Raw genomic sequence first — 120,007 nt, 5'->3', positions numbered from 1 at the left:
ATGTGTGCAGCTCCTTGACTCGGCAGCATAGCCCCCACCCCACATATATTCCCACAGGTTCGACCTCTCTTATCTGTGTGGGCACCATTTCTCCTCTGCTCCTGACTAGAGAATGAGCCAGTAAAAAAGGAAGCAAATTCAGCTATGTAAAGCATATCCTGGGTGAAGAAAGGCAAGTATGTGTCTTGACTTGATTGAAATTGCTTTTTTCCCCCCACCACTTTGTCCTCTTGTCAGGACAGGTCAGAACTTACTGAGACCTTGGCAGTCCCTGCTCTCACCCCCCACCCCCATTGTACTGAAGAGCAACCTAAGGTTTAGTGCCTAGAGGTGACTTCACCAGGGTCACAGAGCCAGCTTGGGGCAGAATCAGGATTCAAACACCTGTCTCCTGAATTTTCCTGTCTCCTATCTCCATTACACCATCTGTGGAAAGAATGCAGAGAATCTAAAAGAAGACAGGAAAAAAATATAGATCCTTATGGAATATCTTGGGTTACTGTTTTCAAGGACAGTATTATGGCTATAACAACAGCAGTGGTGCCTTAAGAGCAATGGTAACTAGCTTGAGTGAACTTATATAATAAACATTTATCATAGAACATGTGTCATCCAAAACCTGCTAGATCTGAGAATTGGAGCCAAAGTGGCTTTTATTGTCAAAAAAAGGAAGGGGAAAAGGAACTTGGCTGAACAAATCTGGAAGACTTTTTACTAGAATTTTCAGAGGCAATTTCTGGAGGAATGGGAACACATTTCCAAAGACTTCTAAAATTTATGTAAATGAGATTGGGTGAATTTAGTTGTTAAAGAAGTGAAGGGCACTAAGGATCATTTGGGGCCTGAGGCCTCTTCCAGACAGGTCTCTTCTGTCTGCCTCGGTCACAAGGCCCTAGCAGCCTCAAGATGGTCAGGCCTAGAGGTTTCTCAGAGCAATGTCTGAGGTTGCTGGTTTCCATTTAAGCTCCCATGCAAACACATATCAAAATACTCGTGGTTCTCACTGCATTCTCTTCTCATTCACAGAACATGACCAGAGTCAAGGAGACATGGGCCATTTGTCTCTCCAACGGAGTCTATCCAGACAAAGTGGATTCTTCAGCCTGTTTTGGAGGTCAGCCTACATCAACAGAATGGGACATTTGCCAAATACATGGTCATTTCCCTTTGGCTACCCACAAATTTTTGAACAGAAAGAGCTCTTCATTTATTTTCTCACCTAATAGTTATGATTAAGGGAGGACTGAACTAGAAATTTTCTGCAGGTATAATGAGCTCTCCACGCCTCAGTTTTCCCACCCATATGAGACTACCCATTTTCTGCCTGGTGGACCTGACCTTGTTGCTGTGAGCATCTAATGAATGATATGCGGAAGTACTGTTTCAACTCTATAACCTGACACGAGGGTGAAAGTTTGTTGCTACCACTCTGTGCCCAACAGTGAGTTAGGCACCAGGTTGGTTACAAAAGTAGAGGAAGAAATGGTCTCTACCTTCCAGGAACTTGCAGCCCTGGGTTGGGAAACCAGCACACACCCAAACAAAACAGAGATGCAAAGATGTATTTACTACTTCAATAGTAGCTAATGACTCTGAAACCTCTAGGACAATAGAGAAGGGAAAGATCATGAACAGGCTGCAGAAGTTGGGAATGCCTCTTGGAGGAGTTGAGTTGAATGACGAAGTAGACAGAGAAGACAGAGAGGGTCTTTTTGGGTGTGGTGCCACTGAATCAGCTAGTGGAAGGTTTTCTTGGTACCTTAATCTACTTGGAGTTGAAACTCCCAGTTGAGCTGGAGTTATGGATTTGAGGAGAGTTATGGGAAAGAGAAAGTCAGAGCATTTTGTAGACCAACTACAGGTTATGATGACTGGGGAGGCCTCACATGTGAAGGATAGACTTGTGAGGAAACAGAGGAGGGAAGGGGGTTATAGCAGGGGGATGGTGTGTTTCTGCACCAGACCAATAGAAATGGCAAGAGGAAAAAAAATGCATGTAAGTGAAAGATAGTTCTGTTTGTAGAGGGAAGACAAGTCATGTTATTAACCTTTTCTTCTTTCTTGGTGTCTATACATTGGGATTTGAGTTAAATTGGGCAAGGAGGGGCAAAAAAATGGGAGTGTCTTTATATGTACATTGGAAGATTTTTTTTGAAAACCCAGCTCGGTCATACAGTGGCTATTTGTCGACTTATCAAAAAAGATTTGAAGTTGTTGGCTCATCCATAGAATGACAGGTTTTCAGAGTCAGAGAGAATCTTCAAGTTTAGCTGATCACATGGTGGTCAATGTCAGAATTTCTGTTCCAGTATCCCCAGCAAATCCTCATTCCTCTTCTTCCCAAACCTCTCTAACAAGGGAGTTCATTTATACTTGAAGAAGACCTTCTTAGGACTAGATATATCTTGAGCTTAATAATATTTTTATTTGGAACATTCATGAATTTCCTTGACTGGCTCTCTTATTGGATCCAGGGTCACAGAGAACATTTTAAGAGTCCTTTCAAAGCTTCTGGAGTCAACCATTTAACTGAATATGCAGGGCCTATCTTCCCGAATGCATCTCATCAACCTCATTTATGAATTACCTTTTACATTGGATAAGTAAAGTTATAAAATTTCATTATTTCCATTTTTATTTATCACTTGATCCAAAGACAAGTTGGATTCTGGATCTTACAAGGGGGAAAAGGGGGGAAAAAAAGGGTAAATAAATAAATAAATAAATAAGGCAGACTCAATTGTGGGATCCTTCTTATCTTTCTTTTTTACTTTAAGAAATTAAATGGGGGATATTTTTGTGGGAAAGGGAGGTTTGCACAAAAGTCAAATTCCATGAACTTGTGAAATAGGTGTTTTCATCTCTTTCCTTTTTGAGCCGATCAGCTGGATATCTTCCACGGATTTGGTGTCAGAAATCAAATCTGATGAGTGACAAGTTTGACTGGATTCAGAATAGCCTTGCCAAATCGCAAATAGAGTGAGTGGAGTCAGGTTGGTGAGAGGGGGTAGCAAAAATTGAAGCTTAGGATGGACAGAGTGTATATTTGAGGCACACAAGGGCTTAGGTCAGTAGAGGTTGATACTAATAAGATACAAAAACAAAAGAACTAACAATAATAATAAACAGCCAGGCAAACCCTGAAACTTCTTAACTGATCCGGAGGGAAGGAGATCTGTATAAACACACCATTGACTCAGGATGGTCTTCCTTGTTGGTTAAGTAAGTGATATGGCCATGTCTGTTTCAGGCTGTGTTATAGCAAAACTTCAACACCCGCTTTAGAAGTTCAGAGTAGAAAAGATCATCTTTACCAGACCATAGAAAATGCTCCATCATGTCAAAACACACAAGCAAACAAACAAGAAGCAGGTCAGTTTTCTCTTTTTGGCACTGTGTGGGACCATATGCTTCCAGAGATGAGGATTTAAAAATAGCCTGTCACACAGCTCACATTGTAGCTCCGGGACATGCTGGGGGTGGGGAGGATTGCCTCACACTTAATAATAGTGACACTTCACGTTTACACCAACCTCTTCTCAAAGTAGCCGAGAGTACTTTCCAGTTACCTGTTTTCTTAAAAAAAAAAAAAAAAAAAAAAAAAATCGAATCCTCCAGATGTCCCTGTAAGCTGATTACAATTCTTCCCACTTCACAGAGAAGGTGACTGAGTTATTGAAAGGTTAAGTCACGAGCTCGGGATCATAGCCTGACTCAGGAATTAGTGCCGTGTGGTTCTGAGCACAGTGGGTTGAGGGCTGCAGCAACATCCTGGGCTGTGAGAACCACGAGGTCATAGGATGTTGCACAAAAGAGAAAGACGCTTGCTTCCCATTGCTTCTGTTTTGAAATGCACTTGCCTTTCATTGCAAGCATTTCGTCAGTTTCCAGTTCTAAGGCAAATTGCTTATAAGCCATGATGATCTGTATTTGTAGATAAGTTTACAGAGTCTTAATAACATGATTTCTCTTGTCTCCAGAATTCCTTACACTCAAGATGGTCTTACACTCACCATCTCATCAGATCTGTGAAACAGGTTATCATTTAGGCAGGGTCAGTGTTATGAAGAGCCAGATCAGAGGCCCAGAGTGTGGGGGAGGCTTTTTATCTGGTAGGAGGAACAGACAGTGACCAATACATGGGTCTTCTCTCTGCAGGTCTGAGCCCGTTTCCCAATGCTGTGAGACTTGGCTACATGATGTATGTTACCAGGGAATATGTCTTCCTTTGTACTCGGAAGTGACTCTGCTGCCTAATTTGGTGCCCAGCACTCAACAGCACCCGAAAGAGGGGATTCTAGATGTGGCAAAACCCAAGTCAGTGACAAACTCCCTTTTTGGAGGAAGCACAACTCTTGGCATTCTGATCATTCTGGCAGATGATTTGGAGTGAGGTGGAGTCCAGTGAGGTTGTGTTACTGACCAGTCTTAGCCCCTATTCTGACCCAGTCTCCCACTGCTCTACCATAACTATTCTGTTGCCAAGATGCTAAATTCCTTTGCTGCTTTCCCCTTCGTTGGGCAAAGGCCCAGTCTTGATGAAAGGTAACCAACTTCTCCTCCTTTGCTTGTATCTAAGCAGTAAATTGTTGTTAAAACATTGTACCCATCTGAGGGGTTTGAAGTGGCGGGGGGGTGGGAGGTTTGGGTACCAGGTGGTGGGTATTAGTGAGGGCACGGATTGCATGGAGCACTGGGTGTGGTGAAAAAATAATGAATACTGTTATGCTGAAAATAAATAAATTTAATTTAAAAAAATTCCAATTTGAAAACTACTTAGAAACTGACCAACCCTGATGGACATTGGGGAGGGTATGTACTGTGGTGAGCGCTGTGAATTGTGTAACACCGATCAACTAGAGACCTGTACCTCTGAAACAAATAATACAGTATATGTTAATTAAAAAAAAAAAGAAATTGGCCAAAAAACAAAACAAAACAAAAAACATTGTACCCATGCTGGAAGCTGCTTACTTTAACTTTATGGCTGTAGCCCTCAAATGGGCCTCTGAAGGGCCCTATAACACTTCTGGCAAATTCATTTTTTCAATCTTTGAATCAACCCTTTTACACCTTACCCTTCCTCCCTAAATCTCCACCATGCTTTCCCCTTTCCATCTTCTAGGATGATGACTTTCATTTTTATTGGAGGACAGTTACTCCATCTTTCCACCACCAAGGTCTTTACCTACTTGCATCTGTACCTGCATGTAATACTGCCTTCCACAGGTAGTGTTGCTGTTTCTAAATAAAGGTGACTCTTCCATTTGTCTTCTGGATTCTACCTCCTTTTACTTACTTGTCTCTAGCAACATCATTTTCCCTTGTCCTGCTACATCTATGCCATCAACATACAAAGATGCCTGGGTAGTAACCATTAAAAAACAACTCTCCCTTGGTCCTGCTTTCCTCCCTTGATCCTCCAGCTTCCACCCCTTTCTTTGATGCCTTTATAAAAATCTTCAGGATCCACGTTCCTCTCTCCTTCAGCTCCCATCCTCTCCTCACTCTGTTTCCATTTTTTTTTTTTCAGATTCTATCACTGTACTTAAGCAGCCCTTATCAAGGTCACTAAAGATCTACCTGTTTCCAAAGCTCACATGGACTCAACTCACTGGACTGCTCAGTAGAATGGGACATGATTGATACCTAGTACTTTCTTGAACATTTCCTTCTTTGGCCTTCTGCGATTCCATGCTCACCTGGTTTGACCTTACCTTCCTGTCTCCTTGTCTGGCTCTTCCTCCTCTACATCAAATTTTGGAGTGCTCTGAGGTTCTTGTGTCTGTTCTGTCTATACTCTTCCCAGATGAACTCATTGGGTCCCATGGCTTTAATACACCATCTATATGCAGATAACTCCAAATCTCTATCTCCACCTGACTTCTCCCTTGAGCTCCAGACTTGATAACTATAATGGTATATCTAATAGGCATTTCACATAAACTACCACCCAAACCAAACAATTGATGTGCCCCTCCCCCACGTCCAGTTCCTCCTCATCAAGTCTTCCCTTGTCAGAGTAAGTTGTCCTGAACCACCCAAGTATTTGTTCGGAGAAAATACCCGCGTCATTCTGATTTATTTTTATTTCCCTTAAATGCCATGTTTAGCCCATAAGCAAGTCCTATTACTGTACCTCTAAAATATATGCCTATTTAGATTATTTTTCATCATCTCTATTGATGGCCATCTTATTCCAAACTGTCAACACATTGTTCATATACAGATTTTTGTTCCCTATCCTCGCCGTTCACACAGTAGCCAGAATACTGTCACCTCTCTGCTAAACTCTCTGACCATGCGTATAAGACTGCAGGGCTTGGCCCTTGACTACTTGTCCAGCATCATCTCCCTTCACCCTCAGCAACATCCGCAACGTTCACATTTTGTGGCTTTTTCCCTCCCTCTAGTCTGCCAACGCTTTCCAATCTGAGGACCTTGGCATTTGCTTTTCCTCCTGTTTGGATGTTCTTCTTCCAGAACTCCAATGGCTGCTTCATCTTGTCATCCTGGCCTGAGAGCAGATGTCATTCCAGTAGATAATCACCTGACCAAAGCTGCTAAGATATTCTTTTCCAGAACCAAATAAATGAGTCTTCCATCTCTATCTGCACATTGCCACCCCCCCCCGCCCCCGCCCACTGCCCCACTCGGAGTGTTTTCCTTTAGTTAAATCCTAGTGAATTATACCCTCAACTTTAGTGGTGACTCAGTATAAAAACTGACATTGCAATTTGGGACTACATTGTCCCTTGGGGTTTCTGAAGACATTATTTGTTCTGTCACTCAGTAATATTTTCTATATAGCCCTCTATGAGGAATCCTTTTAGGTCTAAGAGCTAGAACATCTCTGCTTCCCTTGAGAACCTGGTCATGACACAACTGGCTTTGCTTTGGTTTCTCTCTCTCTCTCTCGGCTTAATAGCACAAAGCTCAGAGCCAAAATTTTATCTTAATTATTGCAAACATATAGGAATCTAGGACATGGTTACCTAACTAGATAGTTTTGCCCAACAGAACTTTCTACAAACATGGCAATATTCTGTATCTGCAATGTCCAATGAGTAGCAATTAACCACGTGTGGCAGCTGAGCCCTTGAGATGTGGCCAGTGAAACGAAGGAAATAAATTTTTATTATATTTATTTTTTCTTAATTCAAATTTAAATAGACGCACGTGCCTGCTGGCTTTTACACTGGACAGCCCAGGCCTGGATATCCTGGTCTAAGATACTAGAGTTTATTTTTATGCACACTTCATTATTCATTATCGTATTTCCGATAAGTTGTTTCAATCCTCTGTGGTTGGCAGGAGAAAAAGAAAGGAAGAAAACACATCTAAGTGAGTAATTGACTTCGCAGGGCAAGTCAGCATGTTTATAGGCTTGGGTGACATGATCAGTGCGTGTGGACAATGAGCCTTAAATCCTATTTCCCTTTGTGAGCTCGTGGGAAGGGCACCTGCAGCAAGTCTGAGATCCAAGTACTAGTCTTTGTTTTGCTATTGAACATGATGTATGGCTCTGAGTGAAGCAGAGATTCAGTGTGTTCACGTGTTAAATGGGACTTCTTGGATTCATGACCTGGTGCCTTTGGCATCTGGATGCCAGGTGTGTAGCCAGTACCATTCCCATTACTTCTGAAGTCAAGGAATCTGGCCCTTGGCTACTGACTTGGAATATGAAGCAAACCTTTAGAAGGTCATCTCACTCATGCCTGCTCCGAAGGCAGGGTTATTAGTAAATGAATTTAAAACAAATATGATCAGTCCAATCTTTAAAACATCATCAGGAAAGGAGAACCCACCTTAAGTACTTAGGAAGTTGGATGCTTTTTAACACAGAGTGGCACATCATTCCCTTTATTATAAAAAGCCAGAACTGAAATCAGAAGACTCAGAATCTAGTCTCAGCTTAGCTACAAACAAGCTGCATGATTTTGGTCAAGTCAGAAGTTCCTTATCTCTCAAATGAGAGGATTGGACCAGATGACCTTTAATTTCCTGTCTTATGTTAGCCATAATAATAACGGGCAACATTTATTGAATCTCCAGAGCATGCTGAGGCGTGTTATCTTATTTAGGTTGAGAATATTACTATTTCCATTTCCAAGACAGAGAAACTGAGCTTTAGTGTTTCCCAAGGGAACAGGATTGGCAAATGTGGGATTCCCCACCTGAGTCCTGTGATCTACTTTCAGAACTCACCTTCCTACCTGTTCTGCCTTCTCTAGAATTTTGTATTTTTTCAGTAGGCCAGAACAACAGTCTTCTTGCTAAACAAAGAGTTACCTCAATTTTTTCAACCAGAGCTTCTCAAATCTGGGTCCAAATATTGTCTTCCCAGACTTTGGAAGGCCAGCAAAGGCCCAGTACAGCCAGGATTAATGAGTTGGTTAAAGCCGGGCAAGAGCAGCCTCATTCATTTGCCCAGTATGCTGTACAGATAATACCCATTTTAAGTATGCTGTGATATGAAAAAATGCTGGGAAGCATGTGGGTTCGGGCATATGTAACTGACTCACTGGCAGGGTGTAATCTTGGTCTTCTCGTAAGTCACACCAGACACATTTCCCAAGACTCTATCATGAGGGGATGCTCTATCCCCAAACTCTCAATCATTACTCCCTGAGAGTGGGATATCTCAGTCATCCCTGTATCTCCAACAGGTCCATCTTGGAACCTGGCCCTAAGCTGATCCTCAATACAGAGCTTATTTTGTTAGTTGATAGAGCAGGATCCTTATGGTGGTTAGAATCCTCCAAATTTAGGGTCACAAGGAGCTTTAGAAACATTAAGTCAACCCTGAAGAGGGTAGAGGATTTTCTCAAGGTCAGTTCAAAGTTAGAATCAAAATTCTGTTCTCCCTCATGCCCAGTCCAGGCCCCCTCCTTTTCAGACTAGTAGTCAGAACTACGTCCTTAGGAAATGAGGAAGGGACTGCATAACTGAAGTTTCCTCCTGCCTCTGCAGATGTCAGGACTAATGGAGCACCAGGAGTAGAAGAACAGACCTCCCCTGGCTCCATCAAAGGCCACAGACCCATGAGAACCATCCAGCTTAGCCTGAGCCACATGCCCTGAGGCCACAGCAGTGCACAGGAAAGTGAGAGGAAGTGGAAAGGTGCGAGTGGAGGGCTCAAAGCAACAGGCTCACCACCGGAAAAAAAAAATAAAAATAAACACGCTCAGAAATAGTGTAACTGATATGCAAAGAAGATCAAAACAAGGGTTTTAAAATATCTTGGCTGCTTTGGAGGAGGTGGGGGTGGTAAATGAAGCGAGGTTGCAAGTGTGTGTTAGGGGAGGGGAAAGGTTATGTGGAAGGTTCACTGCAGCTAACTGGGCCACGGGAGCCTGAAAGCCTCAGATTCTCAGATGAGAATGTGGGATATATACCATCCCATTGGTAACTTGGAGGGAGGCATGGACTCAGGAGCAAAACCCCTGAAACTCCTCAGCCCCAAACTCCTCCGTCCCTAACCTCGTTGCTGTTCCTTGAAAATCTGTCCTATTTGGAGTCGTGGCCATTTGTCCTATGGCAGGGCATTGAGGCTCAGACAAGCTGTCAGTGAAGGCACCCTGAAGTGCACCCAACTTGGCTGAACTTCAAGGCTCAAGTAGCAGTTTGGAACAAATGTTCCAGGGTTAAGGACTGTGGCTGAGCAAACCCAGGGAAGCAAATTCTCTAATCTTGCAAAGTATAATTCCCTTTCCTTTCAGTCTGTTGGGAAGAGCTACTGAAATGCACTCTCTTTTAAGGGAAAGGTTTTATTTTGAAACTGGTTCCTGAAATGAGAAACCAAAAGTTTGGTGATGGCCATGCTGCCTGTTTATATTCTCCCTCTGCCAATTTAACCAACCCTAATAATAGCTCAAGGGTCATGGGACATTTCCAGCATCAGACAGCCATCAGTCAACAGCATAGGTACAAAAGGGAGTGTTCACTCTTCTGTGGACCCAAATGGTCTCACGGATTTTCACAGAGGAAAGACACTGGGCAGGGCTGGGCTTTGGAAATTAGCTATCTTTTGCATATGTCTGATACTGACACTTACAAAGCACATTTACATGTATTACCCAGTGAGATGGACAGAACAGGGACATTATCCACTTGAGAAAATAGACATTCTAATGTAAAATGGCACAAGGACTCTACTCCCAGTGGTCTCTGCTCATAGTAGGGCCCCGAGGAGCCAGAGATGGGAATCGGGCTCCTTGGGTCTGCACTTGAGCTATCCCTCTCCATATCTTCCTCCTCCTCCCTTCCTCCTTCCTCCTCCTTTGACAAAGAAGTGCACATTTAATATTTTAGGGATGAAATATAAGGGCTTTTTTGCTTGTGTGTTCCAATATTTTTTCTATTGTGTTTTTTGTTTAGTCATGAGAAGGCACTTCCTACCCCAGACTCTTCGTGAACCTGATGTGTAGTAGATAACCACCAACAGATGCCTGTGATGACCCTTTTCTAGCATGCAAAGCCCATCCAGCCTTGGGCTGAGGTGGAAAACAGGTGGTAGAGTCGAGCTTCAATTTCTGTTGAGCAGGTTTGCTCCCTAGGTCCAGAGAGCAAGGTGATTGACATGGGCTGTGGAATTTCACAAGGTAGAGTTCACTGTGGGCCAAGGCTATCCAGGAGAGACTTTTAGCAGGAGGAAGCCCTACTGAAGCAGCATCTGAGAAGGTACGTGTGGGTTGAAGCATAGGGAGGTCTAGAGAGGATCAAGGCCTAAAGGTTCAAAGTACACAAGGCATTGTAGGGAATTTAAAAAAGATCTACCAAGCTGATGACATGGAATTGATGTTGAGGGGACACTTTGGAGTCACAGTCTGGAGGACGTTGAAAGACCAGCTGAATCATCATGGTTTTATTCTGAGGGTATTTAGGAGGCTCAGAAGCTTTGTGAAAGTGAGGGTTGTGTGAGAAAACTGATGTTCTAGAAAGCTCCTTTTGTTGGGTATTCGAGATGGGTAACAAAGAAAGAAATTGGAAAAAGAAAGTCAACATGGGCAGTGTATTTGGGGTCAGGGGACTGACTGTATTGTTTTCTAAGCATGTAAGCTTGCTCTCAGATCAGTTCCAGATATGTGCAGAAATATATAGGTTTATCTACTTCTCTAATGTGAGCACCTGCCCTGCCTATCCTTCAGAGAGGTCCTGGATATCACTTGCAAAGAGGCTGAAATGATTTGTAAACTATACAACTACAGAACAAATGTGGGAGATAATGCCCCAGGCTGGCTGGATGCAATGGAAACAAGAGTTGGTTGGTGGCCATGGGGATGGGTGGTTGGGGGTGTTATTGAGTCAATGGTAAGTCTCTGTTTGGGATCATCTTCCCTCTGGAGGGATATCTTGTTTCCTCCCCAGCACATCCTGTGTCACCTGGCACAGACTGGGAGCTAGCTGAAGATTAAGGTGTGCTGAGCTACTAGTCAGGAGTCAAAGACCAGAAATCCCTTAGGTCCCTAGTAACTTCCTCAAGGGAAAGAAAGAAATACAAAGCTAACTTTTCAATCTTGAGTTTGAAGTACAAATAAACAGTTGAGTTACTGTTTTGCAGAGTTGCCAAGTAATGATGAAGGGCAAGGAAGAGTCCGTTTGCACAAGGTAATTGCTCAATGCCAAGGTCTTGCCAGTAGAGGTGTCCGGGAAGATGCAAGCAGAAGTTAGCTCAGCTGTTCTCAGGAGCTGCTCCTTGGAAGGCAGTTCATGGCCTCATGGAGAAAAAGGGTTAACACGAATGTATGAAAGGAAAACTGTGGAATTGAGACTAGGTTAGGAGGGGTAAAAGAGAGCCATCTGGGCTTTCAGCCAGCCCTGGGCTTCCAGTGGCAGGATTTCACAACCCCTTCTTTCTTCGTGGGTTATGTCCTTGGAGTGAACAGCCGGTAGGGGCATCTCGGGGGGGAGTGGAAAGTACGCTGGACTGAGAAGCAGAGCTCTGCGTTCAGGCTCTGGCTCCATCACTGCCGGTTGGTATGACCCTCTCTTTTGGGGGTGGGGTCAGACCAGAATGCTTGATCCCTGGGACTAGATTCAGATCCAGGTTCCTGAGGGATGGGGGACAGGGCAGCCTGTCTCTTCAGATTGAAATTCACAGAGGACAGCTACTATGAGTGAACTGACCTACGGCCCAGGGTGACTGAGTCCTGTGACCATGATGGCAACATGGGGAATTTCAAATAAGGTCAGCTTGGGGCAGAGGCAACGGTGTGCCTGCCAGCCCAAGCTTGCGGTTTAGATGAATCAGAGAGCGGGGAGCCCTCCGAGTTCACCCTCATCAGGTTGTGGAGCTCTGTATAACACAGAGGAGAATTTCTCTGATGAACTCCATGTACAAGAGCAGTGTCTTCTTTTTGAGACTTGGACAACACAGGTCATTTCCTTCCTACTCCCATTTTCCTTCTGCAAGTCTCAGAACATAGGAACGCTTCCCCTCTACTTCTCCCATTTCCCAAGCAAAGTCTCAGTGGCAAAAGCAATTGCTCTCTTGCACACACTTCCCCTGTTCTTTCTGGTGACCAACCATAGCACCAGTCCAGGCTTTGAGAAGTAGGGTGTGGGGCACGAGGGTGAAGATCACGAGCTGGTCCCTGTGGCTACCCAGGCTGTGCCACGTGTCCCTACAGGCAGACACCCATACTGGGTAGCTCTGTCTCATTTCTAAAGAGGGGCCCATTACTCCTGAGCAGCTCAGGAGCACCATTGACTTTTTATGGCCCTCCCTCCAGGGCACAGGGGGAACATCCAAATGAAAGAAATGTTTACTGAGCACCTACTAAGTATGAGGATCCATTTTTGGACCAGTCATCGTTCCTGCTTCCAAACGGAGAGACAGGGTAAGTGGGAAACCACAATAATACTATGCAGAATAGAAGCATGGTCACAAATTCAGAAAGACTTCAAATGAAGGAGGAGTGGTGCTCAGTTGGGAGCTCACAAAAGGATGTGACGACTTGAGATAGAACAATCATGCCCATAATCTTTATTATTATGGCTATTACTATAACCACTTTTATTAAACTCTTACTATATCCAATGTACAGTGCTAAAACCTTGTACATTACCTCTTTACGAAAGCCCTTCCCTCTTAGATAGCATCACTTTGTAGCTAAAAAACACGAGACTCAGAGAGGGTAAGTAACTTTCTCCAGGCCACCCAGTGAGTAGATGGTTAGAACCAATGGTTTCTACTCAAATATGGAGGTGAGGTATTCCTACTGTAGGATGAGGAATGACAGTTTGGGGTGGCAAAGGATGGCATAATTTTGTTTGGACAGGGAAGCTGTGGAGGTAAGATAATTGGGACTTGAGGGCCAGTGGGGACCTGGACTTTGTCCTGAAGGCTGTGGGGAGACCAAAAATGAGAGCAAGACAATGATACAATGAGAAGGTGGCTCTAACTTAGCAACAAGTACAGGTGGGCTGCTGGACAGTGGTTGGGTTGAGAGACTGGGCTGTAGGATGGGAGTTGGGGGTGTTGGGGGGAAGGAGAGGAGCAACCTAAACCTGAACACCTGTGCATCATCTCTGGCTGTCACCATCAATGACATAGCAGAGAATGAGGTGTCTGAAGACAGCCTGTGTTCCTCTGAGGTTCTGCAGGCATCTGGGGAACTTTCCTGTCATTCAGGTCCATGAAAGGTACCAGTGCAGGGGCTGGTACTCTTTCCTAATCTGCAGTGAACAGAGCATCTTACAAATCAGGGCCCTTTGTGCATGTCCAACTTGTACCCTTTCTCCATCACTCTCTTGTCCCCACTCCCAACCCCCCACAGCAGCAGAGCCAAATGAATCATAGAATTCTTTTAATGGAATCAGACTCCAAAGGAGAATGCCTGGGTGGAAGCAAAGGGGGGATTCTGAGTCCCCAGCCATCTTCAGAGGACAAACATGAGGTGGATCAGAGAGAGACAGGGTGGAGGACAAGCAGTGAAGAGTGCCCAGCAATGGCCAGCTCCCTGATACCTGACAGAAACCCCCTGAGACCACCAGTGGGCACACTCTCTAGTCCAAGCTCCCGAGGAGCTTCCTGTAATGACTTTGGCTAAGGCCAAGGCAAAAATCAAAGTCATGGAGATCTTTGCCTCAGTCAGGTGAGTTATTCCTCTGTCACTGTGTTCTTCTTGGTGCTTCCGAAGAGCTGTTTTTTCATTTCAGAGAGCGGTACACCACCCATTCCAGCAAGGGATGCCACCACCATGATAAAAAAATAAGGGGGCCCCTAGAGACTATCTAATCCAATCTGACAGCATGCTGAGTGGGCATAAAACTGATTGAGACTCACAGAAGGTCCTGTCTTCTTAGTTTATTTATTATAAACACATAATGCTTGGTTATGTGCCATGCACTGCTCTAAGCACTTTGTTAGTTATGAACTTACTCAATTCTCATGACAGTCCTATAAGGGAAGTACTTTTGCTCCATTTTACTGATGAGAGAACTGAGGTACAGTGATGGGAAGTGGGTTGGCCAAAGCCTCACCTTAATGGCTAGAACAGAGTTGAGCCTAGGTAGTTTGGCTACCAGGTCCGAATTCTGTACCCCAATACTCGGTTACTTTTTATTCTAATTTCCAAGCTAAGACTCTGGCAATGCCTACAAGAGAAAGGGAGAGCAGAGCAAATGATTTCTAAAGTTACACCAAACTAACACTTTGTGATTCAGTAGAATCAGCAAGTGGTTAGGGCTTAGGCTGTGAGGTATCAATGGACTGTTAAATATGCTTTGGTGTGACATAAATCACCTACGTCTGTTAATTTCACTGAGTTGGGGCATGGGCTTGCCACGACCTGGACTGTGAATTGAGTGGATCTATGGACCCACTGTAGGGCCCCAGATCTTCACACAAGGACTCACTTATATCACACCTGTTCACAACCTTTACCTGGTGAGATCGTGGAAACAGTGCTCAATCTAAGCAAAGAAGTGAGGTGGGGAAGTAACCGTGAAGATATGGGCTGCAGGGGTACAGTGATTCAGCGAGATGTGGCCAGGAGGGAATGCTTGGCCTTAAGTGCTGGCCATGGAGTCAGAGGCTTCAGTTTCCTTAGCAAGGAGGGTGAGCCAGATGATTGGCTGTTGGCAATGGGGTTACTTGAGTGGAAGAAATATAATCTTTCTGGTGGCCCAAATAAGAAAGGCTCTGTATGGAGATACAAGCTCAAATTTCCCAGTTTAAACATTCAAATGGGATATAGCTAAATTCATGATGTGGATTCCCTGGTGGGAAGATAGGAGATGCGGTGGAAAGAACACTGGTCTGGTGTTGGGGGCACCTAGGTTCCAACCTTGCCTCTGTTAGGAAACTAGGTGAGAAGCATTTGGTGAGTCATGGCCCCCCTTGGCCTCAGGTCACTAGTGACGGTGACTATTGAGTACCTTCCATCCCAGGAACTGTTCTCAGAGCTCGAGATGTATTATCCTAATTCTCATCGTGGTTCCATGAGTGAGGTACTGTGATGACCACCGTCACTCAGAGGAGGAAAAAAGTCTCAGACAGGTGAAGGAACTTGTCCAAGGTCATTCACTGGGCCACGGAGATGGGAACTGTCCCAGACTACCTCCCATGCTCTGAGAGAAACCTATACTACCTTTGTCCTGACCCTCAGAGTAGTTGAGGCTCTCTGGATATACTATGTACAATTCTGTTCAGGATATTTGTGCTGAAGATAGTCCTTCCAGAAGCAGCACGTGTTTGTTTAGCACTCTTGACCGAGCCAGTCTTTGCTCCCACATTTGTTTCAGTGAAATCTGGATGATCAGTTCTGTGCAGGCAGGGTTCCTCATGATATTCCTCATGATAAGCACAGTGCCTGACCCACAGTATGTGCTCAATTAATATTGGTTAAATGAATGTATAGAAGAACAATTGAACATGGTGGGGGCAGAGGGGCAGTTGAAGAGATGGGTAATAGAAGGGAAGAAGAACAGAATGATCTCCCTGGGGTGTGAGCTGGTCCACACATTCTGAAAGCTGGAGGTCTTCCCTAGGAGATTTGGGCTTTTATTTATTTAAAATTTTTTTTTAAAGATTTATTTATTTGAGAGAGAGAGCAAGTGAGCAGAGGGGAGTGGCAGAGTGCAAGGGAAAGAGAAACTCTAAGCAGAATCTCTGCTGAGCACAGAGCCTGAAGCAGGCCTCAATCTCACAACCCTGAGATTAGGACCTGAGCCAAAACCAGGAGTCAGACGCGTAACTGACTGTGCCACCCAGGCGTCCCTTGGCTCTTAGATTAAAAGCTGCAATGTGGCATGTGATCCTCTTGTAACAAACTCTCCACTGAAGAATCCACAGATGGAGGTGTCTCCTGAAGCCTGCCCATGGGGGTCTGCCTGCAAAAGGAGGGCCTGGAGAGTGGGGCCCAATTCTGCCTGCTCTCAGGGAGAACATGGGGGAGCCCATCAGCTGTTCAGGGCTGGGCTTTCCTCCTCTACCTAACTTCTCCTCTAGCCAGCTGTGGTTGGGAGTCTTATGTACCCTCTTGGGTCCCTACCCAAGCTTTCCTTCATTTGTATGGAGCATATCAGGCTCTGGTCTTTTGTGCCACCTGCTGCCCATCACAACTTACCTGTGGCCTCTGGATCCTGTCCTCTGCAAAGTGACATTTCTCTTGACTCAGATGAACACTCCTGATGGTGTGCTCAGGAGTATTCATGTGCCTTATCCTGGTCAAGTAATCATACTTTCCAGTGCCCTGGAAGACATGGTTAATGATGGGACTTTTCCACCCTGGGATAGATTGATGGAGGAAAGATTGCTATTAACTGCAGTGATCACCACCACTGATACAATTGGCAAGACCTTACCTCATCCTTTGTCTCACTGACTGTCATGTGAAAGGGGCAAGGACCATGGGGGCACGCCATGAGGCCATGAGAGGATGCCTCCTGGTCCTATCTTTGCCACCGACTGTGTCACCTCTTACTTCTTTTTTTTAGATGGCAGAAGGTTGACATGGTGAGTCTGGGAATACTTTGGCTTTATCCTGCCTCAAGTCTAAGTATTAGGATCTGGATTTTACAGAGAGCAAATGAAGCATAGATGGTCCAGACCATTTGGATTCCACCACATTTTTACATGATTTCCTTGCATGGCATTCTTGCCTTTTTCTTACATCCTGACTTTGCATGGCTTCTCAGTGTGTAATGTGCCCATCTGTCCTGAGACAGGCAGGATTATCCCCACAGGTGAAGCTCAGAGACTCAGAGACATTGAAGGTACTGCCTAAGGTCACACAAAGCAAAATGGAGGAACTGGGATTTAAACCCAGGTTCCAAGACAGCCAACACTGCCTGTGGGATTGGTTGGGCCTCTTGGGAGCTATTAGTATGCTTTTATGCATGTCTGTGTGTGTGTGTGTGTGTGTGTGTGTGTGTGCGCGCGCGCGCGCGCGCGCACTTCCCTGAAACTTGGGGCCAGAGTGGCCCCAGGGAATGACAGCCAGGCTCTGGGGTAACTCTACTTTGGAAGGACTTAGCTACCAGCTCCTCCTCAAAATCCAGCCCACCAGACTCTGTTATGCCTGCCCTTCTTCCACCTCCACTGCAACCAATTTCTTGGCTATGGTAGCTGTGTGCCTGGTGTTCCCTATTTGACCCTCTAAATCCAACCTCCTTCTCTTCCCCCCCTTCAGGAAGCTGATCTTGTAGAGATCAGTAAGTTCCATGCCCTCTGGCTTCTGGTTGGACTCACTGATTAGGTGATCAGAGGGTGGGAGGAGGGAGAAGTGAGGATCTATCATCCCATATCTCCCTCCCTGCTGGCTGGATGTTAGTGGAGGCTGTATATTGCCATGAAAGGCCACAGTTCCTATCAGTGGCCCTCTCCTGTAGCCTCCTGGCATGGCCACCAGATCCCGGGAACTGCCTCTCTCTTTGTCCTTTTAGATGGTGGACTGGTAGCAGCTCCCAGTTGTTGTTAGCCCCAGTATGCCTCACCATCTCTTGGGTTTACTTAACCCTGATCACACCTGTATATATTATTCTTTAATTAATCTCTCTTTGGTCACCCTGTTTTGAGTGTGTCCTCTGCTTCGTCCTAGGACCATGACTGATATACAATGTGCCTCATTCTTCCTTGCTTCTGGTCTTCCATTTTTAAAGAAACACTTCTCACCCCTGGCTTTTCACATGAAAGTCTGCAGATTTTGCTCCTCAAAATATTTCAGTGGAAAACAAAACAAAGCTAGAAGGAGAAGCCAAAGGTTAGAGTTGTGTGGGGATTTAAAGGCACTGGGGTTTGGACCTGGAGGCTGGAGAACCAAGTTTGTTACCTCCTGGATCTGTCACCATGCTGAGTCTCTTGGCCTTTCCTTTAAATACAATAAGAGTCATTTTTGCCTTATCTTTCCCATATGCCTCTTGGGAAGATCAAATGATGCCAACACCAGTGGAACTGCTCTATAAATGCTGAAGCATTTTATGAGCATTAGGTGTTACTGTTGTTGTTTTTATCATACACAGCATATGGACAAAATCCTCAAAAGGCCATGTGCTTCATTTTCCAATGCACTCAGATTTCTCTGTCGCCTCTGTGCCTCCTGGATTAGAAGAGCTGGCATTTGCGGAATCCAAGATTGATGTCTAGGAGAATTTGCCAAGCATGGTCCCACATGAGCAGTGCTAAAAATACCTTTGACCTCAGTGGGAGCATCTCATTCCCAAGGGGGTGGGCCCAAGGGACAGGGACTTTGTGAGGAAAATGACTTCCGTCATTCATCTGCTGGGGTTATGAGAGGGCAGGAAGAAAGTGGCTGTCACAAGGTCGTCCTTTTGAGAGCCAGTGGGAACAGTGATTTGATCTCACTGTGTGCTAAGGTGGTGGGTGGGTTGGAGAGGATTTACCTTAACCTTTTGTACTTCTCTATTAGAAGGATATGGCTTAGAGCTCTTCCTCATGGCTACACCTCTCAGGAATGTTTCCAGACTGCCTTGTAGAGATGGATGGTAGACACCCAGAGCCAGAGGAAGGTAAGGAGGTCATTCTAAGATCTTGGTTTGAAGAAGCTGAGTTCAATCCAGAGAAGAAACATCTAATCCAGGAGCTTTGGTTTAATATTTCCAGATCAGCGGTTTTCCAACCAATTCTTAGAGCCCTAGACACTTGCTATTTCCAATGTGATCCATAGATCACTGGCATCAATGTCAACTGGGTCCTATCCCAGATCCCTAAGTCAGAATCTGCATTTTCACCAGATCCATCCAGATTATGATGGGCATTAAAGTCTGAGAAACACTAGTTTAGGATCTTTCTGAAATGCCTGAGGAGGCTACCTGTAGGTAACTTCCAGCTATGTATATGGGGTCCCATGAAGAACAGCAGGTGAAAAAGGGGACCATTGACATTTTTATTATTTTTATTTATTTATTTATTTTTTAAAGATTTTATTCACTCATTTTACAGGCAGAGATCACAAGTAGGCAGAGAGAGAGAAAGAGAGCTGGAAGCAGGCTCCCTGCTGAGCAGAGATCCCGACTCGGGGCTCGATCCCAGGACCCCGGGATCATGACCTGAGCTGAAAGCAGAGGCCTTAACCCACTGAGCCACCCAGGTGCCCCCCCACTGACATTTTTAAAAGAAGAAAAAGGTTGAAATCAATGTGGTCTTTCCCTCCCTTTGGTAGAAGAGGAAATTGTGCTGAGGCTAGGACCCTGTTCTCCATCTCTCCTGAGGCCAGACCCTTGTCCTCCTGCTGTTCTCCTGAGCTCCTCAGATGCCTAGCACAAGCCTGCTGCAGGGGAGGCTCCAGAATCAGGGGCCGGGTCAGGGGACTAGTGGGACTTTATAATGTTTCCCAAGCCATGCGGCCCCCAACTCTGACGGCCTAGACTTGCCAGGGTGGCCTGGTGGGCACCGAGGACAAAAAAATAGTTTGTCATGATCTGGGAGTTTAGGGCTCAGCTTGGTACTTTGAAAAGAGAAGACAGAAGGGTATGGAGTTCCTCCTCTGTAGGTAGGATTATGTGGGGAGCTTAGTGTTTGTTGTATGAAGAACAGCCTGGCAGGAGCTGAGAAGAGATAAGTCTGCTTCCAGCTGGGATCTGGGCACAGCCTCAAGGTAGCAGGTTTTTAGGATTTCCAGCAGGAATGCTTGGCGGCCCACAGTAATATCTTTTGGGTTTCAGTTTGCTGCAATTATAAATATCTGTGATTTGCATTTCCTTTCCACCCTACCCTAGAGGATATCAATGCATTCCGCTATTACTTCCTCCTGCCCCACTCTCACACAGGTCCCTCATAGGTGACATTCATGGCTTTCATTGTACAAAGAATTCCCCACAAATGGGTGCCATCTATGTCTGGGCTGATCTGAAACTGGCACTTTGAGAAAAAGGAAGTCCCTTAGATTCCTTTGAACACCAGTCCCAGACTTTCTGGCTTGAACTCTAGCCCCAACTCATACTGCATCCTACTCTCTGGCAAGACTGTCTGCCCCTGTTGACCTTCCCTGAATGCACAGGTCCCTAGTTATGGGCACATGCCCTCCTCTACCCTCCCACCTCTGTACCATCAGATACACATCCATGTATTTCATTGGCGACTCAACTGCCCTTCTTTGATTAGAGCTCTCTGACAATATGTCTCCCCCCACCCTCATCTTTGCCAACCTTCAAAACCTCAAAGGCAGGGGTGTGTTTCAGCCCCTCAGTTCCAGCACAGTGCTACCGTCAGAAAATGCTTCGGCCATGACAGATGAACCGAAAGATAACACATATGAGCTGGAGGATGAAGCAGAGAGACAGTGTATATTTCACAGACTTTTCTGGGTGAAAGGATCACTGCACAGTTCTGATACGTAGTAGGAGCCATGCAAAAAAGGATGTGGAGTGGAAGCCGCAGCTCCCTCATGAACAGTCTCCCCATGGTTCAGAGAGGCCCTAGGCACGAACCTGGCACCAGCTTGCAACTCAAGACACTTGACTTATCTGAGTCTTCAGGTTTTGTTTTTTTTTTTTTTAATTTTTAAATTTTTTTTTATTTGACTGGAAAGTGAGGATCATGACATTATTTACCACCGTTGCTTGTTATGAGCATGAAACAAGGTGAGGTACATGTAAAATGTTTGTTGGAGAATTAGCACCTCAAAGCCACTGACACTTGTCAGCTTCTCGCTATGGAGCCCACTGATGCTCGAGAAAAAGTCAGAAGGGTGACAGGCAATCCCACATTTGGAGCTGAGTCTTCCTTTTGAGGACATGAGTGCTCTGGACTTTAGGAAATAGTCACCTAAGATTTTCAACATTATGTTTACTAGAAATGGGTTCTGTTCCAATCCACACCGAATTCTTCCTTAGTTTCAATTATGGAACTATTGACCAATTATGCAGAGGTTAAGCAAGTCCCATCTGCGGGCCAGTGCTTTCCATTCTGCCTTCAGTTTGGAGAATCAGGGATGTGAGGTGGGAGAAGGCCTGGTCTGAGATGCACAGGACCTGGGTTTGACCTTGACTCCCCTTGAGACGTAGGCCGTTCAATCTTTCTTTTTGCGCTTTGGTTTTTTTCACCTGTCCAAGGAGGAGACTGATCTAGATGCTTCATATGACCAGTCGTCTTAGAACTTCTGCGGAAAACAGGGAACCCCGCAGCGGTGCTCTGCAGACATCTATATTTCTCTTTTTTCTCTCTGTCTCTATCTGTCCTAATGAACGGCATCTGGGCTCAATGAGAATGAGCCCGTGAAATCTTGTTTTACATATTCAAAGTGGTTCCATATACACCTTATTCTAACTTCACCAACAGCTCAATGAAGGCAGATAAGGGGCGTGTCATAATTCGTATTTTATAGACAACGAATCTGAGGATCGAAGAGAGACAGAGACTCAAGGTCACTTTGCTCATAGAGGTAAAGCAGTGTCTTTGTGTTTCACGTTCTGATTTTCTCAGCCAGTGGCTCCCAGACCCGGAGGTGGATATACAGCTGGGTTGGTTCCCTGGACGAAAAGGAGTCCCTCTTGGTTCCACCCAATCTCCTTTCCCTGCCCAGGCTCTGGCATCTTAGTCCTCACTCGGCCACACGAGGCCACGGGAGACTTTGCGCGATTATTCTCGGAGAACACAGATGACGGAGATGTGCACAGGAGCAACATAGGCCAAGTGTGACAGTGAGACTACTGGGCTGCACGGTTGACCTGCTCCGATGGGTTGAAGACAAGTAATTGGGCAGAAAGTCATGCACCTGGAAGATAAAAAGATAAGCTTCCAGAGAGGGGGCAGGGAAGGTAGCATGACACCCGCCATGAGAATGGGTGTATGAGCTATGGAGGAGAATTAGTCAAGGAGATCTGGAGGCATTTAAGCATCTCTGTTGAAACATTTCTCACTCCCATTCCTCCCCTCCATGTTCACTGTCACCACCCTCTTGCTTCTCACCCAGAGGGCTGCAGACGCCTTTCAACTGGTCGCCCTGCTCCAGTCTCTCCTGTTCCATTCCACCCCCACATGGAGCTCAACCTACCTGTTGAGCCATATTCCTCAGTGCTCTGCCTGAGCATGCAGTGCTGCAGCTGAGTGAACTAAGTGAACTAGTCGCTCTGCCTGCTCCTGTACTTTTCCATCTCCGGGCTCAGCTGGTGGGTTTTTTTTTTTTTTTTCCTTCTGTGCAACTCCCCCTTTAGTGCAAATCCAACGTCATTCTTTCAGGACCAACCACCTTAACGCCACCTCCCCCATGATGTCTTTCCTTGTCCTGCCCTCTCCCCTCTCCCATGGGAGGGACCCCTCACGCCTTCGTGTGTATCACATCTGGAGGTCTGGGCTCCTCAGTTACTGCCATCTACCTGGTATTGTAATGATCTCTGGGCGTGTCTTATCTCCCCTCCTAGACTGGGATCACCTTGCAGTCAGGGAAAGGGATCATGTTCAAGTTCATATTTCTTAGGGTCTTGGCTGCTTTTTAGTTATCGGATGATTAATAAAGACGCAAGTGAATGACTGCTTGTTGGGATTGGGAGACAGAAGAGCTCCAGCTTCTAAGCTTCAAATAGTGTCCATAGAACCGAAATTAAATCAATGATGTTGTGTGGGGGAAATGCAAATAAATGCATTCAGCGAAAGGTGGGTGAGAAAGAAAAGATCCTGGCACAGGAGTGCAGCCCAGGGGACCAGGAAAATAGGAATGAGGGAAACAACAGTGTTTGTTTTATGCCTGGTAACAGGAGAAGTCAACAGAAGCTGGATGCAGCGTCTTAGGGTGGGACCAGGTGAATCATAAGGCTTCCAATTAACCCTTAAATGGCCTCGTATGTCTTTCCTATGGCAGAAGGGTGGAAAGACAAGTGCCTAACACATTAACGGCCACCGAGAGTTCTTGAATTCATCTATATTTTAGTCTTTACCTTTAGTCAGTCCGGTGAAGACTATTGACACAGGCAAGACACAATTCTTGCTCCCTGGAAGTTCGCAGTCTACTTGGTATAAGAGCATGGTGGCGAATAATCAGGACAGAGCACTTATGGAATGTATGCATGTGTGTATGTGTGTGTAAGAATGTGTACAACATGTGTGTGTGTCAGGGGGCTGCGATAGAGGAAACAGGTAATTTTAAGTCAGGTAAAGGAGAAATGAAAACAGAGACGGCAAAGATGCTTTGGAGAACATGTCTGTGAAGCAAAAGCTTAAAGGATGTGCCAGAATCTTGCCAGTCTTCAGAAGTTGTATGTGAAGAGGCATCACTGTGTGAGTTCAAGTCAGGAGATTGTGTAAGGGAGGCAAACCTGACTGGGTCAGGGAACAGGGCATTACAATGACCAGTTGGGCCTGTCTTTTCCAAGACCCATGGGTACTGACTGACCAGTGTTTAAGTTTTAGAATGACTAAAAAAGCCCAGTTTTATGTGCATGGCTATGTGTGTGTGTGTGTGTGTGTGCATGCACGTGTGCATGCGTACATATGTGTGCACCTGTGTGTGTGTGGGGGGGAGCTGGAAGGCTAAATAACACTCTGAAAAGGAAAACACTATTGGTAAATCCAAAGCACTTCCTTCTTAACCAACCCTAGTCCTACCTGTGTAGGTGGAGGGCAGGATTGAGTCCCTGTAGGAGGGGGATGGATTGGAAAGGAAGCCTCACCTCAGCCACTCTTGGCCTCCAGAAAGTGAAAAGCTGAAAAGAATGTGAATAAAGGAGGGCCCTTTCACTTGTTGCAGACCCTGTTTATTCATAGCCTCATCTGCATAGGTAAATTGGAACATTCATCAGTGCAGGAGGAGACAGCTGTCCCTGTGCACCTGCATGGTAAGGCCCGGCAGCAGCCGCCGTGGGGACTCCCCACAGTCACTCTGGGCTGCCAGTGCTGCCGTGTGTGGCTGGGTGGAAGAAAAGAGGGAATAATGTGATAAGAGACTGTCAGGGAGGAAAGGGACCTGGTGTCATGTGGGCTAACTTCTCTCTCTTATGTGTGGGGGAGCTGAAGTCAAGAGAAGCAATGAGCTTGTTCATGGTCCCACAGTCAGTGATTATCGGGATGTTGCTAGAACCCATGGCTCCTGACTTAAAGGCCAGTGCTGCCTCCTGTCCCCTTGGAAGACTGGGATGGAGGCGAGGGACCAGTGCGGTAGATGACACAGGTGATGAGTCCCTGGGGACCCCACTGGACACACTGGCCTTCGTTCCTGACAGGCCATTCTTTTAGGTCAGTTTCTGTCTTTATTCCGCCCATGGTCTGGGCCAGCATTCTCTCAGGGCCACAGGAAGTTTGGGGGGGACTGTGTCTTCCATAAGAGAGATATTCGCAGTTTCTGTGAAATGCGCAAACTGGTTTTGTTTTATTAAGTTTAGTGGGGACTTTCAAATCTCTCTCATGTTACTTTTGTGGGCAGAAAATTTAGTCAACCATTCTGTGAGAAGGATTTGAATGGCGAAAAGATTGGCATTAAGAAATCGATGCTTGTTCCACAAATTTTACTTTTTGTTTTGGAGAGATTAACTCCAGTTTTCTTTTAGTTTTTTAAGGCGATTAAGCTGAGAGATAGCTATGTTCTATTAAGAGCACCAGCCTTGATATCAGAAAGCCTGGGCTCCATCATCAGCCCTATTGTTTTCAGATTTTTTTTTTAAAAATCATCAAGTAGTTTATCTCTCTGAGCCTCAACTTCTTCATCTTTAAGATGGGGTTATTAATACCTACTTTATTAATCTGCCTATTTAAATTCATTAAACAGAATTTTTTCAGCTGTTATTATTATATGCCAGGCGATGTTCTTGAGAGTGAGATAAAATCATGCCCAAGACAGCTGAAATCCCTGCTCCCTCAGAATTTGTATTATATAAACTATAATAAAGATTAAAGGAGATTACAGATGCTCATAAGCTTAGTACAGTGCCTGGCAGGTAGTAGTTGCCTAATAAATTATAAAGTTAGACTTCTTACAACATCGGGTGCAAGGGGAGCTGTTCTAGTTTTAGTGGTGCCACTAGCCAGCTGGGAGACCTTGGAAATCTCTGGAAACTTAAGTGCCTCCCAGAATGGGTCCTTGGCTAGCATGACCTTCTTGAGCACCGACGCTCAGGGACACTGCTGTGTTTCACCATTTTCCCACGGTCTTTTCATGGACAATAAAATTATTTGCTCATGTAATTTCCATTCCTATAGGAACAAGACCAGGGTCACTGACTTTAAAAATGTCTATTGAGTAGTCCTTGTCCCATGGATCAGATTCAAGATCTGAAAATAAATGTCAAATTGTTCTTTCTGTGTGTTGCTTGCTTTCTACTCATTAACTTATCTCTGGCTGTTAGCAAGCAGCTTAGCTGAAAACGAACAAAATTCTGATGAAATCTGCTCTATCCTCAGATGAACCTGCTTTCACAGGGAATGGGGGAGGGGGAGCTAGTGACCAATAATCATGGTCAATGAAATTTCTACCCAATTGTGTTGGTTCATCTGAAGGGACTGGTAAAACTCCTTTCCGGTGACAGTGTATTGAAGGGGGATTCAGAAGTGGATTTGGGTGTCAGAACCACTACTGGTTAATTAAGTTCAAGCCAGAGAATTGTAGACACAAGGGAGAATAAACAGTGTTTTGTTCAATCTCTTTGTCCTATCGTTAAGAGAACTGTGGTCCATTATCCACAACAGCTGAGACATGGAAGCACCCTAAGTGTCCACCAACAGAAGAATAAAGACAATGTAGTATTTATACATGATGGAATATTTTCCAGCCAGAAGAAAGAAAGAGATCTTGCCTTTTGTGACAACATGGATGGACCTTGAGGGCATTATGCTAAGGAAAATAAGTCAGACACAGAAGGACAAATGCTATATGATTTCAATAGTATGTGGAATCTAAAAATGCCAAATTCATAGAAACAAAAACGGGAGTGGTAATTACCTGGTGCTGGGGGGTGAGAGAAAAAGGGAGATGTTGATCAAAGAGTATAAACTTCTAGTTATGAGACAAGTAAGTTCTGAAGATCTACAGTATAGCATAGTGATTAGAGTTAATACTGTATTATATACTCGAAAGTTGCTAGGAGAGTAGACCTTAAATGTCCTCACCACAAAAAGAAATGATAATTATGTGACGTGATAACAGGTATTAGCTTATGCTACCGTGGTAATCTCTGAGATATATAAGTGTATCAAATCAACACCTTCAGCTTACACAATACCATGTGTCAATTATATCTCAATAAAGCTGGGGGGAAAGGATGCATGTGCGGTGGAAGGGGATGAATTTGGTGTGGGACATACTGAGGGTAAACTGTTGGGCATGAAACTAAAGATATCCAAAAGGCAATGAAAAGTGATCCTGAAGGAGAGAAGGATGTGTTAAAAGAGAGAAACGCAGAGAGAGAGAGAGAGAGAGAGAGAGAGGAGGGGGAGAGAAAAAATTGTGGTCCAGAAATGTGAGGTCTCTGTCCTCTAATTTACATCTGCTAATTAGCAGCAGATACAGTGACGTGGACTTCATATAAAAAGTCACAGAACCCAAACAGAACCTAGGTTTCCTGCCAGCCAATACTTGTTCCTTTTGCCTTCTCACAGTTGGACACGGCACAGGATACACTTCTTTCCAAATTTTGAAAATTGCCCTTAACAGTGGTTGGGTAAAAGTGATCTCTGTTCACGACTTGACTTCCACCACTAGTTGAAGTAATTAAATACGGCTCTGAACTCCTGGAGTGAAGAGCCGGATTTAAATACTTGAACAGGTATTAAAAAGGAAGACTCTTCAGATTTATTGTGTGAAATTTCAAAGGCAGAGATAGAGCTAACATCGATATAATAAACAGAAGGGAGTTTTATTAAGCCCAAGAAAGACCTTTTTGACATGCAGAGCTGTCAAAAGCTGGAATGATTTGCCGTGAGGAAGAATGAGCTCTTGGCCATTGGAGGTGAGCAAGTAGATACCTGTGAGGTAGTAGTTTGGGCCAGGTGACCTCTAAGATCTCACACGTACTTTAATAAACCTGTGAGGAATTTATGAGTGTTTATGGCATCTGAATAATTCCTCCTTAAACCCATTTGTGCTGCTGCATCCTCAACCGGTTCCTATCTCCTGGGTTCTTAAGTTTGCTATCCACTCTGTAAAGTAGTACTTCCTTCTACTTCCCTTGAACTCTGGGAAAGTTCTGTTTTTCTGGGATTTTCAGGTTAAGTACCTAGTTCTGTTCTATCGAGTATTGCCATATCCCCTCAGTCTTCTAATTTTGTTGTCCCTCTTTATACCAACAAGCTCTATCATGTTGGTCCTTTGAATAATTCTCTTTCTCCCATTTCCCCTATGTCCACTGATTTTTTCTTGAAATAGAATAGAATAGAATGGTTACATTTGTCCTGAGCCTACACACTGCTGTCATTTGAACATGAGATAATGCCTTTCCATCTGAATCCCATAGTTATTCCAATGAGACCCAAAATTCCCATGAGCCCCTCAGCTGCAGCAGCTTCAAGAGTTCAATCAGAACTGATCTCATTTTGCCCTGCCATTTATTACTGTGTGACTCTGGAAAAAAGTCACTGATTTTCCTTTGCATAGAGAGGAAGACAACACTTCAAAAAATTGTTAAGAAACTCAAGAAAGAGAAGGCCCATGCAAGTCCTGCACTGGACCTGCTACAAGCTCTGTGCTCAATACCTGGTTATGGAAGTGAAATGTAAAAAAAAAATCAACTTAAGGGAGTTTCCTGAATTGTGATACACAAGAGTCCATGATTCTAGAGAGACTGGGATATATTTTACTCAGGAACTCTGCTTTGTATTTGCCCAAATTCAGGCTTTGTTCTGACTTCTTGGATTTTTTATGCCCTGAGACTTAAAGTCAGGGGACTCCAGCTTATATTCTTTCTCTCTGATTTATTAGCTCTGTAATTTGTGGTCATTAACATCTCTAAGTCCATTTCTTCTACTGTAATATTGAGATGATAAAAATACTTGACCTGGAAACACGGGCTTTGAACTCAAATCCATTCAGGATTCTAATCGTAGATCCATCAGTTTCTAGCTCTCTGACCATGGATGAATGGCTTAACCTTGATTGGTTTCCTAATATACAGATAGAAAAATAACACCCACTTCAGAGAATCATTGCCATAGTTCAACAAGATAACCATGCCCAACATCTAGTACTGCCCCCAGGGGTCACAGGGCATGCTCCTAGCAATTAGTTGCGTTCCTTCTCAAATCACAGAGTTGTCCAAATGTTTTGTAACTTTTAAATGAGTGTGCAGAATGGTAGGAACTATTTCTTTATGTGTGGTATTTCTTTACCTAGAAACAACATTGTGAAATGGAAAGAACATTGGATTTAAAGTCCAACTGGGACTGAAGTGATGAAAGCTTTGGATAAACACTCCACTCCCTGAGGCTTGGGTTCCTGGTCTCAGGGATGATTGACCTCTGTCTACGTACCTCACAGGGGCATCTTGAGCATCTGACAAAATGTTAATGGTGAAACCAGTAAGGTCTGAAAAGAAGGTGCCATGATGACTAGAAATGTTCGGTGATACTTATAAAAGTGGAGGTTTCACTACCTCGTGCCCCTTCTTCCAGACCTTCGATTAAAATATGGATGAAGGAAAGCCTAATTCAGAGTGTTTTCTGAATTCTGGAGATCCTTTTGTTAATAATCTCTATCTGGGGAGGTTGCAACAACAGTACCAAATTATTTCCTATGATCCTTGTCAAAAATGAGGTAGTATCATAACAACCAATTTTGGAATCAAGCTGATCTTTGATGTGAAAGTCCAGCCACAGACATCTTGAATCTATGAAAATTGAAAGCACTGTGTTTCAGTAGTTCCCCACCTAGATCCTAGCCCTAATCTCCTTTTTAAAATTTGATTTCAATTCAATTAATGAACAAATAGTATGTTATTAGTTTCAGAGGTAGAGTATAATGATTCTTCAGTTGCATATAACATTTCATTACATCAAGTGCCTAACCCCCATCTCTTAAGAACATGTTGGTTTATTAAAGTCCTTCTGCTTTTCTCCCCATAATAGTTTATGTTGTTCCATTCACTTGATCTTAGAATCCTGGATTCTAGACATGGCAGTCCGATTCAGCATCTTATAGTAGTTCCCTAGCAACCCTTCACCTGGGTGGAAATCCCATTGGCAGTATGACATTCTCTCTGGGTGAGTGACCATTTATGAGAGGACGTGCATTCTGAATAATAGCTCCACATTTCTACCTGTGACTCACTTCAGAATTCTGGGGTAAATACCGTCTGATCTGTTAAGTTAGGTTGTCCATTCCATTGAGTTGGTGGATGGTGGGGAGGAGACACACAGCATGGAGCCCTGACTTGAGAGGCAAGAGATTTTAACTCTTGCCTAAAATATGCTATCAGTTTGTTGGATAAACCCAAGAAAGCAATTTTCCTCTGTTGCTCAGAGATTTGAAAGGGTTGGATGAGATGATGTCTGATGTCCCTTCTAGTGTCATCATTTTGTGACTCAAAACACACTGCCATGCATAGTTCTTCCTGGCAAGGCCCCTGAGGGGGCAGGGCTGGCATCACTAAAATATTTGATAACATATCTCCCTTTCCTTTCCAGCACCCTCAAGCTCTCCTTTGAAGAAACTCTGGGTGAATATCCCTAATTGTACATACTAGGCTCTGTGGAACTCGCCACTAGAATGAAAACTTAGACCAGACAAGAGGTCAAAGGAGGTGTGGGAAAACCATTTGTATTGATTTTCTATTGGTCAAGTAAATTGCAAAAATACCCATTAATGAAAGTTCGAGTAAAAATGAAAAGGGGGAAGACCTTGCCCTGCTAGTTTCATAGTCCTGGCCTGAGACTGTATCTTCATTAGGGCCTCATGCAGAAGAGACTTGAACTACAGAGGCCACTGAGGTCCGTCCTAAGGTAGTCTCCTGCTGTGTGACCTTGGGCAGGTCTAGCTCCCTCTTTGAGCCCTCCTTGCCTCCATCTGCTAATGAGCACCTTGGACTAAGGTAGTCTTTCTCAAAGTATAACATACATATGAAACCTCCAGAGATCTTGCAAAAATGCAGATTCTGATTCTGTGGGTCTGGAGTGGGGCCTCAGATTGCACAGTCCAAACAAGCTTTTTGGTACTGCTGTTCCTGTGGGCCCTTCACCCACTGGGAAGCCGAGGGCTAGATCATTTTTAAGGTCTTTTTTTTTTTTTTTTTCCTGGCTGTGAACACTCCACAATGCAAATAGTCTCCAATACTAGGGTGGGAAACAGAATAGGAAAAGCTCTTTAGAAGGCACACCATCTAGATTAAAATGCCTTTTTTATTGTAGACAGGTATAGCATTTCTAAGCCTGTGCTTAAGCAAGAGGGAAGGTGGGCCCTGGTGGGGATACTGGCTCTGAAGACTGAGGGCATCTGAAAAGATATTAATGCTTAAAAGGAAGGGAGAGGAATGAGGCAGAAAGTTGACTCGACGCAGGCAGCAGAGTCAGGGAACAACCGTTTGCAGAAACCACAGGTGACGGTGTTGGAAATAGTCACAGAAAAGCAACAAAGAGCTTAATGCTAATTCTGCAGAGATGCATGGCTAGGCCTGCGTTTTATAGATCCTATCTCACATACCCTCACAGCATTCCTGCGAAGCTTCAAGGGAACATTAGGGCTCTGCCCATCATGAAGTGCACCTAGGAGGAGGGACGGAGGGGATGAGGGTTGAGAACGTTCAGAAAGAAGCTCTTGGGGTCAGCAGGCAGAGCCTTGGCTGTGACATCTCAGTGACCAGCCTAGGGTCTGGCATGTGTCCACACACACTCGGGCATACCCCGCTCAGGTTCTCCCCATGTCACCCGTTTGGAGCTACCCGTGGGCAGCGGTGTGGGGGAAAGAAAGTGCCTCAGCACAACCTTGGTTTCACTTCCTGCCTTGAACACAGGGAGTCATTATATAAATATCAACCCCAGCAGCTGCTACTCTCACCCCTCTTCTCACTATTACTCCCGAGGCCCAGCTCACAGGCAGGGTGCTGCAGCCTGTCACTTTCCCCTGGTCCCATAGCCCTTGCACCAGGCCTGGCCAGGTGGGTGCCTGGGGCAGAAATGAATCACAACCTCTCTCTGACTCTCCAGCCAGCCGTGCCGCTGGCCCGCGCCTCACTGAGCGGGGGAGGTTGTCCTGACCAGTGGCCCACGTTAATCAAATTATACCTCATTTACAGACCTGACAGGCAGTCAGCCCATCTGGAGAGGCCACAGAATGCACTGTCAGCACTCATGCTGATGGAGTTGGGGCAGGTTCATGTATGTGTATCTATCCCATGAAATGAACTCAAATCACCAAATGTTCAACCGTGTTTTAAGTCAGAAAGGCTGTGTAGCATGATAGAAAGAGTGGCTGGAATGGTAGGTCAAAGATGGGTTCAAGTCTCCACTGTGCTATGAATGAATAAAATCTACTAATCTTCAGCCCAAGGAATTCCTCTTTCAACACTGGCTCATTTTTCTTTGCTTATCTTATTTCTTCAAATATTATTTTTAAAACAACACAAAATCCCAGGCGTGTACATGTAATCCCCTGATCCTTAATTTCTTCATCTTTATGTTTTTTTTTAAAAGATTTTATTTATTTGACACAGAGAGACACAGTGAGAGAGGGAACACAAGCAGGGGAAGTGGGACAGGGAGAAGCAGGCTTCCCACTGATGCAGGGCTTGATCCCAGGACCCTGGTTCATGACCTGGGCCAAAGGCAGATGCTTAACTGACTGAGACACCCAGGTGCCCCAATTTCTTCCTCTTTGAAATGGCACGAACCTTGCTTCTCTTCTAGGGTTGTCATACAGAACGTAAGTGATATATGAAGTCTCCTTCTATGCCTACTGAACCTACTGATTGACTTATAATAGGGTGTATCGAGGTACATGCCTGTGTGTGTGTGTGTGTGTGTGTGTGTGTAAAGAGGTTAGCAAACTCAAAGTTGTCATTCCAAGCTCTTTCAATTACTCATATTTTAACAGTGTTATAGCCATGGCCATCTTAGAAACAAAAGCTCAGACAGAGCCTGGTGAAAAATGGTTTCACCAGGCTCTTGAAACAGTCATTAGAAAGCAGTGTTTGAGGATCTCAACATCTATGTGTTACTAAGCAGATCAAATGTTGTCAAAATATTATGCTCGTTCTCCCTCTTGATCCACTCATGGCCCAATTAGATATTTGTGATTTATTATAAATGCTAAAAATAGATCACTAAGCAGTTTTTTTACTATGAATCCACTAAACAGATTATATATATGCTTTGACAAAAAGACCCAAAAAAGGATGGATGTTCAGTAAAATATTAACTACTGTTATAATTTCCGGGTGGTGATATGTGGTTGGTTTAAAGGTCTTTCTTCCTTTTTAAAAAGGTTTTATTTATTTATTTGAAAGAGAGAGAATGAGAGAGAGAGGACAAGAGAGGGTAGGGTCAGAGGGAGAAGCAGACTCCCAGCTGAGCCTGGAGCCCTGTGTGGGACTCAGTCCTGGGACTCCAAGATCAAGACCTTGAGCCAATGGCAGTCGCTTAACCAACTGAGCCACCCAGGTGCCTAAAGGTCTTTCTTAATGCTTTCTTGTAATCATTCAAACTGGATATAACAACATCAGAGTCCTGAGCATCTGAAAGAACACAGGGTTTTGGAGTTCTTAGTTTTCCCCCTTCCCTTAAACACGTATGTGAGGCATCCAGTAGAAGGAAACCACAGGCAACAGAGCTGAAACAGGTCACCATGGGTTCAGGCAGAGTAAGGGTCTGGAGTTAATTATTTTCCTAAATTTTTTTCTCAAGAGTGAGTGATTGATTTCTATGCCTGTCAGTCTTTCATTCATTCACCCATCCTGGCATTATCCATGCACTTGGTCATCAAAGAGTTGTTAGACAGTTATTATGCAGTGTTGAGGTGGGGCATGGACTGGTTGTCAAAAGATTGAAGTTCAAGTTCCGCTACCATTTCTCTGAAGCCACAAGCCCTTAGTCCCTTCGGGCCACCTAAGGCTCTCTGATCTATAAAATGGGACTTGTGATGAGAATGAAAGCTCTTTGAGAACTCCAGAGTGCTGTGCAGGGAAGGAGTTTCCGTAACACGCCAAAAACTTGCCAAGAGTGCAAGATAGTAAGGTTAAGTCACATGGAACCTGTGCTCTTGAGAAGTTTGTACTAGTGTGGTCTGCTGGCTTAATGCCAAATCCAGCAATATGAAGTATGGGAAGAATGTCTTCACCGGAAGCCAGGAAACCTGCTGGCAAGTTTAGTCTGGGCTGCTGACATGATGTGTAACTACGAGCTACTCAATGACCCCCTCTGACTCTTGACTTTTTGTCTCTCTTTATAAGGAATTATTAAGCCTGATTATCTCCAAAGCACCTGCCAGCTTGGACATTCTATGAAACAAGTGAGATCACGAAAGATGTGAAACATGTTAGAGGTATTCATCATAAGCTGATATGCATCACATACTTCTTTCTGTTTGTACAACCAAGACACAGGAACATTTTAGACAGTGCCAGCATCCCATAGGGTAGGTCCTGGGTCTGTTGAAGCTGGTCTTCTGCTGGGTCCCTGCTCAGTGTCTGTCCCCGCAGCAGAGACAGAGAGCAAACTCTAGTACAAGATGACTAGGAATCCACTTTTACATCCTAAATAAACATGATTTGTCAATTTTATTAGCTATTTCTCAAACCTCACTAAAAAGCGAGTCTGGATAGGAGAAACTGAAGGCAGGAGCAGTGGGTAGCCCATGTTTGTAATCTTGGGCCCAGGGTCTAGGGTCAGCTCAGCCAGGTGCTGCAGAGTGATATTCATTTATGCATTTGTTCATTTATTCAGGGGACATTTATGGTGTACCTACTCTGTGTGTTAGGCATTGAGTTAGACATTTGAGATAAGATGTGTAGAATATAGTTTACTAGACTATGCTTTTCCTGAGAGCCAGAGCCTTGTCCTTATTTCTCTAGTGCCTGCACATGACCCTATCTTGAGGAGCATGTACACGAGTGGGTCTTTAGAAAGGTAGTTTTCTTTCCTGGAATTCAGTGTTCCCATTTGTAAAATGTCTTTTTTTTGGGGGGGGGGGCGGTGTCAGACTTAATGATATTCAAGATCCCTTCTAACTTGGGTGTTTACTTCTGCTGCTACATTTATTTGGTGTCCCGTAGTGAAGGTTTGCATACGGGATAGAGCAAGGGTCACAGAACACTCTGCTGCGGAGGTAAGCTGCGACCGTCTAGCCTTCTGGGAGTGTGCGAAGCCCCTCAACCACAAGGATCCAGACTGGGAGCAAGATGTTGTGTCTGAACACCCTCAGGACAGAGAACCAGAATCTCTGCTGAGTTCCTGTCACCACCCCCGCCCCCTGCTTTTACCTGTGTCACCCAAACTCTCTGGGGATGGCAACACCTACCTCACATATTACTGTGATGATTAAATGTGAAAACACATATGAAAGGTCTTTGTAAACTCTGAAGTGCTTTATACATGGAAAATAGAATTAATATTCATGAAAGAGGAAGAAATAGAAGGGTACCTTAAAGGATAGATAGGCACTACCTAAGTGGGTGTCAGACACTAAAGTACATACTTCATAAAAATCAATCATTTAGTCCTCCTGACATGAGATAGGAGTTATTATTTTTCCCATTCTACAGATGAAAAAATTGGGTCCCTGGGAGTTTAAGTAACTCACCTGGGATTATCCCCAAGTAAGTGGCAAAGCTAGGGCTCACACCAGAAGAGGCTGGCTGCACTTAACCAATGTGTATTTCTGCCACACTTCATGGAAAAATGTTTTCTAATCCAAGTTAATTCCAGCCAGTAAACTTGACCTGGGAGCCAGACTGGGCCCTGGGCACATGCTGATGAAGACACAGGAGCGTAAGCCAATAAGGAGAGACTCTAAGGAAGAAGGAAATAGATGCCACAAATATGACTGGCATTGGAATAATGTAAACAAAATGTGGAGATGGAAAAGAGGAGGACTGTTCCAGAGGCTCTGCATTTAACAGACTAAGGAACTAGGTAGTGGATGAAGAGAAGTTCAAGGTAAGGCTACGAAGGAGAGGTATCGGAGCCTGGTGGTGAAGGATATTGAATGACGCAAGAAGCGATTGGAGCCTAGCCTGGAGTCAGTAGGGAACTATGAAGGGTTTTGGAGCTGGGGAGTAGTGCATCAAAAAGTGGAATTTTAAGAGAGTTAAGCTAATAAAACAGAAGAAAGCCATTTTTCTTGGATCGACACTATTGCCATAGTCTGTAGACTTGTAAAGATGAAGTTAGATTCAAGTTAATTTTTCAATTTTGACCTCTTTGGGAAAGGGAGATGAAACTTCAGGGATTTAGTACCATCACTGATACTCAGAATGGTGAATAGCGGAGAGCTGGTTCCAGTCAGGAGTGGTGTGTTCCCATCCATGCTTGCCTATTTTCACTTCTTTGTTGGAGTTGAGTGGTGGCCTTGCCTCTGATGGACCCCTCCAATGATGGGGAATCTTTACTCCGCGAAGCAGGCTGCTATTCTTGGCCAGCTCCTACCACAAGATTGAATTTATTTTTTCTTTTTTTTCCCCCTCTTCCCTTCTCTTCTCCTCTCTTCTCTTTCCCTCCTCCCTTCCCTTTATTCCCCTTTCCTTTCCAATTATTTAACTACATGTGCTCACATTGCTTTATTCAAATCTAAGCATGTCTTTATTTCATATCGCCATGTTGGTAACCCCCACATCCTCAGATTTGTCTGAGCTGTCAACAAGGGAATTTTGTGGGGGTCTGAAGAGGTGGGATCCAGGAACAAGTGAGGAAACCTCACAGATCATCCCTGCCACCACCAGTGCCACTGGGTACCAGGCAGTGAGATTCACAAGTGAGTTAGCCATGGCTCTTGACTCTGAGGGTCTCACACACACTAGAGGACAGAGGAAGGGGGTAAGCAAAAAAAAAAAAAAAAAAAAAAAAAAAAAAAAAAAGTATAAAGAATCTGCCGTGTATACATAGGAGGCCCCCAGTCTAAGCTTCAGGGGATCAGGATGGCATCTGGTTTTGTTTACAACACTGTACCCTCTGTGTGTAGAATGAGACCTGGCATGTTCTCAATAAATGTTTACTGAATGAATGAATGAGTGATTGAATGAATAAGCATCTGATAACATCTGATTTAAAACCATAATTCGGTTCTCCCGACTGTCGACTTAATACTTAACTCATATAGGGGCACCTGGGTGACTCAGTGGGTTAAAGTCTCTGCCTTCAGCTCAGGTCATGATTCCAGGGTCCTGGGATCGAGTCCCACATCAGGCTGTCTGCTCGGTGGGGAGCCTGCTTCTTCCTCTCTCTCTCTCTGCCTGCCTCTTTGCCTACTTATGATCTCTGTCAAGTGGATAAATAAAATCTTTAAAAAAATACTCAACTCATATAATCTGCCAATCCCTATTTTGTAAGGTCTCCTATGAGGCTTGTCTTAACAGACAGATATTAACCAATTGAGAAGAAGCATAAGGGCATCCCTGCTTTATGTGACAACACTGCCCATCGCAGCGCAGACTCCTTGACCACATGTTGAATCCACAGGAGCCTGACTTGTTGAGTGAACATGAGCAAACCACTTAAACTCTTTAAACTTAGGTTTCCTATCTCTTAAAGCAAGTGTCTATCATGTCTAGTTCACATAATCGTTCACTAATCTCCTGCTGGGAAAGAACTTGATCTCCTGGAGAAACCATCGGCATGAAATCATGAAATCGGTGGACCTCTTTCCTAAAGCAGCTTGATCTTTTCAGAGCATTCAGACTCAAAGTTTAACCCTACAGAGCAGCTGACATTCGAGGGGCATTTGAACCTGTGAACTTTTGGCTTAAAAGTAAGAGTTCAACTCTCCCCAAGTTCTCTCTGGTGTTGCAAGTTGGCCGAGGGTGGCTGCCGCACTCTGCGTACGACCGGAAACCCCAAATTGGGTTTGCATCTATCTGGCCGAGGTACCTTCCCCAGCTCCACCTCCAGATGTTCCACGGGGGTTTGAGGTATGGTGGGGGAGTTAACAGAGCTTGGTGTGTCTCTGACAGAGGCGAATGTGTGCACCCGCATGCACGAGAGAGCTGGGGGTGGGCGTGTCCCAGCCTGTTTCTGTACAAGGGTGCCGCAGACAGCCTCAGGTTGCGCTGGGCAGAAGGAAAATGTTTCCGTAATCACAAGAGAGAGGCTTCCCCATCTTCTCTCCGAGAATGTTTGGAGGCCATTTTTTTTTTTTTCAGCAAACTGCCAGGCTTTCCCCCCAACATCAGTAATATTTCAATGACTTTTACAAACTCGCCTGCCTGCTTTTTAATAAGCAGGGCTTTGCATTGATGGTACGTGTGCAAAGTCTGACCTTTTCATAGGAAAAAACATTCATAACCAAAGCCTATATATAGAAGCTTAAGACTGGAGCAGATAAAGATGTAGGTCATATGACTTTTTTGTGTGCGAAGCATAATGTACGAGGGATGCAGTAGACAATTCAAAACTTATGAAATACTGCCACTGGTTTGAGCCCTCCTAATATTTATCAAAGGCTTTAAATAATGATTTTGTTTTCAACTGGGAATTATAATGCCACCTTCTATCCCTGAGTACAGGAATTTTTTTCCACAGGGGAAATTTACTTAGTTTAAAAATATATTGTGCTATCTAGTTAACTCTTAAGGGAAAAAACGGTTACCATAAAAATGCATTCAGTGAACAAATATATAAAATAATATGATAGCAATCAAAAGATCTGATTTGTGGCACTTATCAGAGGAAAACATTTCCCCAGGCCCGACATTACCCAAGTGAACATAAACCAGATTTCTCAGCATTCAAGGCTAACATGACCTGGGAGTTGTCTGCCTTTCCAACAATCCTCTCAAAACCTCTTTATACTCTTTGTTCCACCAAATCTTACAAGTCTCTGCCTCTATGTTCCTTTATTTTTGCCTTTGCTCCCTTTACTCTCTCTTCTTGGGACTCCGTTTCTCCGAAATTCTTGCCTGCCCAAGTGTATTCTGAAATCTATGGTGCAGCCACAGTGGCCTCCTTGAATTCCCCCTTCTCTTCCTTTCCTGCCTTTCCCAAGCTCTTTGCTTCTTCATGAGCTAGTCACAGCTTGTTCTGGACTATGACTACTGGTGTTCATGTCTTATGTCTCATTCCACTATACCAGGAACTCTTTGAGGGCAGGGCAAGAATAATGTTTGAGGCACTCTCTAGCAGCCTTAGGTATAGCTCCTAATACTGGAGACCACATACAATAGAAGACACCTATAAAATACATTCCTGCAAAATATTTATTGAGTGAGTAAATCTGGCTTTGGAAGCACTAATAGTGATTTGTTGAGCATTTCGCGTGTATGGCCACTCTGCTAAGCAAAATCTCATATAAGCATCAGCAGTGAACCCATGATGTTACTGTTAGTGTTACCAGAGCTGAAAAAAAAACTTGGTGGGCCTGGGTGGCTCAGTGGGCTAAAGCCACTGCCTTCGGCTCAGGTCATGATCTCAGGGTCCTGGGATTGAGCCCGGCATCAGACTCTTTGCTTAGCAGGGGGTCTGCTTCCTCCTCTTTCTCTCCACCTGCTTGTGATCTCTGTCTGTCAAATAAATAAATAAAATCTTAAAAAAAAAAAAAAGAAAAAAGAGAACTTAAAGAATTTCAAAACCTCACTCAACATCAGATAGCTGGCAGAACAATGGGCCAGGATTCAGACTCAGACCTATAGGGCCCAGGGATCTGTGGAAGCTGACTTGTTCCAGCTTGTAAGAGCTGATTGCTAAATTATCAATTTTGTGGGGAACCTGGGTGGTTCAGTCGGTTAAGTGTCTGACTTTGGCTCAGGTTATGATTTCAGGGTCCTGGGATCGAGCCCTCCATCAGGCTCCGCATCGGTGGGGAGTCTGCTTGGGAGTCTCTGTTTCCCTCTCCCTCTGCCCCTCCCCACTACATGAATCCATGAGCATGCTCTCTTTTTTTCAAATAAATAAATAAAATCTTAAAAAAAAAACAAATTATCAGGAATTTTGTGAACTGGTTGAAAAGCACAGCCATTACTAAATATTATATCATGTAAACATACAAAAAATTATATTAAAAGCAATGGTAATAAATAATCAAATTCACCACTTTCTATTTATTTTATGACCTTCTGTTAAATATGCTCTTGAGGTTATCAATATTCCCAATATTGGAAAATATGACACATGTGGGCCTCCCCTTACCACAGCCCTCCCCTTGTAGAGCCACTTGTTGAGCGTTTACCAGAACACCATTGGCCTGGCCCCAGAGCCAGATAGTGCTGTAGTAATAGGCCTAGGGCCCAAGATGTACATGGACTTCGCTGTTTCCTGATTTAGCTTTCTAGTAGGGCCCCACTTTGGGCCACTGCAGGTCAGCTGCTTCTTGATGTCAGGAAATTGACTTTCGTTAAACTCTTTTGGGCTTTGGGGTTGGAGTGAAAATAATTCTAGACATGTTTTATGCCTATATTCACATATCCTAAACCTTACCACAGATTTAATTATTATCTTCATCATACCCTGTATATGGGAATATACGATGTATCTCTTGCAGAGGAAAATGGGGAGTCCAAAATATGGCTATAAAGCGATTTCTCCTGATTTTCATGAATGCAATAACCTGTTGTTTTGGGTACATGTCCTTCAAGCCTAGGTTTCATGTGCCTGGTGTCTGCAGTACATATCTTATAGGTACCTTACCTGAAATGAAATATGAACTTCATTTTTTTTTTTTTACAGATTTTATTTATTTATTTGACAGAAAGAGAAAGAGAAAGCACAAGCAGGGGAAGCAGTAGAGGGAGAGGGAGAAGCAGGCTCCCCACTGAGCAGGGAACCCCATGTGGTGTTGGATCCCAGGACCCTGGGATCATGACCTGATCCGAAGGCAGAACCCACTGAGCCACCCAGGTGCCCCTGATATATGAACCTTGAATCAGAGGTTTCAGTACTAGTTCTTTAACTCAGGGCAAGTTAGTTAACATCGCTGGGCCTCAGTTCCCTCATCTGACCAATGAGGAGTTTGGCCTAGATGTCCTTGAAAGGACCTTCTGGCTCTAGTTCCAAATGACACAGCATGCTGCTTCTCTTCTCTAGGGCTCGGTTTGTGTATCTGTAAACAATGGGGTTGAACTAGGGAGTTCCCAATGTCCTTTGCAGTGCTGGAAGAGGATGAATCCTGGTGGAAAGCCGTGTTTTCTATCTAGCATGTCATTCCTATCAGATACTATCATGCTTCATCACCAGAAACATGCCAGATAACCTGTGAAGTACCCAGAACTCTGGTAACCCAGAGGACTTGGAGATGGTACAGGAACTCTAACTGCCACAGGGAGGCCAGGCTGTGCTGGCCCTCAATACAAAGGGAAATGTGTAGGTGCAGGGAACACCCCTGCCATTTTCTTTTAGATGGTCTAAAATACTAAAGGAGTGAGGGTGAAATACTTGTACAGGGGCTATGGTTTGACATTCCAGTTGGGTCTGCAGTGAAGGACGGGGAAGAGAGGCCTGAGACATAAGACAAGTGATGATTTCGATTGGTCTGGGGAGAAGAGAAAGAAGGGATGAAGAAAGGAAGGAAGGAAAGAAGGAAGGAAAGAAATATGTAATTTCTGGGTGAGCAGAACACAAGTGCTCAGAGACAATGTCTCCTTCCTTAGCCTTGTCTGTTGACCCTGAACCTTTGTATATTTGTGGAAAAGCAAAAAGCATTCTTAACTCCTCATCAACATCTTCATCTTAATCCCCACCCACACAGCTCCATATGCTTTTCCGGTTGTAAGCACTTTCACTTCCATAATCTCATTTAACTCACAAGATGACTCTGTGAAGTAGCTATTATTACTTAGACTCTTCAAAAGAATTGGAGATTCAGAAAGGGAATTGATATTGCTCAAGATCACCTAAGTGTAGGGCTGAGGCTGAGCCCGTTCATTTGACTCAGACTGGTTTGCCTTTCTAGCCCCCAAATATCCTTACTGGTAGCTGAAATGACAAATTTCTGAGCTGCTGCTCACCCAAGGGCCTCACAGAGCCACAACAGAGAAAGAAGAAATTGAAACACTCACAGACTAATTGAATCCTAGAAGTGGAAGGGACCCCACACATCCCTTGGTCTACCTCTTCAAGTTTCAGATGGGGAAACTGCAACTCAGAGGCACATGCCTTTTCCAGGTTTTTGTTCAGGATCACAATCAAAGCTGGGACTTCACCTCTTATCCTTGTCACCCACTCTGGCATAGTCTACTTTTATTGGCTTTTTAGCCACCAGCAACATTAAGAGGTCATAAGTACTTCAAAATCCTTGACTATTATTGTGAGGACAATGTAACATTTTGTACCAGCGTAGACACAGACTGAAGAACCTTGGATGGAAGGAGTCCAACATGCTCCAACCTCAGCTGTCATTTTGCATTCATCCACTCTGTGCCAGCAATTGGATTTATTGCTGGTGAGAACAATGACTCATGCACTTTTGATGCCAACCAACTAATTTATCATGCCATGACTTGGTAGGTACAAATGTTTAGTATGTGATCAAAAATATAGACTCCCCTGTCATCCAATCCCTTCAAATTGGTCTTTCCTGAGCCTGAAAAAGTGGACTTTCTCAAACCCAAATCAAACTTCTATCCCAAATATAACCAGATAGACTTTATCTTAATAACTGATTACTTGTAATCTAGTCGTAAATGCAGGCAAAATAGAATAGGGACAGTTGCCTCATATAGGAATTACTGTCCTGAGTCTATCCCTACTGCTTTTATTAAATTGATCTGTTAACTTTGGCAACTCTTCTTTTTTTTTTTTTTTCTCTTTCAGCCTCATTATTCCTATCAGCCAAGTGAGAGGATTAAGGTGGATGATCTTTTGGTGATTATCCATTCCCATGAACTCCTTATAAGATCATACCTTTATTAAAGCCATCCTGATACATCCCAGTTTTTCTATACGATCATGCTATGCTTTGGAAGTAAGGTTTGGCCTCTGTTCTCAAAGGGTTCTTCTCTGTTTTTAAAAGGACGAGGGATTTCTTAAAAACTAAGGTGAGCTTTATCAATTTAACCTGCTTGAAGTTAACTTCAGGATCAGTAATGAGAGTAAAGCAAACAGAAATTGATATGACTTAAGCTCTCTCTCTCTCATTATGATATATTCTTTTGAAACCCATTTGGCAGGCCAGAATGACAGGCCACATGCCATCACAATCCAAGGAGTGAAGATGAATTCAGGAGGGGGAAAACCAAACAAACCAAAAACTCCAAAGGGCTAAAAACCAATAGAATGTTTTATTTTAAAAGTAACAGGTAGTTGTCTCAAGATTCAGCTGCCTTTGATCCTAGAGATCTGACTGTCATGATTTTTCTAACATGGTTATGAGAACTCAGGTCTAAAACTTGGGTCTCTTCCTTCATTTACTCAACTGGTATTTCTTAAGTGCCTCTGCAGTGCCAGGCACTTGGTTATGGCTGTGGGGAAACAGGGATGATTTTATTATCACTCTGATCATAAGGAACTTGGAGTCTTATGGAGATGATCTGGCATGTGCACAGATTCCTATAGTGTAAGGTAGTGGCTTCCGTGCCATGAGAAAGTTCTGGTTGCTGAAAGGAGAACAAGATTCCATCTTACCGGAAGTACTTCCCAGAGGAGGTGACATCTTCAGTCTTAACGGTGGCCAGGCAGGACTTTCTTTCAGTGTTTATGAGCCAGAGACTGGGGAGCTCATTTCTCAGGGATCTTGGTGGTTTTTTTGGTAGTATGTTTCATCTGTAGAACGGGATAATAATTGTATCAACCTCATCGACTTGTCGATACTATATGAGCTCATACGTGTCAAAGCTCTCAGAAAGGTTCCTGGGACATTGTTAGTGCTCCAAAACACTAATCCTTATTTGTAGTCTTAACATCCGACTGAAACTACACAAAAGTTTCTTGTAGTCTGTAAAGAGAGATCAGTGGAGGGAAGACCCATGCTCACAGAAGGCCTTTGTTGTTACAATAAAGGCTACTCCGCTATTCGCAAGCATCCAGGCTACCTGGTTCCCTTGCTTCCTGTCCTGGTCCTCTCCTCCACTGCTGGCCTTTCTTTGGCTCTCACTCTCAGACGCGCACACACACACACACATGCACACACACACGCACACACACACACATCTATTTCTTTCTGTAGAAGCTGGATTGTTTATCAAAAGCCCCAGGTGTGGGAGTGTTTCAAATGATTTTTGGAAACTGAAATGATTTTAGAGATGATAGGCATCAAGACTGTGGGTGCGAAATAAAAACAATAAGCGAGCTCATATCATTGAAGAGAGGTGGGTTTTCCTTTTGTTGTTTTTTCTTTTTCCAAAAGCATCATCATTTATGTGGTCTGAAAATAATCTTTCCTCTGGAAAGTAGACATCGCAGCATACGGCACAGAGATGTAGCTGATTAATTGCATGAAGGACTCAGTCTCTTTTGAACGAGGGTTCATTCTCTTTCAGGCATGGCAGCCTACAAGAATGAATTTGCTTTGACTCATGTATTTTACATAAACCAAAGAGGTTATCCCTAAGACGACCTGTCTGGCTTACTGCTCCCCACCCCCACTGTGTCCCACATACTGTCACAGGAAGGCATTAGCGGTTTCAAAACTTGTTCAAAACTTCAAAACTTTCTCTCAGAAATGTTCTTACTTTAACCAAGCCAGATTTCTACATTAAAACATAATCTTTACTGTGCCCATTGTAATTAATGATTGTGGGCATGTTATCCTTTTAGATGTGAAAATAATGAGACTCTCTTTCTCACTTACCGTGAGTGCGGGCAAATTGTGAGCAAAGGTTTGCCTTCCTGGATCCAGCTGTGGTTTGTTTTCTTTGTTCACGCTGTCAACAAGGATAAATACATGCAAGAAACTGAACAGGACTGGGATTCTTGGAGCTCCTCTAGTTCACCCCACCCACACCTCCATTTTACAACAGGAGAAGCTGAGGGTCAAAGAGAGAAAGTGACTTGTGTAAGGTCACACAGGGGTGAGAACCCAAGACTTCTACTGCAGTCCAGGATTCTAGCAATAGAACAAGAGATTCAAAGGCGAGCACATAACCACAGCCTCAGAAACATCCGTAGCTTCACGAAGTGTAATGACATGATGCAATAGTATCTGACCTGAAATGGTTATAAGGATAAATAAGATAATGAATGCAAAATACACATGTAGAATCTTAAAACACTACCTAGGCGGTTGATAAAGATGGAAGAACATCTAGCCCAGTCAAAGAAAAACTTTTGTTTTCCTAAATAATTAGTAACTTTCTTAAATAATTAGGAAAACTTTGTTTTCCTAAATAATTTGTAAAAGAAACTAAATAATTAGTGTCTTCTTGCAAATTAAACAGAAGTCTCAAGGCCATTTTAACTGTCTGTGTGCTTTTGTGTCTTCTTTCAGCCTGAGTTTTTTTTGCATAGCTCGGTACTAGGAAGTTTCATGTCATTCTAGAACTAAAGATAACTTGTCTCAGTCTATCCTACAGCTAACAATTTTCAAACGAGCACAAGCGCGGCTGAGATCAAAAGCAGATGCATTCAACTAAACTTGAAGGTGGCATTTGCGGACCTAAACCCAGGGCAGGACATCTCAACTCTGAGTACAGGATTCCCCAGTCAAATAGGTCAATAATTTCTTTGGCACCGCAAAGGCTATTTCCCTCTAGAGCAAGGGGGACTGGGAGAGGTGGGTGAAGGTTAATCCGCAGGGTAAGCTGGGCTCAGGAATGGAGGTACACACTGCTCTTGGACCTTTTTAGATCTGGATTTCAGACAAGTAGAGTCACCTGTAAGATTGGCAGAGACATAGTTCATGCTTGTAGAAGCAGGATCAGACGTGTTTGGAGCCAACCACAGGAAGAAGTTCCCACGAGACGGAGTGTGGTTCTGAACTTTCGAGCAATCTAAACTCTTCAAACGTGGAGCCAGGTTGCCTCTGAGAGAGCAGGCTCCTCACTCCAACAGCTGTTCAGCAGAGGCTGTGGAGGGGATGCTGAAGGGGAAGAGTCAAGCTGAGAGGGGCTGCAGACCAGATAGGACTTCCCGTGGTCTGCCACAGCGCCCAAGTCTCTCCAAGAGTCTAGAGTCCTTTTCCCACAGAATGAAGATGTTGGGGGAGCCACGGGAGGCAGAAGGACTACACGCAGGACAGGAAATCCTTGAGCAGCCTCACCTTTCTTTCCCATAATAGGAGAATGATGGGGTCCTGCTCTCAGGGAAATGAAGGGTCACAACCTTCCAAGGCAATAAAAGGAACTGCCTCTAGTCCTGTATTCGGGCAACATGTGGAAGTCCTTGTTTTCAGATGTATTAGGAGGCTTTGTTTTGGGTTGGTGTTTTTTGTTTTTGTTTTTTTGCTGTTTTTTGTTTTTTGTTTTTGTTTTTTTTTTCCCAGTATAAAGGCTTCCATCACTAAAGGGCTGTGATCCAGATTGTGCAGCTGGGTTGCCTGATGCTAGGTGGTAGCAGGTTCGGAGGACCACCCTCCCCTGCCTAACAGGTGCAGTCCTGGTGTGGACTGTCGTGGAGGGAGGTGGTGCTGGGCTGGCTGTAAACTATTACTTGATATTTGTGCTACTGCTTTGAGAGGCCAATGGGATCCTTGGAGAGTGTCCCACTATTAATGAAAATGCTCCATAGAATGCTAATTCCATGAGATTCCTATTCTAGGGCCAACTTAGAGGAATGTTCCATATCCATAGCCCCCTTCCCCTGTAGATTTGCATGCAAAGGCTCTGAGAAGGGCTGGAGCAAAGCAATGTTTCATTTTGAATAATCTTGCTTTTCTCTAACTTATTTGGCCGCGGCGACCATTTTAACCTAATGCTACTACCATCATGAGGACTGATGCTCTGTAAGGAGTGCTCGAGTACTTGGGGTAATGTTTTTGGGTTGTCCCATAGATTTGGCAGTCCCTTACACAGGGACCAACAGACTGTTAGAACTGAAAGAAACTCAGCATTTAAAAACTCTGTATTTTAAAGAAAGAAAGCCGAGGCCCAGAGAGTTATACAAAAGTAATGACCAATAGCCATTCACCTTGACCTACAGAAGACCTGAAGTTTAAAAATGTCAACAAATGACTGTGTGGCATGAGGTCGTGGATTTTGATGTCATATTATATGTATGTACAGTCAGATGGGAGTTACAGGGATACGGTACTTGGACCTGACTTCTCATCGGGGTTTCTGGCCTTTTCCACTACCACCACTTGGGCCCATCATTCTACCTTTATCAGCACTGGGTCCTCTCCTCTCTGAACTGGGGAGGATAATGCCTATCTGGATGGTTTGACAAGTTCTGGTGAGAATCAAGAGGAAGGATGTGAAAGTGGTTTATAAATTGTAAGATCCTATATAAACGGCAGAGGCCTTTCCTTCTGCGAATGTGTTGATGCTCTGGCCGGCATCAAGAGGATGCATGGATTTTCCATTGCTCTCCTCTTTTGTGAAGATGGTTTGCATGGTATCTCCACAGATCCCATTTTTTAATCTCCTTTCATGGGTTAAAGAGGTAAGCCGTGCGTGGGAGCTCTTGGGACATCGAGTCAATGACTTTACACTCACAGGCAGCCAAGTTGACTAACAAGGGACGCAGAAAGTTATGAGTAAGCCCAAATTCTTAGCAGAGTTTTAGCTATTTGGCTCCTAATTCTCACCAACACCTGTGAAAAAAGCAAAGGCCTCCAAGTCTTGTGTTGTCAGGACTAACACAAAAAGTAGAAGAGGAAGACACTAACAAGATCACCATGAAGAGAAGAGACAGAAAGACGCGGTGGATGAAGTCTTGGTATCTCATATTTGGAATGTTATTGATGATCTGAGGGTAGTGTATGAGGGCTTAAGTGAAATGAATCGGTGGTTTCAGTTCCGGATATGGTATGCAAAGAAAAAACAATCACTCTGAAATTTAGAGCTTCCTCGTCTGTGCTTCAGGAAGCCGTACACCTGAAGCTGAGCGTGGAAACTGACTCATTTCTCACCCTTTGAGATTAGCCTCTCTAGCCCCCAGACTGTGGGTAGGATCTGAGGCCTCATGGGGAACCAGCATTGAGTCTGGCCAAACCTGGAGAAAGAAATCAGAGAGAAGGGTGTTGAATGCGCAGCTCTTTCAGGGTGCTTGGCCTCTCAGAAGTCTCTATAGGCAGCGGACCCTCTGGACAAACTGTCCCTGAAGCTTTTCGGTACAGTTGCTGTTGGGGGTAGGTGCGTGGCGTGAAATGGGAGAAAACCAGAATACAAATGCAGCACCTACCTTATTTTCAGAGTCACATGAAAGCAGATTGGCTGACGGACTCACTCGGGGAGAAAACACTACCCTGAGGCTGCATCTAAAGGGTATCAAAGTGCTTTCACACCAGCAAGCCCCAAGAAGCAATGAAGTGTTCTCCCTGACTGTCTTGGCAATCTGTGAATTTGGTATTCCGCCTGCCACTCAAGTACCAGAGAGGTCAAAAAGAGGTATTTTAAATAAGTTACTTAAGAAGAAATGCATATTAGAGTTTATACTTTCTCCTTAAATAATGATGCCCATGATGCACGTAGAGGTCAGGGCCAGGAAGTTTGCGATCCTCGCCTTTATACCTCAAATACAGCTGTAGGGGACGGGGCAGGCAAACTGAGGCAAGAAACCCGGGATGATGCAAGGGGGCTCACATCTTCTAGAAGCAACTGTTTCAAGCTTGACCCTTTAGACCTTGAATCAGCAGTTCCCAGACTTTCTGCAGACCTACTTCAGCCAGAGATATAATCACTAAGATGGCCTTTTGCTTCCAGCACATTAAAAAAAAGAAAAAAAAAAAACACAACAACTTGTTTGAGGACAAGGAGAAGAACACTGGCTCAAATGAGAAGTCATTAAGAAACAAGGATGCCGGGGGGCACAGGGGTGAAAAATTTGGCTTAGGGTCAGAAGATCCAAGTTTACAAGGGTTGTGACCTCTGACAGGCCACTGAAGCTCTCCAAACCTCACTTTTCTCATTTGTAAAGTGTGAACACCAATTACAAAATGAGAACACATGTTTGAAAGCACTCACCTAACAAATGGCATGGGTTAGGCAAAGGTTCATAGCTGTGACTATATCTAAGCTTTTAAATAGTAATGATTAATTTGTGTTAGAAGTGAAATTTCAGAATTCCATCATAGGATCAGCATTAATCTTCCAAATATTCTCATCTGCAAAGCATTTAATGGAACATGCAAGTCCACGTGATTGATTTACTCCCATGCCACTTCCAAAAAGTATTTAAAATAACTTATGAGACATAGAGATGATGGTTTCATCAAAACATGGGACAAAAGATGTGAAGATGTGGTCATGAAAGGAGAAGACAGTGAGGGGGAAGAAAACTCAGAAGCAGAATAAATGTAATGAGGCGTATAGCATGACTTTGAGCTTCCCAGCAGCTGAGACAAAAAGGGAAATGCATTGTATTACACAGTCCTAGTAAAGGGAGTAATAAAGGGAGAATAGTTATGGTGGTCGGGGAGGCAAGGATTGCAAACTTCCTGGCCCTGACCTCTACGTGCATCATGGGCATCATTATTTAAGGGATATCAAAAAATAAATTGTGCAGGATCTCCAAATGGCAGTGCAGCAGAGATACTGTTCCAGTCTAACCACTAGGCGATATTTTCCTCTGAATCAGTGCTTGCCTCCCAGAACAAACAAACAGCAAGATGATTAATAGAAGGAGCAGGTTGCATTTTAAAAAAATAGGACAGTGAAAATCAGAATATTTGCCCCTGGCTGGGGTGTGCCACTGGCCCAGGTACCCACAGAGGCAGTCACCATTCATTAGGGGAGTCAAGTAGGCAAGGCAATCTGCAAGGTGCCTTGCACAAGGTCACTCGGTGTCTCTGAGACTGACTCTGCATTCTGAGTTCCTTAATATGATTTTTTAGGTCACAGTGTTCTAGGCAAAGCTCCCTGTTGATGTACATCTCTCATGCAAGATTTAGATCACCTCTTTTCGGGCAGAGCTCCATGGAAACACCGCCCATGATTTCTGAAATGGAGTCTGATTGGATCCCGGTATTGCCCAGCTGGAGTGGAGAGTGTTCTCTGCAGTTGACACATTGCTGGACAGTTGGCAAACCTGAGACTACCAGAATCTAGTCCTTGGAGGCTATTATTATTTTAATTCCATAGTAAATTCCTGTTTACCTAAGATGGCTAGGGAGTGGGGTATTCTGGGCGATGGAAAATTCTGGTTCATCTGGTTACCATTTATATCATCTACTGATTTGTCGTTCCCAAATAAGTAAATGATAACACACTTTGCTAAACACTTAAATCATACACTTATGATTTAAGCTTTTTTTTTTTTTGATAATTTATAAGATACTTCAGGATCTATTGGCCTCCAATACCATCATTAAGATTGTAACCTCTTTTTCTGGGATCCTGGGTGAAACTCATAAGGTGTGGGAAACTGGGCTGCACCCACAGTCACTCCCAAACAGGCCACTGGGGTTGCTGTGATTTAGTTGAATCACTCTGCAAGATCCACTTGTTAGCAAGTGAAATAATAAACATATTAGCACTGAACCTGGTGTATAGTAAGTTCTTGTTTTGTTATCCCCTCCCACTCCCACCAAAAACATCAAGGGAAAAAGGATCTGTTTCCTTTAGTCGGCCAGTCTGGCATCTGAACAACTTAAGTTCATGGTTCACTTCATTAGGGACCACAGAAATAACATGCCTAATGCCACTGACTCTTATACAAGAAAACTAAGGCCCAGAGCAGGTATGTGACTCTGCCACAGTCTCGTGGATGTTTAGGGTTAGAGCTGATGTGAGAACGCTCGTCTATCTGGGCTCAGGATGGGGCTCTTTTGAACTGCTGGACTCCTGTGTTGTGCATTTTCCACTACAGCGGGAGACAGAGATGGAGAAGAAACGTGCCCTTTGCGCAGGGACTCTGGGAACTCACAATTATCAATACCGCTTGAAGGTCATCTCACACTGTTTGCAAGTTCCCTTCTGTATAAAAGCCCTGGCTTGGGCTCTGAGACAGTTCACAGGACGAATTGGGTCCCCAGGATCCAGTAAAAATAAAAACTTTTCAAAAACAGCAAAGAACCATACAACTCCCTACATCTGCGAGAGTACATTGATAAAAAGGCACCAGACAGGTTGAAATTCCTAGCATCTTTCTCTCCATTGCCTATGTTTTAAGCTTGATTCACTCTCCTCTCTGCCTCTTGGGTGCTTTCAAAGGTAAGTGTGTACTCACTTAACTTCCAAATTAATTTACAGTAAACTCCTCCCTGTGTAGGAAGAGGAAGAAGGAAATCAACGATTTTAATGCCGATTGCATTTTTGAAAGGCAGAACTCAATCTCTTTGAAATGAGCTGCTCTGTTGGTTTAGAAGTGTTTTTTTTTTCTTTTTCTGTAGTTTCAAATTCTGACTTGTCTCTTTTCCTCTCACCGTGCTCAGTGCTCTCACCGCTGCCTTGGATCATGGGCCTGGAAATCTGCTGTTTGTGCTGGAGAAACCCAGAGAGGGCTGAGGTTTCTGCTGCCTCCCAGAGTGATGGGCGAAATCTCACAGGAGACCTGCCCTGGAGTCCGAGGGCCCCAACCCGTGCTATTACTGCTGCCAGAAAGGTGCTTTTGATATGTGGCCTTCTAGATGGCATCTCTTTAACTCCAGGAGCTTCTCAGAGAGATCTCTCTGTGTGCCTGTGTGCTTGTGTGTGCACACGTTAGCCCGAAAGCCTTGTGCTGATTGCCAGTAGATAATTGATTACAGTACCTTCTAGGAAGGGATCATACGAGGTCATGGGTCAACTCTCCGTGAGGCTTGAGTGATGTCACTCCCAGCCCTCTGCTGCAGAAGTCAAGTCAGGGAGAAAAGGAAGCAAGTCAGAGCTAGGTTCCTCATCTGTCTACATCATCGTCTCTCCAGATCCTTCAGTGACCTGCCCGCCTCCTTAGCCTATATGATGCATTCTAAACCTTGGAGACTGGCCCTCACAGGTAGAAAGAGGGCATGGCAAAAATAGGCACTGGTAAATATGTTTGAATAAAGAATAAGGCAGGTCTTCAAGAGCTGGCTGACCCCTTCTTTCCCACCTCCCCAGTGTGGTGAAGAATTCCCCTTCTTTTTCTTCTATACCTTCTGCTATAGCCGAACACATTGCTCACCTTCCTCCAGTGTCCTGCACTCGGGACTGCACTATAGCCGTATGCAAGCACTTTTCCTGACTGCCATGGTGAAGGCCATTTCCGTCTGTAAAATACCCTTCCTCCTTTGGGAGGTATTCCCTTCTTCCTTCACCAAACCTGTGTCCCCCTGGGCTTCCTTCAAAGAACTTGGCTCTGCTATCTTACGTACGTTATAGACCTCCCTCGTTAGAGCATAGACTCCTTGAGTGCAGGACCCATTTCCTGGCTCCTTGCCTTCCTTGTGGTACCTAACAGAGAGCCGAACATGTGGTTGATGTCGAGCTCAGCTCTGTGGCTAGAATGGAATCTCGGGTCACCTTCTCTAGTCCAATAGAGAGAGAACAGAGTATACTCACTCTTTATTCCTCCATCGAAAGCTGAGTTAGGGATTATTTTAGTCCTCACCTCTGACCTAAATCTATATGAGTCTATCCTGAAAACCACACCCACAGATTATGCAGTAAGCAGAGGTAGCCACTGGAGCTATGTAACATAGCGGCACGGACTGGCCTGTCCAGGCCCTTGCATGGCACTGGAAATTTACAGGCATGTATAGCTATGCTGTTGCTGAGCCAGCTCGAAACTTGTTTTTCTTGAAGCTTCTTTCCTCAGCAGGTATGTTGGGGTAATGGTGAGCCTTGCCAACTGGGACAGGAGGACACCCAGCCTGTGCCCAGGTTTTATTTATCCCAGTACAGCTGGGCTCCACAGGCTTTTTGATCCTTCATCATGAACTGGGGAGCCCTTGAGTTTGCTCAAGCAGCCACACCAAGAAGACTGATTCCATTGACAGTAACCACTCATGATTTATGGACTCTCCAAACCTGGAATATCAGAGCTGGAGATAACCTTAAAAAAGTATCTAGTCTGATTTTCCATTTCACAGATGATGAGCCAGGTCAGAGTTGCCTTGTTTTTAAAATGAGGGGGATAGACTCTCCTCATCATCCACCTACCCATCCTTCCATCCAGTGATCTCTGAACCAACCCATTTGCTAGAGAGCCACCAACACTTCGGTGCCCCACCTGGGCTTAGCTCTAAATATAAAAACATGACTAAGACACGGTCCCTGCTCCCCACACATATATACACCAATAATTATGATTCAGTGTGAGGGGTTATAATGGAAGTGTGAAGGAAGCATGCTCTGAGCGCATAGAGGCATTCCGCTCTCCCTGGAAGAGTGAGGGAAGACTTTTAAGAAGAGCAGACATTCAAGCAAAACATTAAAGGGAGGTGAAGAGTTCTACGAACCAAGAGGGATCAAAGAGAGAGAGCAGCCCGCATGAACCTGCCGCCTCAGTAGAGCGGGCAGCAAGCCAGGAGACCAGTGAGCCTCCAGTGGGACTCCCGAGGAGACTGCGTGTGATGGGGTGCCGGACACATGCCACAGCTGGCCGAATGTGACCTCCGAAGGCTATGGTGGAGACCTCAGTCGCTGTGCCCACCACTGCAGCTTTATCTTGGGGGTGACAAGGAGCTTTTGAAACTTTTCAGATGGAGCAGTGTTGGATCAAATTCGCATCTTGTTGAGAATTCCTTGGCCACGGTAAGAAGAGGCAGAGACTATTGCTGGTGGGGGTTGTTGCAATTGTCCCAGAATAATAAAGGCAGCCAGTGAATGTTCAGATCCTTATATTGGATCAGATCGCCTCCATACTCCATACTTGGCCCCCACCTGCTTATGCTTCATCACAAATTCCTGTTGTTATTTTTTAAATAGTACTCATTACAGTGTTAAATCCTTATTTGTTTGCATGTGAATTGACTGTCTCCAATTCTGAAGTGAGAGCACCATCAGAACTCTTTCTCTGAGTCTCTTTCTCAGCAAAGTATCTTTGGGTTCAGAACAGCTCCTGGGACATAACAGGTGCCTACAAAGTGTTTATAGAATGATTGGTGAGACCTTGACCTCAGGAAGTGGTAATGAGGATGAAGAGGAGATGGCCTTTAAAGCAGAAATACATCCTCCCTTTCCAGATCCATTATGTACTTAATGAGTGGATGGTAGCTGGTCTTCAGTAGACAGAGGATGTTACATTCTCAACTGACTGGACTTACTACCCACATCTGAGAATTTTTTGACAGGCAACACTATTTTTTCCCCTCTTGCCCTCTTCATGCCATGTGTTTCCACAAATTATCAGTCTGAAATGTAACGGTCCAGGGATCCTCTACTTTGCACCTTCCATCTTCTAGTCCCAGCTTTGCCCCTAACGTTGTGGGACAGACAGGTTATTCTCTCAAGACTTCAGTATCCCCGATTGTAAAATAAGAGTGTTAGCCAAGGACCTATGCGATATTTTCTGCCTAACATGCTGTGAGTCTCTGGTTACTCTAACTAGAACAAGAAGGCTTCTCTGTTTTCATTTTTTTTAAGTACACAATGATTATATACAAAAACCTCATAAAACACATCATTTGTCTATTTCTCTGTTGTCCCTTTCAATTTCCAGTTGTACGTATTTTTACAGAGTTATAATCAGAGCACATGTACAATTTTGTGTTCCACTCTCATCCTTGAACATTATTTGTTATATGCCTTTCATGTTGCCACAAAGTCTTCTCATTTATCATTTTAATGGCTACATAATTTTTCATGGAGTTAACATATCATAAATTATTTAACCATTCCCAAATTGTTGGGACTTTGGATTCTTTCCAGCTTTTGATATTTTAAAGAGCTTTGAGCGTACGGGTTTTTTTTTTTTTTTTCTTTTTTAGAGTTATTTTCCTTAGGGTAAATCCCTTGGAGTGGGATTATTAGATGAGTTTATGGCTCTTGAGAAGAATTGCCAAATGGCTCTCCGAAAGGATTGTTTCAATTTGTATTCAATTTGTGTTTCTCTCACTGAGTGTGCCAGCTTCACAGAAACCTTGCCAGCATGTTTTTAAAAATCAATTTCCTTTATTTTTTCAAGTTGAACTTGTATGAAATGGAGCTTCCTGATTGTTTCTGTATCAGAATTATCGTTAGTCAGGCTAACAGTATAATGTACTGCCTGGCGAATAGAAGCACTTCAAAACCAGTATTGTTATTATTAGAAAACGAGGGATCTTAGGATCGCCAAGTGCGCTTGTCTTACCATTGAACTCAATATTTTTCTACCTCTGTCTCCAGTTCAGTTTACAGCAGATACTTACCCCTTGCCTTCAAAGTTCCTCTAATGAAAGTGCTGCCAAACCTTCTCTATTTCAAGTTGTCCATGGTTCCTTAGACTTAGAAGTTGGGCCAAGCTCCCTCCCCTATGGATTCTTTCCTCCTTCGATTTCCTATCAAGAGATGATCCTCACTAGAAATGGGGCCCTGACTACCTTTCCTATAGCTGCTTCCTATGTTCATCTGAAGTTGTTCTTCACTTAGGTAGCTTCTCCTATTCTTTGTCTTCCCCCAAATAGTCTGTTGGGCATTTGAAGATGGTGATGAATTCCCCCACAGGTATTTTGTTCTCCAAGTTGGGTACTTTGTGTTTTAAGCTCTCCTTTATCCTATTCAAAATTTTACAATCCCTGCGGCTTTCGTCTGTGTTCTAGTTTGTAAAGTTCTCCCTTTAAGTGTTGGGTTTATTCATTTGGTAAAATTTACCGAGTATCTTCCAGATGACAAGCGGTCAGAGAGGAGCATGGCCCTGCCAGGTCTGAGTCTTAGAGAACTCTCAGGCAGCATGTTGGTGGGTAGGTCACGAGATGACACCCTTGGGAAAGTCTGATGGCTTCTTGTACAACCAACCAATGTATACTTCATTGGTAAAATGATGACTATCCTATGAAGAAAAAATACCATATAACATTTGGTAGAAATGTCAAAGCACCCCAGAGCCTGAATTTCTGAGGTTTAGATCATGGGAAGAGTTCTAAGGACTGAGCAGAGCTGACCCGGGACCATACTCATGGTGGAGGCTAAAATACACAGGCAAATGTGCTATTGAGGTTGCTGGCTAATCAAGGAGCTGGTATGAGTCTAAAGTAAGCCAGTTTCTCAGGTAGGAAGAAAGGGAACCTATCATTAACCAAAAAGACATTGAATGGAGAAAAGTCTGGTCCTAGTCTGCCACTGTTGGGTGACCTGGATTATGTCACATAATTTCTCTGAAACTCAGTTTCTTCATGTGTAGAAATGGGTAGGGTTGGACTATTCATCTAATCTGTAATGTCCTTTCCAACTTTGACAACTTAGGACCACAGAACAGCAGATTCTGATTTGTCACTCTCAACAACTTCTCCCTTCAATCTCACCCATCCCAGAAAAGCTGAGAAAAGGTGACCTCATCGGTCACTGGGCAGATGTCAGAGAGTCCACTGGGATTCTATGACCTCTGTAGCTACTAGAGTGATCAAGTCCAGTTGCAGCTAAAATCTGTTGCTGGCAGGGCTTGTACCCAGTTTACCAAGCCTGCTGCCATAGCTGCTGCCTCTCACTTCCTCTCATTAAGGCTAACTACCATCTTATTTTGTTTTGTTTTCCCCACATGTTTTGAGTTTACTGCTTCCCAGCTCTTGTTATTAGAACAGACATAATTAATAACTCCTGGCACACAGAGCAGCCAGATTGGACAATCTGCCTTTTGCTTTCTCGAACTGTCTTCTTAGCAATCTGCAAGCCTGAATTTATAGCCTGGGCCCCATACAATGGATTGTTTTGTAATCCCCAGAAAGAATCAGGAATTCACCACATTGCCAGCTTGAAAAAATAACATTCTCTTTGTAGTTCATGGTGGAAGTTTCATCCAGACTCTTTAGTTAAGAACTTGAAAGCAATATGTGGTCTCATCCTGACTTAAACCTCTCTTGAGAAGACAAGTCTATGAACTTTGTTGGTACCATTCTAGAATTTTCCATTCTGGATCACTGAGAATTGGTTCCTAAGGTCTAACCCACTCAATTTCTGTGGCAGCTTAGACCCATTTCTTTAGCAGAGATTAAAAACAATCTTGTTCTACTTTTCTATTGATTGGAGAAAAGTGTTAAGGACCTTATCAGTGTCCTCTAATTTTACCCTAAGCAGTCACAACTCCTTGGCCTTGTCCAACTCAGGAAACACCCCAAAATATCAGAGATTTCTAATCCTGTCATTTGGGTCTCTTGTTAATCTGTCCATGTTTATTTAAACTGATAAAACCTAAATTGGACAAATGTGATTTTAATAATATTCACTGAATTACTACTTTTTTCTTCTTGGTGCTATGGGAGGCACAAGTTTGAATAAAATAAGATTTCAGCTCTCAAGGAGTTTATATTTTATAATAATTATGATACAGGGCTGAGTTCTGCCAAGTTATAATAGTAATATAAATTTTTCTGTACATTGAATCTCTGGGGAGCTTAAGAAACTGTATCCCATCCCACAGAGATGAGATTCTGATTTAATTCTTTTGAGGTACATCCTCGGTTTTGGAAGTCTTAAAAATTCCCAGGTGATTCTAATGGGCAAACCACATTCAAATGTCCCAGTTAAAGGACTGGGAGACACACACACATAAACACACACACACACACACAAATACATTTTAATAGAGAAATTGAGAACGTTTTCATGAAAGAATTCAGAATAAAATTCTATCAGAAATTCGGTTTAACCATGAGGATTAAGTTACTGGCTTTGGAATTATTTGGGATTTGGAATTTGAACCTCAGCTCCATCTTTTAGTGGCTGTATATTTTGGGTAAGTTACTTACCCTCTCTGAGGGACAACCCGAGCAACAGCACACAGAATCTGGTGGAATGTAGGGCACATGAAAGAAGTAGTGCCAAAAAAGGGGGACAGTAGGTGGTGGGCATGGTTTTCCCAGCTGTGAGAAGGTAGAGATTTACAAAGGGCAGTCTCAGAGGGGACAGAAAGGAAGTGGTAGGTAAAGTGGATATTATGGAGTATAGACTTTTCCTAATGTCCAAAATATCTCTCCTCTCTATCTAGACCCTCTTAACCTTAGACTGAGTTCCTGTTATGAGCTAGAATACAGATCAAGAGGCTACTGCTGAAGAGCCGGACCAGAGTCCTCCTCTGAGCAACTGATTTTCACGAGTAGATTATACATGGTAGCCTCTTCATTAGCTGCTTCCTACGCTTTCTGTTATCAGGTCCTTAGACATTCTCAATGAGAACAAAGGAAATTATCAGAAAAAAAAATTCATTCCAAATACATAATGAAAGGTTGACAGACTTAGGAACTGAGAATGGAGAAGGCGGAGAAGAAAATACCTCTACTCTGAATAAACCTGGATCTGCCCAAGTTAGCATTAACTGTTTTTTATAGTTCCATTGTAAGCTTTACTGAAGTAACAAGTGGTTATTACACTGAGCATGTTGGTTCCCTGAGTTCTGTCATGAGGCCATGACAAGACTGAAAGGAAATAAGCCTCAACTTCCAAATGAAGAATGAGTTTTGTCAGAGTAAACTGACAAGTTTTGATGAGAACGTCACATGAATTGTGAATGTTCAGATGAGGAAGCTGTAGACATTTTGAGAATAGAATCAAGTCATAAAATGTAGGGACTAGAAAGGGCTTTAGAGCTCACGTCGCCCAACCTTCTACATGTACCGACAAGGAGATGGGGACCCAGAGCAGTAATGTAGTTTGTATTGGGTCACACAGGAAAAAAAAAACTGCTGAGGAGAGAAGGGAAATTAGGTCTTTTGTCTCCTAGTTCTCTTTGCCTTAAGGGAAAAATTTTTTTGTTTTTTGTTTTATTCTTTTTCAATGAGGAAGGACTGCGCTTCTCTTGAATGACAGGTTACATCGCAACTGCTGAACCTTATCACACACCTATGTCATGGCCACAGGATTCTGTGAGCATCTTAAAAATCAGCCTGATATCTTGGGTACAACTCACTCTATCACCAGGCATTGCTTTGCCTTGTTTTCTTTGCCCTTTTTTTTGCATTAATTTCACTTTGTTCTATTAGAAGTGTCTGTACAAATTGTCTTAATTCCCTTGTGGAACAAGGTAGGGCAAAAAGGTAAGTAGCTTCGCCTCACTTGTACCCTACTCTCAGCATAGAAAAGATCTAATATTTACTGATATCCACATGCTTATATACAGTTCTTTGCATTCTCCCGACATTACCATGTGGTATGCACTATTATTATCTTTACTTGGCCTGGGGAACCCAAGTCTCTTAGAATTGAAGAAATTCTAATTGCCTGAATCTCACAACTGGCAAGTGGGAAGGATGAGGTTAAATCCAGGTCTGACTGACCCTAATGCTCGTGTTCTTTCCCCTCATTGGGTGACTCTCCAGAGATATTTATTGCCCTAGAGCAGGAAAGCTGCTTCCAGTCTGCTGAATGGCCTGAGTGTGCTGTTTTCCCACAATGCTTTGCTACTTTATTCTTTAGAAGTGCCTAATTATTTCACTCAGCGAGACCTCAAATCTTACTCCAAACAACTGGCTCCCAAAGAATTGGCTATTTTCCCTGCTTTTAATGTTGGAGAAAAAAACCCAACCAGCTATTTTTCTTTTTTACTCCATGACATTACAAGAACAAAAATAATCATATTAAGATGTCAAAAATAAATTTTAAATGTGCAAATGTGGGAGAAAGACACCTCCTGTCTGGGAGAATCCAAAAAAATTTAAATAGACTCATGTGTGTTCTTTGTGTGAAAAGCAGTGGCCACAATTCAAATTAAGATGTTAACAGAACATTAGTAAGAATGAACTGGGGATGAACACAGGATTGCAAACTAAGTTCACAAAGTCATTTCAGTGAGGAGCACACTGTGGGATTGGAAACCTGCACTACTCTGTCCCTATTATCAGTGTTGGTTGACTACACAGAGACTGGCCTCTTTCTTGTCACTTCTTCTCCTAAGTAGACTAGAGAAGACTGGAGATCATACCCAAATCTGAGCCAGATTCTACAAGAAAGCACAGGCACTAGTTTGTGCCCTTAAGTGTCCCCAGTATGATTGAAGACTTTGACTTTGGGTACAGTGTCAAAGCTCATATCCAAGAAACAATTACAGTCCTTCTTTCTAGGCTGGGTAGTTTCAGGGCTGAATCAGATCACAGCAAGTCTGGACTGCTGTAAAGACTTACAGTGATGGCACTTGAGGGAAACTCAGATATGCTCATCTAAACCATCTCATACAAGGAGTTTCCAAGGAGGCCTGGGAAGAGGAGAGGACTGGCACAGGGCAATGCAGCTAATTCATGGTAATAATCATGGTGATTTGTTAGGTACTAGACCCTGTACCACACACTTCACATTTAACTTCTAATGTAACCCATGACAATGCTCTGAGGTAGTGATGATCCCCATTTGGAGATAAGAATACTAAGACACAGAGTTGGAAGTTGCTTGTTTGAGATCACAAAGATAGTGTGAGTTATAGAGGTGGGCTTTGAAAGTCAATACCTTTGACTTCAAAATCCATCTCATTTCGGGCGCCTGGGTGGCTCAGTGGGTTAAGCCGCTGCCTTCGGCTCAGGTCATGATCTCAGGGTCCTGGGATCAAGTCCCGCATCGGGCTCTCTGCTCAGCGGAGAGCCTGCTTCCCTCTCTCTCTCTCTGCCTGCCTCTCCATCTACATGTGATTTCTCTCTGTCAAATAAATAAATAAAATCTTTAAAAAAAAAAAAAAAAATCCATCTCATTTCAACCAGTGATAGCGTAGCTGGGACTGGTGTCCTGAACGAAGTTCACTTTAGTGTAATGCTTCCTTTAGTGTAGAGAGCCCTTGAGTGTATTCAGTGATTTATTTGATACATAATTTTCTGGGGGCTCACTATGAGCATATCTTGGGTTAGATCTTGATGATATAAGAAATTAATAAGTGCAGGTTCTTGACCTCCTAGATCTTAAAGTATAATAAGGTGACTGACACATGAAAGGAAAATTACAGTAGATTGTGGTCAGGGATATTACAGAAATATAAACAAATGTGGTGGGACATTAAGAGAGAGCAAATAGTTCTGCCTGAAAGAAGTATGTGGTGATCTCTCAGAGATGGTGAAATGTGTGCTAGGTCATGAAATATGACTGAGTTTACCAATCAGAGAAGGGAAGAAGTACCTTCCAGAAAAGGGGAATAGCATGAACAAAAGCCCTGAGTTGTGAAAGACATTAGTACTCTGGGGTAAGTAGTTCAGGGTGACTATGCAGGCTGAGGAGGCAGGAGATGAAGATTGGGATCAGACAATGAAGGGTGTCACGTCTCACCATTGAGGAATTTTGTCTCGGTTCTTCAGGTGGTGGATCATCAGGAGGGATTCCTAAGCAAGAGCATATCTTGGATAGATTTGCTTTTGAAGGAGGCATAGAGGACAGAGAGCAGATGTCGCTGTGGTCCTGCTGAAGGAGAGCTGGAGCATTGTGGATGGAGAGGCAAAATGGGAGAGGGGTAACTGTTTCTGAAGTTAAGCTCCTAGGGCTTGATGATTGGCATGTGGAGGGTGAAGGAAGGAAATGTGTGAGGATGACCTGGTGATTTCCAGCTTTAGAGGCAGAGGATGCAAATCCTATTAATGGGGCTGAATACAAAGAACGTGGACCAGTTTTGGTAATGCTAGGGTGAGAGGCGGGAGAAGTGAATTCTTTTTTGCACATGCTGCTTTAAGCCTTGGCAAAAACTCCCCACTGAATATGTGGGGTGCATACAGATAAATGCAATGGTTGAAGAGAAGTAGTGGAGATAGAGAGTCAGGAGACCTCAGGATATCAATGGTACCTAAAACTTGAGACCAAGTGAAGGTCGCCGGGGATCTCTGGGGGAGCTGGGTGGGTGGGGAAGAGATGAAGACCCAAAGAAGCCCGTGAGTGTACTCTATAGGCCCTTCTTAGACTCTGAATCCCATAGGCAGCCAGGGCTCCCTTCGGGCAGGTTCTCACTGGTCACCCTGGTTTCCTTGAGTGGGATGTGGACAAATAGGTGATCCCATGCAAGCTTCAAAGTCTCTATTAATTTATGACTCTTTCAAATAAATTTCTAAAATTATTAACCCAATAAAGCGTAGTGCGGGGAAGGGGGGATGGATGGAGTGACAAGTCAGATACAATCTCTGTCTTCAAGGAGTTTCTATCTAATATTAAAGAAATCTGCATAGCAAATTAAACAGCAAGTGTGAAAGTGCTTAGCAGGGTGTGAAATTTAATAGCTGAGAAATTATTTTCATTTAAAAACGATATGCATAAATATCTGAGAAAAGAGAATGATGGTTCTCAGGAAGAGGAGATTTCTATATTTAGCTGAAGGGATGAGGGAAGGCCTTCTTGGAAAAGGTGGCATCTAGGCAGGAAGCATGACTAGCATTTGAGCGGGCAGAGGTGGTTGTTGGGGAGAGGGGTGCATTGCAGACGGGGAGAAGTTGTCTGAGAAGCAACTGTGTTTACAGGTGGAACCAACTGTTAATAGAACCCCCTGGCAGTTTAGTGCGTCTTGCCCAGGAGTAAAAAAGTGTAGAACTGAGATTCCCTTCAAACACTGGACGACCTGGACTAGGTGGCCATAAGCAGAACTAGTTCCCAGGGAAGGTCAGAGAGCTCTGGGTGTCCGTCCCTGCCCCCATCCTGACTCATTGTGGGACCAAGCTTTTTTAGTGCTTCATTTCCCTTGGTCAAACCAGGATGATTTGAATGCACCTGCCTCTCTTCCGTCCCCCAGTGCCTGGCGAGGGTAGCCGTTGTGAGGAGTGGGGTGCGCTTCCTAATTGCGGTCCTGTGGCCCAGGCCCCACGTGAAGGCTCTTGGCGGTCTCACTCAAATGAGGTGGGAGCCCGGCTGACTGCTCAGCCACCCCAGGAGGATGCCTTGGTTATTCCTTCTCAGTAGTCCCCTGGTCTGATTTTGAAGTTGCAAATTTTAGAAGCTTGCTGCTGCTCTACAAAAAAGGTGCAGGGAGGGCAGAGAAGAGAGAAATGGAGCTCCACCCACCAGAGATGGGCCAGGTCTAGGCAGCAGCTCTGCTTTCATTCTCCCATCCCTACCAATTACCTCCTAACCCGTCCTCCCCACCAAATTAGACACATTGAAATGCAGAGCAAAAGGCCTCATCACAACCAAAGAAGACAGACAGGAGAAAACAACAACAAAGAAGGAGTAAAAGCTATAAAATATTACCATGCACCTGGAAGGGTCAGTGTCCTTTCTCACAAAGTGGATTTTTCTGTCAATTCCTGCTCCATAGAGCAAGGGGCCACCTTGTTTATCCACAAGGGCACAAGAGTTTGGCTTATCTATTTGAGGCTCTGCTCCCTCCAGCTACACCTGCACAGTAGCCAAGAAACCACAGAACCCTGAGATGTGTTGTTATGATGCTTTCCCCAGGGACTGTGAGATAGTTGGAGTCAATGTTTTAAGAACAGCAATTAGCGGTGTTGAGCTGTTTGAATTCTCTTGGTCTCCAGGGCAGATGATGATGATGGTGATGATGATGAGGAGGAGGATGATAATGCCATCAATAACTTTCCGTAGTAATGAGTCATACTGCTACAAAGCACTTTCACATTTATTGACTCATTTTATCTCAAGAACACACTGGCGATCCCAGTCACCTTTATAGTATCCCCAAAAGATAAACTACCACCTCTAGTAAAGTGGACTTAAGTATAGACTCATTATTTGAGCTGCACATGATGAAACTTTTGAGATTTGCATTCCGGTCTTGCCCTTTCCAGCTGGGTGACCTTGGACAAATCACTTCACCCCTCCTAGCCTTAGCTTCTTCATTTGTAAAATATGTTAATAATAACTGTCTCAGAGGGTTATTGTAGGGATTTAAATGACTTCATGTAAATAAAAAAGGACATAACTCTAAAGCATTATGCAAATATTAATTACCATCTACACAAGGGTGAACTATTTGCAAAAATGAATGTAAATATAGTTTTGAGATGGTGGGTATGATGTGCCTGAAAGAGCACTTTAATTGGAATCAGAAGATAGGTGTCCTATTTTGGCCCCTACACATCAGGTGGCATGGAGGAGTGTGCCTTTCAGACAGGCAAACACAGCCATGCAAGTGATGCATTTACCAGTGAAAAAACGGCTGCCATCATCCACCTGTTACCTTGTCACTTGTGGTAGGCTGAGGAATGGCTCCAAAGATGCCCTTATTCTAATCCCAGGAAAGTGTGAATACGTTGCCTTACATGGTAAAGAGACTCTGTAGATGTGATTAATGCTCTTGAGATGGAGAGATTATCTGGTTGTGACCAATGTAATCACGAAGGTCTCCATGAGAGGGCTGTGGGGGAATCAGAGCCAGAGAGGTGGCTACGTTACGATGGAAGCAGTTACCGGAATGATACTCATTGAAGAAGGGGAAGGGGCCACATGTCAATGTAAGTGGCCTCTAGAAGCCAAAAAGGGCAAGGAAACAAATTTTCCTTTAGAACCCCCAGAAGAAAGCCTACCCACTGACATTTTGACTTTAAAGCCCAGGAAAACTAACTTTGGACTTCTGGCTTCTATAACTATCAGAGGATACCTTTGTGTTGTGTTCAGGCAAACAGTTTGTGATAATTTATTATGGCAGCAACAGGAAACTCATACACCAGCTCTACCTTGAGTTCCCCAGTCCTGTGTATTCCTCAGTCTATTTTCTTCCTCCTAACTTGTATGTAACTTCTCTAGAGGCTAGAGGTCTGTGCCCAAGTCTCCCTCCACCTGCTCCCCTTCTTTCATAGGCCAGCATGGAGCTCATGCAGTACTGGGATTTATAATTGAGGAACTTCTTGCCTCCATGCCTTGAGTTGACCAGAGGTCTTCCTGGGGCACTCCAATTCAGGAAATGCAGCTTGATTTTGGATGAATCACTCGAACATCCAGACTTTCTTTTTTCTCATCTGTTGTTGGGGATAAAATTTCTTTCCATGTGAACCTCACAGAGTGGTTGGGACACCCAAGAGAAATGATAGCAATGAAGGCTCTTTGCCACATATAGAATGCTCTACAAGTGTGAACTCCTGTTACCAGCACCAGTATTATTTTGGAAACATAGACTATTCCAACTTAATCTCTTCTTCCCTCAACATGTTTATGTGGCAAGTGACAAATACTAACTTTAGACAAGGGGATAAAGTTTTTGTATCAAGAATATCCAGTTGGGTATTGGAGTTTGGTATTTGGACTATCCATAAACTTGCAGTTTCAATATGGACCTAAAAATATTTTTAAAAGCAGATGTTGTGAGGACATTAAATAATTGTTCAGTAATATCATCCATTTGGAGATAGTAGTGTGGGGCAAATTTCACTTGCCTTTCTCTTTGTGGAATTAAAAATAGAAATGACACTTTACTAATTAGTAACAGGGTCATCTGAACACAGGGGCTTTTAAAACATCTTTCGGCCACAAGAGTGCCGAGAGCAGAGTAGCTCTGCATTACTGCAAACCCATGCTTGCAGCATCTTACCACTGAAAAATGGAAACCCCCACTAGTTACAGGTTCTTTCTCATACATTAAAACCACAATTTACCTAAAACTTGCCCTCGACCCCCAGCAGCAACTGTCTGGTAAATTTGGTCAAGAGAGCAGAGAGTATTAGAATGCAAGGGGAAGGAGATGGTGAAAGGGAAATAACATTTGCCACCCACTTAGTTTAAGTTGCAAGACTACACTTTTCTATACATACTGTCCAATTTAATTCTCACTACAACCTTGTTATAGAGCTGTTTTTCCCATTTTACAGATGTGGAAGCTGGGGCTCAGCATGATGAATGAACATCATAGCAGAACATGGTAGAGTTGGCTTTCTAGACCATTTCTCGTTCATCCCTCTAACAAAGAAAGGAAAGTGAGAGGAATTGATTACCCCAAAGTCATACATTTGTTTAGTGCAGCTACAACTTCTACAATTTAGATTCACTTACTAATTGGTTTGACTCTCCCCTTTGAAGCTACTCCAGAGCTCTCTAAGTCCCCAGAGAATTGAATAGCACTCCAGGGCCTTCTTCCTTGGACCCTTGATTTGGTACTTCTCAGGTGTGTTACCTGGGGTTCTGAGAATATTGAGATCCACGGCTATCCCATGGGAGCCTGGAACCCCTTCCTTGACTCTTTGCCAGGTCCTGCTTTATGATGACAAGCATCCACTGGAAATGATGAACAGAACTTTTGCCAAGTTTTTTCCTGTTCCCAGTGAAAGGAGTAAAACAAATATTGGTTCTGAAGCCACAATACTAGATGTTAAGACCCACAGGAGATTAAGAGTACAGGCTTCACTTGATCTTACTATACAGTTGTGGGCAAGGCAGGAGTGGGACTAGATAACTTCCCAGGCTGGATTTCTCTCTTCCTGAAGATCCGTTTAATGGGGTTGATTTAAATCTCAAAAATGTGAAGCTAATGAAGGAAGCTCTGGAAGCATTTGGGCTTTGTCTGAAATCTAAACTCTTGTTCACTGGTTTCAAGGCAATTCATCCCTCCTTCCCAAGAGGGTGTGTCTCACATTCCTTTGAGAGTGATGATTTAAGGAGACGTTATAAAGCTGTGAAAGACTGAGTCTATACAAAATTTGAGGAGCTAAGGATGAAGAGATCATGATTAGGGGCAGCAGGCAAAAATGGAACAGAATTTTAGGGAAACAAGCGAGGATACAAGTGGAGAAGGAATTAAAGCAACTAGGAACCTTGATACTTCATGATATTGTGCAGACCAGGGCCAGGTTCTGGAACACGGATGATCTGCTTCTAACTGGACCAGTAGCTCCTGTGACCTATGCAAGTCATTCAGCCTTTCTGAATATCATTTTCCTTAACTAGGCCAGAGGGATAATGACATCTTCCCAGCAACCTCTCGAAGTTGTTGTAAAGATTAGAATGAGGCAGTGTAGATGAACATTCTCAAGAAAATGTAGAGTGTTGTGAAGTCCTCAGATTGTCCTCATGGACAATCTGTTTCCCCTTTCCTGTTGAGGGAAGCCAGGTCTGAGATGTCATGAGATGTCCTAAGGGCATTCATGTGATAGGTGGTGGAGCCAAGATGCGTTACTATTAACAAAGAGCTGAGGAAAGAAGCATGACTGAACATCTTCCCTGATACTAATAATGCCCTGGCATGTGTCTATGCTGCTTTAATCAGATTGGGCAGCGGGATGGAGAAAAGGGTAAGTTCCAGTTGTTTGGGCTGCAAACAAAACACCCCAGATCATAGTGGTTTAAACTGTGGTTTAGGAGTTTAAGAGGGCTGGGCTGGGCTAGGCTGAGCCTCTCTGGCTCAGGGCTCCGTTGCTGTGGTTGTAGACAATGGCTGGAGGAAGAGCTGGGGAGGGGGCACTAGAGCAGCTGGGAGAAAGCCAGTCATCTCTCAGGGCTCCTTCCTGTCATCCCTCTGTGTGGCTCTCTTCGGGCTTCCTCACGGCATGGCAGCCTCAGGGCAGCTGGACTGCTCACTTGGCAGCTCAGGACTCCATGTGAACAAAGAGGAATCGGCTTCATCACTTTTTATGATACGGCTTCAGAAACCATAGAGCATCACTTACACAGTATTGAAATGATTACAAGCAAGTCGCGACCCAGCCAGATTCAAAAGGAGACTCAGACCCCACAGTGTGATGGGAGGAGTGACAGGTTTCTGGAAACGCACATGGTATGGGAGAGATTGTTGTAGCCATCTTCCAAAAAATGCAGTCTTGCCAAAGAAGGAAGACTGCAACACTGTCGAAGGAAGATGAAAGGTCCCAAACCCTGGGAAGGTGGAGGCAGTTATTCTGGCAGCAAGGCTGTTCGTTAGGAAGCAATCTCTGGTTGACGTATGTCATGACGTATGTCATGAAGACAGGTTGACGTATGTCATGACGTATGTCATGAAGACAGGCTGAAAACACACCGGCAAAGTCCCACTGCTTGGGGTGTATTAGGGAAGACCTGAAATTATATTTGGGCAGACGGATCACGTTGGTGAAAAGCTAACAGATGTTTATGGAAGCAAAAAGAAAGCGCTTTTGACAAATTGCCATATTATATCTGATAGATTCATCTCCTTGTTTGAAAACTTTTATTAACTCAGGTTTTCTAGATGGCCTAGTTATCTTGGAACATCTCTATTCTCTACCTGGCTTAGCCAGATGTTGGTATATTGTGGGTAAAAACCAAAAACCCTTTCCAATTTAATGATTCCTCCATCAAGGTATTTCTAAAAAAGGAATATTAATGTATCTATCAGGTTGCCCTTTATTTTATTTTTATTTATTTTTAACTGATCTTGACCTTGTATGAAGTACTAGGCTGTCTCCTGGGGCCAAAAAACATGATACATCCTGCGCTCAATACCAAGGAGCCGCTAATTCAGTAGAAAAGGGGTGAGTGAGACAAAGGGGGAGCCAAGTTTGGTCTGGGAATAGATTCAGGGTTGAAGGTACTCTGTGAGAGGTTACATTTAAATGATCTGGCTTAAATCCTGTTCCAAGTATATGGTTACTAGTGAAAGTCTTTCCTGGGTCTTCCTAGGATTTAAAGAAACGATGGATGTGGAGTCCTTGGCATGCGGCGGGCACTCAGAAGAATACACTATTGTTATTATTAGGTTGTGTTTTATTATAATTTAATACCAAGATTAAAGTATGAATAATGATTTCCTGTTTATGAATCACTTTGATATTTTTCAACTCATTTAATTATCCTAACAGTCCTGTAATTTTGGCAATGTAGCTGTGACCCCTTCAATTTTACAGATTAGGATATTGCTATTCAAGGAGCTCAAGTGACTCAGCTGAGGTATCTTAGCCCATAAGTTGCAGAGCAGAGATTTGGAAGCGGGTTAGCAGCCCAAACCTCCCCCTTTTCACCCTACTGTGTGGTTTCCTAAATTGCCATGTGACCTCGTACAAGCATTCCATGTCCTGTCCCCCTGCCTGGCCTTCAATTTCTACATCTGCTGTGAAGTGAGAGGAATTAAATCATGCTAAGGTTCCATCCAGCTCCCAGTGTCTCTGATTAAAAACGTATGTTTAGGGATGGACCCTGCTTGTTGCCGAGCTCCCTGTGCCTATTGGAGCCCAGGCTCGGAGGGGCCTGGAGATGAGCCCAAATCACAGGCCTGGCTTGGCGTTCATCACTGTATCTGACTGCCAAAAGGACAGAATTCTCTAGAGGCCCCAAGTCCAATCTGGCCAACTTCTGATGGCCTTAAGTTATCCTTTGACCTCAAACTTCTGGTTATCTGAAGCTTATTAAAAAAAAAAAAAAAAAAGACTGAGGAAGAGGCATGATATCTCTCTGGAGACTTGCTTCCTTTCTTATTTTCATTGTGTCCCTCCAACAACAGGCACTGGGGCCAGGGAAACAGGCAATCTCTATGTAATTTTTGCTTCTGCTACAGCCTTTCTTGGGACCTTGAGGAAAGCACCTCAAAAGCAGGATCATCAATTAGAGTTCTCCTGGCTTGAGGGTTTGCGAAGTGGGAGACGTAGGTTATGGGTGTCTTTAAGATAAGACACCTATCGGATTTTCTAAGACTCATGCCCAATATTCAGAGCTGGCCCACCTCAATTCCCCTTTCTAAAACAGCTTTTCTTCTGCATGGCAAAGGAGTTAGGTGAGGAAAAGGCTTTCTGTTTCTGGCCCCGAGAGAAGTTGTAAGTCTCAAAGGTAATGTGAGGTATAACGTAGGAATCTTTTTCCTTCTACCTACCTCCTTCCCCATTTCTAGATGGGATTGGAAGTGACCCAGAGTCACTCAGAAAGATGTCTCTGAGCCATGCTGGCTGAAGGCTTTCCACACCCTGACCCCAGTGTTGCTTCTGGGTCCAGTGCCTTGCTCTGGTTCTCGCTCCTCATCTGGCTTCACTCTGCAGGGATGCAGGTGGGAGCTCCACGTGCCCCAGAAGGGCTTTTGCCCTCACAGACTCACGGTGCTGGGGCTCTGCAAAGCAGAGGCTGAGGGTCTCCTCCTCTGGATCCTCTCTGTCTCCAAAGTCAAAGGGTTTGGTTTTGGTTTCGTTTTACTGAAAGGGAAGAAAGCACGGCAAGGATTTGACCCTTGCTCCACTTCCAGGGCGAAGAAGGCTCAGACCCTCTTCCTGCAGTCCTCTGCACGTGGCCAGTAGTCTCAAGGGGATGGAGAAGAGGGCAGTTGCAACAGACTTCGGACAGCAGTTGCACAATTCCCCTCAAGGCCACAGGGCAGCTTGGAACAGCGGCGGATTCCAGCCACGTGGGACCTTAGATAAAATGCTGGCCTGGGCTGTGTTCACCACTGTGCCACCAACACACTGTGTGACCCTTAAGCAGGTTACAGATCCTCTGTAAGCCTCCTTTCCTTCACCTGTCAGACTAGGAAATGGGATGTTTTGTAGACTAGGAAAGTATCAGATTTGAAAAGTATGCTTGGTATTATCTAACCAACCTATTTGTTTTATATCCTTAGAAACTGAGGACGGGAGAGGGCTGGTGATTTGAATGTGATGTGGCAGGTAAACTACAGGGTCCTTTCTAGAAGACAAGACCCTTCTCTCAGGTGGCAGTGCTGCTTCCTCTTGTGGATGCTCTCCAAGGCTCTCTCAGATCTAGGAATCTGTCTCTCTAAAGACACAATCTTCTACCAGCTCTGGCTGCTGTCTTTGGGCTCAGTCTTTTGTTTGTCACCATGTGGCTCCTTTGGAACTCTTGGTGACACAGCATGTCCAGCTCTTTTCAAGCTCTTTAGCCTTATAGAAGTTGGGTGCATCATGTGTTCAGCAAAGCTTCCAGCAGGTCTGTTGTAATGCGTGTCTAGGCAATTTGGGGGCAGAATTTTTAGACAGGGTTTGAACAAGAGCAGGGTCAGCTTGTCAACTCGGTCTTGTATATAGACAGGGACACTGCTGTGGCCACTCAGAGACTGTGTTCGAGGTCCACTCACTTTGTGACCTTGGACAAGCCTCACCCCTCTTCCCAACCTCAGTTATCCCATATTTAAGACAAACTGATTAAACTAGATATTCCCTAAGGTATCTTCCAGCTCTGACATTTCACAGCAGAATATTGCCCAATGTTTCTATTCTTTAGGGATTTTGTTTAGAAACTAGGAGGATGATCTTTGCCACAGGATGTCTGGGGATGCTTGCAGGTCTTAGGCTCAAAAAACAAACATTATAAAAGAAACATAAGAATTTTGTGTTGTCCTGTACTTTGGGCTCATATTTTCTAGGGTCCATATCAGGTCTTCACAGCATAACCACACTTTAAGTTTCATATGCAGAGAAGAAGAAGGGGGAGAGAGGAGTAACACTTGCTATGGAAACTAGACACACTTTATCAAAATGTTACTGCATTTGATTATATCTGGTGGAAGACATGATTGGATCATCAACCTCTTAGACACAGATCCTGTCTTCAGAGCTCCTGTCTCCCAGGGAGTTCAGACATGGATATAAATAACTCAAATATGAAGTACCACATTTTAAAGCCAATACAAAGAACGTTTAGAGTAGAGAGAGATCACTTAACTGTTTTGGGGTATCAGCAAAGTCTTCGTGGAGGGATTTGCATTGGAGCTTGGTTTGTGGAAACAAACGGTCATGAGGACTAGAGGAAGCCTGTTGGAGTAAATACTGTGAATAGAGGCAGGGACACCATGGGAGGTTTGATGACTAGTGAATGGGTGGTTTGTTTGGCTAGAGCACAAGGCTGTGAAGTGAAGTAGTGGGAGAGAAGACTAATTATATTTATGCACCATATCTTCCTGGCTAGTATGTAAGTTCTTTTAGGCCAAAAATCTTTGTTCGACTCATCATTGTATCCTTTTCAAAGGTAACACATAATCATCTCTCAAAACTCGTTTAATGAACAAATAAATTCTATTATGTGGTGCTTTTCCCTCCAAATCATCAATGCACTGGGTGACATAACTCTATCTTGGAATCTCAGCATTTAAGTTGAACATGGTACTTACCCTCTTGATTTATATGGATGTGACGTGCCATCCTTGAAGCCTGTAAATGTGGAGAGATGGCAACTCTCAAGTTGTGACAATTTGTTATAACTTATGGGTGTTTTCTAAGATCTCCTTTGTTCTGTTGTCCATAGAACTGGCCCCACAGGCCATTGCAAGGAACTGTGGTTCATGGGCTTATTTCTGCATCACGGTTGCTGAATTGAATATCTTGTACATGTCCTATACAGGTCACATTTTAACTGGTAGAGGCTGATAAACATGACACAATCTCCTTCCTCAGCTTATTAGATGGAGAATTGATATTCATGATCTCTAACAGGAAGCAAATGTGGAGCCTCAGGCCAAGGTCCTTTGATCTCAGAATTTCAGATATTGACTGCCACTGAAAGATTATTAGAGTGCTCTCCTATCTTCAGCTCCTAGTGGACGAATATAATATAAATGTTCAGTGTTCCTTTGATTTGTACACAGTGTTACAATGTTTCATATCCATCATTCTATTTAATGCACACACCACACTTTGGAGTTACTCAGGACGATATTCCTAATGAGAAGCTTTGGTTCAGAAAAACCATGTGCTGACCTCATGCTGCTAGATGGAGCATAAGACACAAGACTGGTACCAGCCACCATTTTCTGAGCACATGATTTGTACCAGGTATTTTATGTAAATCATCTATTCATTCCTCAGAAAAAAATCTTTGATTCAGTTTCTACTGCTACTTGAAAGACTACCCCCAAAACTTAGCAGCAGAAAACAACCATTTTATTATGAGTGTGGGTTCTATGGGTCAGGATTTCAAAAAGGACACAAAAGGGAAGGCTAGTTTCTGTTTCATGATGTCTGGGACCTCTGCTGGAAGATGCAAAACTTCAGGGGCTCACCAGCTCCAGGTTGGAGTCATCTGGAGGCATCATAAATCATGTGTCTGCAGTTGCTACTGTCTGCCTACTGGGATGAGAGCACCTCTATGTGGCCTCTCTCGTGGTCTGGGCTTCCTCATAGCATGGTGGTGTCTGAGTAAATGAAGGTTTTGTATGGAGGTTCAGCACTCAAAAGCAACTGTACCAGAAAACAAAACAAAAGAAAAGGTGGAAGCTGGGTCACCTTTTGTGACCTTGCTCTGAATTCACATTGCATTCCTGTACTCTGTTGGTGATAAGCAAGTCACCCCCCACCCATATTTTAGAGGAAGGAATGTAGATCCCACTTTTTGTGGGAAGACAGCTCAGGTGGGATGGAAGATATTTAAGTGGCACACTTGTAAAAGAAGTAAGAATGAGGAAATCAAAGTTCAGGGAGATTGAAAGACTTGGTTCAAAGTCACAAAGCTTCTGTGGGAGAATGGCTTCTCACCCAGGGTTAGAATTTCAAAACCAGCGTGTAAGGTAAACATTGCTCATAGTCAAAATTACCTGGGAAGTCCTTTAAAGTTGTCAGTAAAGTACAAAATGTGTAGTTTTCCATAAGCAACATATTCTCATGTGTCCTCTCATGCTCATTGCTGAACATCGCAAACTTGATGAAATGATGGGCAGAATCATTTGCACTATTTAAACTGTTCTCTCGTTTTTCCGAGTGTTGAGGTTTAAAGTCCCATAGGTTCAATTCATTTTATTTTTTATTTATTTTTCCCATAGCTTTTTTTTATTATGTTCAAGTAGCCGACATATAGTATATCTTTAATTTCTGCTGTAGCATTCAACGATTCATTAGTTGCATGTAGCACCCAGTACTCATCAACACGTGATTGATACATTTTAAAGGGTAGATGCAAAATGACTCAAGTTAGTCTGACTCCAAAGCCCAAGCTCTTTCCATACTGCTGTCTGGAAACCACCTCTGGGAGACTGAAAAAGAGATCAGAGTTTCAAGCCCTACATAGGTGGGTAACACCAGAATGAGGTCTCAGTTGCAAACTGGATGTGATTTTCAGGCTTGACTCAATGTCTACACTTTGTCTATGGGGAAGCTGTAGTTATACCTGAACACCTAGATAGTCATAACCTTTCTACCCACTGCCCCTTCTCTCTAGGTCTGCACAGAATAGGAAGGGGCACTGAGATCTGAAAATGAGTGGGATTTCAACAGATGAGGGTAGGAGTTTTGCAAGTAGACTGAACAGCATGAACAAAGCCTCGGTGGTATAAAGATGCAGGAAATATTCAGGGGCTGGTAGTATTGCAGCACTCTTTTACTGGGGAAAAATCACTGAGGTCCTACAAGACCCAGCCAAAGACTCGATTCCAGAGGTAGTGATATAGGAAAAGATGTCTGCTTAGCTTTGCTATTTAGGAGTGACTCTCTGGAGGTAGCAGGCAGAACAGTAAGGGAGGGTGGGGCTTGGATGAGGAGAAGGTTAACGTACTACCACTTTGGAGCAGCAAATGCATGCCTCTGGCTAATGTCAGGGTATCTGAGTGTGGAAATGTAGGGTCTTCGCCATGATCTTTAAAGCAGTCTTGGTACTTATATTTAAGGTACTAGGCAGGCCTCCAGGGCTCATAGAATAAATGGGCACTGAAGTGCATGACTCAGACAGCTCTCCTGCTCAAAGAAATCACCTCCAGGGCCTCAACACCTGAAGTCTCCCATTTGAAATATTTCTTTTCCATCTCAGGGACTTAGAACTGGATTAATCATAATCCCTATGTCACGTATGACACTATGGTATTTATTTGCATAGTTAATCTGATGTAACAAGCCTTTGTAAATGGCCCTTCAATGTGGAAACTAGGACTCTGACAGTCACTTGCATACATCTGCCTCTGTGGTCCACTCTGTTCTACCCCTGAGATTCCCCACTGAAAGGAACCATCATCACGAATCTTGTATTCATTAGTCCTTTCTTTTTTAAATCATTTTATCTCATCTGTTTGTAGTCCTTTAAAAATATATTTTATTATTGTTTAAAATATATTTTATTATTGTCATTCTTAATACTACAAAAAGGACAAATAGCTTTGATATTTCTACTTTTTAATTACTATTATATTGGAAAGACTTGTCCATATTATTGCTTGTTGGTGGAGTTTATTTAATTTGAATACACCATGACCTTTTCATCAGCTCCTGTGTTGATGGGGATTTCGTGTCTTTGCTAGTGTGAACTGCAGTGCTCTGAGCATGCATAGCTGTGTGTTCTGGCATACAGCATGCCAAGCCCTCTTCTAAGCACAGAGTTAAGAAAATTTCTGGGTTTGGGGTCCATGAAGTTCAACTTTACAAGACAAGATCGAACTGTGCTTCTAAGTGGTTTTACAAACTTCCAGCATCAGCCATGACTACCCTTCTCACCAAAAACAACTATGAAATTTGGTCCAGGGGCACCTGGGTGGATCAGTTGGCTAAGTGACTGCCTTTGGCTCAGGTCATGATCCCAAAGTCCTGGGACTGAGCTCCATGTTGGGGGTCCCTGCTCCACAGGGAGCCTGTTTCTCCCTCTCTCTTTGCTGATCCCATGCTTGTTCTCTCTCTCTGTGTCAAATAAATAAATAAAATCCTTAAAAAAAAGTTGGTCCAAGAAAATCACATATTTGAAAACAAGGCTTATTTTAGTCTTCTTTGTCAGTTCTTATTTCTTTTAAAGATTTTATTTATTTATTTGACACAGAGAAAGAGATCACCAGTAGGCAGAGAGGCAGGCAGAGAGAGGGGGGGGGAGCAGGCTCCTTGCCGAGCAGAGAGCCCGATGCAGGGCTCAATCCCAGGACCCTGAGATCATGACCTAAGCCAAAGGCAGAGGCTTAACCACTGAGCCACCCAGGCACCCCTCCAATTTCTTTTCTTATTGTGCTAACAATATTTAGTTGATCTGGTGAATTATTTTTATGGATTTTCTAACTGGAAAGTTATTCTCATATACTTGGGAAAAGCTCATTGTGGTATATGATAATTTTAATGAACTATTGAATTTGATTTATTAAAATTTCCTTGGAATTTTTAGATCCATAACTATAAGTAGTGGAGCTATGTAATTGTCCTTTCTCTCAGACCTTGGCTTGCTTTGGAATAAAGGTTGCGGTCTTCATATTACCTGATAATATTATATTAACACCAACTTCATTTTGTTCTACTTGCCTGATTAATCATTTTCATCCTTTGTTTTCATCTTGAGCTTGTATGTTACCTTACAATTTGTCTAGCAAATAAACACATTGGGTTTGGGTTTTTATTTGTCAAGTTAGCCCATCTTTATCTATAGTAGTTAGGGACCCCTGGCTCAGTGAGTTAAGTAAGCATCTGCCTTTGGTTCAGGTCATGATCCCAGTGTCCTGGGATTGAGTCCTGCATCAGTCTCCTTCTTCAGTGAGAAGCCTACCTCTCTGTCTCTGCCTGCCACTTCTTCTGCTTCTGCTCTCTCAATCTCTGTCTCTCTCACAAATAAATACATAAAATCTTTTAAAAAAAAAGTAGTTATCCATATATTAGGACTTTCATTTTGTGGATATGCTTTGCTTTCTCTTTTCTTTGGTTTTAGTTTTTTTTTTTTTTTTAAGACAACCACAAACTTTACAAATATGTTATCACCTTTACTTCACATATTTCTTCCATCATCCTTTAGATTTTTTTCTATCTATATAATCACATCACTAAAAAATGTTTTGCATGTGGGCTTTTGTATGGCAAATATTCTGAGACTCTGTATGTCTTAGATTATTTTTATCATATCTTCACATTGGGATGAAGGTTTAGCTGGATATGAAATTCTGTACTTTCTGAATTTTGAAAAGACTTCATTGCTTTCTTGTATCCATCTATCCTACTAAAAAATCTGATAACAGTATTTTTCCTTTGTAAGTGATCTGCTGTCTTTCTTTCAGGAAGTTTTCACAATTTTACCTTATTTCTGAAATTCTTAAATTTCAACATAATTTCTGTCTAGGAGTACAATTTTCCTTATGTCTCTCTTTTGCTGTCTATGCTTCCTTTCAATCTGAGTCTTTTATCTTTCATTTAATTCTCGGGGAATTAGCTCAATTATTCCTTCAATTATTTCCTCTTCTTCCTTTCTATCTACTTTTTTTCTTTCTGGGACTACTTTTGCCTTTTATACCTTAACTTTTCTATTTTCTATTTTTAAAATAATTTTCCGCTGGGAGAATTCCTCATCTGATCTCCCAGTTCATGAATTCATTCTTCAGGCGAATCCATTCTGCTAATTACCTTCTATTGTATTCATTATCTCAACTATTATATTCTTATACTTAACATTTCTATTCGATTCTTTTTGTGGTTTTTTATTTTCATTGTATTGCTAACATCATTCTTTTAAATATTAAAAGTTAAACAAATTCTTGCAAATACATGTCAATTCTTGATTTGTCAGTTCTAATACCTTTGTTTCCTTTGGAATTTGTAACTTAGTTTGTGGCTTTTCTTTGGAAATACGAGTATTTCTTTTTTCACTCATGAACTTCCATTCCTCTTGGATCATGGCAGTGCTGATGGCGGAAGAGCAGAAGGCCAGACTCCCATCTGCGTTGCCATCTAAGTGTCCAAAGTGGAGGATGAACCTGGAATGGTAGGTTCTAATCACTTCTCACCCCACCAAACAGCTTCTAGGATGTGTTCTAGACTTTAGGATGAATTAATATTTAGAAGAGATTACAATGCATCATCCCTGGGAGTTTGGAAGGAGAGAAAAATCACCACCTGAGACTAGTCTTTCTGCATGTGTTGTCCTCCCCTCTCGGGTGCAGGGTTCCTGCTCAGCCTTGCTCTCATGCCTGAGGAGCACTCACTCAAGAGGCCTGAGCTCCAACCCTGCCAGTCCCAAGGCAATGGGAGCTGGCAGCAGGGCAGGAAGATGAAGAGCCTAAGAAACAACAGCTCCCATCTGGGTTTATCCTACTATAGCAGCCTGGATACCCTCTGCCCTAGGTAGGGACCATTCTAGATGTTCCATTGTTCTGTAAGGACAAGATAAAAACTGTTGATTCCATCTTTCCTGGGGGCGGGTGGGTGGTGGTTCTCACAGCTTTCTCTGCAACTCAGTGCTTTTCCTCTGTGGTTCCCCAGAGTGGATCTTGGGGGAAGGAGGCAGTAGTTCAGACTAGTCCAGCATCATCTTTAAAAAAAATTTTTTTTAAGATTTCATTTATTTATTTGACACACAGAGAGAGAGAGAGCATAAGCATGGAATCAGCAGAGGCAGAAGGAAAACCAGGTTTCCCGTGGAGCAGGGAGTCTAACATGGGGCTTGATCCCAGGACCATGGGATCATTACCTGAACCGAAGGCAGCATTTAACTGACTGAGTCACCCAGAACCCAGCCCAGCATCTTCTTAGAAACTCTTGACTTTCCTTCTCACAAAAGATAGCCTGTCCTTCCCGTTCTGCCTTTCTTTCATACCTAGATCTCCTAGAGATGGCAGCACATCAAGCACGGTATGAGTGGAACATCAGGTCAGCTCATCCTCTGGAGCAGAAGCAGGGCAGCGGGCAGGGGAAGTGGAAGGAGCACTGAGTCCAAGTCAGGGCTGGGCTCCTGTTGTCATTCCCTCCTTGACTTCCTGTGCAGCCTTAGACAAGTCATTTCACTTCTCTGAGCTTCAGTGTCTTCTTCTGAAAAGTGAAGTTAACAAGAACACTGACCTCACTGGGCTGATGCAAATGAAAAACTGGATGCGAAAGGGTTTCGTAAACTCTAATGTGAAGCGATTTCAGTGATCATCTGAAGGCAAGGAATTACCTGAAGGCAGGGAAAGGAGTCCTAGGCGGGGTGAAAATTCACTTTGCCAGTGTTGCCCTTGTAAAAAAAGCCTGATACAACTGGACATTCTCTCATTATAGAAAATGACAAATCTCTGTTTGCTGCCAGGGTTGTCACATTCCTCCAGGAGTGCAGACTTTTACGGGCCCCTGGAAGCTCTGCCCGGACTATTTCTGAGGACAGGGACATTGTGCATTATTGGCAGGCCTTATTAAACCAAGGCCACTTGTGGTTATTGAAGAATCTAGGTCTGCCTCTGCAATGGTGGGAAAGAGTTATCAGATTCTGTCCTCTGATGTTTGTGGATTTGGTTTCACTGCTTCTACTAAGCTAAGTGCCTTTTGCTTCCTTGTTTGGTGAGGGTCTTTTTTCTAGTCTAGTTAGGGGGACAGAGAAGTGGGAGAAGAGAATGGAGCAAGTCCAAATCAAAGACAAGTAGCAGAGGTAGAAATGAATAAGAATAATGTGTTCTCTCTGGGAATTTGTACAAGGACAAGGCTGATGAGACTTTGTTTTCAATTACTTAAAATGTAGTCTGTCATTGAAAAGATGATGTAATGACTTTAAAACAGAAAACAAGTCAGAATCTTACACCACATTCAACTACTTGTATTTTTGCACATTCCTGCCTATTTCTGTTGTCATCATCATGCATGCATAATGCACATTTCATTTTATGGCCTGATTTTTTTTCACTTAATATTAGAAAATAAGGGTTTTCCTTTTAAAGCCTGCATTTTGATGAATAAACAATCCATTTCAGATATTATATGATAATTAATAAAATTATCTTTTTACTTTGTGATATTCACATTTTCTTCAAATATTTTGTAGTTTGTTTATTTTTTTTCTTGTTATCCTACTAAACACCATCATGGACATCTTGGGACATTTTACATATTTTATTTGTTGTTGTTGAATTCTTACCTTTGCAGATATTCTAAAATTCCTATGAGTGACATGGCTGGGGAAATACACCCAGGCATCTTTAAGACTCTTGGCTACTATATAAAAATAAAAGTTTTAATTTAAAATACCACTTCAGCAATTTAATCACAACCCTTCTAAGTATTGACTATTGAAGTTTTTTTCCCACTTTAATATAGAAGACACAGTGCTTCAAATTTGTACAAATTTTCATTTGTACATCTCTACTTAATGGCAAAGTTTAATGCTTTCCATGTGTTTTGCTTTTTGTCTGGATCATGTTGTTAAAAATAAGCTGCCATAAACTTTCAGAATTTTTTGAAAGTCTCCCCAAAGGCCCCTCCCAAGAAATATTTCCTAAGAAACTCAGATTTCCAAATTAATCAAGTATAAGTGCTTAAGACCAAAGCAGAGAGAAGTGTCAAGTTAATTTGTCTTCTGTTTAGCTGGTTGAATGAATGCCTTTCATGTGTAATTCAAGTACTGTCAAGAATTTTTTTTTTAAGATTTTATTTATTTATTTGACAGACAGAGATCACAAGTAGGCAGAGAGGCAGGCAGAGAGAGAGAGAGAGAGAGAGGGAAGCAGGCTCCCTGCCGAGCAGAGAGCCTAATGTGGGGCTCCATCCCAGGACCCTGGGATCATGACCTGAGCTGAAGGCAGAGGCTTTAACCCACTGAGCCACCCAGGTGCCCCCCTGTCAAGAATGTTTTAAGGGATATTGAAAAAAAACATAGACATCCGTCCCAAAAGTTTACATTCCAAAAGAGCTATCATCATGTGACTGATTGAAAAATTGCTAAACGTTGTAAGATAAGGATAGAACAAGAGCTGTGGGGATTCAGAGAGTAGAGAGATTAATTCTAACTTGTGCTTTGGAATGCGAGGAGTCAGCAAAAGTTTCTGGGAGGAAATTATCCGAGCTGCATGAGGAGGATCTGAGGTAGGAGCCTATTTCAGGGAAGTGAGGGAAGTGTGTCGGCAAGAACACTTGGCCCATTTTATGTGATGGAACTCCTGAGATTTTAAAGAAGTCTTCTAACATGGAGCTACTCTTCTCTAGATGGCAATTGAAGTCAGGCAAGGATGACCTACAGATTAAAATTATATTGTGTACTTTCAAGGCCTAAAATTTACTGTGAATCTCAGTGTTTGTCAACCCCTTCCATGACAAGGCACCCAAAGAAGCTGGTGGTATTTCTTTGTTATAGTGGGGTCAACAGACAAGGCTGCTTCCCACTGGAGGAGTCTGGTCCAGAATGCCAGCTGCTCCCAGTCAGAAGGCTGGAAGGATCAATTTCTTTTAAGTGGTTGGGCAAACACCATGTGAGCAGTTCTACAGTTAGATAAAGATGACTTATAAAAATAGTCACCAGATTTACTCTGCATGATAAATAATCAATGAATTGGGCATTGGGATTGGTAAGGAAAAAATAACCATACAAATTATTGTGGTTTTGATTGGCCCTACCTTGACAAGGTTGTCTACCATGGGATAGAGAAATTTCCAGTATTATTCAGAAAATGCCATACTAGAACCCTGGAACTGTAGACATAGCAGTCCAAGCTTGGAAAACATCCAGGGACAGGAAAATTACCTGTGGAATATGTTACAGGACTGGCTGAGAAGAATTATGTTTCACATTTATCTAGTAGTCTCATTTCATTGAGTTCAAAAAATGGGATCAAGTCATGTTCACATGCCAAACAGGTAAAAAGATATCATAGATTTTTGAGGATCTCCATTTAACAAACGGAGCCAGTCATTTTAACCATTTGTTTGTTTAAACCCTGTCTTGTTCTAGAAGTTGTTTCAACTAGACAGGCTACATTAGTCACTCAAGGATTCAAATTTAAAGGTTGGGAGGTTAGAAAACAATTTAATGAAGGTCTTTGCATAAGAGGAAAAAAAACCAGATTTGCATGGATATGAAAAAAAAATTGCAGTGCTCTTGTGGAAAAATTCCTGAAAATCTTCAGTGCACCACTATGCTTATGATTATATTAAAAATTCTAGCAGCTGTGCTTTTCTTCTAAATTAAGAAAATAAAGCAATATCATGAGCTAATGCCACATCAAAGTGGCATGTTTCAACACTTTGGCCTCATGTGTAGCCAGAGTCGAGTGCTCCCAGAGGCCTGGCTCACCCTACTCTTCCTGGAGGCAGATGCTAGAATGGTCACTCCAGGCCTGGGAAGTCAGCATTTCTTGGTTCTCCTTCCAGATTGTGGTGAGGCCCTGGACATGCTTTATCCCACCTCAGTTTCTCTGGTGAGGCCCTGAGCCATGTAAGGGGATTGTGGTTAAATGGAAATATTTGAAGAGTTGCCACATGGAATAGGGATTTAGGTCTATTCTGCATCATCCCAGAATTGAATTAGGACCAAGAAGGTGGTAATTGCTACAGAGAGATGGATTTAGACTCTACATAAAGAGGAGGAAGGGAGAAAATTATGTCCCCTTAACACAACTTCTTACTAGGGCAAACAGCTCATCTATGCTATTTCATTTCATTCCTTTAGCAACCCATGAGATGAGGACTATTGATTTTTACAGACTAGGACACTGAGAGAGGGTCGGTAACATTACTAGGTCATATCCCTACCAAGGGCGTCAGGACTAAGACCAGGGTCAACTTAAACCTGATCAGTTGTAGGAAATTAGCTCATGGAATTAACCGCTAAGTTTCACTCCCTTAAAGAAAATGGAGTAGGAAAAAACCCCCAAACAACCGTAAAGTTAGACTTTACTTAACGAGCAACAAGCTACTATGGGATCTGTGAATGGTCAAGATGAGCCTAAAATGTCAAGGCAAAGATTTAGGGTCGGTGGGGAAGTTGGGAACACTGGCCAAGGCAGTACCTCCGCACTTATGATCCGTATGGAAGGATAATCCTCCAGGGGAAAACCCAACCATTTTGTAGGAGACAGATCCCAAGGAACCAGCTGGTGGACTGACCACCGGCAACACTGAGGCTTGTTTTAAATAAGGAACCTGTCAGCTTTTCTTTGAAGAATTTTCTAATAAATAAAAATGTCTCAGATGCAACTGGCTGCTTTGGGAAGACAGTGAGACCCTTGCTTCTCGGGATGTTCAGACAGAGCCTGGATGTCCGGATGTCAAGACAAAAGAAGGTCAAGAGGTAAAGACCCTAAGGTCTCTTTCATCCTAGAGAATCTATAATTTCCTCTGTGCAGCCTGTCTGAGCTAAAATATTAACAAACAAACAAATGGGAAAGGGACTACGTTGGAAGGAATTAGAGGAGACCAAGGTCTGTAACAACCTCAGGTTTCAGGATTGAGGCATGGCCTCGATCTGTACCTCCATGTAGAGTATCTCCATGTAGAAATGAGCAAGGTCAGTCATGTGACCCATGTTTTGAAGAAAGAATCCCAGGCAGCAGGGGAGGGAATCTTCTTGCTCCCCCTGTTAAGGGAGAGAAGATCTTCCTTCCATGACGTTGTGGAAGAATAGGCAGTTACGACTTAAAACCAAGGAAGTCCAGAGAAAGGAAGGAATTTTCCTAGGATCTGCTGACAAAACAATGTCAGGTTTTGCACAGAAACCCAGGTCTCCTGACTCCAGAGCTTAGGATGGCTCTTTCCACTGAGGGGCCCTGCCTGCATCTCATCATTGGCAAGGATGCCTTCTCGCCCCAGGCTGCCCGTCCTGTGAGGGCCGGGCTTGTATCTCACACTTTGCCCTCATTTTTAACCCTTGACGTCCAGGGGTAGGTCCTCCATTGATCCTTGGGCCCCCTAGCTACTTCCATAATCCCGATACTTTGCGCTACCCTTATTTACCAAACTGAGGTACTCGGCTGGCCTAAAAATACCTGTTAGAAATGGAGAGTGTCTCGGAGATCATCTCATTGAATCCTGACATTTTACAGATGAGCATAATCAGAAATTTCAGGGAAAAGAAAGTTGGCATCTCGGTCACTGAGCAGTATTGTGCCAAGTGCCTATTATGTGTTGTGCCGTTCAGGTGGCAGGCAGGTGCTAGGGCTACCACAGCCCACGAAGACCCAGACTCTGCTCCCCAGGAGGCCACAATGCATGGACTGGGAAGACTGGGAAGGGCCTGGAGGCTGAGCTTGAGGAGCGGGACCCTGGACCAATTCCCGGGTTCCGGTAGTTTACAATACAGATTCATGAGCAGATGACAAAAATCTTTTCTGGGCTTTGGTGTTTCCAGTGATATCCTGAAGGGGGGATATCACTTCTCCTCAGTGATATCATTTCTCCTTTTAGGGCTGGTGTGGCCATACCCTTGGAAAACTTTAAAGAGGGCATCCCAGAGGAGCTGGAGGCGTTTTGGGATGTTTGGCGTGCCCCTGCAGAGGGTTCTGCCCATAAATTTAGCTTGTGGATTCAGAAGAGAGGGCCTGGAGAAAACCTGGGGGTGGTGGTGGCAGTGGGGGGGGGGGGCATCCACATTACTTAATGTTGTAGTAATCAAAACAGATTTGGCTTGGCGCAGGCCATATCAAAGGGACACTCCCTGAGTGAGTCACTTCCTCTGGGGAAACTCCCTTCCCGGGGACTTGCTCCTGGAGCATAGGGACCTCAGCTCCTCTGCTCTGGGTCCAGTGGCCCGCTCACTCTAGACACTTAACCATACTGTTGTGTTGTGGGTTTTCCTCCCATCAGGAGCATCTTAAGGAAAGGACAGACCATGGGCTGCTGTCTCTGTTTTTTCAGGTTACAGAAGTGCACACTCATCCCTCTTTTGCAAAGGATTCTGAGCCTGTTGCTAGGGCAGCTGCAGCTTCTTTGCAACAGATGGACGGTCTCCAGCATTGGGGGCTGTAGGCGGTATTTACCTGGGAGTCAGGATGCCTGTGTCCAAGTACCAGCTTCGTGCTGGAAGAAACAAGTGAGGCAAATACATCTGTACTTGAGGCTGTCCATGCATGGACATGATTTTTATACAGCAGCCTTCTGTGTGTGCGTTATTTCACGACGGCATCTCATTTTATAGAGATGGAAAGTGAGTCCTGGGAGGTTTAAGGGATCTCAAGGTCCCAGGGGGCAGGGGTGTGCGTGGCAGTCCTTCTAACATCAGAGCTTCTTTCCACAAATGTTCCCTTTAGCCTAGGCTCCAGGCTTCCTCCCTGCAAATAAGGGTATTGGACAACCTCTACCATCCCGTCCAATCCTGAAGTTCTGTGGCCCTGTAGATGGGGTCCTGTGCATTTTCTCTCTAATACTGTGTCCTTAGCAACTGAGTTTAGTACTATGTTGCCATGAGGTAGGGCCAGAGAGAGAGAGCAAGGGGAAGAGCGACAAGATCACTGTCACCTTTAGAGGGCGGGGGTCATGGAGTGAGAAGGGGATTGGCCTGGAGCCAGGCCAAAAAACAGGGCGTAATCTATGTCTTCCGTTTATTAGCCCTGAGACTTTGCTCAAATTCCTATACATCCTTGAGCCTCTGCTTCCTCTCCTGAGACATCGAATGGGGGCAGTGATACTGACTTTATAGTTGGATGGCTGTGAAGGTCACATGAAATTGTTTTAAAAAGGCTGATATCCTTACTACCTATAAGCAGATAATGGTGCTTCTTAAGAGTTGGTTTCCTTTCTTCACTTCTGCCTGCTGGCTACCAATATCCAGCCTGTTGTCCAACAGAAAGATTTGCCTCTCTTCAGGTGGTTAATACAGCATGAACCGTATCTCTTAGACAGGGGCTGATGACCACAGACATACGAATCCGTTGCACTGTGTCCAGGGGCAAAGAACAAATATGTATGATTTGCTGGGGTCATGAGTGGGTGGATGTAACCAGAAGTGCCCCTGCACGTGAAAAATAATTTTAGGGACCCTTGTTTACCTTAGATCATATAAATTATGCACATTTCCCCAGAGTATATCCATATTTACTTTGATATTAAAACACTGCTTGAAACAGTACCTGGCATACAACCAATGCTCAATAAATATTTGTCGAACACATAAATTGATCTCTGAATGAAAAACAATGTTTTAAAGTGTTTGCCATCAGGTAAAATGGATGTTCCAGGAAGATGTGCCACCCTTCACTGGTCTCCAGTACCTTGCTACATAATCGTGCACCCTCAACTCTCAACCCGAGCAAGATAAACCCTGCAGAGACTCCTCCTTTTACTCTAGGGTTGGGAAACCTAGATCCACACGTGAAAAGGAGTAAAACCAGATTTCCTGGGTTTTCCCATCCCAGACTCATATGATGGAAATGCATGGCCTTGTCCTCAATGTTCAAGATCGTCCTTTTGGCTTCTCGACATCCTGTGCTCCTTTGTTTCCTCCATACACAACACTTAATGGCTAGAGTTCTACTTTGCTGGGCTGAACTTGCTGAGGCCATGTTTCATGGTTCAGACAAATGCTTGATTCTTGTTTTCAGTATCCTCGATACAAACTGCTTGGATAGGTCTACTTGTCAAGTTCTCTGTTTCGGTTATCTCTTCCATTTTTTGTCTCAAGAATATTTAAGGAAGAAGCATTCTGGGACTTGTGGGAAAAATTCCAACTCTGGCCTTATTTCTAAGGAGAGGAAACACGTCTGGAGTAAAGAAAACTCAACCAGAGGTAGCCCCTCAAATGAGAATGTGAGTTCTCTAATTTAGTTCCTTTTGGAGAGCTGTAGCTCACCGGTTTGCCTGCGTGGGCACAACCTCCCTGAAGCTCAAACTGAGAAATCATCCAGAGATACCCAGTGTTTCAAACCTTGCTGCTCCCTTTCGAAGGATATTCTCTTCCCAGATCATGGAACATCCCCTTTCTTCCCTTCGCTGCTGTCCCCATCTCTTCCTCTGCTGCCTCCGCCACCCACCCATAACCCTTCCTCTGCCCAGCATTTCCCGGACTGTCAGAACTAGTTTCCTGTCAGCTGCATCTCCCTAAACATAGATACACCCCAGACCAGTGTCCCTGACAAAGCAGTGTGTTACGGTGATGCAACAGCCAAGGTGTCAAAATAATTTGGTAATTAAAGCAGGGGAAGGTCAGGGTTTCTTCTGTCTGGAAAGACAAACACTCAACACAATGAGAACAGCTAAACAAGAAAACTAGTTTCACATTCCCTTGTCTCTCCTTTGCCCCTTGCTCTGATCCCAAAGTCCCACAGCTATAGTGGATCTTCTCAGGGCACAGGATGATGAACACACTTGACTTAGAAGGTGGGGCAAGTTTGAACACCAAGGAATAGACCAATTTCAAGGTTTCAACACACCACTTGTTTTTGTCTTCCCTGTTTGTTTTTACACCAGCCCCACCCTAAGCTCCTGCTGGTGCAATGGCCCTAGATCATGGCTCAATGCCATGGATGGGACATTGCTCAAAGGGGGCTGTGGGTGCTGAGGGCAAAGTCTCCTCCCAGGAAACCAAGCCCTCAAGATCACCTTTCCTTGGCTCTTATTTGTTCATTCATTGAACACTGAACATTCATGAAGAGCCCGTTATATTTTAGGGATGGTGCTTAGAACACCGGATGGGGGTGGAGAGAATGAAGACATCAATATAACATGGCCTCTGTCACCCAGAAGCTCACTGTCTAGTGCACATATGGGCATAAATCATAGTCTGCTGTGATGATGGATGGGGTTCTGAGTCAGGTCACAGTGAAGTTCTAGAGGCCTCAGAGGTGGGTGTAGCCAACCTCCTGTGGGGCTCTAGGAACAAGTGACCAAGGAGGTGATTTTTAATTTACAACCTGATGGATGTACAAGGTTTCTCCAGGTAGGTGAGAGAAAATGGGACTTTCTAGGCAGAGGAGCAGTGCATTCAAAAGCAGGAGGGGAGAAAGAGTGAAGAGTTCATGGAGACGGAAGTTGGCGCTGTGCTGGGGGTCAGTGAGGATAGAAGGGAGATCATTGAATAAATCAGTTGGGGTAAGACTGGGAAAGTTCTTGACAAGATGCCAAGCAGTGTGGCCTGTCTGGAAGGTGTCCGTGGTGAGTTCTGGACAGAGTAGAGATGTGAGCAGACCCATGCATCAGAGGCACCCAAGCATCTTTCTACTAGGGATCCACACTCCGAAGTTTTAACTCAATGGCCTTCAGATCTCTCCTCAGCCTGAAAGGAAGGCAGTTATAGAAGAAACACAGGATCTTGGCTTCTTCTCAGATGATTGACTCCAGGGAGCCAAGGCTCTCCTCTCTCCTCTTCCCACTCCCACAGCTCAGCCAGCTATCCACATCAAGAGAGACTGTGGAAGGATTCGGTAAAGAGCGTTGGCTTCAGAGAATCCTGGTTTTGAACCTTAGCTCTACCTTTTATCAGCTCTGTTGTCTTGAGTTAGTGACTTTCCTCTCCTAAGGCCTCAGTTTTCCCTTTGTAAAATGGGCTTGAAGGATAATATAATAATACCTTCCTTCTTGGGCTTCCTTGCAGAATGCCTCATTTGTAGCTCATGGAAATGTTTCACCAATTGTACATGCTATAAGCCTGTCCAGCTGGCTTTCCCTAGCCCTGTCACTTAACACACCCATGTAAGTCTGGACTGTGTGGCTTTGAGGCCCAGGCCAGAGGGCCCACAGCTTTATTTTACCCCTGACTTTACCCCCGACTGTGTATATTTGAGGCCCAGGCCAGAGGGCTCCAAGGTGTATTGGTCAATGATGCATACCATAAACATGAAAACAAAGAAATCAAAAAAAGAAAACATGGACACTTTTGTCATTCAGGATCCAGTGGTCAGAGTGGGCACAGCAAGACCCATAACTAAAAACATCCATTCTTTGACAAACACCATTTAGGTCCACAGATCTTCAGATCTTCTGCCCCATGTCCTTGAAACGAAAGGATGTTTGGATGTTACATAAGTTTGGGGTCGCTCTGCTACCGGCTTTGCAGATGGATACTGCTGTGGATAACAGGGAGGGTTTGAATCATTACAGCACTTAGGTAAGAGAAATTAAATAATTAACTTGTCGAATCCTTTTCTCTCAGATGGCATAAGTGTAATAGATTCTAGATAAGGAAGTAGTGCTTAGTGTCCATTTATTTGTTGCTCGTTATGCTCTAATTCATGACTCCAGAGGTAGTCCTCAATTAGCATGGATTTCCAACTATTTTACATGGCAGCTGAGGAATATTTTGAAAAATTGAGTAACTCATATTACTCTTCAATTTGTATATATGTAGATTGAGACATAATTTATATGACAAGTTTGATAGAGATGCATATCATTTTCCACCAAGTAGGCATTAAAAGCTAGCATAGTTTAATTTTTCAAGCAAATAAATAAGACTTATTTAAAATTTTTTAAAATTTATTTTTTATTTATTTTCAGCATAACAGTATTCATTATTTTTGCACCACATCCAGTGCTCCATGCAATCGGTGACCTCTATAATACCTACCACCTGCTATCCCAACCTCCTACCCCCCGCCCCTTCAAAACCCTCAGATTGTTTTTCAGAGTCCATAGTCTCTCATGGTTCACCTCTCCTTCCAATTTCCCCCAACTCCCTTCTCCTCTCTAACTCCCCATGTCCTCCATGCTATTTGTTATGCTCCACAAATAAGTGAAACTATATGATAATTGACTCTCTCTGCTTGACTTATTTAACTCAGCATAATCTCTTCCAATCCCATCCATGTTGCTACAAAAGTTGGGTATTCATCCTTTCTGAGGGAGGGATAATACTCCATAGTGTATATTTTTAAAAGTAAATTTAAAAATGAGCTTTACTTAAACAATTTTATTTAAAATGTTGATGTTGTAACTTATTCATCGTTTCTTTTTACACTTTAATTGATAATTTTTGATATTTAAATATATTAGAAGAAATATTTTTAAAAATACATGGAAAGTATTTTTAGTTTAAAATTTATTCACATTTAATTTATTTACATTTTTAATGAAAACATATTCAAATTTTATACATTTGGAATGCAAACAAACAATTTGTTCTAGAATTCTTTAGATTAGTGCTGTTCAGTAGAACTTCCTGCTATGATGGAAATATTCCATGCATGCAGCCAACATGGTAATCACTAGACACATGTGGCTATTGAGCATGAGAAATGTGGCTAGTACAACTGAGGAATTTTATTTATTACATTTTAATTGATTTAAATTTAAATATCCACATGTGACAAGTGGCTATTACATTGGGCAGCACATTTTTAGATCATTGAAAATGAAAATGAAAATAAATCTAGGTGATAATCGAAATAGAAAAGGCACGGGAAGATCCAAGAAAATAAGAAAGGTTGAAGAAAATGAGAAAGAAAGGGGTGATCTGCCTAATTCTTTAAGAGAAATAATAGAAGTGAACAAATTGACTTGCACACAGAAACATATCTATATGATTATGTGAACTGCAGGGAAAAGCTAGAAAAACAATTGATAAGATACAACAAAGACAAACCAATGCTTGAATGTTAGCATGAAGTTTTGAGAATATTCTTATTTAGCCAATACTTAGCCAAACATAATGGTGATTTTCATGAGACAAATGGAGCAATCTTTTCAGGAAAATTTCTGGATCTAGTTATGAAGTTATTTGGAATGAGGTATTGGAATTTCTGAAATATGGAGACAGATAAAAAGTAACAGAATGAATTTTTATTATTTGGGATGGCAATTTCAAAATGAGGTTACTAACTAAATAGATAAGGGGTGCCTTGTGGCTCAGTTGGTTAAGCATCTGTCTTCAGCTCAGCATGGTCTCAGGGTCCTGGGACTGAACCCCACATTGGGCTTCCTGCTCAGTAGGGAGCCTCCTTCTCCCTATCTCTCTCTCCACTGTTTGTGCTCTCTCTTTCTTGCTCATTCTTTGTCCCAAATAAATAAATTAAATCTTTAAAAATATAAATGGGTAATAAAGTGCAAAAAAATGTGTAAAATTTTAAAAAAGAAAATATTTTCCAATACATCTAGATTGCTCCAAGGTGTATTGGACAATGACTACTTATGTCATTGAATTATACTAGCCAGGAAAACAAGGATGTCAAAATTAATTTCATTAGTTTTATATCTCTTATAAAAAAGAACAGGTTTTGATTTAAGAGAAAAACTAAGAAAGCAATTTTCAGCTTTTGGCTTTTATTTAGAAGATTGCCAATTGTATGTCTTCTTTAGACATAGATAAATAAAATTAGTTTTGGAGGAAATTGAAATTAATTTTGAATTTATTCTATCCCCTGTTATTTGGTTTGAATTATTGCTTGCTATTAATTTTGTTAGCAAACTATAATAACAGAGCAGATCAAAGCTTGAGTTTTTCACTTTTAAAGGTACATTTATTTAAAGAAAGTGGTATTTCTAAATTGAAAACAACTCTGTCAATATGCAATATAATCTATAATCCAATAAAATGTAGTAAAATCAGAAGAAAAAAATAGGAGAGAGAGATTCATATATAAATAATCCCAAAACAAACTATAGAATCTATTTTCTGGCTATGATAGATCAAGGTATGCTTTCTGTTAACAAAAAATTGCAATGAATGGAGCAATATACTGCTATATTCATTTTTGCTATAATATTCCTACATTAAAAAAATACTGAAGAAAAAGTTACGAAATACTGTAGGCACCAGAACTTTGAATGTCTGTGAAAACTGTGATGTAGGGAATGTATGTAATTACTTTCTATGATATTGATACTGTATAATATATGATCCATAAAAATGCTAAAAACTAGTTTGTAAAACTTACATTTTTAATCTATGTATTGCTTCAATAATTTTATTAATAATTCCAGTTGCTACTATCTGAGGGAAGTGGTCAAATGAGCTAATCTGGTGGAAAGACCCAGAATTTCTTTCTGAGAGCTAGAGAAATAGGATTGCTGAAAGACACAAAGCCAGGTCTTTAAGGATGGGGAAGGGGTGTTTTTGGTTTTATCATGATGATTTGCTTTTTACAGTTGACTTTGGTACTGAGAACCTGGACAGCTAATCGTTTGTGAGCTCAAAGAAGTCTGAGTCTTCCAACTGCTTCAATGTTCTGCAGGGCTAATTCCCAGAACTTATGGACAAGGGGACCTACCTGGGAAAGAGAAGTGGTGACTGGGTGTCTAGAGAACATTTGAAAACAAGACCAGAACGTTTTACCACTTGGATTCCTTAAACACAGACTTCCTGATTTTTAAGCTCTCATTCATTTTGAAGGGCATTAGATGTGCACATCATAATCCCTCTGCACTTCACACACGTGTCATTGTTCATAAGACATGTGATACATGAGAAGGCTCGTCCAAGGGAAAATTATATCTATATCCATATCTGTATCCATCGCCATTTCCATATTCATATCTATAGCTACATGTCCTGAGTCTTTCTGATTTTCAAGTATGTAATTTCAAACTTGTTACCAGTGATAGAAATCTAAACTGGACCTGTGCTTGAAGACAAGGGTATGAAATGGAGTGTGTCTGATGTTTAACTTCTCTGACATGACTGCTGTGTGCAACACACCTTTTGTTAAGGTGTTTTTCTTTTAAGCATCTGATTAACATAATTTTTTATATTATACAAAAACATAATACCATGATTATGGAAATAAAAAGCCACCCACAAGCTTACTATCTTTAAAATCATCTATTTTCATTCTTTTCCAAAAAAGCATATTTTTTTTCACAGTGTTGGACATGCAACACAAATATAATTTTGCGTTCTAATCTTTTCCATAAGCATCACACAATGAACCATTCCAATGTGGTCTTTCGAATGACCTACTTGAATGTCCTCAAAATATGACTTTGGTGAATATATTGTCATTTATATCAGCATTCCAACACTATTATGGAAAATTTACATTATTTCCAGTTCACTTCTATTATCAATAATATCTCTTTGGCCACTTTTTTGCTATCCTTTTTCCAAGTCTTGGATTATTTTCTTAAAACAAATCTCCAATAGTGGAATTTTTGGGCCAAAAGAGATGGGAACTTGTGACATTGTTGGTTGTTACCCTCCTTTAATTTATTTATAGAAAACAGTCTTCCTCCTTCATTTAAGCAAACTAACTTGCTAGTTTAACAACTCACTAATTAACTAGCTCAGTGTCCCAGTGTCCTGGTTTGTTTCTATTCCCATCCAACTGGTTCACAGAGTTCCTTATATTTGCTCCTTCCTGACAGTGAATGTCTGGTTCACACATCATCTTTACACAAATAAGTTGCAGTGATAACTTTTTGCCCTGAAGCTTGATCACTTCAGTGATCTATTGTCTGGCTTCAAGGAATTCCCCATCTGCAAAAGTGTCCATGAGACACAGTTTCAGTGATTGCGAAAGAAGCATACTGATAAGCCAGGTAAAGACTGGGCTCCTAGCCATCTGTTCTTTCTATCTCTTACAATTAGGTCTCTGCCAAGGCACCTTGGGCTCAGCCACCAACCTGTCCCACCAGCTCTTGCCAAAGTGCAGGCATCAATGTGAATGCAGGCATGGACTCTTATCATCCATCCACTCCACCTTGAACTGGCCTAGATCCCATAAGGGACCTATTGGACACTCAGATGTAATCTTTACCCTCAAGAACTCTCTAGGCTGAAGAGATAAAATACATATGCTCTAAGAATACAGCTGAGAGTCTATGATTCCACAGAGGTTCAGAAGCAATGGATAACATCATGGGCCCTAAGCTTCCGTGGAAAGACAGACAGGAATGAAACAGGCAGAAAGGATTAAGGAGGACATTCAGTTTGGAGGCATTCATTTCTTATCATCCAATCATCCAATCCGATGAGCTAGGTTCTGGGCACACATGGAGGAGTTAGATGGCATCCCAGTTCTTTAGGAGATCACAGTCTTGTGGAAGAGATGCTCATAGGAAAATCATCACCATATGGCATAATGCACACTGTCACAGAGGGATTGACAAACTGATGTGAATGCACTGGTCAGATCTGACTGTCAGAGACAAAATGTCCAATGGAACAGCAAAGTTCCCTCCAGACCAAAGGGATCTGGTTCATTTTATGAAGATCATGTGACCCAAATGGTGAGGTAGCAGTGGTAGAGGAGAAAGAAGACTCTGCTTTCAGCCTTAAGACCTGGGTTTTCACCTGGCACTGCTACTTCAGAGCTGTGTGATTATGATCACATTCCTCAAAGTCTCTGGGGCTCAGTTTTATCACATGTAAAACAAGGATTCTAACAATTTTTCAGAATCTGCTAGGAGATTGAAAGAGAAAGGGGGTGACAAAGGGCCAAGTAAAAGAATTTATTCTTATTATCACCCTCATTGATGTCATCACATATGAAAGCACTTTGGGAATTCTCTGGCCCAGTACAAAGAAGTAAAGTTATTGGTGTGACAACTAATTTATTCCTACAATTACCTGTCCTTGTCTCTGGGCTCTTAGATCTGGAAACAAAAAGGTGTGGCTACAAAGGAGCAGGCTTTGATCCTGCCACCTACCCCATCGTTTTTCTTCCCATAGATCCCACCCTATAAGGCCCCAGAATGTTCACTTAGCCTCTGTAAGTCCTCCTGAACATGATTATTAGCCTTTTTTTTCCTCTAAGGAAATTAAATCACGTAGTGTCCACCAAACCCAAGGATGGTTAAAGTGCATGGAGAGTTGGCCACATGCCCAGGGTTCACCTATTCACCCAGGCATTACTGCTCAGGCCATTTATTTCATAATTTCTCACAAGAAACTGTGGCAATATCCAGAGATGACAGAAATGACAGATGAGTCAAGGAGAGAAGTTGACTCAGAGGCAACCATCTCAGCCCCCACACCCCCCAACTGACATCCCTGAGCTTGCTGACTTCTGTAGAGATTTATACTTCTGTTTGGATATTGCTTTAAGGAGATTAAAGGATCTGTATTCCTGGAAACCTCCTTCCCTATTTCTTCCCTGTGGCCCTTCAGACCGTGCTCCAATTCATTTCTTTGTAATGAGAAGAACTCACATTCCTTGGGAATTTATTCTATGCTAGGGACTGTACTGTCTTTTACACTCATTACCTTATTTGCTCCTCAATGTCATTGCATAGGTACAATGATTATCCGCACTTCACAGATGAGGAAACTGGCATAAAGAAAGGTGAGCTAAGGTCAGTCCAGGGATGACTAGCAGAGTTGGACATGGGTTGTCAAACTCAGAACTTGTGCCTCTGATGATTCTGGAATTCTGCCTCCTATAGGTAGGAAAGCCTGGAACCTCTGTGAGGAATTCAGTCACCGCAACTGTGAGTCAAAGCTGAAGACCGGCTTAGGATTGGCTTTTCCTAAAGCAGGATCTATGGAGGAGTAGAAATTAGCTGATGGATGATCTGGGCAGTCTTCTTCCTGGGCAGGGAACATGTCCTGCATAGCTCCTGCTGGTTTGAGGCAGTCCAGGGTTTACCTTAGCAGGGAAAGGAGAACATTTTTGAAAAGAGGAAGAACCAAGTTGTTTAGTGACTCTCTTTAGACCTCACCTCCCTGTATTCCTTATGCAACACTTTTTTTTTTCCTTGAGAAAATGTGGTGGCATTTATCACCCTGAACCCAGCTTTTATCATACTTCCCACTACTCAAGAGCCTCCAATAATGGTTTCCCATGGGCGCAATCAGCAAGTCTCCAAACTTTCTTAAACCCACTGGTAAACAAGATTTTGCTGTGCACCCAAGTGGATTTATAATATGTGTGTGTACATCTGTGCAAAGCCATGCCAACATATTATGCACACTTTAAAAATAAAGCCAAACAGAAATTATAAAAGAAGAGATAAATATAAAATAAAGAATACAATGTATGTTACTCTTCACAATGTCATTCTATCTTTCCTACCATCACAAGAAACAATCAACACTCTGGGCAGAGTTCATCATTAATAGCAATGAATGTGAACCCATATTTCAAGTACTTTTCCTAAGAATTTTGATTTTTTTTTTTTTGTTGTTTGTTTTGGCCTACTGCTTGCTCTATCTGATTAGATCATCATTGGCTGTAACCCCTGAAATGCAGCCAGTGGAAAGCCAGGAATAGGAGAAAAGTCAGCTCTACCATTTTCTTGTTGTTTGCTTGGGTCTTTACAGGAAATTTTAAAAACTAATTGTCTATTTTGTCAAGGTTTGTTTAGTTAAATCTAGGTAAGAAATCCATAAATTTAAGAGACCAGCTACATGAAAACGTCAGTATGAATACCTCTTGGGTTATCTAGGACAAAGAATCCCCACCCACCCCTCAGAATGAGCTTAGTTGGAGATGTGACGTGAAGTCATTTGATGTGGAGATCCAACGAGGGTCCCACAATCAATCTATATAAAAAATAATAGGACTTCTAAACTTTTTTTATGTAAATAAAAGTAAATATAAATGATGACTGCACACTTTCCTGGAAGCATGCACACTTTCTTGGAAACCCCTTATCTACCAAGATCAGATTCTTTAGCCTTCCATGATTGGCCATCTACTCCAGCCATCACCGATCCCCCCACCCATTGCTATGATTACGTCTGTCACTGATGGTACATATGGCTGGACATGTTTCTCTGAAAACTTTCTTTCCCTCGGACTTTGCTATGACTGTTTCTTCTGTTTAGAACACCTTGATTTCCATTACTGTCTTTCAAAATTTTATGCCTCCATTGAGGCTCACCTCAGCCTCCACCCACTGTGTAAAATAGTATTTTTTTGACCTTTTATTACTGGACAATGTAATACGCTGGACAATGTATTATCTCATTTAACATTCACAACATTTCCAGGAGATGGATACTATTATGAGAAAGCTCAGACAGAACTGTTCAAAGCCACAAAACTAGGAAGTGAGAGAGCCAGGAACCAAACCCATGAGGACTCCAGATCCCCACACTCTTTCACTGTATATGTGCTTTAATTTCATTTGACTTGTTCGGACAGGTAAAGCTAACACGAAACTCTCCCCCTCTTCCTTCTTGTGGGGAGAGAGAATTAGTTGCTTCCTCTTCAAGTTTCCAAAGCAACTTGTTTGCAAATATCATGTAGGAATTACTTCACCCTGCCATACAGTGCTATCATGTGTGCATACCTCTTATATCCTCAGATATACTGTGAGCTGTTTGGCCAAGGGACCACACTGGATCCTTCACAGTACATAGCAGAGTCATAGTAAACAATGTCAGGTAATGAATGAATTAATGAATGAATGGAAGAATAAATGCATGTGTGGAAAACAAAAGAACAAATGTCCTAGGTTGGGTATGATTCCTTTAAACTGTAATTTGACATTCTCCTAGTGATCTGACATACAAACTATACAGACATATGAGTGTTGGTCTGTAATATACAACAAAGATTTCAAAATGGAAGACATTTGAAGAAGCACTGGAAAGTTATGTTATATTCTTTAATATATATGGACTGGATAATAAAGACTCAAACTTGTGTTTACATAATCCAACTTTCCAAACAACTGAGTGCAGTAAAAAACTGTCACCTTAAAAAGTAGCACTTGATATCTTGGACAACTGGGAAAGGGTTTATTGGACAGATCATTCTAAAGGTGACAATAGTTAATGAAGTTTACAGAAGAAACTTTAGCTCATTTAATCCTGAAAATAATGTGTATGTGTATACACACACATGTGCGTGCATGTACACACACACACACATGCACACACATATGCACACCCTTCCCCACAGTTTAGGCATTTTTCTTTTTCCATTTTACTGACTCAACAACTGAGACTCATAAGGATGATGTGACTTGTCCAAAAATCACATAATCAAGCAGTGTGACACAGCCCATACCCAAACCCAGGCTTTTAGACCCAAATCCCTTAATCTTTTCCCACTCTGCTCCTGAAACATAAAATGAACCCTAGAATGTCATACATTTGAGCTATCAGAAACTCTTTGCCATGGGCATAGAATAAATCATCTCCTTTTCAGTGTTTTTTTTTTTTTTTTGAAATGCTCTTCAGTGTAAGTCTATAGTCTTGAGGATTGTGCGTGGCAGGGAGGGACTAGTGGCTCGTAATCCCTAGATGACTAAACAGCCCAGTCCATCTGTGATAAATATCCCTTCCAAGGGCCACAGGTGTTCACAACAGAGCAAGCACCATTCTTTTCCGCCTCATTGCAGAAACCATCATAGAAACATTTCATTCTCCATTCAGTCAATGAATCCATCCTTCCTTTTTAAATTTTCTTATTAATGTTTGACTGTATCCTTATGCAGAGGAGCAAGAAATAGCTCTCTGACTGATAAGCTGTGTAGTAAAATGGACTGGCCGCCATGCACCCAGTGGAGTCATAGATGTTAGTTACAGATGTGAGAGAGGGCCTCAAAGGCTGGAAGTGACAAAGGCAGAGCCCAACACCTCAGTGTCAGCTTTTCTCCCTCCCCTGAACATGGTGCCCACATGGCAACAATGGGCTCTTAAAGGATAGGCCCCTGAAGCCATCCTCAAGTACATCATGTATATGAAAAGTGTGGAAATGGAGGTAGAAACTAGATTTCATTTGGGGTATCCCTAGAGGACAGGACAGAGGCAAGAGGTGAAATTAAAAGTCATCAGCTTTCTACTCATCCACCTAACAGAGATGGACAACAGAGAAATAAAATAGTGAGCTCACTGTCATAGGAAGCATTCAAGCAGAGGCTGGACCATCCTTCCCTGAAAGTGGTATAGAGAGCATATATTTAGAGAGTGGAGTGTTTGCTAGATCACTGCTAAAATACCCTTCCAGCAATGGCATTTTGTGTTCCTCCAAATATTCCACACTTGAATGCCTCGGGAGATGGGTTCAGACAAAGCTCATCTGTTCCATAATACTTGGCCACAGTACAACGCCTGCTGCCTGGTCACAAAGCATTTCATAGACAGCTGTTACTGCCCCTATTTCAGAAATGTGGTGAAAAGGGAATTCAGAGACAGGTGAGGGGCCCACCACCACGTGAGCAGGTGGGAAGAGGCCCCCAGCTCCAGAGCTGCCCACTTCCTGAAACTACACAATTCTTATCCTAACTCAGTGATCTGTGACCATGTGCAATAGTCCCACCACCTCCGGGAACACCTTTGTTTCTCCCTCCTAGGTTACAAAATCACACAATCTCAGTGTTTTAAATAGCTCTTGAACTTATGGTGTTTATAGGTAAGTAATGTTTTCCACTGACTCTAATTGAGAACTAGAAAATGCATCAAGTCGCAGGGAACTGAGGGAATTCTGTCTGGGCTTAGGGATAAATACGGGAAAAGTCACAGCCAAGTCTCCTGCCAGCTTGTCCCAGGAAAGCATGGGGCCAGTGTTTACGAAGGGAAAATGGTGAGTTCCAGGAGTGGGAAATGTAGTACAGTTTGTGAATGCTACAAGCATTTGGAGCTATAAGAAACAATAATGTTACAACTAGGAGTAATCTTTCTCTTGAAAGGTCTTTGTATTTCACAGATAGGTAAGCAGCAGGCCTTAGGAGAAAACCAGGAATGGGGAATCAGCAAACCGGGACCACCACTGACTGCTGTGTGATCTTGGGAGGACCCACAATCTCCCTAAGTCTTGGGTTTCTTCACCAAGAATGACGATTTCCACCCAGGATTGATTGGAGGACCAGGTGAGATCATGGATATGAGATACGTTGTATCTGGTAACATGGGACAAATGAGAGGAGCAAACATGATCACACCTGCTTTATGTGCTTTTTCAGAAGTGAGCTGATATAATTGTTCTTTATTTCCAGAAGTGGAAACCAAAGCGTGGTGATGGGAAGGAACATGGGTCCCGCTCTATAGTGTCGGGACCAAAAGACGAGGTCTCCCTATAGTGGCTGCCCACGGCATGGTACTTTCTCTCCTTCTGAGAACAACACCATTACATAACTGTCTGGGACAGAGTCTCAGACCACAGAGATTTCTTTCCGCCCAGCTGCACCAGACACACATACCTGGGACGGAATCCAGAAGGTGGCCACTTCCACGTCAACTGGGGAGCCCCAACACCTACCTTTCTCCTCTCCACGTCCACTATGTGCCCTCTCTGCTACCGGGCAAAGCATGCAACCTCCGATGCTGCCTTACATCAGAGAAGTAATCTCTGGCCTGTCTGGTTCTCTGCCCTTAGAGAATGTCCCAGCCATCATCTACCCTTTATAAGAGTCCTCCAAGCATTTCTCCCTTCTGCTTCTCCACCAGTGCGGCCTTTTCTGTGAAGTTCTCTAATCATGGGCTTCCCCAACACCCACCCCTCACCATCATCTTTACCTCAGAAAGTGAAATAAAGAAATTCAAGTGACTCATCTATCCACATAGCCAGAAGGGAGAAGCAGAAAGTGCAGAAACCATCATAGAATGATGAGTATGTCTGCAGGTCTCTTGGCTGCTTCATACGATCGGCTGAGCTTCATGAAAGGGAAGACAGAAAAATCTGAGTGGTGCCATATTATCTCCAAAAGCGGCCGGCATGAAAATGAAGTACGACTTCTCCCTTCCTGAGACGTAAAGTGTGACCCTCCTCACGTGATCAAACGAGGCTCAGCAGCTGTCTGGTCAGCCTTGGGAGAGAGCCTACCGGATCAGCACCACCTAGCCTCAGGGGCCCTCCCCCAGCCAGGGATACATACCCCCATACTTCGGTGGTCCCCTCCCCAAGGCCTAGGACCCCATTCCACGTCAGCCCTCTAGAAACATAGTGTCTACTGCAGACACTCAGCAGGGAGCCAATAGGGTGTGCCCTGCTTGGTAAGCACAACCCACTGGCAGCACTGGGCTTGACAGACCCCAAATTCTGTACTCTTCAGCTGACTAGAGGCCTGCTACACTAGTTTGCATGATGAGGGAGAATTAGAGAGGCAGAGTCTGAGAGTCAGCCAGAGGGAGACTCTGTTCTAGTCCACTTTACATATCAGGCATCTGCCTGAGATTTCACTAGGAAGACACAAAATAAACAAAACAAAAACAGGGTCCATCACAATTACAAACAAAAAGTAGGGAATAGCCTTGAAAACCCCCACTGGTCTAGCCCAATGTTTCTCAAACTTGAGACAATCTCAGATCTCCTAGAAGACTGGATAAAACACAAATGGCTGGGTCCCTCCCCAGGGTTGCTGCTTCAAAATTTTGGGGTGAGGCTGATGTTCTGGATTTCTTACAAACTCTCAGCGACTCCAATTTTGCTGTTCTGGGCAATAAACTTTAAGAACTATGATATAACCCAATTTTCCTTTCAGAGATAAGAGAGGTGATTCCTCCCAGGTGCCTTAACCTGTTGGAGATGAACCAGAGTTGAGCTCCAGTCTCTGACAGCCCCCAGGCTGCCTCTTCCACAGCTCGTCCATCATACCCCACACCTGCTCTGGCACAACAGTCCCCTGGGCAGAGAAGCCCACTTGGATCTGGGCTCTCGAGTAGCTTCACCCTTGGGACAGTGATCATAAGGGAGCATTCCTAACTCAGAGCCCATGCTCAGCCCACCTGTGTTCCCAGTTTGGGAAGTGGCATCAGGACCCCAGCACTTCAGGGTGCTGGGTTCCCCACACTGCACTTGTCTGAGCCTTTAGTCATCATGGAGCCTTCCAGAATCACACTCCTGTATTCTGTCCCCCAACACATCTTAATTGAGAGCTGCTGGGTGTTGGCCACTAACTTCTGAGGTCCATCCAGAAACTTCTGAGGGACAGGTTCTTCCCTGCCCTTAAGGACTTCACAGGGAAGAAAAGTAATCCTAATCAAGTTGTTACCTCGTGAAGGACAAGGAATGAGTAGCTCAGGGGAGTGAGGGAGAGGAGTGAGGAGGGTTTCATCAGGCAGACAGGCAGGCAAATGTTAGCAGACAAGGGACATGGGGTAGAGAAGACATGTTCAGTGCAAGGATAAAATTATAATAAACATTGATTGAATATCTACTATACATCAATTGTTTTCCATACTTTTTTCATCTTCAAAACCATCCCTACAAGAGGTATCATTATAGCATCCTCATTTATATACCAGGAAACTGAAGCTCAGAGAGGTTTTACAACTTAGTGAAGGCCACACAGCTACTCAAACTTGGGCACTCTGATCCCAGAGCCTGATCTCTTAGCTACTGTACCATCTTATCATTCTCAACAAGGGACGGGCGCTTGCACCTGTCTGGATGGCTGTAGGTTTACCGAAGTCCTGGATAGATGGGCGGGGCGTGGGGTGGGGTGGATGATAGTTGGGAAGGTAGGCTGGGGATTTTTTTTGTTGAGGTGCTTGACTTCCAGGAGAAGTCATTTGAATCTAACTCAGGAGGCTACCAGGATCACTGAAGGGTTTTGAGCAGGAGAGAGACGCATGGCACAATAGCATTTTAGGGAAGTCCCTCTAATAGCAATAGGCAGATTTGGTTGGAGAGGGGAAGATCTGGTGACCAGAAGATCACACTGGAGGGCACTGTCAAATTTCAGAAGCAAGAACATGGAAGCCTAGCTTAGGGTGGGGTGGCAGGCACAGAGGGAGACTCAGGGGCAAGTGCTCTTCTCACCACTGTCACTACAAGTATTTTTTGTCCCCTGATGACGCGCTTTACCCATATTAACTCATTTAACCTAGCAGTAGGTTTTGCATCAGATCCCTCTCCTTACATTTCTTGCCCCTTCTTTCTCTCTATAGATGCATCCCCATGCCTGGCAGTGTTCATATTTGGGGATCAAAGCCTGAAACTTTTTCCTTGAATATATAGACATCAGGGGTTGAGACAATTGAAGATCAAGAAATCATAATCAGTCTCAGAATTATTTATTCTCTTGATTTTATAGCCGAGGAAGCTGAGGCCTAGAGAGGACCATGACCTTGCCGCTTTGTCCTCTCTAGGAAGCGACAGAGGCTGGACCAGAAGCAGGAGGTCTACCCCAGGCTTCAACCCTGGTTTGGTTCTCCTGATTCTTGGGGCCAGACCAGAAGCCTTGCAGCTGTGGTGGGTGCCAGATGGCATTTCAGTCACCAGTCTGGAGGGCGCCTGAGGCCCCTGTGGTCAGTGCCAGGCTGGCAGCCCATCCCCCACATGGGCAGCAAGGTCACAGTGCAGAGGGACTGAGTGAAGGCAGCACGTGCGGTGAGGGGAACAAGAATGCGGTGACTCAGGCCCACATTGGGGCATTGTTCTCAGCTGTCCGGGGAGCATCCCAGCCTGGAAGAGGCAGCTGCTATCTTCACTTTGTCGAAGTCACTCTTGACCCAGGGAGCTGACACAGTAAGAGCAGAGGAGAGCAAGACCGACTGCACCCAGATGGCACTGGGCAGAAGATACAGTGCCACCGCAGAGTTAGAAAACAGCTCACCTCCTAGCTCTGCTCTTGCCCTTGCCACTATTGTGACCTTGAGCATGATCTCACCTAAACCTGATGAGTCTTTTTTTTTTTTTAAGATTTTATTTATTTGACAGAGAGATCACAAGTAGGCAGAGAGAGAGAGAGGAGGAAGCAGGCTCCCTGCTGAGCAGAGAGCCCGACATGAGGCTCGATCCCAGGACCCTGAGATCCTGACCTGAGCCGAAGGCAGAGGCCTTAACCCGCTGAGCCACCCAGGCGCCCAAAACCTGATGAGTCTTACCATTCTCATCTGTTTATGGGTGCAATATCTTAGAGATGTGCAGAGTGGCCAGTAGGCAAATGCATTTAAAAAAAAAAAAAGTCTTTTGCAAACCTAGAGAATTCTACACATGTGTTTTAGTCTATTCAGGCTGCTATAACAAAATACCACAAACTGGGGAAATTATAAGGAACAAAATTCTATTTCTCACAGCTCTGGCAGCTGGGAAGTCCAAGATCAAAGCACTAGCATGGTTACATTCCACTGAGAGCTCACTGTCTGGTTCACAGCTGACACCTTCTCACTGGGTCCTCACATGGTAGAAGGTCAAGGGAGCTTTCTGCAGCCTCCTTTGTAAGAGCAGTAAGCCCATTCATGGAAGTTTCTCCCCATAACCTAACCACTTCCCAAAGGCCCCACCTCCCAAGAACATCCCCTTGGGGGTTATGATTCCCACATATGAATTCTGGTACTATTATCATTATTAATGCTAAGAGTGATATCATTAAAGTTTCTTAAAGGAAACCTGACTAGAATGTGAACCTATCTCCATGAAGGGTTATGTTTGAATCCTCTGTACTATCTTTGTAACCCTTAGGTAAATTTGAAATTACTTGAAAAAACAAAAAGTTAGGGATGGGGCGCCTGGGTGACTCAGTCGTTATGCGTCTGCCTTCAGCTCAGGTCATGATTCCAGAGTCCTGGGATCAAGCCCCACGTTGGGCTCCCTGCTCAGTGGGAAGCCTGCTTCTCCGTCTCCCACTCCCCCTGCTTGTGTTCCCTCTCTTGCTGTGTCTCTCTCTGTCAAATAAATAAATAAAATCTTTTTTAAAAAGGAATTAAGGAAATCCTCCTTCATTCAGCCAGGTTCGCCATGAGGCAAGCATACTTCGGTGAATGAGAAAGAAAAGTCTCTTCCCTTGAAGAGCTTATGTCCTAGCCGGCAGAAACAAACATTAAACCATGCAAGAAACTTGAAGAGGGTCTTTCGTGTAAGTCTAAAGTGGGGCGAAGTAGAGCAGCAGAGGGGGAGTGAATGTCCCAGCTTGGGGGCAGTGGGGAGAGACTTGTGGGCTGACATATTGCTGTTCAGGGAAGGTCTTACTGAGAAGGTGAAATTTGAGCAGAGCTGAAGGAAAGGAGGGTTTCAAGGGGGCAGCTAGGTGAGAACAACTGGACGGGGAAAGCAAGAGAATTACTCTAGGGACAGCCAGGAGACCAGCCATGCTGATCCGAGCATGGGAGTTGGGGAGGCTTGCAGGAGATGAGTTCAGAGCCAGGTCCTGCAGGGTCTTCTAGGCTATTCTGAGGACTGAGATTTTTCTCTCAGAGAAATGGACACTGAGGCACAGATTTCTACTGAGGAGTGAAATGATTCAATGCACACTTTGAAAGGGTCATTTTCACTTTTGAGTTTCAAATATACTGAGAAGCTCAAGGAAAGAAGCAAAGAGACCAGACAGAGGTGATTGCAACTATCAGGGAAGGTTCACTGCAGGCGGTGAGAAGTGATTAGAGTCTGGATATGTATTTTGAAGGTGGGGCCAACACAATTTCCTTATGCCAAATGTAATCTCTAGGACCCCTTCCAGCCCTTAAACCCTTTGACTGTCCTAGAATCCCTCATCACCTCCCCAAACATTCCCACCAAGCATGAGGAGAGAGACAACTGTGCTACTTTTAGAAATAAATCCAAATTCTCTCAATGGTTCTGTTTCTTGACATGAATGTTAAGCCCATGTGGAAGCTGTGACTTTGATTCCATGGCCCAAGGTTTCTGGGATGATGTTGACTCAGCCCTGTTCCATGCCCAAATATAAAGACAGCATGAGAGAAATAAGAAGGAAAAGGCTGTCTTTTCCTCCATCAGAAGAACTGCCATGCCTAGAGGCCACCCAGGGAGGACAGTAATGAGGTGAAAGAGGCAACAAAAGGGAAAGTCTGAATAAGAAGGTAGACTCCCTATGAAGTGCTTGGGTCCCTGAGGACAAACTCCACTCTGGTTCCTCTTTCTGACTGAGGCAGATATGTATGGTCTGTCCCCTGGACAACCCTAATAATTGACTGCCTGGTTCTCCTGACCCAGGATGCCCCCCACCCCCGAACCTTCCCTCCGCATTGCTGGCAGACATGCAGTTCCCAAGCACAGTGAGGATGGCACTCTCTTGCTCCTGACCTGTTCTCGCACACAAGTATCTACATCAAGCCAGAGCTTTGGGAAGGACTTTTCCTCCGAAGAAAGCCATCCCTGCTCTCCCAGATGCCCCAGGCGGTGGTAGAGGACATCCAGTTGGGGCAGGAGACTGAATTCAATTTTGAGGCATCGTATTCTCTTGACCTCAGTTCCACCTGGCCATGTGGCTTTCTTCACTTCCTGCCCTAATTGCTGTTAAACAGCTGCCACCTTGCACCCCAGACCTGGATGTCATCCAAAGGCAGGTAAAAATATTCCTCCCTTCACATAATTTGTCAGAGTCTGCAAGAAACCTGCTCAAGAAACATATAGCATTACTGTGGCCCATCCAGTGATTTTTGGCCTGTGCCTTGTTCTTTGGAATTGGTCACCCTGTTGGCTGTTCTTCCCTCAGCTGCCACTTTTTCAAAGTCTTGGGCTGAAAGTTTTGGTTTGGAATCATGGAGGAGCACAAAACATTTCAAATGGAGGGAACTCAAAAGTCACTTTTTTTTTTTTTTTTTTTTTTTTTTTTTTTTTTTAGCAGTAAGAATCTCCTCACTCTTATCTTATCCCCCAAACACACCTGACCTAGGTCCCCAGCATACACAGTCTATAAAGGCAAAGTGCCTTTAGTTGAAGAGGCATATGGGGGCTTAGTTTAATGGTCCCCCTCCCCACCCCAGTGGCACAGAGGCCAAGCTACCAAACCCACAAGCCCCTAATTTGTTTGTTTTCATTTTAGAAATGATAGTTGTTGAGGCCTAGAGACTTATCTCAAATCATTCAGTGAATCAAAAAGTACAGATGAGGACCTTGGTTCCTAATGTTCAGCTCAGATGGTTTCAAAGCTCAGACATCATTAGGTCATCAGGTGCAAAGGACTATGGGCCTTGATCGTGGAGCACTGGTAGAGTTGTGCAGTGGCCAACTGCAGTCACCCCACCAGCTTCCAGAGACAAGGGCACACACCTCTCACCTCCATTTTCAGCGAGTTCATGTCAAAAGTTTGAAATTGGCCATGGTGGGAAATTGGCAAATACTATAAATTAGGGCTTCCCCTTTCCCCAGGAGAACTGATTAAATACCACAGGCTTGGGCATATGCAGTCTGGTTTACCAGGTCCTGAAATAGACCTTCTTGCTGAATGTGACTCTTGCTTCTTAGTCTTGAAAGATTTCAGGGAATAGTTTTGAAATGTGAGTGTGCAAAGGAAAACTTTGGGAAGGTCTCACCCAGGGAAGACTGACTGAAATGTCTAAAGAACCAGTTGCTAAAGTAAATGGGCCAAGCAGCTGAGTGGCAGAACATGGAGAATGATAAGAAACAATGTGGAAAACCCCAAAACATTCGAGTCAACAACAACAGGGGGCACCTGGCTGGCTCAGTGGGTCAAGCCTCTGCCTTCAGCTGCGGTCATGATCTCAGGGTCCTGGAATCAGGCCCCATATCTGCTCTCTGCTCAGCAGGAAGCCTGCTTCCCCCTCTCTCTCCCTGCCTCTCTGCCTACTTGTGATCTCTCTGTGTCAAAAAATATATAAGATCTTAAAAATAACAACAACAATAACAACAACAACAACAACAGTGTATGAGTTTACCAGTGCTGCCTTACACACAGAGGGTTCTGAAGGGTGTGGCTCAAACAACCAGGCCTGGCAGAATTGCTTCTTTTGAGGGCTGTGAGGGAGGATCTGTTCTAGGCCTTTCTCCTTGACTTGTAGGTGGTTGTCTACAAAGTCACGTGGCTTTCTCCCTGTATGCATGTCTATTTAATATGGACACCAGTCATGTTGCATTAGAACCCACCCTAGTGATTCCATTTTAATTTGTTTCTCTCTTTGAAAAGACCCCATCTCCAAATAAGGTCACATTCTGAGATACAAAGGATTAGGACTTCATCATATTAATTTTTGGGAGGACACGATTCAGTCCCTAACATACAAGCAGGATGAAAACAAACTGGGAATCACGTCAGGCCTGCTAACTTCCCTGAGATCAGTCAATTTGCTAAATTTTGCAGGTGTGGAAACTAAAACTCTCAGAGGGAAATAAGTGGTTCCCTAAAGGTCATAGGGGAGAAAGGCAGAGGCAGGCCTTCCAGTTCTGGCCAGGGGTTTTTCTCTTCCACTTGTCTGCCTCCTCTGATTTAAGGTTGTTTCAGCCATATGTGCATGTCCCTTAAGTAGCCTTGAAGAGCTGGTAGGCAGACTGAGGGTCAGGCTGTATCTGCTGCCCATCTCCAAACTCCCCATGGCTTACAGCATGGGTGAAACACACAGCAAACACTCAGAAAATCCATGTTGAATGTCATCAACCTCATCTCTGTCCTTAGTGGAGGTTCTGAATGGTCCTGGGCTCCAGGCTAATTTCTAGCCCCTGATGGCCTTACATGCTCTGAGGCCTTTGTTTTTCAGTAGTGCTTTCTTGCTATAGACCAACAAAGGTCTATATGAGGCTGGAGAAAATGGACATGGGACTTCAGGATTCTCCCACTTTTGTTGAGAGCAACTATGAGAACAAGAACAATGTGGTTTAAATCCTGGAAAAAACATCTACTCTACAGGGTGACCATTTACCCTCTCTGAGCCTCATTTTTCTTATCTGAAAATTGGGGGTTAATAATACTTGGCTCAGTCAATAACTCATTCATTTGTTCTTCCAACCAGACAGTCTGTGTGGTTAGAACCACCCCATGCACTGGGCTCATCGTCTTGAAAAAGTCATGGCCCCTGTCCTCTTGAAGCTTGCCCTTGAATGAGGAAAGCAGACTGACATTAACATTATGGTCTGCAATCATGCATGCTGGAGGGAGCTCTGGAGACATGCAATGGGAAAACCAAGGCAATCTTGGGTCCAAGCTGAATCTTGAAGGAGAAGATATGTCCAGGTGAAGAGTGGAATGAGAGAGGCAAGTGTCACTGAGGGAGCAGCAGGGATCTAGAAAAATGTGCTGGGCATGGGGAGTCCCATATCCAAAGATCTAGACAGGAGAGAGCATGGGGGAGAATTAAGGAGGTAATGAGATAGGGTATTGAAAAAATGCATCATGTAATACCCGGCACAGAAGATACTCAAAAAAGGTCACTTGCTTTCCTCTTCTCGCAACACACTTATATTTTTATTTTCTCAAATCTGAGACCAAGTGATGTAGGCATGAGACTGAAAAACATACTTTAGTAATATGACTCGAAAGCTACTAGAATCTGTGTTCTCGTTTACAGTATTCTAAATGAGGCATACTTATTTATTGGAAAAAGCATGCATTATATTTTTCAGAAGCATGGAAGAAAATTGTTGTCAATATATTCACAGAGAGGGGTGGGTGAGCCTGGTGGTGGGTATTAAGGAGGGCACGTGGAACACTAGGTGTGGTGTATAAACAATGAATCCTGAAACACTGAAAAAAATAAAGTTTAAAAATATATATTCATAGCTGTCCAAATTTTCCAGCACCATTTATTAAAGAAAACATACAAATGGCTAACAGACACATGAAAAAATGTTCATCATCATTAGCCATCAGGGAGATTCACGGAGATTTAGATACCACCTTACACCAGTTAGAATGACCAAAATCAACAAGACAGTAGACAACAAGTGTTGGAGAGGATGTGGAGAAAGGGGAACCCTCTTATACTGGTGGGAATGCAAGTTGGTGTAGCCACTTTGGAAAACAGTGTGGAGATTCCTTAAGAAGTTAAAAATAGAGCTATCCTATGACCCTGCAATTGCACTACTGAGTGTTTACTACAAAGATACTGATGTAGTGCAAAAAGGGTCATTTGTACTCCAGTGTTCATAGTAGTGATGGCCACAGTCACCAAACTGTGGAAAGAACCAAGATGCCCTTCAACAGACAAATGGATAAAGAAGATATGGTCCATAAATACAGTGCAGTATTATGCCTCCATCAGAAAAATGAATACCCAACTTTTGTATCAACATGGATGGGACTGCAGGAGATTATGCTGAGTGAAGTAAGTCAAGCAGAGAGAGTCAATTATCATATGGTTTCACTTACTTGTGGAGCATAAGGAATAATGTGGAGGACATTGGGAGATGGAGAGGAGAAGTGATTTGGGGGAAAGTGGAGGGGGAGACAAGCTATGAGAGACTGTGGACCCTGAGAAACAAACTGAAGGTTTTGGAGGGGAGGGGGTGGGATTGGGTGAGCCTAGTGTTGGGTATTATGGAGGGCATGTATTGCATGGAGCACTGGGTGTGGTGCATAAACAATGAATTTTGGAACACACAAAAAATTAAATTAAATTAAATTAAATATATATATATATTTATGTGTGTGATTTTTTTTTTGTATGAAACTAGTCCACATGAGAAATTTACTACCTGATGTCTTGAGTGAACATAGATATTATCATTTGTTCTGTACCTTCTAATTATATTCACATACCTTTCACTCTTTGATCATTCCAGGCTTTTCACATCAGAATTCTGGGCCCAACTGGTGACTGGACTATGGAAGCTTTCTGAAGCATCAGACTTCAGGAAACCCACTCAGGAACTCACTTAATAAAAACAAGAATGAGAGCAACAATCTTTTTTTTTTTTAAACATATAATGTATTATTTGTTTCAGAGGTACAGGTCTGTGATTCATCAGTCTTACACAATTCACAGCACTCACCATAGCACAAATCCTCCCCAATGTCCATCACCCAGCCACCCCATCCTTCACACCTTCCTCCCCTCCAGCAACCCTCAGTTTGTTTCCTGAGATTAAAAGACTCTTATGGTTTGTCTCCCTCTCCAGTTTCATCTTGTTTCATTTTTCCCTCCCTTCCCCTATGATTCTCTGTCTTGTTTCTCAAATTCCTAATATCAGTGAGGTCATATGATAATCATCTTTCTCTGACTGACTTATTTCACTTAGCATAATACCCTCTAGTTCCATCCACATTGTTGCAAATAACAAAATTTAGGGTTTTTTTGATGGCTGCATCATATATCTATATAGATCTATATATAGATCTACCTATCTATCTATCTATCTTCTTTTTCCGTTCATCTGTTTGTGGACATCTAGGCTCTTTCCATAGTTTGGCTATTGTGGACATTGCTGCTATAAACGTTGAGGTGCATGTGCCCCTTCACATCACTACATTTGTATCTTTAGGGTAAATACCCAGTAGTACAATTGCTGGGTCATAGGGTACTTCTATTTTCAACTTTTTTTTTTTTAAGATTTTATTTATTTGACAGACAGGGATCACAAGTAGGCAGAGAGGCAGGCAGAGAGAGGAGGAAGCAGGCTCTCCACTGAGTGGAGAGCCCCATGCAGGGCTTGATCCCAGGACCCTGGGATCATGACCTGAGCTGAAGGCAGAGGCTTTAACCCACTGAGCTATCCAGGAGCACCTATTTTTAACTTTTTGAGGAACCTCCATGCTGTTTTCCAGAGTGGCTGCATCAGCTTGCATTCCCACCAACAGTGTAGGAGGGTTCCCCTTTCTCCACATCCTCACCAACATCTGTCATTTCCTGAGTTGTTAATTTTAGCCATTCTGACCAGTGTGAGATGGTATCTCATTGTGGGTTGGATTTGTAGTTCCCTGATGCCAAGTGATCTTGAGCATTTTTTCATGTGTCTGTTGGCCATCTGATGTCTTCTTTGCAGAAATGTCTGTTCATGTCCTCTGCTCATTTCATGATTGGATTATTTGTTCTTTGGGTGTTGAGTGTGCTAAGCTCTTTATAGATTTTGGATACTAGTCCTTTATCTGAGATGTCATTTGCAAATATCTTCTCCCATTCTCTCGGTTGTCTTTTGGTTTTGTTGACTGCTTCCTTTGCTGTGCAGAAGCTTTTGATCTTGATGAAGTCCCAGTAGTTCATTTTTGCTCTTGCTACCCTTGCCTTTGGTTATGTTTCTAGGAAGAAGTTGCTGTGGCTGGGGTCAAAGAGGTTGCTCCCTGTGTTCTCCTCAAGGATTTTGATAGATTCCTGTCTTTCATCCATTTTGAGTCTATTTTTGTGTGTAGAGTAAGGAAATGGTTCAGTTTCATTCTTCTGCATGTGGCTGTCCAATTTTCCCAACACCACTTGTTAAATTTCCATTGGATAAGCTTTTCTGCTCTGTTGAAGATTAGTTGACCATAGAGTTGAGGGTCCATTTCTGGGGTCTCCATTCTGTTCCATTGATCTATGTGTCTGTTTTTATGTCAGTACCATACTGTCTTGATTATTACATCTATGTAATAGAGCTTGAAGTCTGGAATTGTGATGTTGCCAGCTTTGGTTTTCTTTTTCAACTTTTTTCTGGTCATTCAGGCATCTTTTCTGGTTCCATATAAATTTTAGGATTATGTGTTCCATTTCTTTGAAAAAAATTACTTCTATTTTGATAGGATTGCATTATATGTGTAGATTGTGAGAGCAACAATCTTAAAGATAGACAACAACCCGAGGGTTGATGGAGGGAAGTGGGTGGGGGATGGGCATTAAGGAGGCCACTTGTGACGAGCACTGGGTGTTATATGTTAGTGATGAATCATTAAATTCTACACCTAAAAACAACTTTACCATATGTGTTAACTAACTAGAATTTAAATAAAAAAACTTGTAATTTAGAAGAAAAGATTAGTTGACCATAATCTCTATGGTCAACTAATCTTCAACAAAGTAGGAAAAACTATCCAATGGAAAAAAGACAGCCTTTTCAATAAATGGTGTTGGTCTGGAAAACAGCATGGAGGTTCCTCAGAGAGTTGAAAATAGAGTTACCTTACAACACAGCAATTGCACTACTGGGTATTTACCCTAAAGATACAAACATAGTGATCAGAAGGGGCACGTGCCCCCGAATGTTTATAGCAGCAATGTCCACAATAGCCAAACTATGGAAAGAACCTAGATGTCCATCAACAAATGAATGGATAAAGAAGATGTGGTATATATATACAATGGAATACTATGCAGCCATCAAAAGAAATGAAATCTTGCTATTTGCGACAACGTGGATGGAACTAGAGGGTATTGTGCTTAGTGAAATAAGTCAATCGGAGAAAGACAACTATCATATGATTTTCCTGATGTGAAGAAGTGGAGATGCAACATGGGGGTTTTAGGGGTAGGAAAAGAATAAATGAAACAAGATGGGATTGGGAGGGAGACAAACCATAAGAGACTCTTAATTTCACAAAACAAACTGGGGGTCGCCGGGGGGAGGGAGGTAGGGAGAAAGTGGTTGGGTTATGGACATTGGGGAAAGTATGTGCTATGGTGAGTGCTGTGAAGTGTGTAAACCTGGCGATTCACAGACCTGTACCCCTGGGGCTAATAATACATTATATGTTTATTAAAAAATTAAAAAAATTTTTTTAAAAAGAAAAAAAAGAAATGAGAGCAACAACCGCCAATGCATTGGTGGTTTTCTTTGGGGGAGGAATTTTTTTGAAATGTATGTTCCTGTGGAAAATACATACCCTCTCTTTTCTCTTCTTTTTAAAAATTAGTTAATAAATTTAATTGATTAATGGAATTTTTAGAGAAAACAGTCTCTCAAATTTTATCAGTAATTATGTAACAAAACTCAACATATTTCTATTCATAAAGAAAATCACCTCTCTTTTCAGAGCAATTTTGGCTTATATTGCACAAAATAATACTACCATCTTGACTGGTTCATTGTCTGGTAACAGGATACCAGTGTGAATAGAGACAAGAGGGCGTAGAAAAAAACCAAGAAAGGTTTGATAGGCATTTAGTATTTTTCATGATAGGCACATCAGCAATGAGTTTATTCCTTTCACCCTCTGTCCTTTCCTTCTTTCCTTCCTTCTTTCCTTTTTTTTTAAATAAAACATCTCACTGATGACTTCTATTTGTGCAGTACTTTTCCAATTATAATTGTGTATTGCCGTTTTTTTCCCTCCACACTATACAATAAGGAGGGTAGTTCTTATTTTTATCATCATTTTCACTCTGCAGTGACATAAACTTGTCCAAGGTTGTATGGGTTGTATGTGACTGACTGAATCATCACTCCAAATTCTGGCCTCTATTTAACAGCCTTAGTTTCTTCTCCCATTATATCCACCCAGACAATCTCCAAGATCTCTTCCAGCTTTGACATTTGGTAGAATAAAAGCTTTATGAGGGAGAGACCTTGACTGTGTGGTTCAAAATTCTATCTCCATCATTTAGCACCTGGGAAGTCCAAGGAGTGCAATAAAGAATTTTTAAAATTAAATTGAAGTCCATGCCCTATACCCCTTTTATAGCCTCAAGAGTTAATGCTGAAGGGATTACTGGCTGAATGATACTAAGCAGCTGGTGCCCAAAAAAGTGACAAACTCAACCCTATATGAGACCCAATGATATGCAGAATTACATAGAGCTCTGCCACAGCAGTGAACACAGCATCCACAAGAATGGAGATTTCCCATGGCTGGTGATGTGGAGACTCGTGGGATACCCCCTGGCTTCCATTATTATGTCTTCCTTTCCCTAACGACATCATGATAGACTACTGGAACTATGAGAGTTTCCTATGATTTGGTCTGAAAAATTCACTGGGTTTTTCCAGCCTCGTAGTACTTCCTCATTAAAACTTTAGCTTCTCAAATTGGTAAGCATTTAATTTCAGTTACAAAATCAGTGGCTTATTGGTATGACATATTAAGCTGATACTCTACCAATGAACAACATGATATAACTTCCATAGCATTTTCACAAGACAACCATTTTATAGAGAAACAAGGAAGATCAGTAGAGCAAAAGTGTTTTTTCCCCAAATCACACAACCAATAATTTATAACACCAGATTCAGGCCTTCTGACTCAATATGCTCAAGTCATTCCATTATGACCCTCTCACTGTGACACTGGTGCTGTCTAACCGAACAATCCTTGAAAATCACAGGCTAGAGGGAATCATGGAAACTTAATTGCTCCTACCCAGGATCTTTCCTGTATTCATGATGGATTCTAAAAACATAGCCCACTCTATCCCAGTCCCCCCTTCCCAGTTGCTCCTTATTAATCTGCAGTAGCCAGTGTTGGTGGTAGCAATGCCTGTGAATTCCTAGGGTAGAGTCACAGGACCTCTCTTCAGAGCGCCTTCCTCTTCCCTTCTTGTCACCTTTATGAGAATGTTCTCCAGACATGTACCCTCAGCATATAAAAAATAAGTTCATCATATTCCCCCCAAACTTTCTCCTGTTCCTGTGGTCTTCAGCCCTGTTCATGGCATGCTCACTTTCCTAGATGCTTAAAGTAGTAACCCAGAAGTCATCGTAAGCTCTTCCCCCTCACTTTCCTTTCTCCACCATCTGGTCTCTAAGATGGGTTGACTCTTCCTCTGAAATCTTCCTTCAATCTGTGTCTACTTCCTGACCTTAATGCCACTTTCAAGTCCCTGTCATATCCCACTGGGTTTCTCCAGTTGTCTCCCAAACATTCCCTTCATCAGCATCTCTATAAAACAAAGAGGGTCATGTCTGACTCTGCTTTATACATCATGAAAGGATGGGCCAATGTTGCATGCTCTACAACTCCTTCCAAGAACAGACAGTGGACAATGTCAATGGGTGGTTGTCCTTCCTTGCCAACTTCCTCTCCTCCTTGTTCTGTTCACACTTTTCTTCAAAGAAACTACACTGCTGAACAATAGTTGGACATTCTAAAGTGGGACACTTCGCCTGGTCAATAGAAAGTGGCGGGATGCCTGGGTGGCTCAGTGGGTTAAAGCCCCTGCCTTCGGCTCAGATCATGATCCCAGAGTCCTGGGATCGAGCCCCACATCGGGCTCTCTGCTCGGCAGGGAGCCTGCTTCCACCTCTCTCTCTGCCTGCCTCTCTGCCTACTTGGGATCTCTGTCTGTCAAATAAATAAATAAACAAAATCTTAAAAAAAAAAAAAAAAAGAAAGAAAGTGGCATTCTGGCCTATATCAGGGGAAAGATCCCAGGCAACAGCCCCCCAGAGGAGGCAGATATGACCGCAAAACACATTATGCCTGTTTGCTGGACAGGCGTGGGGCTCCCCCAGAGCAGCTGTCTACAAATATACCCCCAAATAATTGCCCCTCAACCTTCCAAGGGTGCTCACAGTCTGCTGTCAGTCTGTGTTTTTACTGCTCTGTCCTGCAATTTCCTGCTCTCTGGGGAGCTACTCCACAGCAGGAACCAGGTGAGGAGGAAACAGCACCAGACATGAAGCCAGAAGGCCATTCTTGAACATGCCTAACCCCCTTCACCTCTTAGAGCCTGTTTCCTCACCTGGTAAATAAAGGACAGGGAGCCTCACAGAACTGACTTCTTGGGTCACAGTGGAAATTAAGAATCATGTGATATATTGAGGTCAATGCTTGAGGGGACTAGAAGAGACATTGTTTTGGGAGTCAGAAGAAACAGGATTTAAGTCCAAGCTATGTTCATCCCTGTAGAATCTGGGCCCCACCAGTAAGCCTCTCTGAACCTCAGTATCTTTATCTATTGAATGTACTAACAATATATCCTTTATGCAGGGCTCATGCAGGTGAGACACTGCCTGGGGATCATAAAACACAGTATATACATGGTGTGATAGTATTATTCTAGTGCATATGGAGTGCTTTCTAGAGTGTCATATCATCGCAGGGTTCCCTTCACAGTCTAGCTCAGCATCTTGCTCCTCAGAGGTGCTCACTGGGAGTCTGCTGTCTGGGACTCCCTCACCTGCTGGGGAAAGCACGCCCTGGGATGTCTGTGTGTGATGCAGGGCTGGAAACTCCCAAGGGAAGAGATTCTGGCTTGTCTGGAGATGACCTTTTGCTGTGGGTGGTCTGGTCAAAACAATAGTTAAGTATGAATCAGGCTCCGGCAATGGTGCAAGGACCACAAGACAAGGCAGATCCTTCGAGAGTGGGAGCTCTTACAGAATGCCCAGGAGCATTTTGGTTGGGATTGCCTGTTTTTATGTGAGTGTGTGTCTGTGTGTGTTTCAGTGGTATGTGCGTGTGTGTGTGCACGTGTGTGCTTGAGACGAGCAGACGGTAGCAGCCTATCTTTGACCTGTTCAGATTCTTCAGCCAAGTCAGCCATGCCTTCCATGGAAGTAGGGAAGAGTAAGGTGTAAGAGAGCTGTGCAGGTATCCCAAAGCCTGGGCTTCCTCTGGGCCCTGCTTTGTCTCCACCAGGCTGGGTCCCAGTCACATCACTCACCCTCGGAGCCTCAGCTGCCCTTCCAGGAGAGCTGGATCCATCTCATTGAAGTGTGTGCAGGGCACGGCTGTTGTTAAGGAGCAGGAAACCCTGTGTGAAAGCAGGAGAGTCCCGTCTTGCTCCCGGGATGCTGTAAGAAGCAGGATCCATTTCTGCTCTCCTACCGCTGGCAGCACCTGCCATGAAAGATGGCCTTCTGCAGCTTCTGGGAACTGTGCTGGGACTCACTGAGTATAAAAGGCAGTGTGACCAGGACTCTTAATTGTTTACGGATCCTAAGTAAATAAGTAGGACACTGTGGCCTAATGCCAACGTAAGGAAAACTGTGATTGGAAATGGCTAGGACTATAAAAAAATAAAAGAATGCTTAGGAGATAAGCTTAACCCAGTAATGAGAATAGACCAGAAGAAAGGCTGCCAGACCCAGGCTCAGGAAGTCTGTGTTTTTCCTGCTCTTCAGAGGAGAGTTTGACCTATAAGCTCCCTGAGGACCAGATCATCTTTTGCTTTATAATTTCATCTCGCTGTGCCTGGCCCGGACTAGGAAGCTGTTTAAAAGTATGTACTTGTTGGCAGATTGGCACACTAGTACATTCACAATGTATCACTGTAGGTGACAAAAGCAAGCAGTATGAACAATACGGATACATTTACATAGGAAAAAAGCTAGAAAGGCATTAACATTATTAAATGTAGCCTTATCTTCCCATGATGTGATTACAAGTTACCTTAACTTTTTTCCTTTTTTATTTCTATTCTTTAACTTTCTACATATAACATATATTAGTTGTATAATTTAAAAGGTTCAAAATGCACATACAAATACATAACTATATTTTTAATACCTTCTTATGTTCTTTTAAATTTCCTTTTGGATGGTCACAGTAAACTGTAAAAGAGAGATAGAAGTAAAATGTTATTTCATATAAAAATAAAAATTTTGCAAAAAATTTGCATCTCAAGGCAATAATGGAGGCTGGGTTTGTTCCCAGGGATACACAGAGCACAGTTCAATGTGCAATATTAACACATAGCCTGAACTAGGAAAGTCTTTGTACTCTCTATTGGCTAAATCGTTGAAAGTTGAAAACAACTCAAGTAACTCAAAATAGATTCCTGGCTTACCGTACCTCAGGACATACATACTTTGGATCATTACAGTGCCTTAAAGATTGTTTATAGTTTAAAAATGTCAAGTGCACAATATAACATTTTATAGAAATATTTATATGAAAGTTGCTAAGTTGCCCACATTTACTTATAATTCTATGAAAACCCATATTTTAAAGAAAGACCAAATTCAGACAATGTAAGCATAGAACTAAGTCAGTCCCTTACTTTATGGTATTACTTAGTTTCATGACTTTTGTAAAAAAAAAAAAAAAAGTGGAAATAGTGAATGGCAGCCCATTATTAGTAATTAAAATAATTTTTTTAAAGATTTTATTTATCAGAGAGAGAGAGCACAAGCAAGGGGAGCTGCAGAGGGAGGGAGAAGCAGGATCCCGGCTGAGCAAGGAGCCTGGTGTCGGACTCAATCCCAAGACCCTGGGATCATGACCCGAGCTGAAGGCAGATGCTCAACTGAGCCACCTAGGAGTCCCTAAACTAATTTCCAAATTTCCTTGGAATTCCAGAAAATGATAAGCAAAAGATAATAGAGAAATACATGCTTGTATACTATGCTGTTGTTAGGAATGTAAATAGACCCAAGCTTCCTGAAGCATGACTTGGAAATACATATGTCAAATTTTAAAAGTGTCGTTGTCTTAGTTCTACCAACTCTATTTTAAGTTTCATCCAGAAATAACCAGAGACCCAGAGACATTTATCTCACTATCATTTGTGGTGTGGAGAAAAAAAAAAAGTTACAAAATTGTCCAACAGTAAGAAATGAGTTGAAGGGGTACACTAGTAGAGTAGAATAATCATGCAGCCATTCAAAACATCCCATGGAGGGGCGTCTGGGTGGCACATTCTGTTAAACTATCAGCTCTTGGTTTCAGGCCAGTTCTGGTCTCAGGGTCCCGAGATCAAACCCAGCTGGGGCTACCTCTGAGTGAGGAGTCTGCTTGCGTTTCTCTTTCCTCTCCCTCTGCCCTTCCTACTGCTTGTTCTTTCTATCTCCAATAGATAAATCAATCTTAAAAAAAAAAAATCCCATGGAATTGTATTTAGTGTTAGGGAGAAAAAAGCTTCATTGGAACATACAATTATTAGATTACCAAATAGAACGTGGCATATAATTACATTTATCTAAAAACGACCTCAAAGAATGTAAACCAAAAGCTTGACAAAGGTTGTTTCTGGGTCATGGAATTATGAGTAGTTTTAATTCCTTTACATTTCATTTAACATCTCAATTTTCTCTAATAAACATGTACTACTTTTAGGTTAACAACTACTCAAAATACATAGCAAGCAAAATCGTGGGTCAGACCCCTCATTTTTGGTTCAATTGAGAATAGAAATTGCATCCGCCATATGCAAGTCGTTTTGACCCCGTCTGCAAACATACTCACTTCTCTCTTCCACTCTCCACCCCATACTATATACAGAAACATTTCTCAGCGCAGTCCCGGTTCCTGTAATTAAATGCATGGGCACACATGGGTGTTCACACACACACACACAAACACACACACACACACACACACACCTGCACACCTGCACGGGGCCAGTTGTACCTGGCAAGAAGAGCAGTGCCCAGGCCCCAAGAGGTCTCCCCCTGCCCCAGCCAGCCTCACTCTCTGCAGGCTCCCTCTCTGGGCCTCAGTTTCATCCAATAAGGAAGTGAATTAGATGAGAATGTTTCTAGCGGCCCTCTGTGCTGGTGGTATTTTATTCCAGGGAAAGACGTTCCTGGATCAGAAGAAGATTTCTAAGGGGAAGAAAAATAAATCTCCTTAGTGCTTCTGTCCCCAACCTTTGGGCCTCTTTTCCTCTTTGGATTTGGCATGAAAAAGCTCTTGCAATGCTCCAGTGTGCGGACTTGGGGATATGGCAGCGACTGTTTTGGAAGGCTAGCTCTCAGAAGAAATGGGAAGAATTAAAAAGGTTTATGAGCATGGGCTAAAATGGCAAGAAGGTTAGGACATGCTGTGGGCTGGGTGACAGGATCTTATTTCCAGCAGGCCCTCGGGTGGGCACATTCTGGATCCACAAGGCCAGGTGCCATAGGGCTTGGTAAAATCTGTGGGAGAAGGGTGAGCGCTGTCCTTGGGCTGCGGCACTGGGTCTCTGCCAGCTCCCCTGCTCTGGGGCCCAGAGCAAAACTGAGGGCCGGCTTTGCTCTGGGCCTCATCTCAAGTCACAAGTACGCCGTGAGAATGGGAGCATCTCCCTTTCTAGAGCCTCCGGTTTCTCATCTGTGAAATGAAAGTTTGGACTAGATCAATTCAGAAGTCCTCCCCAAGTCTGGTCCTGTATGTGAAGATGATAAACCCTCTTGCGGTTTGGTTTATGCAGAATAGGCAAAGAGTATTGAACGGGACATGAACGATGCATCGCCCGTCATGAGAGTTTGCCCTTCTTATGTGAGTGCTGGAACACTTCAAGGTATACAACGCTTCTGGACATTTACCTACCTTCCTTCTGTGTCCTAGAAGAGCAATATAGACTTTTGATATTAACAACTGTGACAACTCATTTCTGCTCCTTACCATCTGTTCTACATACTTCTATTTTCTCTCCCTTTCTTTCCTACTTTCTTTCTTCTTTTTCTTTTTCAAAAATTTCTGGTGTGTCATACATATGATAGAGGTTATAAGTTTCCCTGTATCTCTTCCAGACTGGGGACAAGGCAATGCCCAATGTTATATTGAACAAGAAACTCTACTGCCCAAGATACTCTGACTTGGAATCTAAACTTGAATTTCTTTTTTAAAAAAATTATTTATTTATTTATTTGACAGATAGAGTTCACAAGTAGGCAGAGAGGCAGGCAGAGAGAGGGGGGGAAGCAGGCTCCCTGCCGAGCAGAGAGCCCGATGCAGGGCTCAATCCTAGGACCTTGGGATCATGACCTGAGCCGAAGGCAGAGGCTTTACCCACTGAGCCTCCCAGGTGCCCCTACACTTGAATTTCTATGCTAGTTTGACATCTAGACATTGACAATCACACTGAAAATTGAGTATGTGTCCTAGTCCAT

General features: G+C 43.2%; 1 long non-coding RNA gene across 3 annotated transcripts; it reads left to right on the top strand.

The window, feature by feature from the left end:
- The first annotated feature begins 12,572 nt into the window (after positions 1 to 12,572).
- On the top strand, positions 12,573 to 101,061 carry LOC106005120. Of its 3 annotated transcripts, XR_001178287.2 has the most exons (4): positions 86,127 to 86,835; positions 87,855 to 88,002; positions 98,426 to 98,588; positions 98,715 to 101,061. It is a non-coding gene; the product is annotated as an uncharacterized LOC106005120 (long non-coding RNA). The 3 variants fall into 3 exon arrangements; XR_006609187.1 differs by lacking the exons at positions 86,127 to 86,835; positions 87,855 to 88,002 and adding an exon at positions 12,573 to 12,842; XR_006609186.1 differs by lacking the exons at positions 86,127 to 86,835; positions 87,855 to 88,002 and adding an exon at positions 90,305 to 96,156.
- The last annotated feature ends 18,946 nt before the right edge of the window (positions 101,062 to 120,007 follow it).

The sequence above is a fragment of the Mustela putorius genome, unplaced genomic scaffold (genome assembly GCF_011764305.1).
Source record: "Mustela putorius furo isolate JIRA1106 unplaced genomic scaffold, ASM1176430v1.1 tig00003834_pilon_pilon_pilon, whole genome shotgun sequence".
Taxonomy (NCBI): domain Eukaryota; kingdom Metazoa; phylum Chordata; class Mammalia; order Carnivora; family Mustelidae; genus Mustela; species Mustela putorius.
Note: the sequence above shows the minus strand (reverse complement) of the source record. Positions and strands in the feature narration are given on the sequence as shown.